Here is a 144179-nt window from a genome sequence, read left to right as displayed (position 1 = left end):
ATTAAGTCAGAGTATAATAGCTGTAGAAAATAATACATCCCAGGTTGGAGGGGACTCGCATATTTTAGCTTCGCTTGGCTGTGGTCATCTACATGGCAGCACCACTCAGGAAATACTAGTCTATCAACATGACCAGGCAAATCAAAGTTACTATGTACTGCTCTAATTTGATCATGGTTCTATAGGCCCAGATAAATCTCAAATATAACATCAAGTAACTGAAATAGAATTGTAAATCTTCCTCCTCTGCATTGAGGAAATGGAGAAGTGGCAGGAATGGGCAGATGAGGACGCTATGCTTTCCTTAGACAATTACTGGGGACAGAGCGCTAGGTTTAAGGTGAATGAAACAAAATGAATAAATTAAATAATTAACCATGCATGAGGGAGCAACCTAAAAATTAAAAAGTACTTTAAAAATGCACTTTTGGCATAACAATGCTTTCTTCCAGATATCTCTTGAACTTAGTAAGTTGGTACAATATACAATTCAAATAATATAAATGGTAACTACAAACATACATATAATAAGGTAACAAAAGAAAAGCAACTGACTGTCAGACTGTTGGTATTAAAATACCATTGAAGGTCAGTGTCATAACTTTGAGGTCTGTTAATTGGAACAGCTATTGTCCAAATTTGATCATAGCTTCCAGTTATTGCATTTTATCTATAGTTTAAATAATATGAACCCATTAATAATAGAAATGTAATTCTGGAAGAAAGATGCCCTTAGATATGAACATAATTCCAGAGTTGTGGCACTATAACAAACAGCTGATATTTAAGAGAAGATAGATAACATTCTAGTGCTCCGATATAGAGAAGCCATGAAAGAAATCCATAAATCCATACTACATCAATGACACTTGAGATCAAAATGCTGTAGGTAGTTGCCAAATCCTTTTGTAAAGCTTTTTTTTTTTTTTAGCTTTATTCAATTTTCCAGAGTCGATCCAAGAGAGCATCTCCAGAATATGGTGAACTCTCAATCCCTAAACTTCTTGTTCTCTAAAATCAAAGAAATAGTCAAAGCCTCCAGTGGGCAGCTCAGCAACATCTCCCTGGCCCCCCAACACACACACCCCTCTTCTTTCCATTCAATTACAGCCAAAAGGATTTTGTCCTAGCTTGAATTGGGGAATCCACCACAGATGGCATAAACCTTCAGTCAACAACACATGAGCAGGGAGGCTGTCCTCCAAAGTTACAGTACCACATTTTTAAAATCCAAAATTAGGAAACAGGGATAAATAGTCATGCATTACAAAATATTGTAAATTGGGGGACCTGAGAAAATCCGGAGCCATGGCTACGATAAGTCAGGAGCTGAAATCAAGCTACATTCAGCTACACACTGCTCATGAGTCAGCATTATTTCTTCCTGTGGCCAGTATTTGCTGTCATTCCATCGTTGAGAATGCAGAGAACTTAGAAACCTAGGGTCATGATGAGGAATGTGGCACCAGAGGGACCACGAGAAGAGCAGTTGTGTTTTCCAGCCTCTCCTGCCCCAGCCCTGCTCAGAAGACGTGGAATCTTCTCTACCTCTTACCAACCTCATCCCTCTAGGGACTGGACCCCATTTCCTGTCCTCCTACCAGGTGATCCTGCTTTAAACCACATGGACTGACCATCTGAAATGGCAAGGTTGCTGCTACCCGTTTGGCCCCTAGTCACGTCCACCTGGAGACTCTTGTGCTTGGTCCAGAAGATCACAGCTGCTGTCAGCTTGACACCAGCCCTTACCATGAGGTCTTCAGGCTCTTGTAGAATCCATGGCAAGGGGTGCTGGCAACCATCCAAAGGCATTGCCTCCAGTGAGTTGGCTGACCTCACCTAACCCTTTCCCAGTCGTGGCTGCTACTTCTTTCTGATGTCCAGGCATTCAAGTCCCAGCAAGATTCTTGGTAAGCCAGTGCTAAATATGTGTCCCCATATTTTACAAATGAGCAAACGCAAACGGAGAGTAGTTAAGAAGATTGCCCATATCGGTAGCTGAAGACTAGTGAAACTTAGGTAAACTAGGACACAGGGACATTCATCACAGTTACTGCAAAACTCAGACTTAATGAAAAGCACAATACTATAATGGAACAAAGATTTGGAACCAAATGGACATATAGTAGAATCCTGGCTCAGGTATTATCTGCATAATTGTGCATGATTAACCTGTTTGATACCCAGATTTCTTATCTCTAAAGTAGAGATAATGACTGTATACGTTATCTTTTGTTGTATAACGAATACCTCCAAACCCTAAGACGACAAACATGTATTATCTCAGATTTTGTGGGTCAGGAATGCAGGCGTGGTTCACCTGGGGGCCTCTGATTGAAGGTCTCTCATGAGGTTGCAGTGAAGATGGTTGCCAGGCCTGGCGTCTCATCTTGGGGAGAATTGGTCCCAATCTCACTCGTGTGGTTGGCAGGACTCAGTTCCTCTTGAGCTGTTGGACTGAAGGTCACTCACTGGAGTTGCCCGGAAGGCCTTCCTCAGTGTCTTGCCACACAGCAGCTCCCATCATGTCCGTTGACTTCTGTCAGAGCTAGCAAGCTAGAAAGCAAGAAGGAGCCCGCAAGACAGAAAACCAAACTTTTAATAGCCTAATCTCAAGGTTTCAGCCCCTCTCTTCGCCATATTCTTTAGGAAAGAATCCCTAAATCCAGACCACGCTCAAAGGGAGAAAGTTACACAATGGCATGGATACCAGGGGGCAGAGACCAATGGTAATCATCTTAGAAACTGCCTACCACAATGCCTTTAATGTAAAGGGGGAAAAAAAAAAAATATATATATATATATATTTCCATATATATATATACATGGAAAGCACCCTGTATTTAGGAGCCTATAAATATTAGTGAACTTCTGGCAAACAATTCTGGTTTAAACGCCACAAATTTGTGCCTCCCGAAGAAGGAGTCTTGACTCGTTTTTATCTAAAGACTTGATCACTAAGATAATTGTACTTAATTGCATCTCAGAGTAAGTTTCAGATAGTGGAACAGAGATTTCTAAAAGTTCTGAATTTGGGGGCACCTGGGTGGCTCAGTCAGTTAAGCGTCCGACTTCAGCTTAGGTCATGATCTCGAGGTTTGGGAGTTCGAGCCCCACATCGGGCTCTGTGCTATCAGTGCTGAGCCTGCTTCCAATACTCTGTCTCCCTCTCTCTCTGCCCCTCCCCTGCTTATGCTGTTTCTCAAAAATAAACATTTTTTTAAAAAAGAAATGTTCGTTAATTGTTGTTGAATAGTCCATTTCTCCCCCCTCTTAAAATAATTCAGATTAAAAATTTTAACACTCATGATCTAACAGGGCAATGTTTTTTAGTATATTTAGATAAAATTCAGTAATTAAAAAATTAAAAAAAATTTTTTTTAACGTTTATTTATTTTTGAGAGACAGAGAGCACGAGCAGGGAGGGGGCAGAGAGAGACACACAGAATCCGAAGCAGGCTACAGGCTCTGAGCTGTCAGCAGAGCCCGATGCGGGGCTCAAACCCACACACTGTGAGATCACAACCTGAGCCGAAGTTGGATGCTCAACTGACTGAGCCACCCAGGTGCCCCCTTTTTCATTTTTTAACGTTTATTTATTTTTGAGAGAGAAAGCATGAGTGGGGAAGGGACAGAGAGAGACACACACAGAAAAAAATTTTTAATGTTTATTTATCTTTGAGGGAGAGATTGGGGGCTGGGGGAAGGACAGAGAGAAAGCGAGACAGAAAATCCCAAGCAGGCTCCTCGCTGTCTGTGCAGGGCTCAAACCCATGAACTGAACTGTGAGATCATGATCTGAGCTGAAGTTAGACACTCAACCGACCGAGCCATCCAGGTATCCCAAAATTCAGTAATTTTTGAAAACGTGAATTTGAAGATCTCCAAAATCCAATCCTTCACAACTTAAATAGTTTTATATTTAAAACTATTCTGTATGAAACTAGTAAGTCTATCAAATGTATTAAGTCTTTTATTTTCCTCTGACTCTTCTTCAAAGGAGTCTATTGGTTATTGTGGCTCCATAAAAAAAAATAATAAATTTCTCTAAAAGTCGATGCTGAGTACAGTTGAAGTACGCCAACTGGGAATTAAGAAAACAAAAAAACAAACAAACAAAAAAAACAGCAATGACTAAGTTCTCCAAGATAAAAAAGAAGCATTCATAAGAGTTCAAGAATCTCTTGTCATCAGGGGACAGTTTTATAGATCTGCTGAAATGTTAGTTTATTCCTTGTTAAGGTCCTGACTTTCCCTGTCCGTGAGTTCAGACTTCTTGATTTCACTTCCCATCAGCGCCAACAGATGCTGCATTTCAAGTTGGAACAAAGGTTCCTTTTCAGAACAGTCCACAAAATGGCAGGTTCTTCACTACTCCCTCATTCTCTGTGCACATGCTCCTCCCTGATCCTGACTCTTTCCAGGTCATTTAACCCTGATCTTCCCTCTCCTTCCTATCTGCTCTTCTCACTTTCTCTTCAAACACGTCCTACCTGTTTACCCCAACGTCTTTGCTTCTCTGTTTCCTCTTCCCTCCCCACACATATTCACCAGCTGTCCTATAGTGCACGCCTTTCACTCATTCACGATTCGTGATGGAGTACTCACTATGGAATCTTCTTTTCTCGTCCCGTCTGCTTCTACCCTCAGCTGGCCATCATCGGTTTCAACAATCTGTACTGAAATGAGCATGTCAGTGTGTGTGTATGTGTGTGTGCTGGGGAAAGGGAAGGAGAGAAAATACTCACTGTTTTTCCCCTTTTCAATAATTTGAATGTTAGTTGAAGAAGGATGCGTCTGCCCACCATCATGTTCCCAGTCTTTGTTCTGCCTCTTTTAAAATGGCATTATTGGGGCGCCTGGGTGGCTCAGTCGGTTGAGCGTCCAACTTCGGCTCAGGTCACGATCTCGCAGTCCGTGAGTTCGAGCCCCGCGTCGGGCTCTGGGCTGATGGCTCAGAGCCTGGAGCCTGTTTCCGATTCTGTGTCTCCCTCTCTCTCTGCCCCTCCCCCGTTCATGCTCTGTCTCTGTCCCAAAAGTAAATAAACGTTGAAAAAAAAATTAAAAAAAATAAAAATAAATAAAAAATAAAATAAAATGGCATTATTTGGTCTACTGGACAGGAAGTAAAGACGGTACAGAGAGTGTGTTGGAGCAGTTAATAAAATAAATTGGAAGGAGAGCAAGGAATACACTACTTCTGCCCTTGGAGACAAGTCACCGGGTTAAAGTAAAGAAGCCAGGCAAGAAAGGTAAGAGGATGAGCTGGAATCAGACCTCGCGCCACTCGGAAGAGACAAACGCATCACATTTTAGTTACCAATCTAGGACTGACGAACTTAACAGGAACCCCTCAACCAAGAAACACTCCCACGTGTCATGGTGGGACACATTAGTGCCTGGAGGAGACACATCATAAACAAGGAGTCATTTTCCATGGTAACACTTTAATCACTTTGTCAAAACAATCTGAACACGCGTACATAAATACTTGATTTGCTTCAAGAAAGGGTAGCATAAAAGTCCCTGAGATACATCCAAAAAGGACTTGAAACGTAATGCGATTATTCACCATACTAATTACCAAGAACTTGGCTCCCTTCCCTCCTATCTAAGGCATGTGACACTTTAAAACACACACACACATACACACACACACACATATATATAATGCTAAATCAGAGTCTCCCTCTCTGGTGCCTGGCTTTCTTCCAGTTTATTGCTGCTGGGTAGGAAGTCATTTCCAGACTACAAGTAAGGCACCTGGGGAGGTGAATTAGTTCTTTAAACTGTGGGGTGCCAGTTGGTAGAACGATGGCAAGTGAAACTAGAAGGTCCCAAGAGAAGATGTCCAACCCCCCCCTCCCCCATTCTGCAGTTCAAGTGACAGAGGCTCCAAGGGGTTGTGACTTGCTCAAGCACGGCTGGTCCTGCCTCTACTACCGTAACCTCAAGCAGGTCCTTCAGAGGTCTGGACCTCGACTTCCTCTATAAAATGGAATGGTGATAATCATAGCTAACATCTTCCAGGTGCTTCCTATGTGCCAGACACCGTACTGAGTACTTTGTGTCTCATCTAATTCCCCCAACACCTCTGTCAACCATAGATGATTACCTTTCATTAGAGATGCCAAAGCACAGAAAGTTTAAATAACGTACCCAAGGTGAGACAATTAGCGAAAGTTGCCAAGCTGATCTAGGAACCGAGGAGGGTCTATCTCCAAAATTCTTAAATTCCAATTCTCAAATCCCTTTTAAGAAACACCCATCAGGTAGGTTCTCAAATTCCCCAGATGTCTAAATGTCTAGCACAGAGTTGACTGACTACGGCCAAATCCAGGTACCCCATCTGTTTACATATTGCCAAAGGCTGTTTTTGTGCTGCATCGGCAGAGTTTAGCGGCAGCAGAAACTGTATGGCCTGCAAAGCCTGAAATATTTACCCCGGCCCTTTACAGAGAGAAGTGTTTTCATCCTGCTCTAGAACTTTGAAAACTTAGAGCACACTGTAACCGTACAGCACTTCACAATGTACAAAGCACTGTGGGACACGTCGTCCCACGTAACCCTCATTCTCTAGGGGCATTTGTGCATTATAAAGGAGGAAGCTAAAACCCAGAGAGTTTAAGTAACTCACCTAATCAGGACGGCAGGGGCAGAAAGTGGCAGAAACACACCCAGGTTCTGACTCCCAGTTGCAAACTCTTTCCATGAAGCCACCCTGTCTCTTCTAACTTACCGCCAGGGAAGGGCTTGGACACCGGAAACGAGTGTGGACGCTGAAAGCCAGTCACACTGTCTTCCCGATCCCAGTATCATTCCAGGCACAATCATATCATTAGAGTCATCAAGTGCTAAAAATATTCAATTTGTAATAACCTTGAAAGTACAGTTTATGCCTTCAAGGGGGGGTGGGGCATGATGATGATAGAAAAGACATTTTTAAATATATATGATGCATTTTTATATTATCAGATATGAAATTTTAACCTACTCAGTTTAGAATGATGTGAAAAATAACATAAAATGAGCAATGGACATATTTCTCTTACTCTTTGATGAAATCAGCCTCAAAAACTATTCTGGCTGTTCTAGACCCAAAATTTGCACACAAATAAAAATGCAATTATACCTTCCTTACGCTAAAAATTCAATAAATATGTGGTTAGTTTTAACAAGATTTACTGTAACTAAGAACATCAGCAAAATAATACTCATGTAACAATATAACTTAACAATTTGTCTTTCAAAGAAAGAATAGGTGTTTCCTCCTAGCCTGCAAATTCAAGCTCAATCTGAATAGCAATGATGATTCTTGAAATAATAGGGTTTAGCTTTAGGAATACACTTGAAATATACAATATGAGGCCCCTTCCTTTTTATTTGAGATATATCCTGAAACACATGTTGAGATTTAAATTTAGACATACAAATCGATATGGAGGCACCTTGAAGTCACTACAACAAAAAAGGAAAAAAAAATCTCTCTCTCACCAATTGAGTGATTGCTATGTGTTAGGCCCCTTTACTTATTTTAGTTTCCACAAAGCTCACAGTGAGCTATGAAGTATTTTCCCTCCCCATCTTACAGATAAGGAATCTGAGGCTCGAGGTTGTTGTTGTTATTATTATTTTAGAGAGAGAAAGCAAGTGCAAGCAGCGGAGGGTCAGAGAGACAGGGAGAGAGAATCTTAAGCCGGTTCCATGCCCAGTAAGGGCCAGACACAGGGCTTGATCTCACTACCAAGAGATCATGACCTGAGCTGAAATCAAGAGTCAGAGGCTTAACTGACTGAGCCACCCAGGTGCCCTTCAAGGTGATTACTAACTTGCAGAGGTCACACAGCTGGAATTCAAGCCAGAGTACCTTCAAAATCCACTCTCCCACTGCCCATCTAGATTCCCAGGAACCCCAAGATCACTTGCCAATCTTTCATAAATACTCATTATAAGAAGAGAATTTTTCTTTTTCTTTATTGGTTGACTGATACTTTGTAATTCCGCCCACACTATAATATTTTAATAAGGAAATGTTATCTATGGGCTTTAATTTCTCCTTTTAAGGAAAAAAAATTGAAGCGCCTGCATTTCAGTGAACTTTTTAAGTGAGTCTGCAATGAATACTTGTAGAGATAAAACTTAATGATTCAGCTAACTGCCCTAATCAAAAGCAAAATTACAGTTTACAGCACAACTTTATATAAACCTAGTTAATCTTAGACCATACTCACAATAATCAGTCACTGAAGGTCCTTATTGTAATAAGTCAAAGAGAAAAATAAACCATTATTTGAGGCTATAAATCAACTGGTTTTCTAATAACTGACCTATGGCCTGTATTAAAGAATGTCACTTTAAACAAGTAGGTTCTGCCGATTGACTGATCAAAGTTCTATTTTACCTGTTGGCAAGGGCAGATTCTAATAGCCTTCAAGAAAAGGACCTCGCCTTACACATTTGTGTGTCTCTCCTGGCACCCCAAGCCCAGCGTTTGGCACAGAGGAGGCACGCGGTCACTCCTAGTAAATATGCTGCTCGTTCACCTTTTCAAGTCAATGCATACCATTTTCAAAGTCGGTCCACGGCACAGGCTTCAGGGCACTAGAAATGGGAGGCCATACCGTAAGTACTACTATGAAGACTAGGAGGGGAACCAGCCGGCCCCGGGGAGAATGGCAGATTTATATTTTAACAAAAAACCACGGCTCATTGCAGGCACTAATTTAGTTCTATTCCCTAGCAATTAAACATTTAACTGAAAACTGACGGAAACAAAAACTGCCATTAACAGACACCATGAAACTTTTTTCCTTTTGCCATGATTCCATACTGAGGTACGATCTCTTTCTCTGTCCTGCAGACAGGTATGTCGGGCAGTACGTTCCTGCTTAATTCTCCTGTCCAGTAAAACGATACAAACAAATAACTTTGTGGAAAGTGGCACTGCGGCTTCCTTCTCTTCTGTTGGTAAACACGGGCTGGTTTTCTGGACAGAGGGGAGAAGAAGGTCGCTTCTGCTTTTTTCACATCTCTAATTTTAATACACTTTTTAAAAATTTTGGTTATAGAAAAACAGACACAGAGGAAATAAGTTAGGAGATGCTTATTCACATTGTAAAGGGATTCTCCAGAGGATTGCATTAAACACTGACCTCTCCTAAAGCAGTGAATTGGGGATTTGATTTAAAAGCAGTGTTTCAAAAATACGTGTGTGTAAAGTGAGGTACACCTGTGTATTCATCCTAACTCTTCCCCAAGGGCAATCTAGCATCGTCTTTGTACTCATACGGCAGGGGAACAAACAGTACTTGTTAAGGAACAGTCCTTGGATCATTGGACCACCCTCCTCACCGTTTTTTAGGAGATGAGACTTTGAGGAAGTCATGAGACCCACTTGCGGCCACAGTCCTTTCACTATTCTGCAACAAGGCTCCTTCTGGAACGGGGGGCTTGCTACACATTCGCCCAGTGCAATGTGAGTCAAGGAGCAGTGTGTATGGATTTGGATTCAGCACAGGCCACCTATATAGCCCGTGACAGATGAGGAAAAAAAGAGCAACTGACTCAAAGGCTTCTGGTAGTTAAGCTACTGTTTCACCTCGTCCTGGTTACAAGGTGAGGGAGGGCTCCCTTCTTCACCGGTGAACACTGATGCCCACCTACAGCAGACAGAGCCCAACTGCTAGCTGTGCAAAAAAAAAAAAAACCAAAAACCAAACAAACAAAAAAAACAAAACCATGAGAACCAGGGATCCTTCCTACCCAGTCTTTATGCTGAATCATATTAATTGGTAAATCACCTTTCCCCCGTAGAGTAAAAATGGGTGTTTGGAAAACTCGACCAGCCAAGGAGATGCGCAGCTGAGGGTCAAAAGTTGACGATCTGACCTCCCTGGGTCACACCAGGGTTTCACCGCTCAAACCAGCGAGCCAAATTGCGTATGCTCTTGGGCCGGTCCCCAGCGCTCTGCACAGCCTGGCAGGCCCGGCACCAAGGCTCGTCCCAGAAGGAGGTGATGTGCACGGCGTAGCTCCTGCGCCAGCTGAAGTAGCGACGGTAGACTGCTGGGTTTCGGTCGAGGAAGAGCAGGTAGGCAGCCAGGGAGGAGGCACTAGGGAAGTCGTCTACGTGGATGAAGGCACCGCGGGGCATGAAGCGTTCATAATTGGCACGGTCGGGGCCCAGCACCACGGGCACGGCCCCGGCCAGCAACGCGTTGCGCCAGAGCTTCTCGGTGATGTAATCCAGGTGCTGCGAGTTCTCAAAGGCCAGGTAGAACTTGTAGCGGGCCACTGTGTGCAGAAGGCCAATGCTGGGCACCGGCCGGCCAGGCCCGCTCCTGCCGAACACGTCCACCGACACATGCTGGCTCAGCTGGTGGTAGTACCGGACCCGGGCCTGGCGCTCATCCCAGTTGCTCACCACCCAGGCCACCAGCCCCCGTTTCCGGGCCAGCGGCGGGGCCAGGCCTAGCGGCTGGTCGCTGGGATGGGTCCTGGGGTAGAGGTACCCGTAAGGCACGAAGACGTCCGAGTCGGCCCTGTAGGAGAGGGTCCAGTTGAAGAGGTTCCCCGCCAGGTTCCGCAAGCCCGGGGAGTGGGAGGGCGACTCGAAGTTCATCCACACCCAGCGCTGGCCCGGGGGCCTGAGGCCCGAGGTGGCCAGGGCTTCGGCGGCCACCGCCTCCTCGTCGTCCAACACCCGCAACTCCAGCTCATCTGCCCCGCGCACCGGGGCGCCCCAGGGCGGGGGCCAGTCACGGGGTTCCTTCACGAGGTCACGGTGGTGGAAAAGCACCGCCTGGGCCTCCCCATAGGCCGCACGGTCGGTGAGCAGGCGGCAGCCGCTGATGTTGAAGCGCAGCCAGCAGTCCGGGGGCGGCCTCGCGCCGCTGTCGCGCCCCGCGAAGGGTTCCCACCACAGCAGCACGGCCACCGGACGCGGCGGGGCGGAGGATGCCCAGGGCAGCGGCGGCAGCTGCCTCCAGCAGCAGAAGGCGGCCAGGGCGGTGCACAGCAGGCCGGCCGCCGCCAGCGCGGAGGCGCTCGGCAGAAACCCCCGGCCCCGGCGCCCCCCGAAGCGCCGGCCGGCCTCCCGGCCGCACGGCGCCCCCATGGCGCGCGCAGGCACGGCCGCCGCCGCTCGCCGCGCGTCCGCAGGCGTGGGGCCGCGGCGCCCGCTCTCATGCTGCCGCTGCGGCTCTGGCCGTCGTTGCCGCTCGCCGCCGGCCCTGGAGCGGGAGAGGGCGGTCCCGGAATCCCAAGGCTCGCGGGCCTGGCACTCCTCCCGAAGAGTCCCCGCGGGGCGCGCCGCCAGGGCCGAGTGCGCGGCCCGGGCAGCCCCGCCGGGCGCCGCCCCGTCCCTCCCCTCCACCGCGCCCCCGGCCCGACCGGCACTGCCGGCCCCGGGCGTTTCCTGCCGCGCCTCCGCCCGTCCCCGCCCCGTCCAGGACTCCCGGACCTTCGGCCGCGCCGCCCGGGCCCCTCACCCGCTCTCCGGACCCCACCTCGGGGGGTCCCTGGCCTTTCCGCGCGCCCAGCTCCCTGGCCTTGAGCCCGGGCCTGCCCGCGGCTCCCTCCCAGCGGCGCCCCGGTGTTCAGTCGCGGTGGCCTGCACCTTCGCCTTCCAGAGGGAGGACCCGGTTCGTCGCTGGGCGCGTGCAGAGGGCGCTAGAGCGGACTCGTGGAGAAGGCGGGCCGGGGGTGCCGAGTCCCCGGGCGTCGGGACGGAAGATCGAGTCCGCTTCCTTCCTCGCCGCCCTGCGGTGGCCAGCGACGCCTGCCGGAGGGAGGGAGCGCGAGAGGCCGCGGAAACGTGCGGGCTGCGGCGCGGCCACGGCGGCGGTGACCGTGACCTCGTGACCCTCCGAGACAGGCCAGTGGCGCGACCCACAGGGGTTGTGCGTTTGTGAAAGCAAGTTTTCAGGGTGGATGGTTTAATCCCACTGCCATAAGAACGTTCCCTCCCCTCCGCCTTCCTCCCCAGCAGAGGATCAGAAGAATAAACGTTTTCTGAGCAATCTGAAACATTCTTTTCCCTCACTCCACCTCTAAATACTCCTCACTGCCGGCCCAGAACGTTCTTGGTACAAGGGCGAGGAGGACTCTGAAACCAAAGATAAACATATGGCCCTTTGGGCCTTTGTCCTCCAGGAAATTACTGCTTGGTCCGGGAGTTGAATGAATGAACGGCACTATTAAGTTTTATTAAGCACTGAAGAAACAATGTACTCGTGAAGATTACGCACTCTGGACTATAATAAAATGATGGCTAAGATAAATATTAGAGCACCCAAGTTTAGGCTATAAAAGGTGAGTAGCTCACAGCTGCTTCCACTGTTATCAGTGAGTCAACAATCCAGGCATCCATTTCTACAGCCAGTTGAGCAAATTTTTTTTTCCTACAAGTTGTATTTGAATTTCTAGGTTTAAGCCTTCATTTATGCCATTTAACTGTTTTTCAGCAAAATTCCAAATAGGCCATAGGTGGGCTGCTGACCTAAGGAGATGAGCAGTTTGGGGAGAATTTTTAGTATTCGAAAGCTGTGCATTGCCAGCACCCCAGCCCAGTGCCATATTGAGTTACAGGATGTTAGAGGAGAAATGGATTTGCTGGGAATGGGGCCAACCTGTCGGGTGTGTTTGATATTATGCATACAGAAAAAACAAACAAACAAACAAACTTGGATTTGCCATTAGGATTTACCAGGAAGAACTTTTTCATTAAAAATCAAGTACACGGGGTACCACGGTGGCTCAGTCAGTTGAGCATCACACTCTTGATTTCTGCTCAGGTGATGATCTCACAGTTCATGGGATTGAGCCCCCCACCCTCTTGGGCTCTGTGCTGACAGGGTGGAGCCTGCTTGGGATTCTGCCTCTTCCTGTCTCTCTCTCTCTCTGGCCGTTTGTGTACACATGCTCTCTCTCAAAATAAATATTTAAAAAAATCAAGTATAGATTTCGAAAGCTTCTGTAAAGATGGTTTCATGTGGCACTGCCTTCTGGCCCACAGGGACAATTTGGGAGCCGGATAGCATTAGATGTTCTGGCTATACCTACTTTCTCCTACACACTAAAACTTGTTATAATGTTGTGGAGTTGGTTTTTTTTTTTTTTTAATTTTTTATTTTTTAATTTCATGGTATAATTTTTAAGCTACTTAACCAAATTGTCATTGGAGTTATGAATTTCAGTTCCACTCTGTTATTTTTTTTAATGTTTATTTATTTTTGAGACAATGCGAGAGACAGAGTGCAAGCAGCAGGGGGGTAGAGAGAGGGAGACACAGAATCTGAAGCCGGCTCCAGGCTCTGAGCTGTCAGCCCAAAGCCTGATGTGGGGCTCGAACCCAAGAACCGTGAGATCATGACCTGAGCCGACGCTCATGACCAGACGCTTAACGGACTGAACCACTCAGGTGCCCCACTCTGTTATTTTTAATTCTAAAAAAGAGCTATAAATGCCCAAGTGTTTCCTTCTTCAACCAAAAGAAGGGAAGGATATATTCGCTTTTCTTGTTATGCAATTCAAAAACCTGTATATTTATGCACATTCCTCCCCCACTTGAAGTAAATAAGACATCACAGATAGAGGCTAACGTTGTATCCAGCACATGGTAGGTAAGCATTTGGTAAATGTTAACCTGCTTCCTTGCTTCCTTCCCCCACTCCCAATTTTCCTTAAGTCCTTCAGATATTCCAATTAAACCAACTTTTTATGGGCAGAATGGCTCCTATCTCATGAATATCAATTTCCATAGTATCTTCTTACCTTGGTAGAGTGAGGGATCACCAACTCCTACTTTAGTCTTATCTTGATGTTGGGGAAAGGGATACCTGGCAGGAGGGTGTAGTTGGATCAACGGAAACCAATCATGACTCCTCTACAAACAACTGATTGAAGATCATACTCATTGATTTATTCCCTGAGCAACGGTTTGTTCTTATTTTAGAGGGATGGAAAGGAAGAAAGGTGTTAAGGGAAAGTAACAAAGCCAGGTGTTCTCATTTATTTATTTAACCAGTTAGGAACCTGGACTGAAAAATACCATTTCTACCTTCAAGAATCTGAAACAGTGCAGAGAGAAAGAATTATAGAAGGCTTTGAGAAGGTGGTTCCTGGAGTAATTAGGAACGATTCAAATTGGGAACAGGGCTGAGATGTTCGTCTAAACAGAAGGAGCAGCATAGCAACAGCCAAACGGGGTGAAGATGGTAGGTTAGAAATCACTAGGGTTTGGGGTGCCTGGGTGGCGCAGTCGGTTAAGCGTCCGACTGCAGCTCAGGTCAGGATCTCGCGGTCCGTGAGTTCGAGCCCCGCGTCGGGCTCTGGGCTGATGGCTCAGAGCCTGGAGCCTGCTTCCGATTTTGTGTCTCCCTCTCTCTCTGCCCCTCCCCTGTTCATGCTCTGTCTCTCTCTGTCTCGAAAATAAATAAAAAAACGTTATAAAATTAAGAAATCACTAGGGTTTTAGTTTGACTAAGGAGATGGGGTTTTTTTATCCTGAGGGCTGTTGAGAGTCCTCGAAAGGTTTTAGAAAGCAAAGGATCAATATAATGAGTATTTTTAAAAGATTTTTTCCAGGTATCTGGGTGGCTCAGTTGGTTAAGCATTCAACCCTTGATCTCAGGTCTTGATCTCAAGGTTGTGAGTTCAAGCCCCACATTGGGCTAGAAGCTACTTAAAAAACAAAACAAAAAAAAAACTCATTTGCGAGGGGAGGTGAGTATATGGAAGTTGACATGAGATAGACTCCTGGTGTGCTGGCCATGTTCATTGATATAGGCACTGGTTAATTGGGTATGTTTTGTTGAGTAAATTCATTAAGCTTCAGACTTATATATGTGCTTTTATGTGTGTATATTATACTTCAGTAAAATGTTTCTAAGAAAAAAAAAAATCATTCTTTCATTAGTAAAAGATGAATTGGGAGTAAGGACCAGGATAAGAACACAAGTATCGAATCCAGTTGGAAAACCGTTGGTATAATTCAGATATGAAACAAAATGCCTGAACTGAGATAGATGTGAGAATGAGATTAAATTAAAATTAAAGGAGAATCAATTCAGAGATAGTTAGGAGGCCCTTCCTCCAGGAAGCCTTCCTGGACCCCCATGTGCACGAATGTAGGGTAGGTTACATGACTCTCCTGTGTGCTCCCATATAGGCATCGTTCAGAATATCATGGGGCCGGGATCATATTTCATTCACAACTCCATCCCTAGCACTGAACCAGGCAGCTAGTAGTTTTCATCATTTCACTTAACACTTGTTGAATGAATGAAGGCTGTTAATGTATTGCTGAAATAGCCTGTTGGTAAATGTGTTCCCCACTATACAGTGTGTAAGTATCAGGAAAAATTGGCTATGTGAATGATTGGCTGTGACGTGAAGAAGCCCCTGAAGCTTTCAAGTGTAAATGCTACCCATGAATTAGAGCCGTGATGACCAGCATCAGAAGCTCCATCAAATAAGGCTGACTCTCATTGGCCCAACCTGCACCAAGTGTCATTCTTGAAACAATCACTGTGATCAGGAGATGTGGACTCTCTTTAGATACTCTTGTGGAGCTACAGGGTAGGTTTACCTAAACTTCGTGGACCAACAGCAGAGGGAGTTCCCCAAAGGGAAATGCTGTTATCTGAAGAGGACGGGGTAGTGGGCAGGCCAAAACAACCCTGGCTACCAGCCGTCAGTAAGCAATTGTTATTCTAAATGCTAAAATTGTTATTCTAAGATTCTTAGAATTTTAAGATTTCTATGATTCTCTTTAATTTGGTAACGATAAACCAAAGTATTTCTTGTGTAGTTAAAGGCCTCTCAGTTTCCAAGGAATATTACACAGGAAGAACTGGCTTTCCGTTGCAAGTATGAAGACAACAAGGTCAGGTATAAAGAAGGACTTCTGGACTCTGAGGATTGCTAACGTGGTGTAGAAGAGAAGTCCATAAATTAAGGCCTATTTTATCAAGCCAAGTGAGTAATCAGCACACAAGCGTGTCCGAGGATGATCTATTCAGTTCCAAAATTTGATATAGGACAGAATTCTTTGAGACCAAGGGCAAGGACAACTCTGGTTGCTACAAGTCTAACTCACTCTTGGCTCTTCCTCCGGGAAATGGTACATTTGCAGCCCGTCCTGGGACTCCTCACCAAAGACATTTGATATTTCCTAGGAATCCCCAGAACACATTCTGACTGCCTCAGGCCTTTCCACGGGCACCAAGCTGTCAGCTGGGCTCCACGAGGCCACCCTCAGATGGGTTCTTCTCTCTGGATGGATTTGAGATTCCTGTGACTCAACATTGACCTGCTCAGTATACTTTCCAGTTTTTTCCTTGAAAAGAGAAAAGGGCAATCCAGAGCTCCTCCCCATATTCTGTACTTACAAGGAAGTGGGGAGCAGTCTGTGAGAAGGTGTGCCTGGAAAGGCTAACCCGGATGCAAGTAGGTGGAGATTGTTTCCTTTGTCAGGCATAATTCTTTAACTGTGCGTTATTGGGCAGTTGAGTGTGGAGATGATTGTTAGTTAAAGATTGTTAAGAATTGTGTAAATTCAACGACAGTCCCCAATTTATTATTCATTGCCCTGTGAAATCACTGGTAGAAAAACAAGCCTAATACCAATTTATAAGGTCTCTTTTTACCCAAGTGCAAAACGTTACTGCCCCTGAAAGGCGTTGTCGCGAAGAGACAATATGATAACGTACTGTATTTACTTTAGGGTGTTACTCTTTATGTACTCGAGTTCCTCTTGCACACTTCCTTGACTGAAGAGTGATACAAGAATGTTGGGTGTTCCGAAAAATGTACATAGTGAAATTTCAATTACTGTTAGAAATATTTACATAATTGTTTAAATATTGGCAGGATTTACCTTTGCATTTTTCTTGTTAAACTACTTCCTCCTAGAATAGACATTATTTGTAGTCACATGTGAAAGTTATGGAATACAAGACTTACGCAAAAGAAAGTAAGGGGCGCAAGGGTGGCTCAGTGGGTTAAGCATCCGACTCTTGATTTCAGCTCAGGTCATGCTCTCACCTTCGTGAGATCAAGCCCTGCATCAGGCTCTGCACTGACAGGAAGGAGCCTGCTTGGGATTCTCTCTGTCCCTCTCTCTGCCCCTACACCACCCTCAAAAAATAAATTAATGGAATAAAAAAAAAGAAAGTTATTTTGACATCGAAATATGTTAACATCACACAGTGCAATGCCTGGCAACATGAGGTGTTTCATAAATATTTATTAAATACATGAATAGATGAATGAATGAACACCACTCTTAATTCTACATTTTAGGAGACACTTACAAAACAATTTCATTTCTGCATTCATAAAGGTTATGCAAAAGACTTTGGACTCTAAGGGTGCCTGGCTGGTTCAGTTGGTGGAGCAAGTGACTCTTGATCTCATGGTTGTGAGTTTGAGCCCCACATTAGGTATAGAGATTACTTAAGAATAAAAATCTTAAAAAAAAAAAAAGATTGAACTCTAAAATAATTACTAAGAAAATAATACAACAGAAGTGTAGGGTACATCTTGTTAAGTATCACACTAGCCTCCCCAAATCCCCTCCAGGTTCACCAGCACTGTGCTTCTACCCCAATCCCAAGTCTCACTTGACTAAAGCAAGTTAGGACAAATCCTACACAATCACAGAAATTCAAACATATCAACACTAGGCTTTTCTATGGTACCTGCCCCACATTAGTACTTATGTGTGTGGCTACACTCAAGGCAACCAGATCCTAACTCAGGACCAGACCTTAACTCTGGGAGGCACCCCCCACCCTCTGCAGATGGAGGAAAGGATCTTGACTACCTGTCCCCCACGCCTTGTCCTGACCCCACTTCTCACACAGTCCCAGGGCACACTTCATGAAAGAAAATGGAGAAAAGATACATTTTTTTTTCCCCCTGGAAGTCAGGTAATTCTGCCTTGACCAGTAAATTTCCCTCAAGTAGCCAATCAGAATAGAACGGTGCTCAGACCAGGCTCCATCACTCTCGTTCCTGTGACTCTACTTCTAAAAAGGGGTTGAGGCACTTGCAATATTAAGAAATACTTGTTGGGTGACAATGAACAAATTAGTGGCACACAAATGATTTTGGAAAGGCATGGAAAATGAAAGGGTAAGTCTAGATTGCTCATATGGCAAGGGAAGAAACATTCCTGAAGAAGTAAGACAGCCACGTATTTATGATTCCAGGCCAAGCTTACTGTGGCCAAAGAAACCACAGCCCAGAAACCTTACAATGCTGCATAAAGTTGAAATCACATTAATAAGGCTGGTTATAATAGGATTATTTTCAACAGCTCTGAAAGGAACATTCGGTCTGTACTCACCCTCAGAAACATTTAGTGCAATTCAATGAACATTTGGTCTTGGGGAAAGAGGACAGGTTAATAAACACTGCCCTAACTATCTAACTGCATGGCAAGAGCTTCTTCTGTGCTGGCAGCACCACGGGGCTCTGCATAAAAAGCAACTTCTTTCTCGAGTGAGCTCACTGTGCAAAGACTTCATTTCCTGGATCATCCAAGGCAGCAGGGAAACCGCGGCAACTGTTAAAGTCAGAGAAGAGAAATCAGATGTGAACGAAAGTGGTAGATGCTGTCTGATCGCCCGTTCACGGAGCCCACCGCTCCTCACTCCCACCACTGACCAGCTGTTTTGCCTCCCAGCGCCCTTGAAGCTCTCCTGGCCCCTTTCCCAGTCCACAGTTTGAGCAAGATTGATGGGGATTGTTGATAGACGATTTTGATGTGACAGGATTTGCTGTGTGCCTTTGAAAGGTGAAATACTTCAGTTTTTCTTTGGTACATTTTGGCATGGCACCTTTGTCATGATCAGCTTGCAGAGCTATTGTTTTGTTTGTTTGTTTTCTAAAGGGTTTTCCAAACAACACAGTACTGAGAATTGTCCGACATTGACACCTGCCGGGCTACCTTAGGGGCAGACCTCGTTTGGGCTTAGAACACTGCAAAAGCTGTAACTTCATGCGATAACATTTACGGAAGGCCAATTATGTGAAAGTCCTTGAGGTATATCTGAACAAACATTTCTTCCCTGGCAGGAGATGCTAGCTATTTATTACACTCAATCCACCCTGTTGAACTATAGTTTTAGAGCAATTCCAGACCTAAAGAGTCCGAAGGCTGACATCAGAACCTGGGATGTGTAAGATCTTCAGTAACTGCTGAACGTACCTCTAGAAGCAAGACTTCCTCGATTGCCTTATCACTTTGTCCCTTGTCACCTCTGCATTGATCAAGTGTCACTCTCAGAGTAGAAGGTTGTTTTAGGCCACCTATCTTTGCACCTTTCTCATCTCCACTTACAACTAGTTAGGCAAGATTCGTCAGTTTGCCAAGGAAGTTTTTCTTTTTTTTTTAATTTTTTTTTTAACGTTTATTTATTTTTGAGACAGAGAGAGACAGAGCATGAACAGGGGAGGGTCAGAGAGAGGGAGACACAGAATCTGAAACAGGCTCCAGGCTCTGAGCTGTCAGCACAGAGCCCGACGCGGGGCTCGAACTCACGGACCGTGAGATCATGACCTGAGCCGAAGTCGGCCGCTTAACCAACTGAGCCACCCAGGCGCCCCAACCAAGGAAGTTTTTCATGTGAAAGGGAAGCAAGTTTCTGCCGGGGAAAGAGGGTAGACCTGAGTCTCTCCACCCAGTAGATTCTACTCTCTCTCTCTTAGTGACAGAGATGTGGAATTATAAACCAGAGTCAAGCGGTTTAGCCCACATACATGTGCTTCAAGCAAGCGCTATAATTAAGCCAGACAAAACTAAAGCCAGTTTTATTAGTAAGGATTCTTTTAGTTGCAGTTATAGTGACTTACTGGAGGCAGCTCTGGATCGGGGGGAAAAAAAAGGCAGGATGGGGGGCAAAACGTATTAACAGGTGAGAAGTGAGTCTCACAGAAACCCACTTCTAAAAATTTTTATTAACACTATTTTTAAAGTGTTTATTTATTTTTGAGAGAGAGAGCAGGTGAGGGTCAAAGAGAGAGAAAGGCAGAGAATCCCAAGCAGGCTTGTGCTGTCAATGCAGAGCCTGACTCGGGGCTCAAGCCCAAGAACCCTGAGATCATGACCTGAGCCAAAATCTAGAGTCGGACATTTAACCAACTGAGCCACCCCAGTGCCCTAACTCTCAATTTTCAGTCTTTGGCAGCAAGAATCCAACTGGGCCACCCTGGGCTTTGTCTACCTGGTGAACTTAGCCATGGCCGAGAACAGAGTCCAGGGCAGTGTGGTCAGTGGATTAGTGGGGGCAGGGAGTCAGGGATACGGTGGTGGTGAGCTATTCTCAGAGGAAGGAACACCTTTGTGAGCTGAACCGTTCTGGAGAGGTGACTAACTCCTGTGTTTGTTTTGTTTTTTAATAAATAAAGATGACCAAGGGAGGTCTTCCTCAGCCTTTCAATTATTTCCATGAATAAATGCTTCCATATATCTAAAGTAAATCCTTGAAAACAACATGTTATGAAATACTTTACACGTAGAAAAAATAGGGTGATGAGTCCCAAATTCCCCTTAAGACTCAACAATTGCTAAGATTACTCACATAGGGGCACCTGGGTGGCTCGGTCGATTGAGCGTCTGGCTTTGGCTCAGGTCACGATCTCACAGTTTGTGGGTTCGAGCCCCCCATCGGGCTCTGTGCTGACAGCTCAGAGCCTGGACTGCTTTGGATTCTGTCTCCCTTTCTCTCTGCCCCTCCCCTGCTTGTGCTCTGTCTCTGTCTCTGTCTCTCTCAAAAATAAACATTAAAAAAAAAAGACTACCCACATATGCTTCTTTTAACGCCCTTTTTTTTTTTTATTTCTGATGTATTTTTAAAGTTTATTTATTTATTTTGAGAGAGAGTGCACGCACATGTGTGCAAGCAGAGGAGGGACACAGAGAGAGCATCCCAAGCAGACTCCACACTGTCAGCACAGAGCCAGACATGGGGCTGGATCTCACCAACTGTGTGATCATGACCTGAGCCAAAATCAAGAGTGGGGTGCTCAATCAACTGAGCCACCCAGGTGCCCCTTATTTTCTACTTCTAATTTTTTTTCTTTCTTTCTTTTTTCTTTCTTTATTTCTTTTTTTTTTTTAGTTAACATACAATGAAATATTGGTTTCAGGAGTAGAATTCAGTGATTCATCGCTTGCCTACAACACCAGGTGCTCATTGTAACAAGGGCCCTCCTTAGTACCCATCACCCATCTAGCTCATTTCCCACCCATCTCCCTCCACCAACCCATAGTTTATTCTCTACCATTAAGAGTCTCTTGTGGCTTGTTTCCCTGTCTTCTCCCCTCTCCCTGTATGTTCATCTGTTTTGTTAAATTCCACATGAATGAAATCATATGGTATCTGTCTTTTTCTGATTGACTTATTTCACTTAGCATAATACATTCTAGCTCCCTCCACATAATTGCAAATGGCAAGATTTCATCCTTTTTTTTTTAATTTTTTTTTCAACGTTTATTTATTTTTGGGACAGAGAGAGACAGAGCATGAACGGGGGGGGGGGGGGCAGAGAGAGAGGGAGACACAGAATCGGAAACAGGCTCCAGGCTCTGAGCCATCAGCCCAGAGCCTGACGCAGGGCTCGAACTCCCGGACCGCGAGATCGTGACCTGGCTGAAGTCGGACGCTTAACCGACTGCACCACCCAGGCGCCCCAAGATTTCATCCTTTTTGATGACTGAGTGATACACACATACATACACACACACACACACACACACACACACACACACACACCACATGTTCTTTATCCATTCTTCAGTCAATGGACACTTGCACTGTCTCCATAGTTTGGTTATTTTTGATAATGCTGCTGTAAACATTGGGGTGCACGTACCCCTTCAAATTTGTACTTTTGTATCCTTTGGGCAAATACCTTATAGTGTCCTTGCTGGATAGTTCTATTTTTAGTTTCTTGAGGAACCTCCATAGTGTTCTCCAGAGTGTCTGGACGAGTTTGCATTCCCACCAACAGTGCAAGAGGGTTCCACTTTCTCTGCATTCTTGTCAACACCTGCTGGTTTTTGTGTTGTTAATTTTAGCCATTCTGACAGGTGTGGGGTGGTATCTCATCATGGTTTTGATTTGTATTTCTCTCATGATGAGGGATGTTGAGCATCTTTTCATGTGTCTGTAGCCAACTGGATGTCTTCTTTGGAAAAGTCTTCTGCCCATTTCTTAACTGGGCTGTTTGTTTTTTGGGTGTTGAATTTGAGAAGTTCTTTATAGATTTTGGATACTAACTCTTTATCAGAAATGTCATTTGCAAATATTTCTCCCATTCCATAGGCCGTGTTTAACTTTGTTGATTGTTTCCTTCCCTGTGCAGAAGTTTTTTTATCTTGGTGAGATCCCGATAGTTCATTTTTGCTTTTGTTTCCCTTGCCTGAGTCATGTCTCGTAAGAAGTTGCTGCAGCCAAGGTCAGAGAAGTTGCTGCCTATGTTCTCCTTTAGGAGAACCATTTTGAATTTATTTTTGCGTTTGGTGTAAGAAAATGTCCAGTTTCATTCTTCTGCACGTCGCTGTCCAGTTTTCCCCACACCATTTGTTGAAGAGACCATCTTTTTTTTCCATTGGATATTCTTTTCTCCTTCATCAAAGGCTAGTTGCCCATATTGTTGTACTTCCATTTCTGGGCTTTCTATTCTGTTCCATTGACCTATGTGTCTGTTTTTGTGCCAGTACCATACTATCTTGATGACTATAGCTTTGTAATACAGCTTGAAGTCCGGAATTGTGATGCCTCCAGTTTTTTCGTTTTCAGAATTGCTTTGGCTATTCCGGGTCTTTTGTGGTTCCATAGAAGTTTGAGGACTCTTTGGTCTAGCTCTGTGAATCCACTTCTAATCTTATCATCTGCGTGGCTCACAGATACTCTTGCCACGACTATTTAGCCAAATTAGGAAGTGTGGTGCAAGCCCTATGACACCAAGTTACCCCAGAGCAACTTCAGCCCGAACTGTAAAAATTCAAGGACTCTTGGGCTGGGAGCATATAAAATGAAAACTAAAAGTGAGCAAGCTTCAAACAGCTCTAGGAAAAAAATTTTTTTTGTTTCATTTCTGACCTTAGAAGGAATGCTTCCTGCGTATTTCATCGAGTATTAAAATGGCTATTGATTTAAGATGGCTATAGATTTCTATCACTTTAAAGGAGTATCCTTGTAATTCTGGTTTTCAAAAAGTTTTTATTGAAAATGCTTATTGAATTAAAAACCGGATGTATCATATTGTAATTGTTAAAACCATCCCCTATCTTTGGCATTTCGATGGTTTCAGTTATTCACTATTATACATAATGCTTGCATGAACAATCCTGTCCAGGAATCCAGTTAGGAAGGTGTACTATGGGGCAATGAAGAACAGAATTTAGCCACAAAAGGAGCCAGGACCTCAAACTAGAATAAGGACAGAAACCTTAGCTGGGAAACAGAGCCTTGAGACCAGTCCTTGGTGCTGGTAGCTAGCGGCTGATCAGGAAGTGGGAGACTGATGCCAAGGACCCAGCCTAGGCAGTGAGGTTGAGAATGAACAAAGGGGGGCTTGTTTTTTGGGCAGGAATAGAGTGGAAGTGAGGAAGGATATCCCTGAGAGTGAGTTTGTAAAGCCACACCTGGAGTTCAAGTGCAAACAGGACATCATTTCTAATGGATGAATAAGTCAGCACTCCCCCACTCACTGCACTTTTTGTGGGGCATCCTAACATAGGTGCAAAAAGGTGATGGGAAGAATTTTTAGAAGGTTAAGATTTTGGATTGGTAAGAATAATGAACGCTTTACCCAACTCCTGGTAGTTTGGGGGCTATATTTCTTGACTGATTTAAAATGTAATCTCTCCAATTGTAGCCACTGGCCCACAGCACCATTTTTGAAGCACCCAGCGATGGAGAATTCCATAAACATGGTGGTGGCTGGAATTGGCTTACATGTAGGATCTCTTCTGGTGTGCGTTTACTAAATGGAATTTTTTATATTAAATCTGGAAAAGTTTGGATCTTAAGAGACTATTGACTGTTTCACTGTGTAAATATTTTTAAATAGGGAAGGGACACACCCAGTCAACACATCTTTGTTGACTTGACTTATTACATTAAAACTGAGAAATGAACTGGAGAACTGGAAGAAGTTTTAAGACGAGCTTAGCCTAGAAAGGAAAGAGAACGAGAGATATGTAACCAGAATACTATGAAAAAGAATTAAAAAAAATTTTTTTTAATGTTTATTTATTTTTGGGAGACAGAAAGACAGAGCACCAACAGGGGAGGGGCAGACAGAGAGGAAGACACAGAATCTGAAGCAGGTCCCAGGCTACGAGCTGTCAGCACAGAGCCCGACACGGGGCTCGAACCCATGAAGCCCAGGATCATGACCTGAGCCAAAGTCGGACGCTTACCTGACTGAGCCACCTAGGTGCCCCTATGAAAAAGAATTTTTTAAGGGGACAGGAATGAGTATTATGACAGTTATGTATAAAATGAAAGACTGAAAAACCCAAATGTCCAAAAAATAGTGATAAATGCAAATTTTTACTACATATAATTTTTAAATATAATTATCATTTAAAGTTATATGATGGATAGGAACACCTCAGGGGCTCAGTTGGTTGAGCATCTGACTCTCGATTTCAGCTTGGGTTGTGGTTCCAGGCTCACAGAATCAACTCTGAGCATAGAGTCTGCTTGGGATTCTCTCTTTCCCTCTGTCCCTCTCCCCCACTAGTGTTTGCTGTCTCTGTAAAATAAAAATAAAATAGGGGTGCCTGGGTGGCTTAGTCTGTTAAGTATCCAACTCTTGGTTTCGGCTCAGGTCATGAAATGGAGCCACACTTCAGGCTCCCTGTTGAATGGGAAGCCTGCTTGGGATTTTCTCTTTTTTTCTCTCTCCGTCTCTGCCCCTCCCCGCCTCTCAAAATAAATAAATAAACTTTAAAAAGTAGATGAATGGTGGGGTGCCTGGGTCGCTCTGTCAGTTAAGTGTCTGACTTCGATTCAGGTCATGATCTTATAGTTTGTGAGTTCGAGCCCCACATTGGTCTTCTCTGCTGTCAGTGTGGAGCCAGCTTCAGATCCTCTGTCCCCCTTTCTCTCCCTCTCTCTCTCCCTCAAAAATAATAAGTAAAAATAATTTAAAAAAAGCAGACGAATGGATAAAGAAGTTGTGGTACACATACACAGTGAAATATGATTCAGCCATAAAAAAGAATGAGATCTTGTCATTGCGACAACATGAATGAACCTAGAGGGTATTATGCTCAGTAAAATAAGTCAAAGAAAGACAGATACAGTACGATTTTACCTGTATGTGGAATCTAAAAAACAAAGCAAAAACAAACCCGTAAATACAGAGAACAAACTGGTGGTTGCCAGAGGGGAGGAGAGTGCGGGGATGGACAAAACAGGAAGGGGAGTGGGAGACCCAGGCTTCCAATTTTGGATTGAATAAGATCGGAGACGAAAGCAACAGCATAGAAAATACAGCCGATGGTACTGTTAGGCTAATGTGATAATCACTACACTAGGGAAACACACAAGTCAATGATATTGTAACACTGTTGCCCGGTGACATATGGTAGGTACACTTGTGGAAAGTGTAGCGTAATGTATGGAACTGTTGAATCACTATGTTATACACCTGAAACTCATGCGACATTGTGTGGCTACTTAACTAAAAAAAAAAAAGTTATATTTTAATGAATGGGAAATTGTATGACGTTATGTTAAAAGGGATAATGAATGTATGTAGTATACAGAGTGATTTCAAACATGTAAAAGGAACATACGCGTAGGAAAAAAGAATAAAATTATATCAACATTTTATCGGTGGTTGTTTCTAGGAATTGAATTCTAGATGATATGTTTCCCATTACATTCCTTTATTTTCCCATTTTTCTATACAGCACATGTATTACGTTTGACAAGGGGAAGGGGGAGAATAGTTTTTCCTCCTTCTTTTTAATCTGTTTTTAACCCAATAGCATTAGTAAAATCCATACTGTTTAGTAGACAAATTCTAGAGAAATGATGAGCTTACCAAACTAGCATTGAAATTGTTGTCTCTGAGACTTTCGTCTACATGGTTCATTTACTAACCTTTACCTATACCTGGATTTATTTTTGTGTTTTTTGTTTTGTTTTGTTTATTAAGTAGCCTCCATGTCAACATGGGACTCGAACTCACAACTCCCAAATCAAGAGCTGCATGCTCTACTAACTGAGCCAGCCAGGCACCCCTATTTGTTTCTTTTTAATTTTTTTTAATGTTTATTTTTGAGAGAGAAGCAGAGTGTGAGTGGGGGAGGGGCAGAGGGAGACAGAGACACAGAATCTGAAGCAGGCTCCAGGCTCTGAGCTGTCAGCACAGAGCTTGAGGTGGGGATCGAGCCCACGAACTGCAACACCATGACCTGAGCCAAAGTTGGCCACTTAACCCACTGAGCCACCTGGGGGGCCCCATTTGTTTGTTTGCTTTAATGGATGAACATACTTATACTAAGGGAAGGGTTAAGGTTTATAATATTTACCTCGAAGTAAAGACTCAGTAAACATGCCTTTGTTTTATCATGTTTCACACATTTAATAAAATAAGTTAAATCAGCAACTCAATGTATTCCAAATGTGCCAACTAAAAGTAAATATAATATTCTTCCTTGTTTCCAGGTGCTTAGCAAACTTTGCCAATAGTCTTCCATTGCCTCGGATTAATTTATAGAGGGGAATTAATACCAATAATTAGAATTACAGACTAATATACATTTTTTTTTTACACATCTTAAACTGTGAAACAAGCTTGGGCTCTTGTTTTTTCAGGCATCAGGAGAAGGAAGTTTCTTCTCACTGGAAAAATGTATTCATCTTATCCTAGAGCAAAGAAAATAGTGAACAAATAAAGCAAGTTTTTACTCTGGGGAAATGCTCTCAATCCCAACCCCCTTATAATCTAAATTTGATTTCATGTTCCCAACAGCACTTCATTTGGTAGAGCAGAGTGTAAAGGCCACACCCGTGTGATCCAGGTAATTAAAGGACCTGCCGCTCAGTCTTCCGGACCCTCAATTCTCAGAGTACAGTGTCGCGACCAGCATCGTTGGTATCACCTGGGAGCTGGTTAGAAAGGCAGAATCCCAGAGCCCACCCCAGACCTACTGTATCGGAGTCTGAGTTTTAATAAGACACCCATGTCATCTGTAGGCACATTAAAGCTTCAGAAGTGCTGGGCTGGACAACTTTAGCTGCTGTTGTTATATGCCACACGACAAGAAAGAAACGATACAAAGAAATGAATAAAACTTGTCGGTCTGAGGAAGGTAGCGGATGCTTCACAGTATCAAACAGAAACGTGTTTTAGAAGTACAATTAGACGATCGTGATTCTAAATTTAAATTTTAAGGCGCGTGTATTAAATGTTGGAAGAGTCACAACTACAATGACCATGTTGTGCATGAGGAAGAGAAAAAGAAGCACAAGTGAATAGGAAAAAGGTGGTGGTGAGGACCCGTTGAGTTATCTAACTGAAGTATACTCTATGGGAGAAGTCCCTGGAAATATTGTAATCTGTGGAAAACCTGTCACTGAAAGCATCAGTTCGAAGCTGTTACACAATACATGCAACTTTGCATGATGAACACCCTAAAATCAATAGGTCCCCTCGCTTTTCCCTCTATCTTGCATTCTATTTAATTTAGCAGTCTCAAGTAGGGAAAACCATATACTTTTGTGGAGGGAGAGACACATGTGAGTTAGCAGCAAGATGATTCTGAACATAGAGTAGGCATCCAACATGTACTTCCTGGTTTGTCATTCACTGGTCATTCTCATGACAAAAGGTGACTGAGGACCTACTTTGCCAGGCACCCTGCTAAGCATGTGGTCGTTAGTGGAAGAGACGTGGTTTGTGCTTTCATGGAGTTTCTGATACGTATGCCTTACTGCTGATCAGTTTTTAAAAACTATCTGTGGATTTTGTTCATCTATGATATTTCTGTGCCTCACGTCTACCTTTTTCATTGATGATGAGAAGAGTCTAATTCCTTGTTACCAATCTGGTTCGCATAGAATGATCAGCTGTGATCTGTATAGCAGATAGTAGGATTTCATATGGCAAAACGCAGCTGATAACTTACAGAGATGAACCTAAGATAAATAATCTAAGATATATAGATTATAATAATTATAATCTGAGATTATATAGATATAATAACCTAAGATATTATGATCACTGTTAGTGCTTGACCTGGGCTGTCGATAGAGGCCTAGAGGCTGCTAGGAAGGAAGTGTGGATGAGTAAAAATGAGGGGGAGCAATAAACAAGTCTCTCCTAACTTATATAGATGAAAATAATGTAATCATGGTCAAAATGAAACACATGTGTTTTTAATCTTATGTCCCCAACTGATGAATTGGGTCATCTATTGGACTTTTATGTCTTCAAGTGAAGGTAATTTGTTCTTCAAACCAGTCTTATAATATGGCATTTAGCAAATCATTCACTTTTTAAAATAAATTGCTTTGTGAGTTTTCTTGGAATGATGAATTTACCCACTATACTTAGAACCTGACAAATTGGGTGGAAAGTTGAAATAAACAGCCCCCGATGGGCAAGAGGCCCAGACGTGAGCTGAATCAACATTACTTCAGGACACTGCTATCTTTGTGGATTTTGAGTGGAGCCGTCTCCCAGGATCCTAACCCCACATCCCCTCAGCCTGTTGAACCCCACCCACACTGGTTCCACCCTCGGGGTCAGTGACTAGATTCTCTGCCATGATGGCCCAGAGGTTAAGAGCATCATCCCAGAAATCAGACGGACACAGGTTGGTAGTGCTGGCCTCACCACCGCCTAGACACAGGATCTTGAGTAATGTAATGTCGCTGTGCCTCAGTTTTCTTACCTGGAAAATGGAAATTAAAGCTCACATCTTATGTGAACATGTGGATTACATAGCTATATAAAACACTTAACTGTTGTGCCTGGCACATGGCAAATGGTGGCCACTAGTCCTTTATTATTGAACCCATGTCTCCATACTGGTCCTTTTTTGCTACAATGAGTCCCCTTTAGTAACCAGGGTTCTTTCTTTCTTTAGCCTTGTGTCTCTGTCTCTTAGTGACTGCATTTTTCTCCCTACTGAATCAGATCCTAGAGACTGCCTCCCAGGAGACCCTCCTCCTTTGTGCCACTTTTTCTGAGCTCTCACCCCACTCTTAGGTTCTACAGACTCCCCAGCTCTTGGGCACAGTTTGACTCAGAGAGGCTCTAATATCTAGTGCTTAAAGGCCCCTGGAGACTGGCTGTCTGGATTCTGATCTCGGAACCTCTACTCACTAGCTGAGTGGCTCTGGGTAAATTATTCACCCTTTCTGTGCCTCAGTTTCCTAACCTATCAAGTGAATCGTACCTGTTTCCTGTGGTGGTTGTAAAAATTCAGGAGATTATTATACATAAGGAGTCTGGAATTATAAGTACAACACAGCACTACCGAAGCTTGGCATTTACCCACTTATCTCTTTTCATCCTAGGGTAACCTCCCATTTGTAGAGCTACTTTTAGGATTTGTAAACCGAATCTCAGGTCCCTAGACTATCTGGACACTACTTACGCTGCTTCCATGCCAAGACCCCTGCTTTCTCCACATCCTGCCACCAATTTCCTGGCAGACACGGACTATGACAGTGAGGAATGAATAATATTTTGTTTCAACCTTTATGTGTGTCTGTGAGGAACAGTGCGCTGGGCCCAGCTTGGTGGCCTTTTACCTCAAATGGGGTGACACCAAGGGAGCCAAGCAAAGTAGTAGTCTGATTCTTCCTTAATTCCCTCCTCTTCCCTCTCCCCATTTCCACTGGTAAGCAAAGATCATCCGTCTGGAAAAAGGGACAGCCCAAGATGCCTCCCCAGCGAGGCTGGCCGTGTGCCACAAAGGCCTCCTTAGATAAAAAGGAAAGGGTCAGGAGTACAACTCAGAGGATGACCTTCTCTTGTAGCGGTGGGATAATTTGCTTAGCTGAATTGTTACTGTTTGAGTTCCACGCTGTTACATGGCTAAGCTAAAGGCAACCGGAGAGAAGCAAACCAAAAGAAGATTGAATTCTGATTGAGAACTTGAAATAAAGCATGCGCCGCTGGTCTGTGAACTAATCGGCGCCCTCAGGGGCTTCAGCAGAAGTCAGGAGTGTCCGGATCTTACTTCCCAGCCCTCCGTGCCTCGAATAGTACTTGGCTTGTGGCAGCATACTGTTTCTGCTCCGCAGTCCTGGCTTCAAGACTCCCACAGGGAGATTCCTTCTAATGCTCCAAATCCCTTCCAGGGCCACTGTCAATATTTTCAAAAGCAAGATGACAATTATTAGCTTCTTTTTAGCGCAAAATGTTTTACAAGTGTTTATGTGGTCATTATTTTTCCAGTCATTTGGGTGGAGCATTATTTTGTGTGATTAATCAAACCACCCAAGGTCTTTAGTATTTGATCTTTTATTCCAGTTTGTTCATTCAGTTATCCCCCAGGCAATTAAACCTCTATAGTGCTATTAATTAGATAATTTAACTGGCCCTAAAGAAATAGATGAAAAGTCAATATAGAAACATACATAACAAAACACAAAGGATCAGTAATAAATTAGTTAATACATAGACTTCATGCAGCCAACCCTATCTGATTCGGATTTATTTCCTAGAAGTGCAAAATATTTCCAAAGATAATATAATTAAAAGCTACCGTATCGTCAACTACATTCAACAATCTTCTAATACATTGCACTCGATGCTATTTAATCTCCCCTTGAAGGAAACAACCAGCTCACAGCAAAAACACCGTAGCAAAATATTCAGGACGTGACGACTACACATTGATACAAAGCAGACGGCAGTTTTAAGTCCTGACATCCTTCGGTAAGTATTGTTTTAGTTCATTGATTTGCACTGGATCGTCCTCCATATCCTAAAAGCATTTGTTTGGCTCTCGAGAGTCAATCAACAAGCTTTTGGTAAAAATCTACCATGCAGAAAACTGTGACCCAAGTCATGTAAGGTTATTCAGGTTAGTGCCATGTGTTGTTTTTACCATCTCTGAAGCTGCAAATCTTAGTGCCAAGTATTCTCCACAGGTCCACGGCGGCCCACTGGTCTCCACGCTAACATTTGATTCCTCCCTAAAGGATTCGGTGCCATGTGGTGATCAGGGGCACGGTGTTTGGGTTCAGGGGTGGATCTGGGTTTCAGCCTTTGCTTCACCACCTAGCAGTTGTATGACTTTGGGCAAGTCATTTAACCCACGATGTCTCAGTTTCCCCAGCTTTGAAATAGGGATGACACTTAGCTTGAAGAATTATTATAGGATTTGGATGAAATAAAGTGCTTTGTATTCAATAAATGGTAGCTATTAGTTTTACAGGGACAATAATCTTCCTATCCAAGCAGGGACTCAGATTCTATTTCCACAGGCACAATCCATGAGCTGACTCACCAAGCGGGTTGTCAGCGTTTGCCTCCCCCTCCCCACTCCTGAATGGAGTCGCTGAAGCCGGCAAGGTTAGATTTCCCCCCTCCCTCAAAGACCTTCGGTGAAGATTCCACAGTCTCCTTCTGTTAAGACCTTACAAAGTTTGAGCTGTTCCTTATACCTAACCTAAATCTTTCCGCACTGTTCCACCCAGTTTCCTCCTCTTCTATCCTGTCTAGAGACAGAAAAGAGCTGCTCTCTAGCCTCTGGGTAATATGCTCTCAGATTTAGGAGTTCACAGATATTTATTAGATACCCCCTGTGTACAACAACTGGTAAGACACCAAGGAAATAAGGGTGCCCTGGTGGCTCAGTCTGTTAGGCATGTGACTTTGGCTCAAGTCATGATCTCACAGTTCGTGGATTCGAGCCCTGTGTTGGGCTCTGTGCTGACAGCTCGGAGCCTGGAGCCTGCTTCGGATTCTGTGTCTCCCTCTCTCTCTGCCCCTCCCCCACTCACCCTCTGTCTGTCTCTCTTTCAAAAATAAACAAACATCAAAAAAAAAATTTTTTTTTTAAAGAAACCAAGGGAATAGGTTTAGTTTTGTTCCACATTGTGGGAAGTTCTGGCCAATGAAAAACCATTTGAAATCAGGAGGCAGATGTAGAAAAACCACATTAAATTTGATAGAAAAATCATACTAATCTAATACTAAGCTTTCAAATGCAATCACAGGAATATCTGGAGGTTTACAACTTACTGGGGAATACACCTCAAATGTAAATGCAGATGTTCAGTAATGTGTGACAAAAAAATCAAAGCAAAATATAGTTATGTGTAAGTATTTATTGTACTCAGGGAAAGAGGCTGCTGGGAAAAAAAAAAAAACAGCACTGCTTTGATTTGACTTGATGTTTGGATGAAGAAGTTACAGATGGTGATATGTTCAACTGGAGAAAAGGAAGCCAAGAGGGGCACCTGGGTGGCTCAGTCAGTTAAGCTTCCGACTTTGGCTCAGGTCATGATCTCAGTTTGTGGGTTCGAGCCCCACGTCAGGCTCTGTGCTGACAGCTTGGAACCTGGAGCCTGGAGCCTGCTTCAGATTCTGGGTCTCCCTCTCTCTCTGCCCCTCCCCGGCTTGTGCTCTGTCTCTTTCTCTCTTTCTCTCAAAAATGAATAAGCATTTTTAATTTTTTTTTTTTTTTTTTTTTTTTAGCCTAGAAAGAAGCACAAGTGCCTTTTGAAGCAGCTTCTTGAAAGAGAAATCCAACTCCCTCAGTTCTGGGCATGTGCATTCCAAGAGCACGAAGAAAAGACAAAGAGGGGAGGAGGGCCAGGGAGACCACAGGGCTGGCACGCAACCTGGAAAGGAAAGGGCAGCTGAGAGGAAGCAATTCAATCCCTTCTGGAAGCTCAGAATCTTCAGGAGCGTCTTCTTCCCTCCTCCCTTCTCTGCCCCCAACCCCTTCTACTCAGAGACCTTTCTAGGTGTGTGTTTGTCCTGAATGTTAAGGTTACTAAACCATGACTTTATGCTAGAAATTTTAGCCAGGAGGACCTGGCCTGGTCTTTCAGGGAAGATAAGTTTGCCCTTCAAGAATATTTTCGTTCCCTTCAGCTGTCTCTGCTTATGAGTAATGAACATTGGAGCTTGAAAAGCCAGTTTAGAGCCATATCATATGGGCTTCCTTTGTGTAAATATCGTCAAGAGATTTGACAGCAGGAAGAAAAATTTAAGCAATTTAAATTCATCTTTGGTGACTCCTAGGCTCTGTAATTACCTTAACGTGCCTTTAGTGTCTAGTAAATTCCTTTACATTGTAGGCACACAAAATATTTTTGTTGAATGAATTAATGAATAACAAACATATCCACACTTGCTGAGCGATGTTTTACATTTTCTAAATTGGTACTAACTGTAATAAATAAACAAAGCTGAAAATTAAGTTTTTATGCATTCTGGGACATATAGACACAAGTTAATGGATTTGGCAGGACACTTCAGAAAGTCATTGCAAAAGGTAATGTTGTGTAACAGAAAACTAGTAAGTGTTATTAATCGGATTTTTCATGATTACTATAACCTCTGCAGGTTGTAGCCAGGAAAATATAAAAGCGCTTGCAACTTGAAAACATTAAATTAAAACATTAATGTATTTCCACAAAGTCCTCTGTAGAAGTTCTTAGAAATGTAGAAATAGTTTTAAGATAAATGGTAAAATGATAAATGATAATACCTGTTTCACAAGCTTACCTCTTCATTTTAAAAAGTTGTAAGGAGGGGGGAAATCTTCAGGGAGTCACTAAGAATATGTGAATGATGATATAGGCTAATTCCTACCTATCCAGAACGTTCCATAAGTTGGAACTTTCCCATGAGTTCCATTCTCTTTTTTTTAATTTTTTTTTTTTTACAGTTTATTTGTTTTGAGAAAAAGAGAGAGAGAGAGAGAGAGAGAAGGATGGGCAGAGAAAGACGGAGAGAGAGAATCCCAAGCAGGCTCCCCGCTGTCAGTGCAGAGCCCAATGTGGGTCTCGATCCCACAAACCATGGGATCGTGACCTGAGCCGATAATCAAGAGTTGGACACTTCACTGGCTGAGCCACCCAGGTGCCCTCCCCCAGCCCCCGAACTCCATTCTCATCTGACAGAAGATTTGAGCAGAAAATGGCATTTGTTTGTCAGGATGATGAGACTGTTTTTGAGTAGAGGCCAGACCCTGTCCTTATCTGGCAGGAATGTGTAAATCCTCTGACAACTGTTCTACCTCCAGTTTGAACTTAACTTGAGGCAGAACTTGGAAAAGATTGTGACAGCTTTTCTTTTACTGAAGAGAATACTATCTGCTACCAATACAATTTCAATAATAATAACCTCAGAAAACATAATCTTATATTTAATATTTTTTAAATTTTTTTAAACATTTATTCATTTTTTTTGAGAGACAGAGAAAGACAGTGCGAGCAAGGGAGGGGCAGAAAGAGAGGGAGACACAGAATCTGAAGCAGGCTCAGCAGGCTCTGGGCGTTAGCACAGAGCCTAATGCGGGGCTTGAACTCGCAAACTGTGAGATCATGACCTGAGCCGAAGTCAGACGCTTAACTGACTGAGCCACCCAGGAGCCCCAATAATCTTATGTTTTAAAAGAGACATTATAAGCCAATGGCTGAGAGCAAGGACATCAGCTTCTGAAAAGCCTTTCGCACTGTGTGACAAAGGGTAAGTCACTGTACCTCCCTGAGCCTCAGCTTCCAGATCTGCAAAATGGGAATAATAAGAGTGCAGGGTCATTGCAAGGGTTGAAAGATATAATTTATAAAAACCGCAAAAATATAATAGTAATACTATTAGTTACTAATAATACTTATTATGATTACCGCCACCATCATATATATGTAGACGCCCTGGACCCACACCTACCCCTTACCCCAGCCTCCAATGCTTCTCACTGAGCCCACCTATCTCTGTACAAGGAGCCAGGAAAGAATCAAAATCCCCGAGAAGAGAGGGCTAAGCAGCCTGGAAGCCCATGTTTCCTGTGGTCACTGATGTCCTTCCCCAGATCCAAGTAAGGGGTAACAACCACCTGGGATATCTCGCCCATGTCAACGTCATCACAACGCTTTTTGTTGCTTGTTTTATTTTTGAGAGAGAGACAGAGTATGAGACGGGGAGGGGCAGAGAGAGAGGGAGACACAGAATCCGAAGCAGGCTCCAGGCTTTGAGCTGTCAGCACAGAGCCGGACGCAGGGTTCCAACCTCTGAACTTCGAGTTCCTGACCTGAGCAGAAGTCGGGCTCTTAAACGACTGCACCACCCAGGCTCCCCACCCCCCCCCCCCCCATCGTCACAACTCTTAGTAACCGCTGCCACAACACGACCACATGAACAACTAGGTAGCTCATTTCGCTGAAGGCCCCAGAAGACAAACCTGAATCTCCTACTGCCACCCAAACAAAAGTATTCCAAAATAAGGGCAATGTTTACTCCGTTACATGTCCATAAAACCTATGGGGCGCCTGGGTGGCTCAGTCAGTTCAGCGGCTGACTTCGGCTCAGGTCATGCAAGTTCGAGCCCCGCGTCGGGCTCTGTGCTGACAGCTCAGAGCCTGGAGCCTGTTTCAGATTCTGTGTCTCCCTCTTTCTGACCCTCCTTCGTTCATGCTGTATCTCTCTGTCTCAAAAATAAATAAATGTTAAAAATTTTTTTAAAAAAACCTAATTAATGCATCTTAGACTTCTTATTTACTTCCTTCAACCCAAGAAAAAGAAAATTTTGATCTTACACCGATTTCATTCAACCAGAGGAAAAGAGAAAAAGCACAGAAATAACTAAGTCCAGTGCTTCTGGGCACTTCCATAATTGTCATCATTAGTTCGGTCACAAACAAAACATGCTATGATTTAAGTTGTCTGACGTCAGGCCAACCCCCCTCTTAATAAATGGCCTAAGCTCTTTGGTAAGTTCACCCTTTGCTATGTGACCTGGCGTTTTGGTGCTTTATCGACAGTTGAGGGAAACTCCAGCCTGGATGCTTACTGAAATCTCACTTCCCTCAATCCGATTGTGGTGAGAGGATGTGGAATTCAAACAAACCCAATTAATGCATCCCTTGCTACACAAATATGCTTGCATGCATGCATATATACCTTGGGGTCCCTAGAATTTAGATTTAGATATTTAGAATTCAGATATTTTTAGATTTTCTTTAATGTCTATTTTTTTTTTTTTTGAGAGAGAGAGAGATAGAGAGACAAAGTGAGAGCAGGGGAGGGGCAGATAGAGGGAGACACAGAATCCAAACCAGGCTCCAGGCTCCAAGCTGTCAGCACAGAGCCCAAAGGGGGGCTCAAACTCACGAACCGCGAGATCATGACCTGAGCCGAAGTTGGAGGCTTAACCGACTGAGACACCCAGGCGCCTCCTAGACTTGGGTATGTCTAAGAAATAGTATAGATTGTTTATCTATAGTCATAAATTCAAATATATATAATACATGTATATATTATATATATATCTGTATATATGTAGATGCATGTATACATATATGTAGAGATATATATATCTGTATATATATGTATATATATAGTGTATCTACTAGTTAGATGTTTTATTTAAAGCAGGCCAGAGGTAGAAATAATTGGCTCTCCTACTCTTATTTTGTTCTACTTTTGTTGGAGGCATGGATACCAGAGAAACACATTTTTTCCCATTTCCACCATGAAAGGAGAAAGTCTGCAGTGGACGTGTGAACATAGCTTGTGAAATGCCCCACTTGACTGGGGAACTTCACACGCAAGGGGGAACAGAGTGGGCAGGCCAGCTAGGGTGGCATAACCCAACTCCAGTCACTGCTGCCAGCTGTGAACATCAACTTGGTCGTCACATCTCTCTTTCTCCTCCCTTGTCCCTCTTCACCCAACATAATCTAAACATCTAGATTTGTATGTAAAAAGTCCTGGTTTTTAAAATGTTGACAGCTGGTTCATATATTCAAAAATTACAACGCAGAACAAATAAATATGTCTATCTGCTTGCAAGATGAACCTGCCAGGGAAGTCAACAGTTAGGGATCCTGACCCAAACTAAGATACCCCCGACAGCCTCACTAGATGTGGGACGTGGTGATGTGGAGTGGGTATGGAGGGTGGCTCTCTGGTTTTGGACTTGGACATGAGGCCACGTCATGCATTGGGATAGGAAGGAATAAACCAAGGAGAAGCATGAGTTTTGTTTGGGACGTGCTGATGTTGCACATGGGACATCCACTAAGAGAAACTTAGCCTGGAGACACAGATTTCAGACACAGGCACATCATAATGAGGTAGTGGTAGAAAGAGTGGGAATAGTGGTGATGATCCAGGGAAAGCCAATGGAACAATCAGAAAACCGTGGGTAACACCCTGATAAACACTAATATTCGATGATGAGGATGTGTGGGAGAAAGTTCTTAAAGGAGGATGAAAAGAAACATGCAGAGAAGTGAGAGAAGAATAAGGACGTTTTAGTACCAAGGAGTGTGAGGAAGAAACAAGGTTTAAGGAGAGAACTCATCTATGAGTTGACGTATCAACTATGCCTCGTTGCAGAAATCTCAAGCCAGTCAAGGGCAGAACCGTACCCATGGGACTTAGTCATAACATGTCACTGGAAACACTATAGTGCATAAAACCCAATGGGATTTGGGGGTCAGACCTGAGTTTGGAATCTGGTTTTGCCACTTAAAGCATCACCTTGGACAGCAAAAACCTCTCAAAATCTCAGTTTTCTCATCCATAAAATGGGGATCATAATACCTACATCACGTGGCTTTTATGAGGATTTGTAGTAAGCAAAATAAAGCCCCCATCCTCAGGTAGCTTATGTGGGAGAGGTCGTCAATAAAGAAGTATACAAATAAATACTTAATTACAGGTAGCAATTTTTTAAAGAGTGGAAAGAAGAAAGTGGTATAGAACGTTAGAGAGTAATTGGAGGAGTGGGTAGTCTCTATTTTAACCTGGTAGAGACGTTACCTCCAAGAAGGTGACATTTGAGCTGAAACTTGAAGGAAAAGGGAGAAAGACATTTGATGGTCTGGGCGAAGTGTAAAGGTTCTGAGGTGGGAAGGGGTTTGGCATGTTCCAGAACATCAGGAAAATCTGTGTGGCTACGGTGGGGTGGGGAAGCATAAGGGTTGACTTCAGAAGTTGAGCAGACCACACAAGGGGACTGGGATTTCGACTAAGAATAATAAGGAGCCATCGGAGAGTTCTGAGTATGGAGGCGATGTGCAACGAGTTATGTTGTGAGAGCTCCCTCTGGGTTCTGTGTAGAGAACAGAATGGGGGGGACAGCAGTAGAAGCTGTAATAGGATGCTACTACTGGGCTTGGAAGACATGAAAGGGGCTTGGACGAGGCTGCAGTTGGGGAGATTTAGGATGTATTTCCAATGTAGACTTAACAGGATTAGCTAAGGGACTGGATAGGAAGTTTGAAGATTTGACTTTTAGATATTGGGCCTAAGCAATGGAGTGGATGGTGATGTCATGTCCTGAGATGGGGAAGAGCTGTTGAAGGGTGGTGTAGAATAAGAGTCCTGTTCTGGACACGTTAAGTTTGAGAGGCCTAATGGACACCCAGGCGGGAAGTTAAGTTATGCTTTGGGGATCTGAGGGGAAAAGAGGCCAGAGATACAAATCTTGGAATCATGAGCGCAGCGGGGCTGGATGTGATCGCTCAAGGAATGAATGTAGGGCCTGTGACTGAGCTCTCCAAAGTTTAGAGGTGAGGAGGAGGGACAGCCAGCAAAGGTGACAAAGAGTAGCACCAGCAAAACCAGGAGACTGGAGCATGGTGACCCGGAGGCTAAGTGGACAAAGTCTTTTCAAAGGGAAGGAGTCAACAATTCTGTCAGGTGCTACAGAGAAGTTGAGTGTGATGAGTTTGGGGGCTGTATTTGACTTTCAAGATCATCGGATTTGACCTTCAAGAGGAAGGTCACTCACCATCTGGAAACGAACAGTTTCCTTGGATTCACGGAAACAGAAGCCTATTTGCAATGGGTGAAGGAGTAAACAGTAAGGGCAGCAGTGGAAGCAACGGGTCTAGTGTGCTTACCGTTAACACGTAGGAATAGCTGCTATGGGCGCCGTACTAGCCCCTAAAAATTTTATGCAGAGGTCTGCGTGTATGGGACAAGCTGTGCTCTCCAGAAAGAGAAGTGATCGCTTTCATCGTGTATTCAAAGGAGTCTGTCACTGTCACTGGAAACCCTGCAGTAGGAGGCTCAGTGGCTGGCCCAGAGCGACAACACTCAGACTAAGCACCCTCCCTGTGCCAGTTCCCTGTTGTGGCCAAGGACACAGGGCTGCCAGCCTTATTCATTTTTTTTTTTTTTTTAAGAACAGAAAAAGAAAAAAAAAATCAGTAGTTCCTGTTTTCCATAAGCAAAGCCCCTTTAAAACTTAACATTCCATCGCTTCTCGGGCTTTTGGCTCAGATCAAATGCAGTGTGTGTTCTGGTCAGTTAAAATACCTGGTAAGTCCTCTACCTGAGGACAATACGTTAAGTGGATTCGGGGAGCAGGGAGATGGAATAGGAGCTCTCTCCGTCCACACATCGAGCTGGTATTGCAGTATCTCCAGGGATGGTGAACCCAAAATAAATAAATAAATGAACATAAAAATAAAAATATATAAAACTTTAATCTTCCAGAGACTGTTCTCAGTCTGGACTAAAAGACCCCCCCCCCCCCCACTGTGCGACCTCTGGTGGCTGTTTCAAAAAATGCAGCCCAAGCATTTCTATTTTATAGGAAGGATATTTGCAAAGATTGCTTAGAAAAATGAATTTTTTATAAATCATATCATATTTCCTAATCGCTTATATTGTCAAAAATCAATTGTAACCAATAACAATAATACAATATCTAGCTAGTATATACATTATAGAGTTATAAGCGCGTATATGAAATAACCCCAAAATAAAACAGTGTAAGACTTAAAAATTTTGTTAACCACTAGGGAAATTGTACATATAGGCAGAGTTCCAGAGAAGCAGTTTAGTAGAAGCATTCTACATTCAGACTTTATATTTTCCTTCCAGACACAGTATCAGTAAAACTGGCCATTTTTTGCTGGTCTCTTCTTTCGTAAGAATGGGCAATAGAGGAGGCCTAAAATCTGTTTGTATGGCTGGTTCTGTGAAGGAAAGTGGGAAAAAAAAATTGGAGAGTCTGAAAAAATGCACTTATGGGCCTGCAGCATCAGCTCTTGGGAATCCTTAGAGAATTTGGGCCCTGCTGCGGATTCAACAATCCTCCTCAGAAAATGTCAAGTTCTCTGAGTATAGGAGTCACATCTTACAGTTCTTTTCTTTCCTCTAGGAATGCTGGCACCCAAGAGATTTGCAATAAAAACCTGATTGTTTGAAAAGCATGAAATGTGCACCCAGTAGTCACTGAGAAGGAATCACGAAAACAAGGGGCTCCAGTGGTTCCGAAATAACATCTGTGAGGGATTCTGGGCTTCTAGAGCTTATCTTTTCCCAAACCATCAATGAGAACTATCAATACCCAGACCATATAACCCATAAACTATGTGTATATACAATAAAATTCTTGGATGGTTTTTTGACCTGTTTATTTAAAAAAAATTTTTTAATGTTTATTTATCCTTGAGAGAGAGAGAGCATGTGCATGAGTAGGGGAGGGGCAGGGGGAGGGAGACACAGAATCTGAAGCAGGCTCCAGGCTCCCAGCTGTCAGCACAGAGCCCTACACGGGGCTTGAACTCATGAACCGCAGGATCATGACCCTAGCCAAAGTCAGACACTCAACCAACTGAGTCACCAGGCACCCCGATTTTTTGACCTGTTTAAACGACTTTGATTCTTCTGGGTCAGCGATTTTTCAAATTGGTCCCTGCGCCATCAGCCTCAACATCAACCGTGAACTCGGTAGAAATGCAAATTGTGCCCATTCCCCACCCACCCCCCAACTACTGAGCCAGTTACTGTAGGAATGAGTCCCAGCGTTCTGCTTTTAACATGCTCTCCCCGGTAATTCTGATGAAATCGAAACTCTGGGAACCACTGTTATTGGTCATACCTATATTGATAAAGATTGAAGATGTTATTGTGCTTTTCCTGGCAAAAATTCTACTTCTCATTAAATTAAATAACTCCACCAAAAATGTGGGGCAGCAATGTAGATGCTGACGCCCAGCTCATTTTTTTCCTAAATATAAGCTTATTTGCACAGAGGTGAACTAATTATACAATTAGCTCAAGAATTTCCCAAGGATCCATTTTTCTTCTGATAGTCATGGTTTTGTAATCAATAAAATAATCACTCTCCCATCAAATAGGTAATTTCTGTTGCATTTCAAAACTACACTTCGTTTGTCACTGAGATTACCTGCAGGTGGGTTTTTAATGTGGCATTCATCTCTTTTAATATAAAGTTCTTCTTCCAGTACTTCCTTAATTCGCTTATGTGGTTCTGAATACAAGAATTTCTTCCCTGTAAAGACATTAATCAAATTAGTTACTTATCATCAATTACGCCCAACTTGCTGGCCATTATGCCCACTGAATAACTATTTTCTAAAAGGACACATCCTTCCATACAGAGAGCAGATGATTTCCCCTTGAGACTCTATTTTGGAAAAATCCCTTTCATTGTAATTTTTGGTTCTTTTGGGACTTTTGGCCGTCACATAATTTCTGAACTTTTGTGGTGAGTTTCAGATACCTCTTTTCAGGTATTATGAAGAAATAGATGGAGTTTCCTTTGTTAGCTTCAAGGTAACTCATTTATTCAATAAATCCCCTTTTTTTTTTAGTTTATTTATTTTTTGAGAGAGAGAGAGCGGGGGAGAGGCAGAGAGAGAGGAAAGGAGAGAGAGCATCCTAAGCAGACTCCACACTGTCAGCACTGAGCCGGAAGCAAGACTCAGGCTCATGAACCGTGAGATCATGATCCGAGCCGAAATCAGGAGTCAGACACTTAACCAACTGAGCCACCGAGAAGCCCCTATTCAATAAACCCTTAGTACAGACCTACTCTGTGCCAGGCATTTGGCTAGGGGCAGAGGACCTAGCAATGAATAAGACACATGTGTGCATGAAGTTTATAATCCAGATACATGACACAGAACAGCCCCAGCATTATTTAATCATTACTTTTAGAGATCAACCTGAGTTGTAGTAATGAACCACACATGGACATATGACTTTTTCCTGGCCTCTAAGCCTGGCCCTGTAGGATATCACTGCTATTGTGGAGGACTGCATTATTTGTTCTAAGCACTTTAGCAATATTTCTTCTGCTCACCCCCCGCCCCGAGCTCTGTGCTGACACTGTCTGCCCCAGTCTCTCCTGTCAGCCGCACTCTCTTGGTCTCTGAGCTTCATCATGGCCCTTCTGCCCATTCCCACCTCAAAGCCTTTGTACATTCTATTTTCGGCCTGAGCTGCCTTTCTCCTAATATTTTTGCCTGGGTAACTTCGACTCAAATTTCAAGTGCAGGCTAAAACGTCAGTTCTTTGGGGAAACTTTCCCTGACTCTACAATCTTGAAATGTCCCAGGTTACTTTTTCTCATAATACTCTCTTTTCTTTTATTTCATTTATTACAATTTGTATATGGCTTCATTTGCTTTATTTGCCATTATTTATGTAACTACTAGTTGAATATATGCCTTCCTTACCAGACCATACATACTGTAGGGCAGGAATGTTGTCTGTTCAGTCCATCCGAGTCCTAGAACACAATCTGGCACAATAATAGACCAAATATGTGTTCAAGCAGAACTCAGCATGGTTAAATTAGATAGAGTTCAAAGACTATTCTTGTGCATGAATTCCAATGCAGCCTTGTCAATGTAAGGGAACAAGTAGTTCTAATCTTAATACTCAAAAGCTCAATCCAAGGAACCATGGAAAACCTAAACAACCAAATACTTTAGCTATTTTAAGATGTGACTTTAACTCACAATAGTATGTGCCTCATCTTTTCCAGACTAACCGATACACTGGTGAATAGATTTGACTTGTGTACAGACTGGTCCAAATGAGGTAATAGACCAGTTGCCTCTGGCTGTGTGGGTCATTCCTGGTCATGGAAACTCAAACATGCCCTCAAACATGAACAAGGTAAAATTAGACACTTTCTGGGTCTCAGGTTTGTTTCCCAAAAGTTAGGAGTCCTATGAATGGGAGGTGGCAGTTAGCATTACTCAATCTTAACTTTGGTTTAAATGTTTTTGGCTAAATTAGGAGCTGAAGGAAGGAAAGGGTGTAGGAACCATGGCTAAGAAGGAAGAAAATCCTGTAACCGGTCAGTAGTACAGAAGAGATCACCTGCTCTAAGTTCAAGTCTCTTGACGAATTTCAGCTGTGCTCCTACAAGAGTTTCTGGAGGAAATCATTAAAGGTTTTGAGGAACTGTTAAAAATTATAGTGGGAAAGAGCTTAGTCTAGGCAAATATTCCCTGCTCCAAGAAGGAAGGAGGAAAGGAAGAAAGGAAGGAGGGAAGGAAGGAAAAGAAAGAAGGAAGGAAAAAGGAAAAAATTCTACAAACTCTGACATAGCAACTGGATGTTGATCTTCATCATTTTGAGTCACAGACAATGCGGAACAGTGATCACCAAGTTTTAAGGACCTACTTAAAACAATGTTATCCCAGACTAAATGGCTTTCTTTTGTTAAGAGCTAATTAACAATTGCTATAATTTATTGAATGCTACCATACATATATTGTTAGCATCTTACATATATTATTTCTCTTTCTCAAAATCACTCTATGGGCAGGGATAATTATTCCTAATTTGATAGTTGAGAAAGCAACTCTCAGAAATCACAAACCTAGTCATAAAAATTAAAAGCCAAGCCTACCTGATTCCCAAACCCCAGTTACTACACTAGCTAGATTAGGGGGATGTTGTAGCCATAATGTATCTGCATTTCAACAAAGGCATTTGATAAAGTGTATTTGTAGGAGGCAGAGCACTCATGGCAAAGATCAGGGTCTTCTAGAGGCTCCACTCGGAACTCTTGGAACCACCTCCTAATTTGGATATAGGAATTGCCAATAAATTCACCAAATGTGAGAATGGCACAGACTTGCTGAATGGCAAACTCAGGACTCAAAGGGCTGCTTGCATACCAGGAATGAAATGCTAAATTTCATAAAATGGTATTGATGGCGATAAATACACTAACTTGTTTTTAGGACGAGACAATTAACTGCATAAATATAAGGTAGGAAAAGTTTCCAAATGTTTTCAATTGGACGAAAGAGGAAAGAGAAACTAAGGATGTCATAGACTGCATTTGTTATGTATATTAATAATACAATGTACCTGCCAAAACAGCTAATGTGATCCTGGATCCGTTTAATAGAAGCATAAGGTTCAGCTCAAGGGAGGTTATCGTCCACCACGCTAGCCTAATCTGATCACATCTGGAATACTGGATTCAGTGATTTAATAAACTGGAGAATGTTGGAAGAGGTTAGCCAGCACGGTGAGAGAGCTCCAAAGAGTTTTAAAGATGACACTGAAGTCTATGAAAGATTTGGTGGCTGCTCAAATATCCACCTTCATACAATTTAAGGGTGTTTCATTGGAAAAGGACCTCATTTCACCTCTGTCTATTTCAGATCAGATCGGTGATGAGGGAGTAGAAACTACAGAGAGATTGAAGACCTTTCCAAAAAAACATTTGAAAATTGAATGGGTACTTCATGTGGGTGTGAATAGCCTGGCTCTACTTAGGCTGAGGCCCTCAGAGAAGATTCTCCGGAAGGCTGAAGCAAGAACTCCACATGCCCCACCCCCGACTTTGTGACTTCCTGAAAGTTTGGACACATGCCTTAATTCGTTACTCACTTCTCTGCAGCTTGCCCAATGCCTGGCATGCAGTAAGGAAAATTCCCAGATGGAATTTTAGTCAGAATAAGGATGTATTTAAATATACTGTACACTTAAACATACTAGATTTCATTGCTCTAAGTAAGACCCCTGCATGCTGTTGATAATAATCCAAGGAATGTGGGGCTGATGCTGAGGGAAGAGGCCCTTTCATTAGGAGACACAGGTTCTGCGGGTCCTTAATGAGGTGTCCTGGGAGCAGAGTGTGTGGCCCCCTGAGACAGGGGAGCTGAGCCCACCCCTCCCTCCTGGGGTCTGCCTGGGCACCTAAGGAACTGCTAGAGCCTGAGGCCGGTCCCTAGAGAGGCAATCAAGGAGGCAATGCAGAAGGGCTAGAAACTGCTGGTGTTCCTCTTTTGGCCTATGATATTCACCATCATCATTCCTCAGCACTCACTGAAAACCTGTAGAGCACAAGTGGGCTGTGAAACATCTGTAAATTCGCGGAACAACATGGATGAGTGCTGAGGTCTGGAGCAGACTCAGGTTTCAGCCAGGTTGGTTGTGACTGGACCAGAGCTGCCTTTACTCACTTGAATATTGTTTGTGTGTTCGGCAGGGCAAAGGAGGAAACCGTGTGTTGAAATGTGGCCCATAATTGTGAGATTCTAAAAGCCTCAGGTAGTAACAATTGATGAACTGAGAGTCCAACAGATGTGAGTTTAAGTGTTTTAAGTATTTCTCCAGCACTGACTGAACGACTGTAGGAAAGTCACTTCATTTCCTCTAATCTAGACCTCAGTTTCCTGGTCTGTAAAATGAAGGAATTGGCAAAAATGATCTACGTATTTCTGTGTGTGTGTGTGTGTGTGTGTGTATAATTTATATATACAGATTATAAATGTCTATACATTTTATTATATAGAAATTAATATATATTATTTAGATATAAATAATAATTCATATACAATATATAGTACATAATTGTACATAACATATGGAATTATATAGCAATATATTAATATATAATACGTATTTTATATATAAATATATTTATATTATTTACATATACTTCGTATATAAAATAATTTGCATTATTTATATATATTTATTATATATAAATATATTCTTATATATTTATTATATACAATTTTAAATTTATATTATATATTACAGATTTTTATAATTATAGTTTTATAATATTTTCTATGCAGATTTTATATTTACAATTTTATAATTTATACACACGTATACACACACACACACACACACACACACACACTTTTTTTTTCAATACCTTCCAGGCCAATGCCACTACCTATAGGTTGGAGGCTACTTGGGCTCAGGGAGACTTTTGTGAAGCAGGCTTTGGGGAAAGGGACCTGATCCTCTCGACCACAGTGCCATCAGCTCCCCTGCCTTTGCCGAAACGGCAGCTCTGCCCCCTCCCTCCAAAACCCTCCTGGCCCCAGCCAGTCTCACTGCGGTTTCCCCCCAGTCCCCATTTCACGCGTTCTGCACGCCACACGTCCCTCCGCGCCGGGTGCGCGACTGGAGGGGAACTCACGCTGTTTGCAAGACTCCTGGGGTCCGCCGCCGCCGGGATCCCCTCGCGCCCCGCACCCCAGTCCTGCCGGCGGCCGAGGCTGCTCCCCGTCGCGGACCGGCTCCGGCGCCGCCACCGAGGTCACCGCCACCGCTTCCTCCCGCCTCATGCCGCGGGGATCTTCGCCGGCTGCCCCCGGCCTTCTCCGCTCCTCCGCGCGCTACCTAGGGAACGCCGGGCATCTCCGGTTGCCATAGTGACTGCGGATCCTCGCGGCTGCAGAAGTTCTCAGCGTGCTTCTCCAAGGCCCTAGGTGTCCCGCGCGCCCGGGGCGGCCCTGAAGTTAGGGAGCATTGATTACCTACCCACCAAAACAAAGGACTTTCCATTAGGCTTTCGTTTGTTTCTCACTCCCACTTCGCAGGAGTAGCTTTACTATTCCCAGGTAGGGAAACTGAGATTCAGGAAAGCTAAGGAAATTGTCCGAGGTCACAGGCCCAAAGAAAAGATCACCCCCTGGAGCAGGTAGGGGTAGGAGCAGTTACTAGACAGGTGAGTTCAGGGTAAGGTCGCTAGTTTCACGTGCGTTGAGGTCATCCTGTCTCGCTCCCTGCTACACACGTGATCAAATAAATGCATGTGGAGGATCCCAAACTTTTGGATTCTAAGTTGTTTTTATTTATTTATTTTTTATTTTTTTTAACGTTTATTTATTTTTGAGACAGAGAGAGAGCATGAACAGGGGAGGGTCAGAGAGAGAGGGAGACACAGAATAGGAAGCAGACTCCAGGCTCTGAGCCATCAGCCCAGAGCCCGACGCGGGGCTCATACTCACGGACGGCGAGATCGTGACCTGAGCTGAAGTCAGCCGTTTAACCGACTGAGCCACCCAGGCGCCCCTCTAAGTTGTTTTTAAACAACTCTTGTAGTTTTCAAGCACTTTTGTATTCACAGTCTATTTCAATCTATACATAGTAACTATTTTTACAGATGAGAATATCAAATTCAGAGACATTTGATTTGAGTAGCAAACGGGAAAACCTAGAGCTTTATTTGGAGCATGAGGTTGCTTTTGTTTTGCTTTTGCAGTCATTGAAAAATAAAATTACGATGTGGTGTTAATTTTATGAGGAGTAAATGTGCATTATTTTACAGAGTCGAATAGTTCTACAAACATAACCAAATGCAGGGGACTCCACTTGCCTCCATTTCATCCCCAAAGCAACCACTTTCACGTCTCTTGGCTGACACTTTAGTATTTACAACCATGTAACCAAGTGTTTATTTTGATGCTTTTAGGTTTTTCAGTTTTAGGTATCATATGCTGATCTCCTACTTTGAAAGAATAAGGCTTTATCTTTCTTTCCTTTTCCTCACCTCCCATATATTCACTGCCCCCTCAAACCCCTAGTAAAGATAAATCAAAATTTTGGCCAGAGCATTTGTATTACTATGACTATGTTAACTCTAGTCACAGCTGAGCTATATAATAATACTATGGTGACTTTTCCCTTCTGAATAGCGTTTTAACTTCCTGGAGTTGATAACTGCCCTTGTTTTTAATTTTCTTGCTTTTTAATGTCCTTATCATTGATGGATTCCTAAACTCTCTCTCTTAATATGTTCCAATTCATGAGCAATTTTGTCAATTTTATCTTTTTTAAAAAGGGTTGGACTGGTTGCTTTCTAGACCTCTAGTTGCACAGCTGCCGCCTAAGGATTTCCCTTTGGCGGTCTCTTGCATTCGATTCCTTGTTTTGTGTATCCCATCTTTTCTCATTCTTGGTTTACTCACTTATTTGGCGAAGTCTGGCCCCAGTAGCATTTTGAGAAATCGTATATGGAAGATAAAATGTCCAAGTCCTATCAGTTTGAAAGTGTCTTTATTTTACTCTCTACTAACGTGGAAGTTTGGCTGGGTAAAGAACTTTAGATTGGAAATCATTTTTCCTCAGAATTTTAAAGTCATTGTCTTCCGGTATCTAATGTTGCCATAGAGAATTCTGCTGCCATTCTATTCCTTACCGCTGGTACAGGCCCAATTTTTTTTTTGTTTGTTTGTTTGTTTTGTGTTTTCCTTCTGGAAACTTGGAGTATCTTCTCTTTGTTCTCATTATTCTCAAATTTCATGACGATACATCTTGATATGGATAAATTTTCCATCCATTTTGCTGGGCACTCAACAGATCAATCTAGAAATTCATATCCTTCATTTTAGGGAATTTTTGTTGAATTATTTTTTGCAATTTCTTTGTTTTCTCTGTTCTTCTGGAAGTCCTGTCATTTGTATGTTAGAGCTCCTGATTTGTCATCTACTATTCTGACCTATTTTTTCCTGTCTATATGTCTATTTTTACACTATTTTCTAGGACAGTTCCTCAATATTATTTTCTAAATTCTATTTTTCACTTCTGCTGTCATGTTTTTAATTTCTCGGAGCCCTCTGAATGTTTGTTTTTACAAAACATCTTGGCCTTGTATCATGGTACAATATCTTATGTCTCTGAGGATATTAACAATATACTTCAGTTCCCATGTTAGTTTCTTCTTGTATAATTGCTGCTTCCTCCAAGATACCTATTCCTGTTTATTTTGGTTTCTGTCTTAGTAGGTGATCATCCTCAATATTCAAGTGGTATTTGACTGTCTTGCCTTATCTAGCAGTGGAAAATATGAATCTGTGCATATAGTGGGACTTATTAACTAGGGGCTTTAGTGATAGGTGACTGCCTGGGATGTTGAGTTATGGAACAGTATGATGTCAGTATTTTAAGTTCTTATCTCTTGAACTGCTCTGACTCTCCATGGAGTGATTCCTCCAATCTCCCTGCTGGAGGGTGTCTGTCTGGTGTCGGTGCCCCGGAAAGTGAGTGGGAAAAGACAACCGAGGGCTCAACATGAAGTATGAAAATGTTCACAAAATTTCCCTGTTTGGTATGGTGGTCCTGCCCCCAGTTGTGTTTTGTACCTTCCAGTCCAGAAGGCTTCTCTTTAGCTTCCTCCACAGATTTACCTCCAGTCTTCTGCTCGCGTGGGAAGTCATTCATTTAGCTTCTCAGAATTGGGAAATCGGGGGTCTAACTGCTTTATTTTTATTGTGAAATACACATAAAATTTAACCAATTTTAAGCATATAATTCAATGGAATTAAGTATATTCACAATGTTGTACAGCCGATACCACTCTCAAACAGAAACCGTGTCCCAAACAGAAACTCTGTACCCATTAAATGATAATTCCCAATTTCCCCCTCTCCTAGCCCCTGGGAACCTCTATTCTAGTTTCTGTCTCTATGAATTTGTCTTTAGGTACCTCATATAAGTGGAATCATACAATATTTTTCCTTTTGTTTCTGGCTGATTTCATACAATATTTTTCCTTTTGTTTCTGGCTGATTTCACTTAGCATAATGTTTTCAAAGTTCATGTATGTCATAGCATGTATAAGAACTGCATTCTTTTTTAAAGTTGAATAGTATTCCAATGTATGGATATACTACATTTTCTTATTCATCTGTTGATGGACGTTTGGGTTGTTTCCACCTTTGCTGGTTTCCAATAATGTTGCAATGAACACTGATACACAAGTTAGCTATTTGAGTTCTTGCTTTCAATTCTTTTGAGTACATACCTAACAATGGAATTGCTGGATCATATGGTAATTCCAAGTTTAACTTTTTAAGGAACCATCAAACTTTTTCAAGTGGCTGTACTATTTTACATTCCCAGCCGCAACGTACAAGGGTTCCAGTTTCTCTACATCCTGACCGACACTTGTTACTTTCCTTTTCAAAAGAAATAATAATAGTCTACTGTCCTAATGAGTGCGAAGTGATTATCTCTTTGTGGTTTTGATTTGCATTTCTCCAATGATTAGTGATGTTGAGCATCTTTTCATGTGCTAATCTGTATATCTTCTTTCTATTTATTTATTTTTTTTTGAAAGAGAGAGAGCGTGCAAGGAGGGGAGAGGGGAGTGGGAGAGAGAAAGAGAGAGAGAGAATCTTAAGCAGGCTCCACACTCAGCCTGGAACCCGGCGCAGGACTCAAACCCACGAGCCTGAGATCATGACCTGAGCTGAAATGAAGGTTTGGACACTCAACCGACTGAGCCACCCAGGCGCCCCTCTATATATCTTCCTTGAAGAGATAGCTATTCAAGTATTTTGCTTGTGGGATTCTTTGTTGTTGTTGAGTTGTAGGAGTTCTTTATATATTTTGAATATTAATATCTTATAGGATATATGATTTGTAAATATTTCCTCCTATTTCATGGGCTGCCTTCTCATTTTGTTGATAGTGTCCTTTGATTTTAAAAAGTTTTAATTCGGGGGCACCTGGGTGGCTCAGTCAGCTAAGCATTAGACTTCAGCTCAGGTCATGATCTCACGGTTCACGGGTTAGAGCCCCATGTTGGGCTCTGTGCTGATAGCTCAGAGCCTGGAGCCTGCTTCGGATTCTGGGTCTCCCTCTCTCTCTGCCCCTTCCTCCCTCCCTCTCTGCCCCTCCCCCGATCGCACTCTGTCTTTCTCTCTCTCTTTGTATCTTAAAAATAAATAAGTATTTTAAAAAGTTTTAGGGGCACCTGGGTGGCTCAGTCAGTTAGGCATCCGACGTCAGCTCAGGTCATGATCTCACAGTTTGTGGGTTCGAGGCCCGCATGGGCCTCTGTGCCGACAGCTCAGAGGCTGGAGCCCACTTCACATTCTGTGTCTCCCTCTCTCTCTGCACCTCCCCTGCTTGTGCTATGCCTCTCTCTGTCTCTCAAAAATGAATAAGTATTTTTTTAAGTTTTAATTTTGATGTACTCACATTTATCTGTTTTTCCATTTGATGCCTTTGCTTTTGATGTCACATCCAAGAAACCACTGCCAAATTCAATATCGTGAAGACTTTTTCCCCTACATGCTTTCTCCTAAGAGTTTTATAGTTTTAGCTCTTACATTTAAGTCTTTGACCATTTTGAATTAATTTTTTTATTAACATTACAGTGTGATGTAGGAGTCTAACTTTTTTTTTTTTTACATTTATTTATTTTTGAGAAACAGAGTGAGACAAAGCATGAGCGGGGGAGGGGCAGAGAGAGAAGGAGACACAGAATCCGAAGCAGGCTCCAGGCTCTGAGCTGTCAGCACAGAGCCTCATGTGGGGCTTGAACTCACGAACTGTGAGATAATGACCTGAGCCGAAGTTGGACGCTCAACAGACTGAGCCACCCAGGTGCCCCAAGAGTCTAACTTTATTCTTTTGCATGTGGATATCCAGTTTTCCCAGCACCATTTGCTGAAAAGACTGCTTCTTCCACTACTGAATTGTCTTGACACCCTCTCAAAAGTCCACAAATGTGAGGGTTTATTTTTGGATTCTCAATTCTATTCCATTGATCTATATATCTATCCTTATGCCAGTACCACATGTGTTGATGAAGATAATTTTCTAGTAAGTTTTGAAATCGAAAGCGTGCGGCCTCCCACTTTGTTCTTTTTCAAGATTGCTTCAGCTCATCTGGGTTCCTTGCATTTCTATATGAATTTTAGGTTCAGCATGTCATTTTTGATAAAGGAGTTACCCAAAATTTTGAAAGAGATTGCACTGAATCCATAGATCAATGTGGAGAGTGTTGCCATCTCAACAATAAGTGTTTTGATTCATGAACACACGATGTCTGTCCATTTATTTAGTGCTTCTTTAATTTCTTTCAATAATTTTTGTAGTCACAGAGCAAAAGTTTTGAATTTTTGTTTATTCCAAAGTATTTTATTGTTTTTGATGGTTTTGTACATCAAATTCAGTATTTTTTTAAATTTTAAAAAATTTTTAAATTTATTTTTGAGAGAGAGAGAGAGAGAGCATGAGTGGGGTAGGGGCAGAGAGAGAGAGGGAGACACAGAATCTGAAGCAGTCTCCAGAGTCTGAGCTGTCAGCACAGAGTCCAATGTGGGGCTTGAACTCGTGAACCGCGAGATCATGACCTGAGCTGAAGTCAGATGCTTAACCAACTGAGCCATCCAGGAGTCCCTAAAATTCAGTATTTTAACTGAATTTTCAGTTTGCTCACTGATACCTTTTAGAAATACAGTCGATTTTTGTATTTTGATCTTGTATCCTGGATTGTTGCTGAACTCAATGAGTATAATAGTTTTTTCAGTGGATTCCTTATGATTTTCTATATATAAGATCATATCGGAAAATATAGATAGATACTTTTACTTATTTTCCAATATGGATGCCCTTTATTTTATTTTCTTGCCTAACTACCCTGGCTAGAACCACTGGTATAATGTTTAATAGAATTGGTGAGAGCAGACATCCTTGTCTTGTTGTTGATCTTACATGGAAAGTATTCAGTCTTTCACCACTATGTTAGTTTGGGGTTTTTATAGATGTCATTTTTATAGATGTCATTCATTCTTTATCCTGACTCCAATCTGACATCCCTAACTGCTCATTGAACATCACAATCATAAAACTTTGGAGCAGGGAGAAGCTTATTGATAATCTAGTTCAATAGACTGCACACTGGAGGTGCCTGGGTGGCTCAGTCGGTTAAGCGTCCGACTTCGGCTCAGGTCATGATCTCGGGGTCTGTGAGTTTGAGCCCCGCATTGGGCTCTGCGCTGACAGCTCAGAGCCTGGAGCCTGCTTCAGATTCTGTGTGTGTGTGTGTGTGTGTGTGTGTGCGTGTCTGCCCTTCCCTTGCTCACTATCTGTCTCTCTCTCAAAAATAAATAAGCGTTAAAAGTTAAAAAAAAAAAAGGGTTTCAGACTGTTTCACAGTACCCAAGGGGTTTCCTGGAGACAGAGGAGGCCCTCCTTCACCTCAGGCAACTCCACTTTCTGCACTGTTTGCTCATTTCATACATTTATTGAATGATTCCCTAATGTCTTCCCAAAAGATAATATTATGAATAATTTCACGTTAGTAAATTTGACAACTTAGATGAAGCAGGCAAGTTACTTAAAATACACAACTTTCCAAAATGGACACAAGAAGAAATATGGCAGTTATAGAAGCAGAATTATGACAGATATTGAGTTCCAATTAAAACCTGTGCCACAAAGACAACCTAAAGTCTCACTACTGAATTCTTCCAACCATTTAAGAATGATATAATGCCAATTCTATCCAACTCTTCCAGGAACTAGAAAAAAATCTTTGCCTTTATCAACTCACCTTAATACCAAAATCTGGAAAAAAAAAACACAAAGAAGTAAAAGTATAGGTCAATTTCCCTCATGAAGATTGATTAAAATATAAAAATATTAAATAAAGTAGTAGGGGGCATTTGGGTGGCTCAGTTGGGTAAGCAGCCGACTGTTGATTTTGGCTCAGGTCATGATCTCACAGTTGGTGAGTTCAAGCCCCATGTCAGACTCTGTGCTGACAGTGCAGAGCCTGCTTGGGATTCTCTCTTTCTCCCTCTCTCTCTGTGCTGACAGTGCAGAGCCTGCTTGGGATTCTCTCTTTCTCCCTCTCTCTCTGCCCTTCTCCCCATCTCAATATATATATATATATGTATATATATATGTATATATATATATATATGTATATGTATATATGTGTATATATACATATACATATATATATGTGTATATATATATATATATATATATTAGCAAATAACACTCAGCATGTTAACAAAAAAACAACAACAAAAAAGTTTAGCACATCATAATAAAGTTGTGATTGTTCCAGAAATGCAAGGTTGGGTTCACATTTGAAAATTAAGCAACATAATTTACTGCATTAAGAGAATAAAAGAAAAAGGAAGAAATTAAACTGCCATTATCTGTCAACATGGTTTACATACAGACAATTCAAATGAATGTACAGATAAACTGTTAGAATTAATAATTCTATTAAGGTCACTGGACACACAGTCAATAAAGAAAAATAAATTTACAAACGATATTTATATACAGCAACAAATAAATAAAAGGGATGTAAAAAACAATGCCACTTACAAGACCATCAAAAGCTACCAAATACCTAAGAATAAATCTAAGACAAAAACAAAAGAACTCTACCAGAATACTCTAAAACGTTTTCGAGAAAATCTAATGAATGCCTACATAAACGAAGGAAAACATTACATCGTTATATTCAAAAATCATATGGGGGGAATGGATGAAATAGGTGATGCGGATTAAAGAGTACATTTACTATGATAAGCACTGAGTAATGTATAGAATTGTTGACTCACTATATTGTACACTTGAAATGAATAGAACACTACATGTTAACCATACCAGAATTAAAATAAAAAACTTGACAAAAAATAAATTTAAAAAAAAGAATTGTAATACCACATTATAATCACATTAATTCTCCTCAAACTGATGTACAATGTAACTCCAATGTAAATCTCAATTGTTTTAAAGATAGAAATCCACAAAGAGATTCTAAAATTGAAAAGTAGGTGCAAAGGGCCGAGAATGGCAAAACAACTGTGAAGAATAAAAACAAAGCTGGAACATTTACACTATCAGACAGCAAGACTCACTATCAAGCTACTGTATTAAAACTGTGGTGCTGAAGGAAAATTAGATCAATAGAACAAAATAGAGTCTAGAAATGGACCCAGTCATATATGGTCATCAGATATATGACAGGTGTGTGTGTGTGTGTGTGTGTGTGCGTGCGTGTGTTTGGGTGTGTGTTGAGGGAGGTGGGATCTTAAGTGGTATTGGATAAATTGGATATTCCTATGGGAAAAAATGAACCTTGACTCGTACCACACATCAAACACAAGTATCAACTCAAAATGGATTATAGCACGACAAGTAAAATATTAAATCATCTAGAGGATAACAAGGAAAAATTGGTTCATTATTTTGGGGTAGACACATATTTCTTAAACAGGAAACAAAACAGAAGTAACCTAAAGAAAAACAATTGACAAATTAGAAGTTGTTAAAATGAAATGATCCTCTTCACTTAAAATCACCATTAAGAGAGTGAAAAGTCAAGCCACAAACTGAGAGAACATTTTTGCAATCTATATATACAAAAAAATGACTAGTATCCAGCATATATAAAGAACTCCTACATATCAATAAGAAAAGGACACACAACCCAGTAAGAAAAGGGAGAAATATAAACAAGCACTTCACAAAAGGAGATGCAAATGGCCAATCAGCATATAAAACATTGCCCCAAATCAATAGTCATCAGGGTAATGCAAAGTAAAAGTACAATGAGGTATTACATTGACTATAATGTAATACACATTGACTATAATGTCAATGTAATACACATTGACTAGAATGGCTATTTAAACAACAACAAGAAACAAGGTGACAATAACAAGGGTTGGGAGGATACAGAGCAACTGGGACTCTAATTCCTTGTTGCTAAGAGTGTAAATTGGTGCGACCACTTTGGAAAGCCGTTTAGGCAATTTCTACGAAAGCTGAATATCAGTATACCCTAATGTCCAGCAGACCTAACACTAGTACACAAGTATACAAAAGTGTGTAATGTGTACACCCAAACCATGTACTAGAATGTTTATGCCAGCACCATTCATAAAATCTCCAAACTGGAAACAATTCAAAGGCTCTTCAAAAGTCAACAATAAAATGTATATATACATTATATGTGTGTGCATATAAAGAACACTCTACGGCAGTGAAAAGAGACAAACCCCTGCTACATGCAAAAATATGAACGAATCTCACAGATGTTAAGGTTGGGTCCATGAAGCAAACACAAAGATATGCACAATAAATTATTCCATTTATGCAGGCAAAATGAAATGATGGTGATGGAGTGGCGGCTGCCTTTGAGGGAGCACTGACAGGGAGCACAAAGTAGGCTTTTGGGTGCTGGTTATGTTCCATATCTTGATATGGGTTGTGCTTACATGGGTATGTTCACTTTGTAGAATTCACCAAGATTTCTGGACCTTATTCTGTTTTCTATACCTCTACAAGATTGTACAAATATTAAGCTTATTTTAGTTAGAAAAAATCAGGCTGGAAATATTTTTACTCTAAAAAAAGCAATGTTGATCACTTTGATCAAATAATAAAGATATGCGCAATTATTTTTTTTTCTTTTTTCTTTTCAATATCAAAAATCTTGGGGGATAATTGTCAATTGCAGTAGCCATATTAATTAGTTTATCTCCTTCCTTCAAAAAGGCTTTTGATTTTCTATTTCTGATTATTATTTGTGTGTTTTCAATTACATACCACCTCAAATCTTCTTGGGAATAAATTATTGATGAAAATAAGTATAATTCATACCATTTTATCTGTGAATTGTGGTTACCATTTTTCTTTACTTTTTTTTATTCCAAAAAACTAAAAATGAACAATACCAGGGCGGCTTATGCTTAATGCAATTAAATGTAAAAGACAAGTATGTCCACTAGATGGAGGCAAAACCCAAGACTAAACTTTTCTTGTAAAAAAATTAGAAACTATATTTAATGTAAAAACATAAAATCTTCAGCAAGGAAATAAAAATATATTACCAGAGTTAATATATTGCTTTGATTACTTGACGGTATTTTAGTAAAAACTAGATGGATTAAGTTCCACATTCTGTGTTTCATTTTACAGATTAAACATGTCCAGAAGTCACCACAGTCTTCTCCCTGGTAAACAGGGCAATTGAATAAAGCAATGGAGTTTAATACTATTGCTTTTTCTTTAGACAAGTAGATGCTAAAACCATTTTGGTTTCCTATTCTAGATTCTAACAGTCCTGATCTAAATTATTTAAAAAGCCAACAAAGTCCTTCTTTGGTACTAAGACATTTTTTTTTCAAATTTGTTGAATGCTATCAAATGGACTAATAATTTAAGGGAATTATTTTGTTTCCTACTCTAACATTTAATGGAGGAAACTTTCCTTCCTGTTATAAAGGGCTTTTTGCTCGGGATTTTAAAATTCCAGTGAATTGGTGAAATCTTTTTTTTTTTAATAAGTCACAGACTCTGCAGCCCCCAGAAAGATGTACCCCTAGAATTCAGTGAAGAGGTCCTAATAGGTCCCTGCTTGCTATGGAAAATAATGAAGGGATGAAACTAGTCATCTCCAGATACCTACTTTTAAAAATCAACATTATTGAAGTATAACTCCTACCTATGAAAACCTACACTCCATTTAAAGAATACGACTTAATACAACGTGGGCAGTTGTATACATCTGCAAGACTACCACACAGCTAAGACATAGAATATTTCTATCTCCTGCAAAAGATTCTTCCTCCCCTTTTGCAGTCCAACTTCTGTCTCTGTTGCCAGGCAACCACTGTTCTGCTGTCCCTAAATGTGTTAATTTTTTCCCCAAATGGATATTCAATTGGAACACAGCACTATTTCATTTCCTTTTTCTCTTTTTTAAAAAGAAAAAAAAAACTTTAAATAATCTCTGCACACAACATGGGGCTCGAACTCACAACCTGGAGATCAAGAGTCTCGTGCTTTTCCAACTGAGCTACCAGGTGCTCCACAAAGCACTTTCTTTCTTTCTTTCTTTCTTTCTTTCTTTCTTTCTTTCTTTCTTTCTTTCTTTCTTTCTTTTTTCTAATGTTTATTTTTGAGAGAGAGAAACGGAGACAGAGACAGAGACAGAGCGTGAGCAGGGGAGGGGCAGAGAGAGAGGGAGACACAGAATTTGAAGCAGGCTCCAGGCTCTGAGCTGTCTGCACAGAGCCCAATGCAGGGCTCGAGCCCACGAACCGTGAGATCATGACCTGAACCAAAGTTGGATGCTTAACCAACTGAGCCACCTAGGCACTCCAGCACTATTTCTTTAAGAGAATTTTCCACTGGAATCCTTGACACCTTTGTAAAAAATCAATTGACCATTTATATCTGGATCTGTTTCTAGATTCTCTTTTGTTCTATTGATTTACATGTCTATTCAATATCACAGTCTTGATGTTGCCATTTCATAGATTGTATTAATCTGTTGTTCTTTTAAAAAATTGCTTTGGGGGCGCCTGGGTGGCTCGATCGGTTAAGCGTCCGACTTCGGCTCAGGTCATGATCTCACGGTCCGTGAGTTCGAGCCCCGCGTCGGGCTCTGTGCTGACCGCTCAGAGCCTGGAGCCTGTTTCAGATTCTGTGTCTCCCTCTCTCTCTGCCCCTCCCCTGTTCATGCTCTGTCTCTCTCTGTCTCAAAAATAAATAAACGTTAAAAAAAAATTTTTTTAAAATTGCTTTGGCTCTTATGATTTAGGAACATTTATTTATTTTCTATGACATAAAATGCCATTTGCTCCTAATAAGGGTAATTTTTGTGTCCCCAAACGCTACCATAAATAAGCTCGTAAAATAATTTTAAATAAAATGGAATTTTTGTTATGATTATTTGATAGACAAATTGGTGGTACATAGATATTAACGTTCAAGGACCACATTAAAACTGTATTTGAATGTGAGCTTTGTGAAAATGTAGTTCATGACAATGGATGATTTACTTAACCTCCATAAGCCCAATTTCTTCTCTTGTACAATGGCATCTATCTCAAAGGTTATCATGGAACTTATGACATAAAGTTAATGAGCATCTACATACAGCATATTAGCTATTAATATTATCACAATGGTCTAGTGTATCACATCTTGGACATGTAAGAACTTTTATAAACAAGACCAGATGAGACCATTTCACTTGTGCATTACATAAAAGATGATTGGGGAAGGGTGATGGTCAGATGTGGGGTTTCTTTTACATTGATTTTGATATATTTCATCTTGGAATTAATTTTTAAGATGACAGGAATTGCCAAAAACTATACCATATTATTTTGAAATTTAAGTAACAAACACAATTTTTATTTTATTTAAAAAATTTTTTTTCAATGTTTATTTTTGAGAGAGAGAGAGAGAGAGACAGAGCATGAGCAGATGAGGGGCAGAGAGAGAGGGAGACACAGAATCCAAAACAGGCTGTAGGCTATGAGCTGTCAGCCCAGAGTCTGATGTGAGACTCAAACCCATGAACACTGAGATCATGACCCGATCTGAAGTCGGACGTTGAACTGACTGAGCCACGCAGGTGCCCTAAACAAAAATTTTAGATCTGTAATGACATTAAGAGATTATCTGCTATTTCTCCAGGTGTTTACACTTGGAAGCTGGTAGCTCCCTCCTCATATTCTGACAGAACGTGTTGACTTCTCTTATCCCTTCTAGAAGTGAAAAGCCTGTGTATCAACCAATAGCATTTTGTTTGGCAATGCAATAAAAAATTTACAGTTGTAATGGTGCAACCTATCAAAAATCAGGATTTGATTATTATATTCATTAATACCCAGAAGTTAGAATTTCCTTAAAATAGACTCATCTGAACTATGGAGTGTTTCTTAGAAGCCAAAGCTGGGAGTTGGATGTGGGCCGTTCTTACAAATGATACTCAGTACCGAAGAGTGTGTTCTGTATCTTACTGTACGTTTTATCCCAATATTTGAATGTGTTCAAATAATCTCATTGATAAAATACTAAAAATTTAAAATGAAATCAATGAGTATCTAATTTCTGAATGTATACTGATGAATGTTTACAGTATAAAGAAAACATGTACACCAAAGTAAAATTCAATTGTGTGCTAATAAAACAATTTTGAGGTGAGCCAAATTATGAAATCTGCCTTAGAGATTTTTGATGACATACAGCAAGGAACATTTGGCAATGTCTGGACACGTTTCCAGTGGTCACAACTGGGAGGAGGGAGAGGGAGGTACCACTGAAATCTGCTAAGTCAAGGCCAAGAATACTGCCTGACATCCTACAATTCACAGGATGCCCTCCCCCCAACAAAGAATTATTTGGGCCCAATGTCAATAGTGTGAGGAACACTGACATATAGTTACCTTTCTAGATGGACCCCCAAGCCCCCTCATTGTCCAAGGGTGCAGAATAAAATCAAAAGAATGGATGAAGACCCTAATACCTTTTCTCCCTTTTGATTTGTTTGATAAGCTTTGCCTATTTTCAAATTAAAAATATGCCAAAGCACATAAAAGCAAATCTGAACCCTAGTGCTTTTATTTGTGTATGTGCTCTGAAGGATCTGATTTTTGTATCGGGTCTCAATACAGTATCTTGGTCTTAGAGTTGGTCCCTTCAATCAGGATACGTTTATCTTCATGAGTGACTAAATTGAGATTTGAGAAAACCTTATAGGCACCTGCTTTTTTAAAGGAGGACAGGTTCATTTTCTTGGTTTCTTTATGTTTTGTTGATTCCTAAGAACTGCCGCCGTTTAAGGCAGCTGTGTCTAAAAACAGAACTCCAGTGACTGCTCAGGAGACAGTGCTCCTTATCAACTCACATTAACTCTCCAATGATGTCTTCCTCATTTTTAAACACTGTACGTCTAGTAGAAATGAGAGGCTGAACATACGGTAGAAAAAGAAGGGGGAAAAAAGCAAATTAGGTAGTCGTTTGCATGTAGATTTTCTATTTATTTAATTAAGCAGATTTTCTATCCTACAAATCCTGCTACTCTGAGACCCACTGGCAGACGGCACCATGTCATTAAATTAATAATGGCGAGTATTAGATGTACCCGAGTGCTGATTGGATAATTGATTATGAACCAAATATGGGTGCTTTTGTGTTTTTATTCCATTTGCTCAACATGAACAAGACCCATCCTGAAACGGGGGAAAACTAGGTTTGAATTTAAAGATTGACTCATTTGACAGGCATCAAGAAGCTGTACACAGAATGAAAAAAAGTCACTCTAAACTTCTTAGCCCTTGGATACACTCTGGTAACACATTTTCTCTCAGAATCTCATTTCCTTTCAGTCTTTGCTCAAATCTGTTTTTTCTTGTCTTTTCTTATTCCTTGTGTTTTTTTCTTTTGTTGGAGACCTCTCATGTCTGAAAGGAACCTTTGAAAACGGGGGTTTTTCAAGAAATGGAGGTGTTTTGATTTTTGTTATAATAGATGCTAACGAATAGAAATAACTGAATGCTTTTACATCCATAGTGTAAAGACTCTAAATCCCCTCACTGTGGCAGGTTGTGGGTTTAGAAAGCTCCCTGGAGGAGCGTATTTAAGATTTATAAAAGCAAAGCCAACAAATTTCACTGTGAGCACTGTGAAACCTCAGTGAATATATAACTGTGGCCCCATTGGTTTAGTTTCCTTCCCATAGCGTGCCAGTTCTGGTGTTAAGTGAAGAGAAAACCCTTTGGGAACAGTCACAGAGGGGCTAGGTAGCCAACGAGAAGCTCCAGCTGGAAAGACTGAGAGAATAGTTATTAAATAAATGTATGCTGGGTGAATAAATATTTTATGGATCCAAGCCAAGAGATACACTGGCTAAAAAAAACGAAAAAGAAATGGTGCCATTTTTGTTGCTCAAAATTTTTATTTTTTTTCTGAGTATTTATATTTATCTTTTGTCGCTATCCATGCTGTGGCTTTTTAAACCCTTAGCCACTTTGTGGTTCTAGCCCCAATATAATCATCATCCCTTTACTCTTAGAATTCTTCGTCCCTTGTCTCTTTGCCTTTGTAGGGCTTGTATAAAAGGAGGGCCTTGGAAAATCAGTACTTCCTGTGAACTGGAGAGACCATCTGAGCAGTGCCCCAAACAGCAGGATTAGGCAGGTAAAACCAGTTGGAGAGCAGATATATTATGATCTCTTGGACCAAGGTAGAGTTGTGTGCATGTCTGAAAGGTCATGCTGACTCACCAATGGAATAAGGATCGTGTAGGCTGACCAGGGTGAGGTAGGACTGTCCACAGGATTGTGTGAGCTGTGGTAGCGGAGGCAGTGTATATAACATTCATGGACTAAACACTTGGCTAACTATTTTCCTGAAAATGGTCTATGCTCTAAAAGACGAAGGTCTAAGCTTTTCTCCTGCTTTGTTTGTTTTTTTTTTTTAAACTTCTGACGATTCAAGTCACTGCTAAGTCAGTTCTTATGATTTAAAATGAAAGCAAATGGCTATGGTGATGTCGAGAAGACAGCTGACCTGCACCAGTATATTTAAGATTTTTAAATTCCGAGTTAGCTCACCTTATAAAAATACATGTCAATATACTAAATACTCAACAAAGATCCGGGGGGGGGGAGTATTTAAAAATACACTTCTCTTGGATCAGCACCAAAAATATCATTAGTTTTCTGTACAACCCGTTACAAGTTTTTAAGTAGAAGTTAAAATTATTTCTGATAAAAATTACAAACTCCACATAAATCAGTAAAGATACATCCAAACAACTTTCAAACACATTTTGACATCAACGGTAGGCATTTTCACTCGGAAGGGTGTTCGAATGTGTACCACTGAATGTCTGCAGTGAAACTTTTTGATGTCAATTCTGTATCATGGGGATATTTCATATCTCACACAAAGGAGGCACTGGTACTTGGAAAATTATTAGAACCGTTATGATTGAGGTGAAGAATTTGTGCAGCCTTCCACAATTTCAAAGAGGTAGTGATAGACGCTTGTCCTCCGGGCGATATCAAATGCGGTCTCTTCCAAGTTGTTTTTCAGGCCTGGTTTGATGTAGCGGTTCATCAGGAGGAGTTCTAGGGTATCTTTGCTGTCTCTGTTCCCGGCAGCAAGATGTAAGGGGGTCAAGAGGCCTTTTGTTTGGGCGTTAATATCTGCGTCATGCTGGAGTAAGAAAGAAGCTACTCTGGTATTATTCCACTTACAAGCACTGTGCAGGGGTGTCCAGCCATCCACAGTCACCGCGTGGACATCTGCCCCTTGTGCGATCAGCTCACGCACAACATCTAAGTGTCCACTGTAGGCTGCTCGATGAAGAGGGGTATACTCATCTTCATCTCTAGTGTTCACGTGAGTGGACTTTTCAGAAAGTAGTCTCCGCACCGTAGTAAGCTGAGGAGGAAAAGACATCTTAAAAAACCCAGAACAGTCAATGGAGAAAATTAAGCTATCTCGTGGTGTCAGGTTTGATGAAGTTCAACATAAACTTCCTTGTCAGCAGATGACTTTAAAATAAAAATGATTTAACATTTCTTTTGGGGACAACAGATTTTTAAGACTGAACAGTTAGTGTTAGCCAGGCTCTTGCGTCTAAGAATGTGATTCTCTGAATATCAAAACATACATTTACTCCTGGTCCAATTAAGGCTCATTGTGTAAAAGCTTTAGTCCTAGATGAATAATACAGGCTATTGGGTTTAATCCTTTATATTTCATTAGTTAAGAAAACATAATGATTGATTCTTCGACAGGATTACCACACCAATATACACAGTGCGTAAACTTTAAAAACTAAACTTCTTTATCAGAAGACAATGCTACAAGAAATCTAGAGATTAAAGAGCTCAAACTAAAACAACCTTAGAAATGTATTTTCAGGAAGCGATTTTCAGCTTGGTCTTTGGATCTCTGGTGGGATGCAGTGTGCTCTTGGGTTAAAAAGTTATCCAAAAATACAAGACCTTTTTGGTTAGTTTACTAACAGACATGGAGGAACTTAGTGAAATGTGGTAGAAGTGGATGAGTGGGAAGAATAGATTGGATAATACTGGGCAAATGAGTATTCCTGAAACTCATTTCTTAAACTGTAAAAGGGAATATTATTATCTTGCAGGGATATAGGAGGATTAAATAAAATAATGTAGTAAAAGCACATGGTATATTTAGTATTCAAAACATGTTAATTCCCATCCTCCCTTTTCTAAACCATAGTTGTCTCTAGGATGATCTTAATGACTTAATAGAAATGATTTAAAAATATAGGTGACTTCTTGCCATCTTTATAATTACCCCTTAAACTTCCAAATAATACTGAATAGGATGCTTTCTGGCTTACTGTGTACTTTCATGTACATTTCCTCATATGCTCCTCAAAATCCTATATAAAAGATACAGGTATTATGATGGCCACTTTTACAGGTAAGAAAATAGAGGTTCAGAAATGGTGGGATTTGCCAAAGTTACAAACCAAATAGAGGTTCAGGGATAGGTCTTCTGGCTCCAAATCCAATACTTTTCCTACTATATTATGATTTCCTCTTTAACTGTTTTTTGTTTTGGTTTTTTGGTTTTTTTACCCGATTTCTTTCAGCAGCCCAAAGAAGCAATTTGCTTGGATCTTTTTCCATTTTTTTTTCTTGCAATTGATACCACTCTTCAGTTTTTTCATCTTGCTCCTCATCTTCGTCAGAATTCCCTACCCAGAGACTTTGGGTACCAGTGGGAATAAGGTGTCCATGCGTTTCCAACAATTCAAGTTGGTTAAAGTGTTCAGAAAAGTCCAAGGAATTTTCTGTATCTGGTTTTCCATCATCATTTACTTTCCCTTTTTCCATTTTTACTGTTATTCTAAATACAAAGCATTTCAAATGCCAGCGTATAATTAATCTTTCTAGTGATGAATTATGTCTGCTTTATTTTATCCATCAAGATCTGGAAACACAAACATAAAAATTATTAGAAAAACAGTAACTGAGTGTTTATCAATAGCATAGATAAGTTTTGCAAACACATACAATAAACCCTGTCTGAACTTTTTGGATTTACTGGTACTTTACATTCTCTAAATGCTGGAAATGAGATTTCAGTTATCTGTATCTTCAATGGTCTAAAACTTCTTATTTTTTAAGTCCATGGTTATATTTTTCTGAATCTATTGGTTTAGATACTATTGTACTATACTGAGTGATAAATGCTTCAAGCTTCTAAATTATAATTTAAAAGAAAGGCATGTTCATGATTTTTATAGACTAGACAAATGATGCAAAGCAGAAACAAAAACTTTTAATTTCTAATAAACTACTTCAAAGACTTAGGCATTCTTAAAGATGGAATAGCCTCAAGGGCATCTGTTCAAATCTCTCGTCAATGCAGGTATCTTTATTGTAACGTCTATAATAATTATCCTGTTTCTACTTTGGTAATTTCAGGCTTGGGAAAATTCACTGCTTTAAAAAGGAGTCCCATTCATTGATAGACAACTATAGTTCTCAGTTGGCTTCTTGTTTTGAACTGAATTTTGGCTGTCACTCACTCCATTCAACAAATATGAATAGAATGCCTGGTATGTGCCAGTCTCTGGATATTGGGATTCAACAATGAACAAGACCCATGTCTTAACCTCATGAAGCTTATTGTCTAGTGGGGATGATCAGTAAGAACAGCACGATCTGTGCTATAACAGGACCTTGTCCAAATACAATGAGTATACAAGAGGGTTATAATTAACCCAGTCCTACAGGATTAGAGAAGGCTTCTTGAAGGAAGTAACATTTATTCAGCTAGCCTGCCATATTAACTTATAAACCAGTATCAGCTTAAAGAGTTACACAGCTTATTAAATCTTAGCCAATTTTTAAAAATGTGACTAACTAATAAATATCTTAAAAATACCATGTCTCTGCCTCCCAATTATATTTGCTGAAATCAGCCTATCAAGGCTCTTCTCAGATGTTATCTCTTTCATTAAGTCTTTCCTGAACCTCGAAATGAGATCTCTCTCTGGTAGCTTTTTCTGTGCTACATATTGCCTTGTTTCAGCACTAATCTGTTCTTGTTTTAGTCCCTCAGAAGTTAATAAGCTTAAGGATAGGGTCTGTATTTAACTTATCTCTATGCCCTACTTATACAGAGGGCATTAAGAAATATTTGTAGAATTAAATTTAATTAAAGCCCTATCACTTGATTTTGTGTGGAATGCAGAAGGGATTGAGAGAAGTTCCTGAGTTAGTCATACCCTTAAGATACTAATTTCTTTCTAATTTCACCAGTTAAATAGTATTCAATCCTTATGTGGCATTAGATTTTATTACTAGAGCCAAGAGTACTAAATTCAAGTTTCAATCTATTACTCATAACTAATAACTTCTCTTGTCCTGTTACTTCATTGTAAAATGTAATGACTGTACTAAAGGATTTCCAAGTCCTGCCCAGCTTTTCAGTCTATTGGGAGGCCCCATCAGAACTGCTTTGTGTTTTGCAAGTTCTCTTGGAATTTTCACTTTTTATTATTGACCTATTGTTGATACACAATGCTATATTAGCTTCAGGTGTACGACACAGTGATTCGACAACTCTATACATTATTCAATGCTCACCACAGTATCCTTTATTACTGACTATATTCACTTATTGATTATACTCCTCACTATATTCCTTGACTATATTCTCTATGCTGTACTTTTCATTTCTGACTTATTTTTTCTATAACTGGTAGTTTGTACCTCCCAAACCTTTCACCTATTTTGTCTATCTCCCTTCCCCTCTCCCCTCTGGTAACCACCAGTTTGTTCTGTATTTATGAACTTTGTATTTAGGAACTCCCATCGGAGTCCTCATCTTTTTCTTTCCTCTCAAACTATTCTTTGAACCTTGCAACACAAAAATGACCATACATCAATTCATTAAACACTTAATAGATACCGAGAAATAATATAAAGTTCATTTAATTGTAGCAAATATAGAAACAATAAAGTACATATTTTATCCTCCCCTTTCCTTTCTATAAAAACTCCCTCTCCCCTTTTTAAAGTAAATTCTGAATTTACTGCTTCAGACAGAATAAGTTGCGTGTAAAATGTATTTTTAAATTTTAGGTAGATTAAGAGTCAAACCTAGAGTCAAAAAATCGATTAAGATTCTTACTTGACGACATTCCACCAGGAAGAAACATACCCCATGTTTCTTAAAAGAACACATTTCGACAGAGATCTAAACCATGTCAACTCCTTACAAAAAACTCAGTGACAGATGGTATCATAAACCCCATTTTACAGGTGAAGGCGCTGAGTTTCGGGTAGATTAAAACAACCTGCCCTAGACTAAGGACCCTTTAATGGCACTGAAAGGTCAGATTTTCTAATTCAAAAGTTTCACTTTATATATATATATATATATATATATATATATATATGTATCTATATATATATATATGTATATATATATATATATATACGTATATATATATATATATACACACACACACACACACACACACACTATATTTTACTGCTACGAGCACAAAGTAGTACAGATGTGAACCCAGGGTCCAGAGGCGAAAATAAAGGATGCGGGGAATAAATACAAGGGCCAGAATGCTCTAACTCTGGGGAGTGGGAGTGAGGGAGAAGCCCTCTGGCACCGATTGGTCATTTCACAGGCCCGGAGTCGCGCCTGCGGCCTTCCAAACAGCCAAGAGTGGAGAAGCCGCTCCAGCCCTATCCGGGACCCACGACGCAGCCCGCTCAGCAGGGCTCAGCAGGGGTCGACAGGTGACCCGCCCCTAAGGGCCCACTAGTTTTTAGGTGGCGCGAGGGGACCAAGGAGCGCGGGCCGGGACAAGCAAGAGCTACCCACCTTAAAGAAGGGAAAATCGCCGCCGCGAACCTCGCTTCCGGGGTCGTCCCTCAGCTTCTCCGGATTGGCTCTCGCATGAGGGCGGGGCCTCGCCGCTACTTTCCCGGCTCCTCACGGCATTTGGTAGCCAATGAGAGCCGGAGAAGACCTGAGTGCTACGTCATCAGTGAGGTATCGCGAGAGAAAGAGCTGCTTTTTCTCTCCCGCCTAATTCAGGTACGTGGCCCCGCGGGTTCTGAGACCGACGCTCGTGGGTTGCTGTTGCCTTTCTCTTCGGGAAGCTCGCTCCTTCTTCCCGGGTAAAAGACACCCTGGGGGCCCGTTGAGGCTTTGGGAGAGGGAGGGTGTGGGATAATTTGGGAAACGTACTGCCTATTTTTGTGGGATCCGGGGAGGAAGCCCTGAGTGGATTGACTCTGGAAAAGAATGGGACGGGTCGGCTAAGTCCTGGAAGGTTCTGGTTCTGGTTTCAGAGTCCGGTGGTGTGTGTGTGTTGAGGCTTGGGATCTCGACCGAACCAGGAGGCCGGACGTGGGAGGGGTGGTTTCACGGTGGCATACACTCTTGCCCGAATATTTTGGCCATTTCACTTGCTTTGCAGGCGCCGGGCGTTTTTCTGCGGAGCACGTGTTTCTTTTTATTTACAGTCGTTTTAAAGGTGGGCCCTTCTCTTTTCATAAATTAGACCTTTTCTTTAAACAGCCTTGTGTTTCAGCAGAAAGTATGGGGTCACCTCCATGCTCCAGGGTAGGCTGCACATGTAGTTTAAACATTTCTGCACACCCAGAATTGTTTGTGTGCTAAAAACCAAAACTGCTGTATGTGACCCTTTTTGCCCATTCATTTGATGGACATTAGTTTCCCATAATCATAATGGTGCAATTAGAATGGCACTGGGGATGTGCCATTTTCTATTGTTCTTAAGTAAAAATGTAGTAGGTCCTTAGATGAAAATGAGATTCCAAAAATTGGTAGTCTGTTTTTAAAAGAATGTGCGTTTTATAATAATGTAATTTTGCTTTTAGTATTGGGATTTGAAATCGAGTGAGTTCTCTGACTTATTTGAGCACACGACCCAGGAGTACTTGGAGAAAAAACTGGTTCCAGAGGACCTAGACTGACGGTAGATATGAGTCCTGCAGATGCCCTGTAAGCACTTGTCTTCTGGAATCTTTTTTGTTGCTTTGGATTTCTAAAGCCCATCAACTATGATCGCCGTAAAAGAAAACTTATTTAATAAATTGGCAGTAAATAAAGAGCTTGCCTATGAACAGAAATGTTAGCGATCAAAAAACATTTAGAATGTTAAAAAAAAATTACTATTGTATGTTTACTAACTTAAAGATAATATTCACCTATAGGTTGAAGCCTTGCAGTAATTTGGTGTATTACTTTAGTATATAAGTTTATATCCTTAGGTTTTGTCTTAAAATAGTGAAGCTATAAATATGTTTGAGCTTTTGTGAGGAAGTCTTAACTAGTCAGTGCAAGCCTATTTAAACAGTAAATTGCTCTAGCATTGAATCAATTGGAAATGAATCTGAGTAAAATGAAAATCAATAAAAGAATCAGAAGTTACGTGGGAAAACCATTAGATTTGGTGTCTAACTTCAGTTCCTTGGTTAATGCTGTGTGACCTTGGGCAAATTAGCAGTTCTCTGAACCTTGCCTCAATTTCCTTATCTTATATATATAATTGGAACAAAATTGCCTTTCTCAGATTAATTTAAATGTTTAAATGAGAGAATTCATTTGAAAATACTTCATAAAACGCTATGTATTTTGTAACATAAATTGCTAGGGTAATGTGATCTTGAAAATATTCTGATCAGCCTGTGTGTGTGGCAATTAAAACTGTGTGCGTATATATCATCTTTGAAGTTTCTGAAGAGAAACCTTTTTCTGGAAAAATCTCATATATAAAGATTTCAATTTTGGAGATATACGTGAAAGTTTTTTTAAGTTCCTTGTGGTTTAATGAAAATAGCCTGAGTGGTTAAATCCTGTTTCTTCCACTTAGTTGTGCAATAAATCACTTAATTTCTCTGTTTTGTGTTCTCATTTTTCAGAGACAGTAAATACCTACCTCTTTACCTGTGGAAGTTGAGATGAGACCATAAATCCCTAAGTACTTTTTTAAAAAGAGTTAAAAGTTACATTAAATTTAGGAAAGCCGTAATAACTACTACGTTGCTGCTTCACATGAAAGTACCTTTGAATACCACCAAATTCAAATGGACTTGTAAATAATTCTGTTTTGTTACTTGGCCAAACTTGTTAATGCAACACTAACTTTGTATAGAGAGTAGAATCAAGCAAGTGTCTTCTGGGACTGCAATGTAAGCTTATTAGTTGATGAGGATAAAAGAAGGGCTTTTTAAATGAACCAGTCAAGTATGATTTTCCTGGATGAGTACAAAATAGATAAACAGCGGGTTTAGATATGGGGTCAAATCCTCTTGGTTTTTTTTTGCTCTGGAATAGAATTCAAAAACAACCAGGCTCCCAGGTCCAAGGTAAAAAGGAGTATATAAAACTGGTTGTAACAAGGTTATACTGTTTTGAAGGAGTCACAGAACCTTTTTAAAATTCATATGTTCTGTTTTGAATTAGTGGTAGGCAAGCTATGTAATGTTAAAGATCTATTGGATGCTTTACATTTTCAGACCTATTTTGAGGCTAGAAAAGCGATTTTACTACATAACTGTTCTTATTTCACAAATTTAGGTTTTAATTGGTTTGAGCATACTCTTATTGTATTGAAATGTTTCTTTTTTAATACAGTGACGATGAAAATACATTTAAAATCTTAGTTGCAACAGATATTCATCTGGGATTTATGGAGAAAGATGCAGTCAGAGGAAATGACACATTTGTAACATTTGATGAGATTTTAAGACTTGCCCAGGAAAATGAAGTGAGTTGGGTTTACATTTCTCAGTTTCTGCTATGTTCTTTTAGTCAATAGGCTCATTGCTTTCTTAAAGTTGGAGGTTGGTTTTACAGGCTCATGTGCCTACGTTGCCTGCTTAAATGTCAATATACGAAAAGCCTAAAGCAGATTTTGAGTGCCTTGTCACCTTAATTCAGGTAGGAGCTACTTTTGTCAGAGGTTTGTAAAAGTTTACAAATATTTATGGGGTGTTTACAGAGTGCTGGATCCTGTGGCAGTTTCTATTTGAAATGGAAAGATGACATAGTTTCTGCTTTCTAAGAACATAAAGCATAACAGGATGTAAGATTTAGACAAATGTCCATAATGCTCAGATGCAAGGTCTTAATGTGGTAAGAACCGTAAGAAAATTATCAGCAGCCTTTCCTGGGAGTTTAGACATAGAAAAGATCACATAGAGGATAGCAAGATCAGTTTAATGAACGAGATGGCATTTAACTTGGGCTTTGAAGGGTGGGTAGGTTTTTGATGGGTGAAGAGCATAGAGAATGTACATTTCACAGGAAGCAGGAAGAAGGGCACAGAGGTGAGACAATATGAGAGGTACGTTAAGGGTACAGCAAGTCAGTTTGGCTCATTTGTAGGCCATTAGAAAATATGCTCAAAGACTAAGACATGATTTGAGCTGCATCAAAAGAGGGCTTCAAATGCCAGATTGAGGAGTTTGTGCCCAATTCATCGGAAAATCTTTGGGCAACGGTATAGCATGAATTGAAGACCGGTTTGAGGCTTTTTTAAAGTAGTGGCATGGGATGGAAAAAAGGAAGTGAATGCCAGAGGTATTTCAAAGATTGGATTTGAATACTTCGGGGGTGGGGTTGTGGGAAAGGGAAGGGACAGTGACTGGAGCATGTTAAGTTTGCGCAAATGGTGGTACCAGTAATAGAAATAGGCTCTAAATAAGGATGAGGTACTTCTTTATGTGGGAAGATAATGAATTCTGATTTAGATCATTTGAGTTGGGAGATTCCAATAAGACATTCAGGTCAGTATTCCAGTAGACAGTTGAGATGTCCTGCTGGACATTTCGGAAGAGAGCTGGGGAGTAAACATAAATGCTTATGATTTACAAATTAGTATCTCTAACCTTGACTTTTCCTCAGTGTTCAGTTTATCTGCAAGTCTTTTGGTTCTTCCTCCTGAATGTATATGGAAACTGTTGTTTTGTGCCTATATATTTAGCCCCAAACTTGTATCATATTTTGCTGCAGTAGCTCCCCATGGGTCTTTCTGTTTGCATTCTTTTTCCCTACATCTGTTCAGCATAGCAGCCAAAATGAACTTCCTGGATATCTCCAAACACTCTTATCAATTATTCTGTTTATTTTTTTCATCACACCATCTGAAATAATATATTGAATTGTTTACTTGTTGACTATTGACCTTCCTCCACTAGAAGGTAAACTCCATGAGAGGGGAAAATCTTTTCTGCTTATTCATGCTGTATCTTAATATCTAGAAAGGATCCAGCAAGCAGTAGGTAGCTTTTAATAAATTTGTTAACGAGGGGCAGCTCAGTTGGTTAAGCATCCGACTTCGGCTCAGGTCATGATCTCACGGTTTGTGAGTTCAAGCCCCACGTCAGGCTCTGCTGACAGCTCAGACCCCGGAGCCTGCTTCGGATTCTGTGTCTCCCTCTGTCTCTTTCCCTCCCCCACTCATGCTCTCCCCGTCTCTCTCTCAAAAATAAACATAAAATTAAAAAAATAATAATAAATTTGTTAATGAATGAAAGAATGTCTAGTAATAGCTCCTTTTTTTTTTTTTTTTTTTTTACTTTTTTTAACGTTTATTTATTTCTAAGACAGAGAGAGAGAGATCATGAGCAGGGGAGGGTCAGAGAGAGAGGGAGACACAGAACCTGAAACAGGCTCCGGGCTCTGAGCTGTCAGCACAGAGCCTGATGCGGGGCTCGAACTCACGGACCGCAAGATCATGACCTGAGCCGAAGTCTGATGCTTAACTGACTGAGCCACCCAGGTGCCCCAGTAATATCTCCTTTTAAGATGACTTCCTCTTTCCCTGAGGTCAGGGAAACTTATAGCCAAAGAATGTCTGTTTCCTGCCAGAAAAGCTTGTGTTTTTTCTTTTAGTACTAAAATACTTCTTTTCCTGGGCGTAAGCTTCTTTCTTCTACTTTGTCTTTTGCTTCCCTTCTATTTTCTCAGTTCCCTTCCTGCATCCCTTAAGTTTAACACTCCCCTCCTGCAGCCCCATGCTAGTATTTTATTTACTTTTTCCCTTAGTTTGTATTTAACAAAATATTTATTATTGAAATCTAAATTTTCCTAACTTTAAGTGCCCTACTTTGTGTGTCTGTGCCATCAAATTTGCCTTATTTCTACTCCTTAATTCCTTGGAGCCTTTTTTTTTTTTTTTTAAACTTCTAATAGTATCAGTCTCAGAAATATTGCAAGCATAATACAAAGAATTGCTTAACCTTTCACCCAGATTTTCCTACATCTTACCCCATTTGCTTTATTCTGTCTCTTTACACACACACACACACGCACACGCTTTTTTTCTGAACCATTTGAGAGTCCTTGCATATGTAACCACAGTGCCCTTATCAAAACCAGGAAATTAATACCGATTCGATACTGTTAGATAACTTTAAGTTGTTGCTGATTGTCTCAGTAATGTCTGTTACAGCAATCTGGGGGCAGGGTGGCAGAGTCCAGGTCCTACCCAGGGTTACATTTTGCATTTAGTTGTCATGTCTCCTTAGTTTCTTGTAATCTGGTACATTTCGTCAGTCAGCCTTTGTCTTTCATGACCCAGACATTTTTGAAAAGTATAGGCTGTTTACTTTGTAGAATATTCCTCAGTTGGATTCGTCTGATATTGCCTCATGACTGGATTCACTTTGTGGCAGGAAGACCGTAGAAGCAAGGTGTGTCCTTTTTCAGTGTTGCCTGGAGTCACCAACTTTTAAAAATATTAAAAAAATTTTTTTTTATTTGTGGTAAAATACACCTAACAAAATTTACCATCTTCAGTGTCTTTAAGTGTAGACTTTAACAGCATTAGGCACATTGACATTGTTGTGTAACCAATCTCCAGAACTCTTCCTCTTGGAAAGGTGAAACTGTACCATTTAAACAACCACTCCACCTCCTGCCTGAAAGGTTTTCTGTGTTCCTTTTGTTTTTCTCTATGCTGTTGATTGTGATGATTTTCTTCCTTTATTCAACTCGTGTTCATTTTTGAAGACCTAGCTTAAGTCCCACATTTTTATTGAAGCTCCTCTGACTACTCTAAGATGGAAAACTTTTTCCTTCTTTCCTTTTAGATTCTTTGGCCGGGCTAATAATTAAATTGACCTAAGACACATTAACAGGAGAAAACCAAGTTTTGTATGTATAGGAGTCTCATAAAAATACAAGACTCCCCAGCAGTCAGGTAATCGAGCCTTATATACCATCCTGAGCTAAAGAGAAAGGAGGTAGAGGTCTGGGGTTTCAAGGGAGGGAGATGATTCATGGGAAGATGGGAAGAGCAAATGTTGGTCATGCCACGTAGAGAAGTCTTGTGTGTGGGTGCCTGGGTGGCCCAGTCCGTTGAGCATCTGGCTCTGGATTTTGGCCCAGGTCATGATCTCACAGTGACGTCCAGCCCCACGCGTCAGGCTCTGCACTGAGCATGGAGCCTGCTTAAGATTCTCTCTCTGTCCCTCGGCCCCTCCCCACCTCTCAGGCTCTCTCTCTCTAAAATTAAAAAAAAGAGAGAGAGAGAAGTCTTTCTGATATAAAAAGTTCTCTGTGATAATAGCTCTCTTCCTGGTATAGGCCCTCAGTCAGTTCTTTGAGGTAGTTAGGGGAAGTTTAAAAAAAGCTATTCCTGAGTCTACTAAGTCTTAATTGCCTTTAGCTCCAGTCCATGTGCCAAAGCGACACTTTAGGGAGTGGTGTATTCTCCCCGTCACTACTGTAGCCTAAGTGATCTGGGTTCTTTTGTATAATTAAGAACTTAATCAAGTTTCTTTAGGTAGATTATATACTTCTTGAAAGCATGCGTGTTGGGCTTTTTTCTGTATAATTTCTTTATTCTCTTGTTTCTAGAATGCTCTTCCTTAAAGTCTCATTTATTCTTAATAGGGTAACCTAAATGTTACCATGTTGGCACTTTTTAAAAAATTTTTTTTAATGTTTTTTTACTTTTGAGAGAGAGAGAGAGACAGAAGCATGAGCAGGGGAAGGGCAGAGAGACACAGAATCTGAAGTGGGCTCCAGGCTCTGAGCTGTCAGCACAGAGCCCGATGTGGGGCTCGAACTCACAGACCATGAGATCGTGACCTGAGCTGAAGTCGGACACTTAACTGACTGAACCACCTAGGGACCCCTTGGCACATTTCCTTCTGCACGCATTGTCCTCAGATGACTTCTTCCCTTCAGTTAGAATTAACTGTAGTGTCATTTGCTGCTCTTGGTTTGTTTACATACTCCTTCTAGTGCATGTCTGAGTCTGACTTACGTTCAGATGCGTAGCCGTTTGTCTCTTCCACTAGATTCTGAACATACTTAGGAAAGGAATTGTATTTTATTCGTCATTGTATCCTCAGGGCCCAGTACAGGGAATTGTACATTGTCAGTCCTGGACATCATCTGTTCTGTAGATTGCAGTTTCCTTAGGTGGCAGTGCCTGTGTGAGCCCTAAATAATTGTTGAATGAATTGAATGAGTAATCTAAATTGAATTGGCTATCTTGTCCGTAGGTTCCATTAAAGTTCTAAATTTATGTTTAATTTGAATAACAAAAGATAGTGATTACTCTGGGTAGCATGAGTTAGAGGTTTGGTGTAATAATTTGAAGATGGCTTTTTTTTTTTTTAATGTTTATTTACTTTGATAGAGCCCATGTGCTGTGGGGGGGTGGGGGGTGGGGAGGGGCAGAGAGGGAGAGTAAGAATCCCAAGCAGGTTCCATGCTGTCAGTGCAGAGCTCCACGTGGAGTTCAGTCTCAGAAAACTGTGAGATCATGACCTGAGCCAAGATCAAGAGTTGGATGACCAACTGAGCTACCCAGGCACCCCAAAGATGGTTTTTTTGAAGGTGGCCTAGGAACCTAAGTTGGAGTCAAAGTAATGAACAGACTGCAAGCTCTTTAAATAAATAAAATATAAAATTTTGAATCTCCATACACATCAGTATCTTTTATGAGATTTTTTTGTACTTCTTTAATCTATAGTTTTAACATTTTCTCCTATAAAACATACTAATTTTCACACTGTTTTCTGTTGATTAGGTGGATTTTATTTTGTTAGGTGGTGATCTTTTTCATGAAAATAAGCCCTCAAGAAAAACATTACATACCTGCCTCGAGTTATTGAGAAAATATTGCATGGGTGATCGTCCTGTACAGTTTGAAATTCTCAGTGATCAGTCAGTCAACTTTGGTTTTAGTAAGTAAGTATATTTAAATGCTTAAGTGAATGTTTTCTTCTGTGTAATATTTTCTGTGAAAGACAAACACATTAACAATTAGCTATTTGACCTTCACTATGAGCTATTTTCATGGTATGTGTAATTCTTTGAATTTCTTTATGTCATTGTGTTAATTTGTATTTCCCTAATTAATAGTGGGACTGAGAATTTTCTTAAATTTCTGTTGTACATTTTGGTATCCTGCTCTGTGCATACCCTTTGCCCATTTTAAAAATAGGGATTTTTGTCTTTTCCATTGAATTTGCAGCAGTTATTCATATATTCTAGAGGCTAAGCCTTTGTTAAGCATGAATTTTTTTCTATCCAATCCGTGGATTGTCGTTTGACTTTTTTTATGGAGACTTTTGTTGACAAATACAGTACTTAATTTTGATGTAGTATCATTCTTTTTCCTTAATATTCATACTTTGGGGACTGACTGATGATAGTCACCTAGAACCCCGTGTTGTAAAGATAGTCTCGTGGTTTTTCTTAAGCATTGCACAGGATACCGTACTACATGTGGTTGAAATGTTCTCTCAGTTTCCTCACACTGTGCCACCTTTTCCGTCTTTTCTTACCTTTCATTTCCATAGTACTTCTGAAGTATACTGGTCAGTCATTTTGTAGATTGTCCTTCAATTTGGGTTTTTCTTGTGATTAGACCAGGATTAAGGGTTTTCAGGAAAGTATTCCACAGAGGTGAAGTGCTCTCTCATAGCATATCTGGAGTACATGCTATCAAGTTGGCTAATTACTGATGAGGATAACCTTAATCTCTTGCCTGCCAGGTTTCTCTGCTGTCAAGTTAGGATTTTTCCCTTTTCATCCACTCTTCATTAGAAGTGAGTTGCTAAGTCTAGCCCGCACTCAGAGGGATTTAAGTGTCATTTCCGGTAGAGAGGAAAGAGTATCAAAGGAGATGGGCATATTAAAACTACTGTAGTCATTAGTAAGTATTTTGGGGGAGATATTTGAGGCTGTGTACCTATTTATTCTGTGTTGCCTTAAAGTTTGTCCACTAATTTTAACATTCGTCAGTGGCTCTTGCCTATAGCAATTTTAACCGTGGTGTTCTAATGCTGATTTTCCATTTCCCACATTTTTCTGCATTTATTAATTAAAATTCTTCTGTAAGGAAGATTTGTCCCTTGTCCCCCACTTGTTAATTTATTGACTCAGCTATCAGAAGGAACTTCTTCAATTGTCTATATCAATATGAACTCATTTTTTCCCTTTGTGTTGTAATTTAATGCAATTGTAATCTGTTTTGTTGCTCAGATGATTTGTACGAAGGTTAGCCATTGGGTACTTTTTCAGATTGGCTCCTCTCTCCTTTTGACTTACCCTCATTTTCCCCTCCATTTCCTATTTTTTGGCATTAGAAGATGCTCCAGATGAATTATTTTCCCTTCCCTAGCTTTAGACTCATCCATTTCTTCAAGGAGTCCTGGTTCCTTTGGAAAAGGTATTTGAAAGCCCAAACCTAGATGCTAGGCTTGCACATTGCTGTCACCTTGTCACTGCTTCTAGGGTCTCTCAGTGCCCAGAGCTAAGAAACAGATGCATGTATACTAATCTATTAAAATGGACCTATCTGGGTTTGTTTTTTATCTATTTGTATTTTTTCTATTTTATCTATCTGTATTTTTTCTTTCTCTTTTTATCATGTTTGTTTATTTTGAGAGAGTGTGTGTGTGCAAGCAAGTGGGGGAGGGGCAGAGAGAGAGGGAAACAGAATCTGAAGAAGGCTCCAGGCTCTGAGTTATCAGCACGGAACCCGACAGGGGGCTTGAACTTATGAGTCTGAAATCATGACCTGAGCCGAAGTTGGACGCTCAACCGACTGAGCCACCTGGGCACCCCTAACTATCTATAATTTTTTCAAATGAGTTCATGTTGGGAGGTAAATTTTTAGAGATTTTTGTATGTGAGAAAATGGCTGTATTTAACTTTGCTCTGGGTTGATAGTTTGGCAGAGTGTAGAATTGGATTTTAAAAGTACCTATGGTTTTTAACAACATATGTCGTTGTTTTTAAGAAATCTGTTCAGTATCTTTACCTGTCTCCTATTCAGATCCAGAACGTTAGCGTTTTCTTCTTTCTCTCATCTTATTTTTAAACTGCTCCCCTCACCTTTGCAGACCTGTTTACCTGTTTCTTTGCTCACTGTTGTTGCTTCTTGCATTTCATTTTTTCCCTATGGATTCCATTTTCTTCTTTCTAAAGTACTGTTTTCAGTAGTTTTTTCATTGAGTGTCAGTGAGTAGTAAACTCTTATTTTTTGGTTGCTGTTGAGAAGTCTTCTATCACTGTAGTTGCTGGAAAAACAGTGTAATATAGTGATTAAAAGCATGGATTCTGGTACCAGACCATGTGAATTCATGTCTTGGCTCTACTTTACCTTACTTTTATATAGTGATGATCTTACAGAGTTGTTGTGAGGAGTAGTGGAGTTAATAAGAAAATTGCTTAGAATAGCAACTGGCAGAAAGAAAATTCTCAGGTAACTATTAAATTTTCTCATTGTCCTTAGCATTTCACAGTCTTACTAGGACATATTTAGTTGTGGATTTAGTTCTAATTGTTCTGCTTGGGTATCCTCATGCATTTCAATCTAAGAATTATTTTTTTCAGTAATTTTAGGAAGTTCTTAACCATTACGTTTTCAAACATTGTTGCCTATTCTTTCTGAATATTATTTATATCTCTTACTGTTTTTGTTATATTGCCCATTACTTTATCTCTTTGTGCTGCATTCTGAATAATTTCCCCTTCTAGTTTACTAGTTCACATAGAAAAATAGACAAAAGAAAAGGTAGGAAAAGTCTGAAGGCAAAAACCGCTAAATAATGACTAGCCCTATTACATGTTAAAGTATATTAAGCCACATTAACAAAATGAGGGATGAAAATTATATGATCATCTGAATAGATGCAGAAAAAGCATTTGACAAAATTTAGCATCCTTTCATGATTAAAAACTCCCCCAACAAAGTGGGCATAGAGGGAACATACCTCAATGTAATAAAAGCCGTGTATGACCCAACCCACAGCTAACATCATACCCAGTGGTAAAAAGCTGAAAACTTTTCTTGTAAGATTCGGAATAAGGCAAAGATTCCCACTCTCACCATTCCTATTCAACATCATATTAGAAGTCTTAGCTTGAGCAGCTGGGCAAGAAAAAAGAAATAAAAGATATCCAAATCAGAAAGAAGGAAGTGAAGTTGTCTCTAATTGCAGATGATAATGTTATATGTAGAAAATGTGAAAGACTCCCCCAAAAAACTATTAGAACTAATAAATGAATTCAATAAAGGCCCAGGATACAAAATCGGTAGACAGAAATCAATTGCATTTCTATATACTAACAATAAGCTATCAGAAAGAGAAACTAAGAAAAGAAGAATAGGAAAAGAAAAAGAGTAAAATACTTGGGAATAAATTTAATTAAGGAGGCAGAAGAGCTATACACTGAACTATAAGACATTGGTGAAGGAAACTGAAGACACAAAAAATGGAGAGATATTCTGTGCTGGTGGATAAGAAGAATGAACATTGTTAAGCTGTCCCTATTACCCAAAGTGATCTATAGATTCAGTGTAACCCCTATCAAAATTCTAATGGTTTTTTCCATAGAAATAGAAAAAACAATCCTAAAATTTGTATGGAACCACAAAAGACCTAAAATATCCAAAGCAGTCTTAAGAAAGAAAGACAAAGGTGGAGGCATCACCCTTGCTGATTTCAAACTATATTACAAAACTATAGTAATCAAAACAGTGTGGTTTGGGCATAAAAATAAGACATCTAGGTTAGTAGAACAGAATAGAGAGTACAGAAATAAACCCATGCATGTTTGGTCAATTAATTTATGACAAAGGAGCCAAGAATATACAATGGGGGAAAGAAGAGTCTCTTCAATAAATGGTATTGGGAAAACTGGACAGCCACATACAAAAGAATGAAGCTGTCCCCTTTATACCATACACAAAAATCAACTCAAAATGGATTAAAGACTTGAATGTGAGACCTGAAATTGTCTAACTCCTAGAAGAAAGCATGGGGAGTAAGCTCCTTGACATCATTCTTGGCGGTGATTTTTTTTTTTTTTTTTGGATTTGAAAACAAAAGGAAAAATAAACAAGTGAAACTATGTCAAATTAAAAAGCTTCTGCATAGTGAAGGCAACCATCAACAGAATGAAAAGGGAACCTGCGGGATGGGAGAAAATATTTCTAAGTCATACATCTGATGAGATGTTAACATCTAAAATATGTAAAGAACTTCTATAACTCAATAGCAAAAACAAAAACAAAAGAAGACCAAAAATCCAATCCAACTAAAAATAAGCAAAGAAACCAAAGACATTTTTCTGAAGACATACAAATGACCCAACAGGTATATGAAAAGGTGCTCGAAGTCAGTAGTCATCAGGGAAATGCAAATTAAAACCACAATGAGATATCACCTCACACATGGCTATCATCAAAAAATAAGAACAAAAAAATAAGAACAAATGTGGAGGAGGATGTGGAGAAAAGGGAACCCTTGTATACACTGCTGGTGGGAATATAAACTGACTTAGCCACTATAGAAAGCAGTATAGAGGAGCCTCAAAAAGTTAAAAAAAAATAGAACTACCATACGATTAAGCAATCCTTCTGGATATGCATCGAAACGAAATGAAGAACAGGCTCTCAAAGAGGTAATCTGCATTCCCGAGTTCGTTGTAGCGTTATTCACAACAGCCAAGATACAGAAACAACCTAAGTGCCTCTCCGTGGATGAATGGGTAAAGATGGATTAAGATGATGTGGCGTGTAATATGAATATGAAATACTATTCAACCATGAAAAAGAACATCTTGCCATTTGCAGCATGGATGGAGCTTGAAGGCATTACGCTGTTAAATAAGTCAGACAAAGAAAAATACTGTGTAACATCACTTAGCATGTAGAATCTAACAAAACTGAACTTGGGAACAGTGTAAAATGGTAGTTATCCAGGGCCAGGACTTGAGGGAAGGGTAGATGTTGATCAGAGTATTAAGTTGTAGTTACAAGATGAGTAAGTTCTAAGGATCTGATATACAGCATAGTGCTTATAGTTGGTAATATTTTATTTTATACTTGAAAGTTTCTGTGAGTACATTTCAAATAATCTTGTCACACACACAAAAAAATGGGTGTGATGCAAGTGTTAGCCAAGCTGTAGCAGTTATTTTGCAATATATGTGTTCAAGTAATACATTGTATAGCTTAAAGTTCTACAATGCTCTATGTCAATTATTTCATAATAAAGTTAGAAAAAACATAATGCCTCAATAACTAAAAATGTAATATGACTTATGAATTGGTAAGCAGGTAAGTGAAAGAGTAAAGAGATCCAGAAATAGACTCCGTACATGTAGGAATTTAATATTTGGAGAAGGTGGTGTCATATCTCTAGGGAAAGTATGGATTATTCAATAAGTGTACTAGAAGAAACTATTAGACATTTTTTAAAAATGTAGATATGGGAAAGGCTTTTCTGTGTATGATACAAGCTGAGAAGCCATAAAAGTAAAATTGATGTTAGTCTTTGTAAAAGTAAATTTCTGCAGGGCAAATACCGCCTAGAACAGAGTCAAAAGTCAGTGAGAGTTAAGGTAGGGAGAATATTTGCAATGGATTGCAAATTAAGGTCTAATTTCCCCAATAGATAAATAGTTCTTTTGAGCCCATTAAAAAATCCAAGAGTTAATAAAAACATAATGTGAAAAATACATAGTTCACAGAAAAAGTGACACTTGGACATATTAAAAGAATATGAAAAATACAAAATGGAGTCCATAAGAAAGATACTAAGTTAAGCACTACTGAGATATTTTTCTCTTGTCAGATTGGCATAGATAAGTGATTCTCAATTCCAGGGGCACATTGTAGTTACCTAGAAATCTTTCAAAAAAAAAAAAAAAAAATGATGACAATCTGTAGGCCAGTTACTCTCTGTGTCATGGGCATTGATAGATCTTAAAAGATTCCTAGATAATTCTAACATACCGCTAGGGTTTAGAACCCTTGGCATAGGTTTATTTTCTTTTTAAGTTTATTTTAATTTTTGAGAGAGAGAGAGTGAGCAGCACGAGAAGGGGGGCGGGGGCAGAGAGAGAGGGAGACAAAATCCGAAGCCAGGCTCCAGGCTCTCAGTCTCCTCACAGAGCCCCATGCGGGCTCATACCCATGAGCCACAAGATCATGACCTGAGCCAAAGTCGGACACAACCGACTGAGCCACCCAGGCACCCCAACTGCTGGCATAGATTTAAAAGCTTGATAGCTTATGTTGATGGAATAAAGGGAAAAGTTGTCTCTCATGCATTGCTGTTGTATTGTGTGTAAATTTGTCCAACTTCTATAGACAGAAATTGGAAGTATTTCCAAATTTACAAATTCATTCTTGTCCTTTTTTTTTAAAACTTTTTAATGTTTGTTTATTTTTGAGACAGAGAGAGACAGAGCATGAATGGGGGAGGGGCAGAGAGAGAGGGAGACACAGAATCGGAAGCAGGCTCCAGGCTCTGAGCCATCAGCCCAGAGCCTGACGCGGGGCTCAAACTCATGAACCGTGAGATCGTGACCTGAGCTGAAGTCGGACGCTCAATCGACTGAGCCACCCAGGCGCCCCATATATATTCTTGTCCTTTAACTAAATACCCTTCTGGATATTTTCTTATATTTGCACAAGGGCAACTTGGTACAAGAGTACTCACTGTAGCATTATTTGTAAAGCAAAAACACTGGAAATGGTCTAAATGTCCATTGGTAGGTAACTACTTAAACACATTCTGATAGCCCATTCGATGGTGTACTGTCCCACCAGAGAATGCACAAGGAAGCTCTTTATGTACTGATGTAGAATGATTTCTAAAACATTAAATGAAAAAGCAGGGTGCAGAAATCTGTATTACACTACTATTTGTATAAGAAGGGAGAAGATGCCATTTATTTGCTATGAAGGTATAAGATATTTTTGCAGAGATACACTATGAAGTTTCTAATGGCATCTGCCTCTGAGAGGAGGAGCTGGCTGACTCCAGGGGCAGGAGTGGGTGGGAGACTTTTTGTTTTTTGGTTTTTGTTTTTTGAGAGCAGGGGAGGGGCAGAGAGAGAGAGAATCACAAATGGGCTCCACACTGTCAGAGCAGAGCCTGATGCGGGCTCAAAATCACAAACAGAGAGATCATGACCTGAGCCAAAACCAAGAGTCAGACACTCAACCAGCCGAGCCATCCAGGAGCCCTGTGGGTGGGAGACTTAAATTGCACAAGTAGTAAGTGATAGAGCTGGAATTTTGAATCTTGGATTCCAAAATGGATGTGTTTCCTCCCCTCTCTCTTCTTATACAAAGGCCTTTAAAAATTTGAAAGCCTCTTTACTTGCCATTAGTCAGATATCCTTCTCTTTCGTACAATTCACAAGCACCATATACTACAGTGTTTTCTTTAAAGTGTAGTACTTTGAAGCACTTCAAACTTGGAATGAATTGTTGCCTGTCATTGTATTTCTTTAAAGCTCCAAACTAGTGGTCTTCTGCCAACTTATCCAGTTTGCCCATAAATTGTATTAATTTTTTAAAGGAGGGTATTGTGGAAAATAGCTTTTGTCTTTTATGGAAACATTAACTTTGTGTTTTTGTTGTTGTTTTTTTAAGGTTTCCGTGGGTGAACTACCAAGATGACAATCTCAACATTTCGATTCCAGTGTTCAGTATTCATGGCAATCATGATGATCCCACAGGGGTACTTACTGGGTTCTTACAGTTTGTTGTCACTTTAGTTTGTGGAAGGCATTCTTGTCCTTTCCAGAAATTTTTCATCAGTTGGCTCAGACAGTCAAGTTGACTTTGTATCATTCACATAGTCTTTTATATTGCTTTTTAGATAATTTTTAAAAATCTGTAATAATAGTTGGTGTGTGAGGTGTGCTTTTATTTCATTAGTGCTGAGGTTGACAATAAGTAACTCGAAGTAAGGATAAATACCTAACATTTGTATGAAGCTTTACAGTTTACCTGGTGCTTTTGTGTCTCTCATTTCAAAATTTCACCTGTAGAAAACTATTTTTCGTGGACAGTTCTAAATCTAAATTAGATCGTCTTATTACCTGTTTGATATGGAAGGACCTTATAAAGGTCCTACACTTGAAATATCTTTTTGTTTTATCTGATCATGAACACCATAAATCACTACTTACCTAGTTTTCTTCCCCCCATGGCTTAAGAGGTCAGCTTAATATTACAAAGCACTCATTTCATGGCTGGTTTTTATTTTTTGGTGGCCGGGACATCCTAAGTTTTGATGAAATGTTAACGTGGCATTTAGCATGTGGTTCCAGGTGCAGTAGGTCATTTGTAATTGAAGAAACATAGCAAATACTTCCACTATTGTAATTTTATTTTGAGAAGACACTGTCCTGATCTATGTTTTAGTAAGCGGTATATGGAATATACTTTTAATAGGTAATATGATGGAGATTACTTATTTTTAGATATATACATTAATATTCTTTGAAAACATTCTACGTAGGCAGATGCCCTGTGTGCCCTGGACATACTAAGCTGTGCTGGATTTGTAAATCACTTTGGACGTTCAGTGTCTGTGGAGAAGATAGACATTAGTCCAGTTTTGCTCCAAAAAGGAAGTTCCAAAATTGCTTTATATGGCTTAGGTAAGATGGTTTTATTTTACTGTCTATGACAATACATAATTGTTTAAGCAACTGGGAAATCACATTCTGGAATGAACTTTCTTGCTGTTTGGGAAAGAGTGAGGCAAATCTAATTATTCCTTATGTGTGACCATAAAAAATGATAGAAGGTTTTAGAATTTTTTAGTGTTTAGTAAGACCATTAGCCCTTGATACTTCTTTCATTGGAGGTTTTGATTTAAAAAAATGTTTTCTTTTACTATCTATTGTTTATTTTTTCTTTCTTTTAGACTCAGATATAGAATCCTGAATGTTAGAATTGTAGAGTGATTAGAAAAACTGCATTTTAGGGGTGCCTGGGTAGCTCATTTGTTTAAGTGGCCGACTCTTGATTTTGGCTCAGGTCATGATCTCACAGTTCATGAATTCGAGCCCCACCAAAGCTGTGAGTGCAGAGCCTGCTTTGATCCTCGGTCTCCTTCTCTCTGCCTCTCTCCCCTCATGCTCATTCTCTGTCTCTCAAAAATAAATAAACATTAAGAAAAAGAAAAACTGCATTTTGGTATCTTGGAAGTCTTTGAAATGTCTGAAGCTTTGCTGTCTAGCACAGTAAGTACCAGCCTCAGGTAGATATGGAGCACTTGAAATGGGGCTGGTCTGTGTTGAGGTATACTATAAATACAAAAATCACATCAGATTTCAAAGACTTAGAAAAAAAAGTAAAGTACCTTATTAATATACTAGGTTAAATAAAATACATTAAAATTAATTTTACCTGTCTGTTTTTACTTGTTTTAATGTGGTTACTAGAAAATTTTAAATTCTGTATTTGGCCTGCTTTAGTGGCTCACATTATGTTTTTGTTAGACAGTGCTAGTTCAGATCTGTCATCTATAATGCTCAGAAAATTTGCTTTATCAACTTGACTGTCCTCAATTTATTTAGTGTCCAGTAGGTAAAAAAAAAAAAAAAGCCTTTTTGCTAGGCTTGTAGCCATATGAACAAAAGATCAAAGAATATTTTTAGACTGCATTCAAAGTCTATTTGTTGAGTCTTCCTTGGATTAAGTTCAGGTTGATATTTTGTTTTATGAATGCAATAGCTTTAGTAGTTTTATTATGTATAGAGTTACAAAAATTATATTCTATGTTAAATCAACCTTAAAGTAGTACCCTGAGAGAAATGAGAAATTTCACACTGTAACCTTTGCATAGTTTTTATTATTTTTTGAGTGATTTTAGTATAATAGAAGCCTTAGAAGACCTTATTTACTTAATTCTCTTCAAATATGTTTTTAAAAGTATAATTATGATGGATGGTTTATTTAAATACTTTCTCTAGGGCGCTTACAGTCTTTGTCCAGTTTTCATAATTTCTAAAAAGTAGAAAAGCATCATGGTTATCTGTAGAGAGATGGAAAATGAGATCAAAGTGTTATGTCTGATTTCCCAGGTGATAGAGCAGGAAGTGAAATACACTTTTTAAAAAGCTACTAACAGGTATTTTAATCACTGCAGTGTTAGGGGTCATATCTGCAGAAAATCATTGATCCTCCTACTTTCAGACTAAGATCCTGTTATGCCTCAGGCACCCCCTGGAATATCCCTCAGTCTCCATTTTCTCCCAGAGTCTCATTCCATCCTGTTCTCTTCTTAACTGGACTACACACACACACACACACACACACACACCCCAATTCTTCTCTCTACACACTAGAACTCTATAGTTAGCAAATTCCCTCCTATCATCAGTTTCTTCTCTGCATGTTACCTCCACTCCGACTTACAGGAAACTAGTCCCTAAGGCTCTGCTTCCCACTCACTTCTCACAGGCTTCTTACAGGTCTTAGGATGGAGTGTGAGGGATCACTGTTCTCCCTTCTCCCTGCTTGCCATTTCTTTCCTATCTGCAGACACCCTGCCCCCGTGAAGCTAATTGCCAGCTGGCTAGACTGCCCTGTCCTTTCCCTCAAATTTTTCACCTACTTACCTTCAAATTGTGTCTGTGTTCTCAGAGCTTCAACACCTAAGTAGATCAGTCAACCTTCTGATGCCTTGGGCTTTGTATGCCTTGACTTTTTTGTTTCCAGTTTATATGTTCTACATTGCACCATCTGTTCCATTGGTCACACTCTAGAAATTCTCTTTAAGAAGCTACACTTCTAGTTCTTATATTTCTGCATTGTTGGATTTTCTTCCAAGGCCTTCCCTAATGACTGCATAAAGCAGCAACTTGTCCCCTTACTGATACTCGCCACTTAGCATCTTCTGTCCCTTTTACAGTATTTAAAAGTGTAATTTGTGTGTTTACTTGGTTTTATTTGGCTGCTTCCATTAGACTAAGGTGATCCTTTAGGGTACAAGAAGAATTGTTTAAAAGTCATTATATTATTAAAAAGCATAATATCTTTATTTAAAAACCATTTATAAGGGGGCTGGGTAAGGACTAGGCATCGGTGGCTCAGTCTGTTAAACGTCTAATTCTTGATTTTGGTTCAGGTCATGATCTCACAGTTCATGAGTTTGAGCCCCACATCAGGCTCTGCACTGACAGTGTGGACTCTGTTCCTGTTTTTCTCTGCCCCTCCCCTGCTCACTCTCTATCTCTGTGTCTCAAAACTAAACATTTTTTTTTTAAGGTTTAAAAAAAACCCAATATATAAGATTATTTTTAAATGCATTTATTTTTTTATTTCATCCTTTTTAATGTCTGTATTTTATAATGTGTATGTTAGGTCAAAAGTATGTATAATAAAGGGATAGTGGAAAACAATATTATTAGAAATTTTAATAAGAATTTAAGCATAGAAAACTCAAATTTTTATTCTGTATTTTCCAGATTTTGAAGGTATGTATGCCTGACATGGAAAAAAAAATTTTTTTTTTTCTCCAAAATGTTTGTTTATTTTTGAGAGAGAGAGAGAGAGAGCATGGGAGAAAGCGGGCTCTGTGCTGACAGCAGAGAGCCCAATGCGGGGCTCGAACTCATGAACCATGACCTGAGCCGAAACCAAGAGTCAGATGCCCCACTGACTGAGCCACCCAAGCGCCCTGGGAAACATGTTTTTAATACATGTATCTTCTTAGCAGCTGTCATGTGAGAACCTGGAACATACTCATTTGTAAATAATGATACATTTCAAATGTATCTCTAATAAGAACATGAAATACTTAGAGAAGCACAAAATTTAGAAGTGAAACATTCTTTTTTGAAAACTAAGTAAGAAACCAGTTATTAAAATAACGTCTATTTCAGGGTCCATTCCAGATGAAAGGCTCTATCGAATGTTTGTCAATAAAAAGGTAACAATGTTGAGACCAAAAGAAGATGAGAACTCTTGGTTTAACTTATTTGTGATTCATCAGAACAGGTAAACGAATTTTTTGAAAAAAACTTCTTTTTAAAATTTTGAGTCAAGTATGGAGGTTCCTTAAATCTCTGTTTCCAAGCTTCCCAGTTTCCATAAAATGTTCCTTATTCTTTGAAAGTTGTCATTAAAGGATCATGCAGAACTTAACTGTGCTTCGTATGACTGCATTGTGAAATCGGTTCCAATATATATTATCTGTAAAGAATAGGACATGTGCAAGAATAACCATAAAATCAAATAATCTTAAATTCAAGTAGAACACTACCAGTGCATTATCCCATGCCCTTCTCTGACCCCGTATCTTTCCACATACTCCAAAAGGAAGCACTATTTTTAATTTGTATTTAATCAAATCCATTGCTTTTCCTTATTGTTTAATTGTGTATATCTGTCCACAATGAGTATTTTATTTGGTTTGGTGTAACTGGAGCCCTGCTGTATATTTTGCAGCTGGCTTAGTGTGTTACACATTACATTACTAAGATTCATCCATTTTGATGCTTAAAAGTGTAATTAATTTTCACTGGTATGTACAGTTCTACTTTTTCACATGTTAGTGAATATTCTGTGTTACTTCCAGAGTCTTGCTTTCTTAAACCTTTTTGTTATGACTACTCTTACATGCATCTCCTGGTGCATGTATGCAAGTGTTTTCTGGAATATATTAAATATAGCTAGATCAGTTTTCTTTTGCTAGTATTTTGAAGAAGTTTAATCTGTTGGTAGGGTGCAGGATTGATGGAAAGGAAGGAAGACTTGATGCAAGGCTTATTATGTGACCACAGATAAAATAGTGTGAAATGATGGTAGTGATGGGCGTGAAGATGATGTGGAAGGGACAGACCTGAGAAGTTATCAAGGAAGAATCCAAAGGGATTTGGGCCTGATTGTGTAATTTATTACTTACTGAACAGGTATTTATTGAGTGCAGGATCCCTGGCACTTGAACCAACTAAGTTCTCAGTGAAAGGAGGGCTTTAGGAGGCAGCCTTGCGTTGCCTTATGTACATTCTGAAAGAAACAGCTTTGAAGGAGGAGCAGGCCAGAGCTGTAGTAAGTGTGGTCTCCGTAGAACTTTGCACCACTTGGGAGTGTGCTCCTTCTCTTGCTTAGGGTTTCCCAGTTCTGCTACACTTTCTGCTTTCCCAAAGTAGGGAAAAATCAGAAGGAGAAATCATAAGTGATTGATTCCAAGAGCTGCAATCAGAATGTGAGATGGAATGGCAGCGTTGGGGTTGGTAATGGCCAGTTGCTGGTGATGTTCACAGTGATCATTTGATGAAGGTGGTCTGCTCCAGGTTTCACCATTGTCAAGGTCCCATTTTCCATTCTGTAATTAATAGTTTGGTAAAAATACTTTGAGGCTGTGTGAATATCCTGTTTTGCCTTAAAATTTTGCCCGCTAATTCTAGCATCCATTGGTGAATCTTGTTTCTAGCAATGCATACTATGATGTTGTGTTATTTTTTAATTCCCCTCATTCTGTCTGCATTTATTCATTGAAAGTCTTCTGTAAGGAAAATTTGTTGCTTCTCTCTCGTTTATTCATTTTTTTATTTATGTTGTTATGGACTCAAGGGTATTTATTTTATCCTTTGAGTTATAATCCAGTACTATCCAGTTTTTTTGTTGTTGCTCAAATTCTTCCAGCTTTGACCATTGGGAGTTTTTTTATATTAGATTCTGTGTCCTTTCAGCATGCCTTCGTCTTTCTTTATGCATTTATGTATTTATTTAATCTTCCTTAACTTCCTTAACTTTAAACTTCCTTAATAAGTACATTTACTTATTTTTTACTACCACAAGATGCTTCTGCCTCATCTTGTGTTTTTCTGCCCTAGCCCTGGAATCAACCACTTCTCCAAGGAGCACTGATTGCTTTTATTGGAGAAGAGTATTTAGAAACCCAGATATGGCCACTAGGTGTGCTTACTGCTACTGGGGCTGTCTTAGCCCTCAGTAATCAGAGTTAAGGAAATATGTGCATATGGCCTAACCCATGCATACACATCTATATTTGTGTATTGACATATGTGTTACACACACACACACACAAACACAAGCACAAGCATGAATTCATACTTACTCTAATCCAGCCCTATAGGGTTCATTTTTGTCTTCTCCCTTTTCTTTTTTTTTTTTTCTTTTTCTTTTAGAGAGAGAGAGAGTTTGAACAGGGGAGAGGGGTAGAGGGAGAGAGAGAATCTTAAGCAGACTCCATGCCCCAGCACAGACACCGAAATGGGGCTCAGTTCCACAACCCTGGGATCAAGACCTGAGCTGAAATCAAGAGTCAGATGATCAACTGACTGAGCCACCCAGGTGCCCCATTTTTTTAATTTTTCTTTTCTTTTCTTTTTTATTTTAGAGAGAGAGTGGGAGCAGGGCAGAGGGGCAGAGGGAGTGTCTTCTCCCTTTTCTGATTTGGGAGTTCTTTCTCTAACAGAAACCTGGATCATTTTATCTATAGTATATTTACTTATTTTTTCAATCTTGGTTGACATATAAGGTAATTTTTTAAAATTGCTGACCTGTACCCCTGTGAGAAACAAATTTACCAACTAGTATACAGTGTTTATGTAAGTGATTTTTGTTTTTAGCCCCACTATATCTAGTCAAAACACCACCTCTAGGGGCAACTAGGAGGCTCAGTCAGTTAAGTGTCTGACTTTGGCTCAGGTCACGATCTCCTGGGTTTGTAAGTTTAAGCTCCACATCAGGCCCTCTTCGGATCCTCTGTCCCTCCCTTGCTAGTGTTCTTTCTCTCTGTCTCTCAAAATAAACTTTAGGGACACAAAGAAAACACCACCTCCAAGGTTACTTAGGCCAGCTCCTTTTTCTCCCTCCCACTTTAACATAACTGTGCAATTCTTTTGTAGTACTGTTAGATGCATTTGTCACCCTCTGCATTCTTAAGTACTTCATTGTTTTCTAGAGAGCACTAGTCCACGTGCAAGCCAGGGAGGAATTGAGAGAGTATTTTAAGCAGGCTCCAAGCCCAGCATGAGGCCAGACGCAGGGCTTAATCTCACAACTGTGAGATCATGACTTTATTTCCCATTTGTTTCTATACTTGGGCCTGTTTGTTTTTCTGGCTGCGAAAGAAGGAAAGCAGAAGAGCACTTTGTCATGTAATATATTTCCACAAGGCTGTTTTGATCGACTTCTAAGTCAAAAGTCAGATGGAAGTCACAGAGTCAGCCCACAGGCATAATCTTCCCTCTGCATGCAAGAGTTGGTGCTCTGTGAAGGCACAATTGTATCATACAATATTTGAGTTATGCTTTGTTTCTTCAGTAACTGTGATAATGTTCCCTAGATGTGTGTTTTTTACACAAAAACATTCTTAGATATACAAGCCTGCTGCTGCTCTGATTTCCCTTCCTGCTTTTCCCTTCCTTCCTGATTTCCCTCAGTAACTGTGATAATATTCCCTAGATATGTGTTTTTTACACAAAAACATTCTTAGATATACAAGCCTGCTGCTGCTCTGATTTCCCTTCCTGCTTTTCATTTTGCTCAGCCACTCCCCCCTCCCTGCCGTCCTTAAACTCACTGAACACATTCCCACCTCGATACCTCTGTCATGTGCTCTGTGACTCTCTGCCCAGGACTCAGCCCTCTCCCGAGGGCTTTCTTCCCTCGCTTACAGTTTTGTTTTGTTTTTTTTCGTTCCTCTTACACTTGATCCCTCATCACAGTTCTCTGCCCTTGCGTCACCTGGCTAAGTGGCCTGTCCTGACCACCTTGCACATAGTAGCATTCCCGTTGTGTGTCACTTTTCCCTTTTTCTTTACAGCACTTAGCACTACCTGACAAATTATATGTGCGTACGTAAGCACATACACATACATACTATGTTATTGCTTGTTTCACTAGCGCAAGGACTTTGTTCACTGCTGTTGTCTTCGGTATCTAGAAGAGGTCTGGAACACTAGGCACGTAGTAGGCACACAGTAAATACTTGTTGAATGAGTAAGTTTTCGATTTGCCTTAAGCGAATGCTGGGTTGAAGTATTTGAACACTTTTACTTAAATTCCCAATGATGAAGTCAGTATTTGGGAAAACTTTCTTCTGGTCTTTCTTCTCTTTGGGTGTTTACATATCTCTTAATAAAGGCAACTAATCTAGGTATAAAACCAGAGTCTGCAAAAATCTTCATACAATATCATTTAATAATATTTATTATGAAATTTATTTATAAATTCATCTCTTAAGTAAGACAAACTTTCTTACACCCATTATTATGAGTGAACAAAATATGCTAAAAAATGACTGGACATTTTTAGAGATTTGTTTTTTATTTTACAAAGTTTAGATTTAATTCACTTTATTTTCTGATTACATATGTACATAATCAAACCAACTTACCATTTTCATTACTGAGAGAGCTCATGCTTTTCTGACTTTCCCTCTGTAAAGCCTTTCGTGATCTGCCTCTCAGTGTGGAACTGACCCTTTCTCTTTTGTGGCGCCTACTTGTCTGTGCCCTGCAAGTTTGTAAACCTTTTGAGGGCAGGAATTAGGTATTATGTTTGCATCCCTAATCTCTTGAATAGTTTTTGGCACATAGAAGAGACATAACAAGGCTTTGATGAATGGAGAAAGAAAGATCTGTGTAGATTTACTTAATGTGAAGTGTCTCTGTATCTCTGGACATTTATTTATTTTTAAAAATCTTGGTATAGGAGTAAACACGGAAATACTAACTTCATTCCAGAACAATTTTTGGATGACTTCATTGATCTTGTTATCTGGGGCCATGAACATGAGTGTAAAATAGCTCCAACCAAAAATGAACAACAGCTCTTTTATGTATCACAACCTGGAAGTTCAGTGGTTACTTCTCTTTCCCCAGGAGAGGCTGTAAAGAAGTAAGTAATGGTTAGATTTTCCAAATCAATTCAAATAAAAAAAATACCTGCTGTAATACTATCATCATTTAATAGGTTCAAGATAGTGATGGTTCTCTATATGATAGATTTCTTCACAAAGATTCACCATTCAGTGTAGTCTTACTGTTTTCCCAGCTCTTAAGCTGTGTTCAACAGGAGAGCCTCCCAATGGTGTTAATGATTTTGCAGCTTATTAGGCATATTCAGGGCTAATAGTTTTACTAATTAAATTTCAAGTTAAAGTGCTATGACGATGCTTACTAATTTCCCAAAGTCCATTTATAAACAAATTTACCTAACACCATTTAATTAAGATTTTTTTGGTTATAAGTGGAATATTATAGCACATCTCATTTCTTTTAGTTCTTTAGTTATATGCTAAAGTAGTTAACACTGATTAAGCCCAATTTTTATGATGGATTTCACCACTTGAATCCACTCAGATTTTGATTGTTAAGATGGTAATAGTAGGTTTAAAGAATATGGTAGTAGGATATATGGGTTTTTTTCTTCATACTTCTGCTAGTTCATTTTATGTATGTATGTGTACTTATATACACAGATGTAATACATATATATACCACTATCATAGTCCTGGTAACATTTTGTTTGATCTACTGTCTGTCTGTCTTCCCTCACCAAACTATATTTGTTCAGACAGGAGGGATGACTGGATTTTATTCTGGGGAAGAGGGATGTTTAGCATTTGTCCTGTGATAACAGCATTAAGATTAAGTTGCTAAAAAAATTTTTTTTAAGAGTATGATTTTATAAAGAAATATTTTGTAGAAACTTAGAAATATGATAGTTTTAATGTGCACATTTTCCTGAGAAAATTTACAGCGTGACAAGGCTTTCGATTCCCTCCTCACTTCAGGCATGTTGGTTTGCTGCGCGTTAAGGGAAGGAAGATGAATATGCAGAAAATTCCTCTCCACACAGTGCGGCAGTTTTTTATGGAGGATATTGTTCTGGCCGATCATCCAGACATTTTTAACCCAGATAATCCTAAAGTAACCCAGGCCATACAAAGCTTCTGTTTGGAGAAGGTAATTTCTCTGGATAAAGGTCAATGAGATGTGCTTTGGTTGAAGGTTATTGACAATTAATTAAATGCTTCAGTGGAGATGGGGAAGTCGCCATATTTGTAACATTCTCAGGAAGCCTGCAAGGGACGACTGTTGTTCCATGAATGGGTTTAGTTGTATCAAGGACTTTTTTTTTCTAGTCTCTGAGATGGAAGACTGTAGGACAAACTCTGTTTAATTAAACCCCCTCCCAGTTCCATCCCTCCTCCTCAAAACAAACACTTAATTTTTTCTTTTAATTCTGACTGGATAACTTGTGCATTTCATTTATGACAGGAGGCAGTGGCTTTGATTGGGGAATTGTGGGGGGGGGCGGGGACCATGGAGGATGAAGAGAGCCTTAGCATCTCATCTCATCTCATTCTACCCTGAAAGCTACCCCAAATGAAATCTTGAAGTGTGTTTGCTCTGTGCTTGTAGCTTCAGCAGAAGTACCATACCTCACCTACCAAGCAGATTGCCACCCCTGGACCTCTGAGACATTCTAGAGCCACTGCAGAAGTGGTGTGAATGCATTTAATAATCTGTAAATTGACAGCTTAATGACATTAATTGTGGGTACTGAGTTCTTACAATTATCACTGGTATTCATTGGCTGCTTATATATTCTGGGCACTGGTGACAGCATTTTCTGTTTAATCCACTCAACAATGCTGTAGGTGGGTAGATTGTGCCATCCGCATTTTATAGAAAGAGGAACCGAACTTTAGGTGGAATAACTCGCCCAGTGGCACAGCATTCCTGGCAGCATGTAACTGCCATAGCTGAAAAACTGCAGAGTATGCTGGATTCGGGAGGATTCAGTCTAAAAACTCCCGTCAGGACTGCAGTTTCTGTCTGCTTCCGTGTTTGGTCCCATGACACCCCCTCTGTAGGTAGCTGTCTTACGCTTCACTCTGAAGAGGTGGGCGTGTCCATGCGGTGGCCCGCAGACTCACAATGTGCCTACAGCCGAAAGAGCCTGGTTTTCCCAGTGGTTCCGTTGGACTCGGGTCGTGGAATGTGTCCCTGGGAGGTGGAAGACAGATTGATTGGTCAGGCCCACGTCAGGTCTGTCAGCCGAGACATCTTAGACTGAGTAATTCTCTGTTGTGGGAGGTTGCACTGTAGGGATTTCAGCAATATCTCTGACCTCCACCTGCTAGATGCCAGTAGTCCCTTTGCCCCAAGTCATGACAGTATTTTTATTTTGAGATTAAAGAAATGCTTGAAAATGCTGAGCGAGAACGTCTGGGAAACTCTCGACAGCCAGAGAAGCCTCTCATACGACTTCGAGTAAGTCCTACTTAGATAAATTAAACTTTATTATTTTAATTAGTAAGAAGGATATGTATAATAATAGCAATCACCAGCTTGCACCAGAAATAATAAAGGTACCAGGATTTGATTTAATCATAGTTTGATTCTGATAGGTTTGATACTTGTTTCCTTTTCTAAATAATCTGTTCTATCTAATAGGTTGGCTGAGATCTCTGCCTTTATCTTCTACTATCTCCCTCTTTATCCTCCATCCCAGACACCGTGGCCTCCCTGCTGTCCCCTACTCTAACATACTACCCTTCTCTACGTCTGCTCAGTGAGGCCCCCCCAAATGAGATGGCACCCCCATACCTTCTCACCAGCACTCCTGATTTCCCTTACTCTGGTCTCCTTGTCCTTTGTTTACCACAATACATCCTCCTAACCTACTGTATACAATGTAATTATTTTGATTATTAACGTGTCCTCAGCCCTCAGCTACAAAGCTGTAAGCTCCATGAAAGCGTGCAACTTTGTGGATTTTGTTACCTCATGTGTCCAAAGATCTCCAAACAGTTCTGGCATACAGCAAGTGCTTGATAAATACGATGAAAGAATAAGTATTTGAGAGGATTAAACAATTCTAAGAAATTGAAATGCTTCCTATGCCTGTAAAGCTACTGCCGTTTTCTATCATCATATAAACAAAGTAACAACTCTTTTTTTTTTTTTTTTGTCCCTGTGCCTTTCCCTTCAGCTAGCTCTGCCTGTCTTTATTTTCTTCCAAACCCCTCCAAATACATAGCTCTTACTGTGCATCTAACATTCTGTTCCCCAGTCCACTATAAGCAAGGCTCTCACCCCACCATCTCAGGTGGGAAAGATGACCTTCAGTTGTCAAAGCCAGTAGATTGTTTTCATCTGACTGAATCACTGTGGCATTCTCTCCGAGTTATGTTTGACCCATCTTCTCTCTGAGCTTCCATTTCAGCCTAGGCATGTGGCTTTAATGACCACCTATGGAGTGATGATTCCCAAATCTTTACCTCTAGCTTAAACCTCCTTGTTGAGGTCCGTGAGCCCCCCTAAACCCAGGTACTCAAGGAATAATCACAACAGCAGCACTACATCACCTGGGAAATTCTTAAAAATGCAGAATCTCAAGCCCTACATCAGACCCACTGAATTGCATTTTTTAAAGATTTTATTTTTTTATGTGAATCTCTACCCCCAGTGTGGAGCTCGAACTCATGACCCCAAGATCAAGGGTCGCATGTTTTGCCAACTGATCCAGCCAGGTGCCGCTGAATTGCGTTTTAATAAGATCACCAAGAGATTTGTATGCATGTTAAAATTTGAGAAACTCTGGGATGTAGAGTGTGAAGGTAAAGAGAGAACAGTCGAAGCCAGAATGCCTGGGTTCAGGCATGTATGGGTTCAAAGCAGTGTATGACCTAGGTTTGTACCTCATAGATTCGCAAAATTTAAATGAATTACATATTGACCTTTGCACAGGAAGTAATCTGGTGCCTTCTATTCCATTGTCATTGCTGAGATCGAGCCTTCATTCTCTCTTATCTGGCCTGTAACTGCAGCCTCCTACCTGACTCTGCCATTAGTTTCCCCCTCTCTCCACCTCTAGTCTATTCACACTAATGCCAAAATCATCCTTGTAAAACACAGTCTTGCATGTCTTTCCTGCTGAAAGGGACTTAATGGTCCCCTAGTGCTAACAGGAGGAAGTCTACACTCTTGCATGGCATTGAAGGGTTTATATGACCTGGTCAAAACCAAACTCTGGCTTCTTCCTTCCTTTTCTGCCAGAACCTTCTAAGCTCCAGCCATATTAGGTTAAAAGTTGCCGTTCCCTGGGTCCAGTAGAGTTTATTTTCCTCTTTCATACGTTTGTCCCTGCTGATCCTGCTGTGTGGAGTGTGCTACTCTCCTTCCATAGCATTTCTTTCAACATCCACTTAAAGTTTCCCCTCTTCTAGGAGCCTTTCTTGACCTCCCTTCAGAAGCAATGCTTCTTCCTTTGTGTCTTCGGTCTGCTTTGTACGTACTTGTTCTAGTACCATTCACATTCTGCTGGCAGTTATCTACATGTTTGTCTTGCCAGTCAGCTTGTGAATTTCTTGACAACCAAGATTATGCTTTTTTATGGTGATATAAAAATAGGCCCTTAGCAGAGTACCTAGCACACTGTGGACCCCTCAATAAAGTTTGCTTAGTGAACAAGTTTTGTGGCTCTTCAGAGCAGAAGATTACAAATCAGGTTAAGCTGGAGTATAATTGAGAAAGTGTGTGAAGAATTTTGGGGCGACCCTGTAGCATGAGCATTTAGCATTTTCTGCTTTATAACATGGACGTGGTAGTGATATAATACATAGTTGCTTTGGGAGAACCACATCGTTCTCTTCGTCAGGTTAGAAGATCTCATGTTTCTCATCTATGTTTGCTGATACCATTAGAACTAACCAAACTTAAACAGAAAGTTGGCATTCCTTTTCCTAAACACAGTAAATTCATGAAACAAAATAACAAATATTTTTATGTATGTAATATTCCAAAGTATGTTATATCAACTAGGGGACCCATGTTAATTTTATGACTAAGTGAACAAACACTGGAAGTACATTCTGTTCTGCATGCTGAGGGACACAGTGATGGTAAAATAGAAGAGCTTTTTAATTTATGGGGCTTATAGGAGATGGAGGTGTGAGGAGAGACATAAAAAACAGGTAGCAAATAAATGAACAGAATGCCAGCTAGTGCTAAGAGTGATGAAGAGTATAAATTGGGTGGAGGTTAGGGAATAGTTTGGATAGGCCAGCCTTGCAGCACAATGTTGGTTCCCAGAGCCTGTTTTTAGAACAGCTAGTTTAGGGAAATGATTATTTCTCTTGGAAAAAGATGTATGTATTTCTCTTTGTGAAAGTTTGACCATAAACTTGTTAACTTAGAGCCTGCCTGGAGAGTGACTGTTGTAAACAGATACTGTGTTTTAAAGGTAATTGTTTCTCAAAGCTAACACATTTGATTCTGTTTCTGCATGGATCTTCCCAGCATTTATTCCTCAGTGTGAGAGTATATCCCTGAGATGATAGCAATTCACTAATGCATCTAGGGCCAGCCTTTTATTTCAGTAGAGAATTTTCTTTCTGTTTTGAAAGTTTAAATACCCTGTTTAGGGGCGCCTGGGTGGCTCAGTGGGTTAAGCAGCCGACTTCGGCTCAGTTCATGATCTCGCAGTCCGTGAGTTCGAGCTCTGCGTCAGGCTCTGTGCTGACAGCTCAAAGCCTGGAGCCTGTCTCAGATTCTGTGTCTCCGTCTCTCTGACCCTCCCCCGTCCATGCTCTGTCTCTCTCTGTGTCAAAAATAAATAAACGTTAAAAAAAAATTTTTTTTTAATATTCCTGTTTAGAAACTTCCCCTCCTTTCCAGATGGTACTCCTGGTGCCCAGGCTCTCAGTGTTATCCTGGGGAGAGTAACTCCTTCAGATCTTGTGGGAATTCTTGCTGTATCTTGATTCTGTCAAGCAAAGTGTCTTGTGTAAGCTTAGAAACCTTTGAAGCTTTATTTCCTCAGTAGAATGAAAGGTGTAACACCATCATGATCTTTTAATATGAATTATAGAACATTAACTTACTACCTTAAAAGCAGCAACATAAATAATGGAATTGGTAAACTGTTTCCAGGCCTTCATAGCTTGCTTTGTATTTCCAGGTGGACTATAGTGGAGGTTTTGAACCTTTCAGTGTTCTTCGCTTTAGCCAGAAATTTGTGGATCGGGTAGCTAACCCAAAAGATGTTATCCATTTTTTCAGGCACAGAGAACAAAAGGAAAACACAGGTAAGCCAGTTACCTTTACAGATTAAAAAAATGCTTTTTATAGGATGTATAAAAATCAAGTTTTAGTAAAAGAAATATAAACTAATGGAAATGTTTTTGTGATTATTTCTCATATATTGGGCAAGCTGACACTGGAATAATTAAATCTCTTGTCTTCTAAACATTAGATAGCCATCATTTTTAAACCTGTGGATATTAATAAAGAAAGGGACATTTTCTCTGCAGACATAGTTTGTGATAATAGTGCTGCTAACAGTACACACAGACTTTAGAGATTTATTGCTCAAAGTATACATTATTGACTATACATTGTTAATGTTCAGAGAATATAACGCAAGTATTTCAACTTTTGAGTATACAGGATTTAGGACAACTCGAGTCTTGGAATAAGAGGTGTTTGATGTTTCTGATGACCACATAATTAAGTTCCAATTAAATTTCATAATAACTAATTGCATTTTTTTTAAATGTTTTATTTATTTTGAGAGAGAGCGAGCACATGTGCGAACATGGGAGGGGCGGGGGGGGGGGTTGGGGAGAGAATCCCAAGCAGGCTCCATGCTGCCTGTCTTGAGGCTTGATCTCACGAACCCTGTGAGATCGTGACCTGAGCCAAAACCAAGAGTTGGATGCTTAACTAACAAAGCTACCCAGATGCCCCTAATTGTTCTTATTTTAAATGTATTTATAAAAAAGGCCATCCAACTGAAATAGTGCTTCTTCATTAGAAATACTGATCATGTTAAATATAGAGGTTCTTCTTAAAGCTATTGAGTCAGAGAATTTTTATAGAAAAATATGATCTTTTTTTTTATAGGTAAACTGTTTATGTTTTTATTAACCGAGCTTTAATGGAGCTTCTGTTTTCAATGTCACATTGTGATCGAATTTTCCATGCTATTAATTCAACCTGAAACATTGGTTCAGATATTTATTTATTTTGAGAGAGAGGAGGAGAGAGAGAGTCCACACACACGAGTGGAGGAAGGGGCAGAGAGAGAGAATCCCAAGCAGGCTCTGTGCTGTTAGCACGTAGCCCCACAATGTAGCCAGACTTTGGGCTCAAACTCATGAACCATGAGATCATGACCTGAGCCGAAATCGAGAGAGTTAGATGTTTAACCGAATAAGCCAACCAGGTACCCCTCGTTCAGGTATTTAAGTGGAACTCATAAAACACTGTTTTAGGAAAAAATCTGTGTCAGATAATTACTTTCTTATGCTATGAATTTTAACTAGTTGCTTATTGATCATGGTTTTCTTTAATTGTCCATCCTTATCAGTCCCTTGAGATCATAGTAATACAGAATATAGAAATAGTATGTTGTTACTTGAGTTTCATCCATAGTCAGTTTTATTCTAATGATTCCTTTTTGGTTTAAACATGAATTGCAAAACAGAAGGGGCACTTTGGTGCCTCAGTCAGTTAAGCATCCAGCTCTCGATTTCGGCTCAGGTCATGTTCTGTCGATTCGTGAGTTCGAGCCCTGCATGGTGGTCTATGCCGACAGTGTAGAGCCTGCTTGGCCTTCTCTCTCTCTCTCTCTCTCTCTCTCTCTCTCTCTCTCACTCTCTCAAAATAAATCATAAACTTGAAAAAAACAACATTTTTGTGTGTTTTATTGAAAGCATTTCTTGTTATTTTGGTCAGCTCTGCTTCTTAACTACGTGTGTGACATTGTACAAAAGTACATAACCTATCTGATGGTTGATTTTCTTGTTTGTGAAATCAGGATAGTACGTGAGCCTGCCTCACAGAACTGTGGTTAAGGATTAGAAGACACACTGCGTGTAAACGGTCTTAACACAGTGTCTGGCATGACTTCATACTTAGGAAGTCATGATGTTAATTCTGTCTTGAAATTTAGAAACGATTTCTGTTTACTTGTCTCTAGTACTTTGCAAGAGGCACACTGAACTTTGTGCGTCTTTACCCTCTGGGCCATTGCACGTATTTTTCCCTCTGCATCAAATTTTTTTCTTTTTCCTGTTTTGCCTTGTGAATCTTACTCATTCTGGAGGTCTTGATTCAAATGATATAGCTGCATTTGATATTTGCACGTTATTTTCAACCTTCTCTGAGAAGATTGATTCGTTTCTTTCCTGTGTATCATATTCTCTGTTCTTCCCTCAGGTGGCACTTCCCACCTTAATTTTAATCATTTGTTCTCACAGGCAGGGATCCTGTCTTATCATTGGGTTTTCATGGCCAGGTCCAGTATGTCAGACAGCTAATATTTGTTTCCCTGACAAGAGTTACCAGCAGAGTAGATACTGGACCCTGTGCTTCTTGGCTTTGCGACAACTATCCTGCTTCAGAAAGCAGCAAAAGTGCTGTAAGCATACATCCCATTTGTCTCACAGACTATTAAAAAGGCATATACCTCAGGGCTGAGATTTAATTAAATCAATAATTTTTATAGTTTCATCTAAGACATCCATGAGTGAAACTGGCTGTCTTTTTGTTTTGTTTTGAGCTGTGTGTATGTGGTGGTGACTGTTGCAGAGTTCCAAGCCGCTGCCTTGGTTTGTAATGAGGAACTGGCGATGTTACCCAAAATTGCTTTTGTAATTGTCAATATAGTGGGAAAGGTAAATAACATCTCGGTGTTATGAAAGTAGTTTTGTCCCTGAACATCCCTTGAAGTCGTTTTGGAGATCCCCAGAGGTCTGAAGACCACCCTGTGCTGTAGGAGACGTGAGACCACCCTGTGCTGTAGGAGACGTAGTACTTGGAGATGTGGAAAAATACAAGCTTTGAGGAGGAGACTGCAGCTGTCAGTAGAAATGCCATGTGTTTGCCTCAGAATGCCCGAGCTGATTGTTGATACGGTTTGGCCATTCCGCCTCCACTGAGCCAGACTTGCCATAAGTTTGGGTACTTTAACACTGTAATGGAAGCTACTGTTTTTCCACGGACTTCTTTTTTCTAGGAGAAGAAATCAACTTTGGGAAGTTAATCACAAAACCTTCAGAAGGCACAACTCTAAGAGTAGAAGACCTTGTAAAACAGTATTTTCAAACTGCGGAAAAGGTAATTTCTTAATTACAGTCTACATTTTGAATAATGGTTGTCTTATGATAGCAGACTTGAATTTGGGTCATGTATAGTTGATACTTGAAACGAGGGGCGCCTGGTTGGCTCATTCGGTTAAGCACCCAACTACTGATTTCAGCTCAGGTCATGATCTCACGGTGGTTTGTGAGTTCGAGCCCTGCATTGGGCTCTGTGCTGCCAGCAGAGCCTGCTTGATACTCTGTCTCCCTCTCTGTCTGCCCCTCCCTTGCACACGCTCTCTCTCACTCTCCCTAAACAATAAACACTCAAAAATAAATAAATAAGTAAACGTAGAGGATCCTCACAAGGTCTCTATGAAGTAAGTAGGGTAAGAGTGAATTATACTCATTTATAGTTACTCTACATCAGTGCTTGATGGTATTATTATTGTGGCTATTGTTGTTGATGTTGTTCTGTTCTTCCTTCTTTTCTCTACCGAATGTTTCTGAATCCAGGATTTACTTTTCTTGCATCTGGATGTAGTTTCAGAACTCGAGGAATATAGCCACGGGACGGTGCAGCTACTTTTTTTGGCATGAGTATATGTCACTTTAAGATCTGGCTGTATTCGTTTCCTATTGCTGTTGAAACAAGTCTCCACAAACTTAATAATTTAAATTAACACAGATTTATTGTCTTAGAGTTCTGTAGGTCAGAAATCTGACACCAGTCTCACTGGCCTAAAACCGAGGTATTAGCGGCGTTGTGTGTTCCTTTTTGGAGACTCTAGGGGAGACTCCATTTCCTTATCTTCTCCAGCTTCTAAAGGTGTCCACATTTGTTGGTTCACAGCCTGCTTCTTCCACCTCCAAAGCCAGCAATGTTCTATTTCTCTGGCCGTTTCCTGCCAGTTCGATCTCCCTCTCACCCCCTGTTGTGATTACACTGGGCCCACTTGCATAGTCCCTGTAACCTCCCAATTGTACGGCCAGCTGATTAGTAATCTGTAAGCTCAATTATCCTTTGCCTTATAATGTACTCACAGGTCCCAGAGATTAGGATGTGGACATGTGTAGGGGCCATCATTCTGCCTGCTGCACTGGTTAACCTAGTCTCTTAGTCATTGGCTACCATTTCAGGACCATTTATCCCAACCACTAGGGCCTCTGCATTTCTTCCTGTCTTTTACACTACTCCTGTATCTGGTTTTTACTTGGCTTTTTCTAGCCCTGAATATTTGTTAGTAGGCTTAATTACTGCCCATTGTTTTGTTTTCCCTTCAATAACTAGATAACTTTTTTGTCTTTTTCCCCTGGTAACATTAGACTATAATTTTTCTTGCTCGTATAGAATTATTTGGTAAGGAATAGATCCTGATTTCTGCATCCAGTGGCAGTGGTTTGTACCTCTTTTATAGAATGTGCAGCTCTCACTTCTAACCGAAAGGGGAATGGGCGAAGCAGTACAAGAATTTGTGGACAAGGAAGAAAAAGATGCCATAGAGGAATTAGTGAAATACCAATTGGAAAAAACACAGCGATTTCTTAAAGAACGTCATATTGATGCCTTAGAAGATAAAATCGACGAAGAGGTAACTCATTTGGGGTGGATAAGTCTAATTGGATACTCTCTCCTTAAAAGTACCTCTGACTTCCTTTCTGATAGACCAGTGTTTAACCTCTCTGATGTGTTTAGTTTCCTCATCTGTAAAATTGAGATCGCAAAATGAGAATTAAAAGTAGAGAAGGCCTGGAACAGAATCTGAAACACGATTGCTACCCATTAAATGTTAGCTTTGTTCCCCATGGATGGCATCTTCTCTCAAAGATCATGAAAATGCTTTAAGACAAACTGTATAGGGTGAAAATTTCTGTTCTGATTTTCAGTTTTTTAGTAACCTTTGAGATTTTGAATTTCATCTAGAAAATGCTTTCTCTGTAAGCAGAAAAACAGTGGAAGAATCAAAGGAAAAGCTCTAAGTTTGCATAGAAATTGTTAATTTTTGCATGTCTCAAAGTATCAAAAAATCAAAATGTACTGACGTGGAGAAAATATTTGTACGTGGGCAGAAAAAAGGTTGATACTCAATGTTATTGTAGTACCTTTATAATAGTCTTAAGAAAAGTAGTAAACATTTCATAGAATAATGAACAAAGACATGAATAAGTGGTTCACAAAAGAAATACAAACAGGTAATAAGCGTATGAAAGTGGTGTTTAGCCGAGGATAATCAAAGAAACTCATGTATTTTGGGGGCGCCTGGGTGGTTCAGTTAAGTGTCCATCCAACTCTTGATCTCACCTTGGGTTTTGATCTCAGGGTCATGAGTTCAGGCTCCACGTTGGGCTCTGCACCAGGTGTGAAGCCTACTTAAAAAAAAAAAAGAAAGGAAAGAAAAATGAAACTCAAATGTAGTTTTTATTTGTCCAAGTGACAGCAGTTTGAGGAAAGTGTTTCCTATGCTGCTGGTAGGGGTATCAAGATTGAGCTACTGCACCGAAAGGCATTTTGTCAGCGTGCATCAAGAGGCTTAAGATTTGACCTTTAACTCAGCCCTGGGAAATTTTCCCAAGACGACAGTGAGATAGAGATTTGCATATGGAGTAATTTAAGTGTTGTCTGCAGTGGGAAAATTTGGAAAATGTTTTGAAGTAAATGTTGGCACATACATACTAGATACTATGCAGGCATTAAAAATTACACTTTTGAATTCAAGAGGATGGAAAAATATTTTCAGTGTTATGTGGGGAAAGAATTCCGAAGATTTAAAACTACATACAGAATGGTGCCAGTGAGTTTTTATTTTATATATGAGTGTGTGTGTGCATGGAAAGAATGAAAGAAAATATTGCAAACGTTATCGGTTGTTATATTCAGGTAATGGGACTATAGGGGATCATTTTCTGTATCTTCCAGATTCCCTCTAAGCAGAAGAACAAAACATTATTTTAAAAACTCATTCCCTTTCACTTTGATTTTGGTGCTTTTAGTCAGTCAGCATGGTTCTTATGATGTCAGTATGCAACTTGTAATGTTCCATGCCAAGCACTTCAACAGTCAGCATAAGTATTCCACATTCTAAAATCACTCACACTGTGACACTGGGTGTATGGGGTTCATAAAATTTTGTCAGGAATGCATTTCTCAATTAATTGCCAAAAATTAAACATGACATCCAGCCCAAATGTAATTGTAAAACTGTGAAACTCCTAGGAGATAATGTATGAGAAAACCCAGATGATCTTGGGTGTGGCAATGACTTTTTAAATACAACACCAAAGGTGTGATCCATGAAAGAAAAGATTAATAAGCTGGACTTTATAAAAATGAGAACCTGCTCAGTGAAAGACAGTGTCAAAGGAATGAGAAGACAAGCAACAGATTTGAGGAGAAAATATTTATAAAAGATAACATCTGGTAAAGGACTATTATTCAAAAAATATAAATAACTGTTACAAGTCAACAGTAAGAAAATAGGTAACCTGATATAAAGATGGACCAAAGACCTAACAGACATCTCACCAAATATGTACAAACGTCAAGTAAGTTTATGATGAAAACATGTTCTAGGGGCGCCTGGGTGGCTCAGTCGGTTAAGTCTCCGACTCTTGATAGGCTCAGGTCATGGTGTCACAATTCTCACGATCTCACGGTTCTGACCACGTAGAGCCTGCTTAGGATTCTCTCTGCCTCTCCCCCGGTCACGGGCACATGTACTCTCTCTCTCCCAAGAATAAATAAGTAAATTAAAGAAAAAAAATAGGGACTCCTGGGTGGCTCAGTCGTTTGAGCGTCCAACTTCGTCTCAGGTCATGATCTCACGGTTCATGAGTTTGATCCCCGTGTCGGGCTCTGTGCTGACAGCTCAGAGCCTGGAGCCTGCTTCAGATTCTGTGTCTCCCTCTTTCTCTACTCTCCCCCACTCGCACTCTGTCTCTCAAAAATGAATAAACATTAGAAAAGTTTTTTTTAAAGAAAACATGTTATATATCCTATGTCATCAGGGAAATGCAAATTAACAGTGAAGTAAACCACTGTGCACCTATTAAAATGGCCAAAATCCAGAACCCTGACAACACCAAATGCTGGTGAGGATGTGGACAAAAGGAATGCTCACTCGTTGCCGGTGGAAATACAAAGTGGTACAGTCACTTTGGAAGACAGTTCGGCAGTTTCTTAAACAACTTAATATTCTCTTACCATATGATCCAGCGGTCATGCTCCTTGCTATCTACCCAGAGATGTTGAAAGTGGTACGTTCACATAAAAAGCTGCCCAGAGATGTAGATAGCAGCTTTATTCATAATTGCTGCAACTTGAGAGCAACCAAGATGTTCCTCAGTAGGTGAATGGGTGAGTAAATTGTGAAACATTCAGACAAGGGACTGTTGTTTAGGACTAGGAAGAAACGAGCTGTCAATCTGTGAAAGGACATGGAGGAAATTTAAATGCGTATTACTAAATGAAAAAAACCAGTCTGAAAAGGCTATAAGCTGTACGATTTCAACCATACAACATTCTGAAGAAGGTAAAACCATAGAGACGGCAAGAAGATCAGAGGTTGCAGGGACTGAGTGAGGGGCAAGAAGAGGGATGAATAAATGCACAGAGGATTTTTAGGGCAATGAAACTGTTCTATATGATACTAGTAGATACATGTCATTACACACTTTTCCAGACTCATAGAATATATGTCACCAAGAGTGAACTGTAAACTATGGATTTCGGGGGCCACCTGACTGAGCCTGCCAGGCTCTTGATCTCTCTGGGGTTGTAAGTTCAAGCCCCACGTTGGATGTAGAGGTTACTTAAAAAGAAAATCTTGAAAAAAAACAAAAAACTACCGATGGACTTGGGTGATTATGATGTGTCAGTGTAGGCTCATCTGTTAGAACAAATGTCCCAATTCCTGGTAGGGGGAACATTGATAATAGGGGAGTCTGTATGTGTGAGTCAGGAGGGTATGTGGGAAATCTCTGTACCTTCCTCTCAATGTTTCTGTGAACCTAAAACTACTCTTAAAACAAAACAAAAACAGAAAAGCAAAAAACCATCCCCAACCTGGAGAGATGTCATGACTCCTGAGAGGGTGCATGAGGGATGGGCTATGTATTAGCTAAGAGTGTGGACTCTGGACCAAGTGACCTGTGTTCAAAATCAAAACCCTTAGTACCTGTGTAACCATCAGTAAGTTTTTTAACCACTCTCCACCTCAGTTTTCTCATACGTAAAATGAGGATAATGACAGAACCTCCGTCAAGGTTGTTGTGAGGATGAAAACAATATGTGTCAAGTCCTGGAGCACTGCGGGCACACAGTGCCTACGCAGTATTTTTACTGACTCATTTCTCTTGCATGAGTGACTTAGCACTTTTGGTAAGGCACATGCCACCTAGAGCACTGTTACATACTGTGCCATTTTCAAAAACAATTTTATCCCCTCTCCTGAATCATGACAGACACTGTCATTTCTTTCAGCTTAAACAGCAAATAAACCTCTTCAGTCCCATTTCCGTTTAGCAACTACTCTACTTCATTGGTTCCCTCTTACAGCAGAATTGCTTCAGGGTTTTCTGTATTTGCTGCCCCGATTTTTCTCCCTCCCTTTTCCCTTACGCCCATCGTCCAGGTGGGTTGACCCCATCATTCCAGTGAAGCTGCTCATTGAGAGTCACCAGTGACTTCTCTTGCTAAATCCACTTGTCAGTTCATCTTAAATCTCAGTTGAACTCTTCTTGAAGCCATTTTTTTCTTTGGCTTTGGACCCCACAGTCTTCTGGTCTTCTTTGCTTCCGTTGTTTTTGTCATCTCTCCACCTCTTTTGTTGGAGTCCCTAGAACTCAGTCCTTGGAGCTCTCCTTCATCTGCATACTCCCTTTATAATCTCATCTAGCTGCCTGGATTTAAATTCCATCCGTTTGGTGGTGACTTTCAAAAGTCTAGCCCAGACCTCTCCTCTCAGCTTAAGATTTCTGTGGCCGGCAGCCTGCTAGACATTTCTACTTGGATGCTTAGTAGACCTCTCCAACCGCTAACACTCCCCAGTCTGAATTGCTCTGTTCTCAGCCTTTACTCTGTGTCGTGTCCCAGTAGAAACACCATTCTTTCCGTTGCTCAGGCCAAAAACCTTGAAGTGATCCTTGACTCTTCCCGTTATGTCCCTTGTGTCCTGACTCTGTAAATGTCCTGTGGCATTACTGCAGAATACATAAAGAATCTGCTTCTCACGCCTTCGTCACTACCGGTGGTCCAATCTGCATTGCCGTTTCTTGATTAGATTCTTCCAGTACCCTCCAAACGCCTCTCTTTTTCTACCTGTGCTCTTCCTCCACCCCCCATTCTCAATTCACCTGTCAGTGATCCTAACATATTTCAGATCCAGTCACTCCCGCCTGAAGAAAAAGCCCCTGTAGTTTTTCACGAGGCCCTGTTCAGTCTGGCTTTCCCTTATGTTTTTCCCATCCAGTCTGCTTGAGCCACAGCAACCTCCTTGCTATTTGTTACACACACCATGCGTACTTCTGCCCCAGTGCTTTTACAAAACACATTGTTTGCTTTGATTAGAGTGTTCTTCCCTAATCATTTGCAAGATTCATTTCCTTCTACAATCTTTGTTCATAAATTACCTTCTCAGGCCTTCCATGGTCATCCTATTCAGATGTGACCTCTCAGCATTGCTCATCCTCTTCCTGCTTTATTTTTCTCTGCATACTTACTGTCTTTTGCCAGGATTTCACAGATTCAGATATTTGAAGAACTCCAGACTTCACTGAGCATTCTTCATCTAAGGTTTGGTTTGTTTTTTTTTTTGTTTTTTTGTTTTAAGTTTATTTTGAGAGGGAGAGAGTGGGGGAAGGGCAGAGAGAGAGGGACAGAATCCCAAGCAGGGTCAGTGCTGTCAGCGCAGAGCCCCACAAGGGGCTCAAACCCACAAACTGTGAGATCATGACCTGAGCTGAGATCAAGAGTCAAACGCTTACCCCACTGAGCCACCCAGGCACCCCTAAGGTTTTTCTTTAAAGGCAAAGGATCTAGTGCATCAAGAAAAAGTATGGGCAGACATTAGGGACCTGGGAGACCCCAAGCATATATAAGCTCCCCATGTCCTCAAATCCACACAGTGATCCCTGGATTGAACACCAACATCTGTGCAAAAGGTCCCAGGAGATCTTTTATATACCCCTCTGGTCACATAGTCAAGCCACGCTTCAAACCTGGTTGTGCAGGTTGAAAACCATCAGTAAATAAACGGCCCCAGCTAAAGGCTCCCCAGAGAAGAGCCTAGAGTTTTCTGTCTAGTTGTAAATTAACTCAATCCAGTCCACCTTCTAAAATGCAATAGAACTTCTTATTTTGTTTTCATTTATTGGCTACACACACATGCGCACACACACTTGCACACACACACAATTGTACTCCTGGGGGACAGAGTTTGTAGCTATTTTGTTCACTGGTGTATTCTCAGTTCCTATAGTGCTGGACACATAATGGGTGCTCAGTAACTAGATGCCAAATAAATTATTAAACAAATAGAGCTTTTCTCTAATTATGTAACTGTACTATAAGAGCCTTGTTGAGCAACAATTAAAAAAAAATCTCTAGTATCCCTCTTGGTTCCAGGACCATTATCAGCCAGTGGTAAACATTCAGTAGTAAAGTGATCTTTAGAGGCCCACCCACTTCGCATTACCATTTCAGAGAGCCTCCTGAATCTCTTACACCCAAGTGCCTAAGAATGATTTGAGCCATATAATAAATATTTCAAGTCTCTGAAAGAAGAGATTTTTGTTTTTAACTATTTTACTGAAGTATAGCACCCATAGGTGTTAAAGGACTTTTTCTTCTGCAGTTTGATAGACTTTTTCAGTGATCTGGAACATTTCAGCAGGAGGTAATACAGTTTTGCTTAGGGCCTATATAGTACAATTCTGAAATTTTAATGTAAATCACTAGAAAAATATGATTTTTTAGTCAGTGTTTTGTGAGACAAAACTGTACTTATATTTCCAAGTTTTTTGTTGTAATAGAAAGCATTTCTTTTTTTTTTTTTAACGTTTATTATTTTTGACAGAGAGAGAACAAGCAGGGGAGGGGCAGAGAGAGGGAGACAAAGAATCTGAAGCAGGCTCCAGACTCTGAGCTGTCAGCACAGAGCCCGATATGGGGCTCGAACTCACAGACTGCAAGATCATGACTTTCAGCTGAAGTCAGCCACTTAACTGAGCCACCCAGGCACCCCTAGAAAGCATTTCTTAATTGTAGCACATTTATATTTACATGATAGGAATAAGCAACATGTTTGTGATTTACTCTGTTTTAATACAGGTACGCCGTTTCAGAGAAAGCAGGCAAAAAAACACTAATGAAGAAGATGATGAAGTTCGAGAGGTAATTTCTGCTGTAAATTCTTGTGCTTATATGTCAATTTAAGTTAGAATGACTAGTAGGTTTGTTTATAGAGGAGTCAGTCCACAGGACCGAGGTTTGATTGATAGGACTGAGCAGGGATTGGCCGAGAATAGCTGCCTTTGATTTACACCAGCTCACCCTACCAGTATTCTGCTTGCTGCCATTCCCTTTTTTCCCTTTTGCTCTCCTCTAAAACTGATTTAATTGTGTGGGAGCAGGGGACATATGCAACAAGAGCCCTTATTAATCAAAATAATACATAATTGTAATCAGAACATCTTAACCAGTGTAAGATGAAATCTAACCCTACCGAGCTGGTATTATTTTGGGTAAAAAGGAAGAAACATAGGGTCTTGCTAGCAGTATTACCATAGGTAAATACACGGTGTCCTCTGGGCTTTCTAAAATGTTGAAATGGGCTTGATCACCATCAATGCTGTCTTTCTCAATCTGCAGTTTAGAACTTCTGGTTAACGACCATTTACTTAAACTTTGGGCCTCTATGTGGTACTTGGTGAATTCACTATTGAAACATGTTTTTCTATTTTCCCATTTGTCCCTCGTGTTTTATGGTTGCTATGTAGTATTTAAAGGTTATCTTATAACTGATTTACTATTGGGACTTTGTCTTGATTGCTTTCATCCGTATCTGTTACAACCTCGCCGTCCTACTGGCATTAGCAATACAGATGTGGAAAGCATGTGGTTCGTGTCCACCAGAGACTCACTTTAGTAGGTGAAGCAGATGTATATAGAAAGAAAATTGTTAAACATTATCATGACCGGAAGTGTCATCCTCACTGAATTAATACAACTATCCTGCTAGTCCATTGTCATTTTCCTAATCAGAACTGCCCCTGACAGGTGGTGAGTTGGAAGGTGCGGAAGCACTTGACACATCCCTCATATTAACTTTTACAAACTCCACTGTTTTCTCAGGTACAAGCAAAAAGGAATTAATGGAAACCCCACCCCCCCCGCCCCCATCACCACCACCCTTTAAATATTTTTTGCCTTGTTTTAAGCACACTCCTTAGGTAAAAGTCAATACCTGGGATACTAAAAAGGAAAAGAACCCTGCCTAAGGAGATGGGGACTCTGAATTTCCTTTTTTTTGTCCTCTGAAAAGGAGTCCATTTAGTGGTTGATCTAGTGATGACTACTGGGTAATACGACACAGCCTTTAATGTGAAGCAATTTTAGATCCTGACATAGGAAAGATTAGTTATCAGATAATTCTTCAGTACCATCTCTAAAGGCCGTTAGATAGAATTTTTTCTTTTTTAAATACAGTTTCTAAGTCTACATCTGATTTACTTCAATATCTGTCATACCATACTGGCTACTTTACATTTTAAGCTGATCCAGTAATGCATCTTACGTGGAATATTAAGGAGTAGGAAAGTAACATTTTTGGTGTTATTGTGGTTTTTTTTCTTTCTGTCTTCCTATAAAAGTTTGATGACCTGAACTTATGGTGGGTGGAGTTGCCCCCCCCAAATTATATCCCAGTTCATTAGAATATGTAGTAATGTGAAGTGTAATAACTCACTTAGTAAACTTTCTTTAGATATGCAAAGATAATCTTCTAAATGCCTAGTTTTCTGAGTTTCACTGGCTTCTTCGCGTTGTAAAAGTTAGCACTATCTCCATCGTGTAATACAGGAGATTTTACAACGTAAACTAACGTTACTAGCAGTAGGGCCAATACTGACTACAGGTTTTTCCTACCTCTTGCCTTTCATTAATAGCCTACAGTAATTGATCAGAGAACTAAAAACTACCACCATCCACTAAATTTCACATTCAACACTCCCGATGTCAGAGTCACTTCTACATGAATGTAGGAAAAAACAGAACACATGGCCTACTTTGTTTTATTCATTGCTGCTTTCAAGGAGAAAGGGCAAATGGTATTTGTGAAATTTTTATTTATTGAGTTTTCTCTAGGTGTATCACACTATTTCAGTTTCCATTTCACAAATGAGACTGAGACCACAGTACAGGTTACCTGGTGGGGTGAAATTTTACCTTCAAGTCTAGACTTTTCCACCATACCACGTCCTATCACAACTCTGTATCATCATGACATTAATACAACTCATGGCAAGTGAATGGCTAAAAATATAAAATTTCTGAAAGTTTTTGATGTGCAGCACATGAAAATCACTGTTCCTAAAAAGCACAGGTATAACTGCTTTACCGTTTACAAGATGGTTTTGGGGAGCTAAGAAGAGGAAGCTATAGATTAGGGATCCCTTACCACATTTATGCTTGTATTCATCTACAGAGTTCCGTTCAAGTAGAAAAGAGTTTGCTAAGTAGCAAGAGTGAATGCTACAGGAAAGAAATGACTCCTGATTCTTGGATCGTGTAAACTTAACTAACCGTTTCAATTTAACAGATTACGGAAGTATTTCTGGGCACGTCCTTTGTGTTTGGAGCCACTAAATTCAGTTTTTCATTAACCTTTTAAAGAATAAGAGTGAATATTTTATACAAGGAAGGTAATAGTGGACATGACAGATGGCATTTAGGAATTTTTCAGAAGAAAGCGCTTTTAAGTTTTGATTTTTCGGCTATATTTTAAGATATAGCAGGTAATCGGGGTTTCCTAAGTAATTTGTTAGCATTGCCATAGGATGTTATAAATGGTCTTCATTCAGGATACTGCTTAGATTTTGTAATGGAGTTTGAGACTTTCCCAAGCTATAACCTCCAGCCATGGGGGTTAGCTTAAATTATTTAAACAAACAGACAAAAGCATTAGTCCTTCCAAGAGGCTTTAAAGGCTCTTGTGCACATTGGAAAGCTCTCAAGTATTTTCTTTAAATATAAGTTCACAGTTAAATAAAAGGCCAAACAGTGGATAATTGAGGCTTTGCAGGCCATCTATGCTCTTTGCCACATATTCTTCTCTGTGTAGGTGGTGGCTGTTTTTTTTTTTTAACAATCCTTTAAAAATGTAAAATCTATTCTTAGTCTAACATGTAGTCCATAGTTTTCCCAGCCTCTAGTTTCCTGTGCTTTACCTGAATCGGAGGCAGAGATGATCCCCTTCTAAACTATAGTGCCAAGCACTGTCAACAAAGTGAAGAGGCGCCCCATACGAGGAGAGAAGTTATCTGCACATAATGTGTTTGGTAAATGATTAATATCCATAACATGTAAAGAACTCCTAAAACTTGATCACAACAAAACGCAACTTAAAAAGTGGATGAAGGACTTAGACATTTCTCCAAAGAAGATAAACGGGTGACCAATAAGCACAAGAAACGTTGCTCAACATCACTAATCATTAGGGAAATGTAAGTCAAAACCACAAAGAGATCTCACTTCACATCTATTAAGATGACCGTTAAAAAAAAGAACTAGAAAATAGTGTTGCAAAGAATATGGAAAAATTGCAACCCTGTGCATTGCTGGTGGGAATATAAAATCTTCTGTGGAGAATAGTATGATAATTCCTCAAAAAATTTAAAATAGAATAACGTGATCTAGCAGTTGCATTTCTAGGTATTTACTCCCAAGAACTGAAAGCAAGGACTCAGGTATTTGTACACCCATGCTCATAGCATTATTCACAATAATCAAAAGGTAGTAACAGTTGATGGACAGATGAAATGTGGTATGTATGTACAGCAGACTATTCATTTAACCTTAAAAGGAGTGAAATTGTGGGGCACCTGGATGGGTCAGTTGGTTAAGCGTCCAACTCTTAATTTCAGCTCAGGTCATGGTCTCATTGTTCATGAGTTCAAGTCCCGTGTCTCTGCACAGACAGTGCAGGGCCTACTTGGAATTCTCTCTGTCTCTCTGTCTCTCTCTCAGAGTAAATAAAAATAAAATTTTTTAAAAAAGGAGTGAAGTTCTGATACTACAACATGGACAAAACTCAAAAATATCTTGAGTGAAGTAAGACGTAAAAGGATGATTGCTTGTATAATTCCACTTACGTGAGATACCTAGAGTAGTCAAATTCATACAGACAAAAAGTAGAATAGTGATAACTAGGGGATGGGGTAGGGAATGGGGAGTTACTTTTGTATATTTTGCCACAATTTTTTTTTTAAAAGGTGTAATACCAGGATAGGATGTTTTCGAATCTCATCAAAAAAGCACCTGAAAACATTGTCCTACCAGTGGATCTGCACTTAACAATGGTTCTGGGCCTACACTCATGAGGTAAATTAGAATTCCCCAACTAATTCTTAGAAGTAATGTACTTCAAATATATTTGTAAATTCCAAAGTCTGTTGCACAGAAAAGTAGAGTTAAACTATTTTAATGTAATGTTTGAGATGATAAAATGAAGGTCTAGTATTTAGACAAAGGCAAAGTACAAAATTTGGAAATGGATGGTGGGTAATTTGTTCCAAGGAATAATCATAAAAGAGCATATGCATTTTAGATTTTTGCTGGATACCTCTCCATCACTTCAGAGATGTCACCCCAGTTTACATTCTGACCAGTATTTGGGAGTGTTTATTTCCCCACATCTTTGTCATCATGATGTATTACTACATCTTTTGGGTTTTTTTTTTTTTTTCAATTTTTTAAAAATATTTTTGAGAGAGAGAGAGTGTGTGAGCAGGGGAGGGGCAGAGAGAGAGGGAGACACAGAATCTGAAGCAGGTTCCAGACTCTGAGCTGTCAGCACAGGGCCCCACACGGGGCTCGAACTCATGAACCGTGAGATCATGACCTGAGCCGAAGTCCGTCATTTAACCTACTGAGCACCCAGGTGCCCCACTACACCTTTTGATCTTTACAAATCTGAAGGGTGAGAAATTGTCTCTTGCTGTTGTTTTTAATCCGTACTGCCTTTGTTACCAGTGACTTTGAGTGGTTTTGTGTTTATAAATTATTTATATGAGACACCTGGTCATGTTCTTGGCCCCAAAATTTTTGTTTTGTTTTTGTGCCAAGGGCGTTGGTCTCTCTCACATGAAAGTGCACACACTCTTTGTGTGGTGAGGGGATAGCATATTTAGGGTATTTGTCATGCAAAAGAAGGGTTTTGGGGTTTGTTCAAATCCAGAATGGGTGATGAATTAAGTGCCTTTTTGATCCATGTATAGATAAACATGTGGGACTTTTCCTCCTTTGTTCTATTTATTGATTTGATAAATTATATTAAAACATATCCTATTATTGCCCCATCCTTGTTACCACTTTATGAGCCCCCTGATAATGGGTATACCTGATACGGTTTTTCCATATGTTCCTGGATTCTCTTTGTTCACTTTAATATTCATAAGTCAGATCCTTTAATTTTCTTTTGTGCATGCAGTCCTTTGTCACTTCTTCAGTACCAATGTTATGCTGCTTTACAAAAATAAATTGGAAGCTTTCTTTATGCTCTGGTACTATGGGAATAGCAGTGGAACGGTCTGTTCTTTGAAGATTTGATAGACTTTACCTGTGAAACTTTCTGGCTGTGGTCCTTTTCAGAGGTGTTCCTTTAATAGTTTTCTCAGATTTTTCTTTGATGTTAGTCTGTTGAGACTGTGTACCTGTTCTTGGATCCATTTAGGTCATTTATTTTTCCAATTACTTAGGATTGAAGAGTATTTGTCAGGATTCTTGAATTTTCTGTCGATCTTTTTTCCCTCCACTTTCATTTCTAATGGTGTATATTTGGCTTTTCTTCCTTTTTGTTAAATTAGTGATTTTTATCAATATGGTTTTGCCCCAGAGGACCAGTTTTTAAATTTGCTAATTTGAATGATTTTTGCTTAAAATGTGTTTATGATTGTACCATCGATTTTTTTATACAAACAAATTAAAATATTTTTTTTAAATTTTTTAATATTTATTTATTTTTGAGAGAGTGAGACAGAGCGTGAGCAGGGGAGGGCTAGAGAGAGGGAGACACAGAATAAGAAGCAAGCTCCAGGCTCTGAGCTGTCAGCACAGACAGCTCAAACCACAAACCACAAACTTAGGGCTCAAACCAAAAACTGTGAGAACCTGACCTGAGCCGAAGTCAGACAGACAGCCAACTGGCTGAGCCACGCAGGCGCCTTCCCCCTGCAAATTTTTTTAATGATCATTTATTTTGAGAGAGAGGGACAGAAAGAGACAGAGCACAAGTGGAGGGGTAGGGGAGAGAGAGAGGGAGACACAGAATCCAAAGCAGGCTCTGAGCTGTCAGGACAGAGCCTGTCATGGGGCTTGAAGTCACTAGCCCTGAGATCATGACCTGAGCTGAAATGGGGCACTCAACCAACTGAGCCATCCAGGCCGCCCCTCATTATTGATTTCTAATAGTTTCCTGTGGATGGGTTTTATTTGTCTAAACTTTTTGAATGCCAGATCTCCTTATTTGCATTTATTCTTTTTTAATAGGTTGTAGGCTTTCTTTGCAAACACAGCTTTATTTGTTTCATATGTTTTGTATGTAGTATTTTTATTATTTTCTAGATTTCTACAATTTTAGTTTTGAGGTTTTGAGGCAAGTGTTTTTGTTTTTTTGTAAGTAATTCCTAATTGTATTCATGGTGATTAGGCAATATAATAATACTGTTAATTATTTAGAACTTACTGATATTTTTCTTAACACCCTATGATATATTAGCTAAACATTTCAGGAGGTCTTGCAAAGAAGTATATTACTTATTTTCAGAGTATAGAGTTCAACATGTATCAATTAGATCTGTCTTATTAATTATTTAATTTAGATCTCCTTTTTCCTTTAAAAAAAAGTACAAGTTCTATGTTCTATGTCACCACAAATACTAAATTAGCAAATACTGAACCATATTGCTGCTAGGAGAAAATACAGGATTAGGTTCCTGCCAACTACCGGTTCCACTTTTGTCAGCTGATCAGTACATAACCTTTTTACGTGTGTTTCTGTTTAAAGACATCTTAATTAATGTATATATTGTAATTCACTAACATTGAACTTAGAACCAGCGGCCCCGTAACTCATACCTGAATGCAGCTTATCTAACGACATGTATGTCATCTGTAAGGCACGCCGCAGCCTGCTTGCACTTGGGAGCACTAGACAGCACTTGAGCAGTACACCGAATCACCAACCAAAAGCACAAAAGTGTGGGAAAACATGGCACTAAATATGCCGCCAAAAGGACACCCGTTTAAAGTGTGAGAGCAGAAACAAGCAGGCAGGGTGTCCCGTTGTTCATCTTCATTGGGGAACGTGTGCGTCAGGAGACTCAGCATTTTTGCCACTCTGCGCAGGTCCACAGATGACTGCAGAAGTGTCAGGAGGATCGTTCTGGGGGTTGCAAATACAGAATCCAGGAATAAGGAGGATTCGCCATACTTCATCTATGACAAGAAAAATGATTTGGAATCTTTTTCTATTATTTTTTCTTTATATTTTTTGTTGTGTTCCCTGAAGGTTTTTTTTGTTTTATTTTGTTTTTTACATAGTATTCAGTGTCGAGTCCTTCGTGTAGTGAATTAGCTGTTATCTCCCTTAAGCTAAGATCATCCACCATCATCCTGAAGGTGGATGATCTCCCACAGCCCACTTTACTCCTGCTTCTGCCCTACCTGCTTTGTTCTCATCTCCTCATGTAGCCCCCTCTCCGCTTACTTTATGGTATCATAGAGCACTTAGAAATGTTCTAGCCACCTGTTCTTAGACTGAGAATTTTCTATTCCAAGCAAGAGAGACTACAGTCATGGTCCCTTGAGACGTATAGATCCATTTTAGAGAGCTCTGTGTTCCCTGACACTCTTCTCAGCCTTGTTCCTCAAACAGGTCAGATCTTTGTTATATCTGTTAACTCTTCTTCAGAGAGTTTGTGTTTTGAAGTTGGAGCTATTTCTTATTTCATTGAAAGTGTATTGTGTCTTGTTTCTGTTCTCCTTGTTACCTTTCGATTGGGTTAAGGGAAGAGCTCAGGACAGCATTGCTTTTATTTTACCCTATTTTTAATCAGAAAATCTGTTCATTTCAGAGTTAAAATATTTCACTAAACCTCACACCTGTCTTTTTAGACAGTTTCTTCCCAAGTTAAAATTTGCATCTTCTTGGTCTTAAGCTTTTTATTCTTCTCCTGCTTGACATTTTTATAGCATGATTAGTGAAACAGAATGGTATAGGCAGTTTGACAATATTAAATGTTATCTCAATGACCAAACTCATGACTTAGGATGCTGCATTGTCTGTTAATGTGTACTTTCCCTTCTCTCCCTCTCAGGCTATGACTAGGGCCAGAGCCCTCAGATCTCAGTCCGAGGACTCTGCTTCCGCCTTTAGTGCTGAGGACCTTATGAGTATAGATCTGGCAGAACAGATGGCTGATGACTCTGATGATGACATCACAGCAGCAGCCAACAGAGGAAGAGGCCGAGGAAGAGGCCGACGGGGAAGAGGGCAGAGTTCAGCCTCGAGAGGAGGGTCTCAGAGAGGAAGAGGTTAGCCCCGAGTACTGTCTTTCACACACGTTCAGACTTGGCAGTTAGATGGGAAACACAAGATTGTATTCCTATCATCAGAATTTAAGTGATGCAGTCCTTTAAAACTTTGCTTTTGTAATGCATAAAGTCCATCTTTTATGTAGTTCTGATATGTGTGTTTTACATAAATAAATATTAATGGCCATGTGCACATAAGGTTTTAATTTCTCTTCACTTTTTTTTTTTTTAAGAACTTCACTATGTTTCTCACACAGTACCTTTTGGATACATTTAATGTCCTATTTACTCTCGCATGTATCAGGTAATGGGCAAATACGAGCTGCTAAGGAAAATGGCTACCTAATGACCATTGGCAGCAGAAACAAACTCCAGGTCATAAAAATTATTATTTCTGTTACTATCGTAAGATACAAATGCCCGCATTTTTATAAAGTAGCTTCTTTTATAAAGTACACACACAAAATGTGTGCAGAAAGAAAACTACCCTAAAACAATTTGAGGTATTTTTTTTAATGTTTATTTTTGAGAGAGAGAGACAGAGCGTGAACCGGGGACGGGAAGAGAGAGAAGGAGACACAGAATCTGGAGCAGGTTCCAGGCTGTCAGCACAGAGCCCAACGTGGCACTTGAACTCACAAACTGTGAGATCATGACCTGAGCCAAAGTCAGACGCTTAAACAACTGAGCCACCCAGGCGCCCAAAACAACTTGATCTCTTAAAGCAGTCATTGACATTAATTGCCATCAGTGTAGTAATGTGTCACTGTTTCCCTTAAATAATCCAAATAATGGAAAATTGGCCATCCAGTGGCTTCCTGGTGCATTATATAAATCATTTCTAGGAATATTGTTGAATTGTTTCTATTAAATATTTATCTGGTAAAATAGTATTTTAGTTAAAAATTTCCAGGGAGAGAAATCCTCATCCTCTAATGATAATTTATTTTCATTATCCTTAAATTTACAAAGTATTTCCTTAAATTTTGATTGGAACAGTATAAACCAAATGTGATAGAAGTATATAGTCTTTGAAAATTGATTAGCCTAGGTGTTTCTTGCTATATATGTCTTTGACTTTTTATACATAAACTATGTTTTGACATAACTATTTACATTTCATTTTGGCATTGTTTTAAAAAAACCTTGGCTATTGACGGTATTATATACTGACTGCTCACTATTCTAACAGGAAGCAGTAGTCTGGATACTTCTACTCGAAGCAGAAGTTCAAAGGCTGCTGTGTCAACATCTAGAAATATGTCTATTATAGATGGTGAGTATGGACTTGAAATGATCAGCTAGCAGTTATTTATCAATGTCAACATAGGAAGACCTAGGAATTCACCATTAGTAAACCTCATCGGTCTGTGTTGCCATCACTGGGGGGAGTCAAAAGGATTATTAGGATTACAGGATAAATTATTTTTTTTAAAGGTCTTTGCCATTCATCAGAGCTCTTGAAAAGGGTGAGCCTTAAAAATTATTTTTTATAATCCCTTATTTTTGACAAATTTATTTCCTGTTTATAGAGGGATCATGAAGACCTAGAAAAGTGAGTCAGTTGGTCAGTGTATCAGCAATGATCAAAAGAGAAAGAGCTGCTGCTTAATATGTTGTTTACTTTCTTATGCTGCTTTGGTCTGACTCTACTGTTAGCACAGGGAAGTCATGTAATCTGTATTTAAGAGAAATTATGGTTAGGATTCTTTAAACTAATTTTGTGTGTGTGTTATGGTCTAAAATTTGACCTCAACCTAAGGGGACCTATTTTTAATAATAGCATAAAAATATAATAAGCTGTATTTAAATTTTGAGATCACTCTAAGTTGTTGGTTTTATAAAAGTAACATTGGGTTTTTTTTCTTAATGTTTGTTTGTTTGTTTGTTTGTTTGTTTATTTGGAGAGAGAGAGAGAACCAGCAAGTAGGAGAGGGGCAGAGAGAAGGAGAGAGAGAGAATCCCTAGCAGACCGCATGCTCGCAGTTCAGAGCCTGACATGGGGCTCAAACCCATGAACCGTGAGATCATGACCTGAGCCAAAATTAACAGACTGAGTCACCCAGGGGCTCCTAAAAGTAACATTGTTAAAACATGTGGTTATATGTTTTTGTTTACCTAGCATTCATAAAATACATACATAGCCATATGCGTTTTATTTATGTTATCTATTATTGAGGTTAATTATTGTCTCATTCATAGCTAGGATTAATTTTAGACAGATTGGAGAGTTGGACTAAATCTTACACAATGAAATTTTATCAAGTGTAAATGTAAACTGCATATATGTTCAAAAGGACGGCTGTATAAAGAGTTGTGAGAGGTATGTGAGTTTAATCACATACTTAAATAAAAAAGACTAAGGTCAGTAAGAATGTGCAGGTCCTCCTAACTGTCCATGTTTACCGGTATTTTAACAATATTAATAGAAGTAGTGCCTCTTTGTAGCAAGGATGTTTTCCCTCTGTACTTACTTTTGGAACTGTTTCAAGAAGGATATCAACTACATATGATCATTCAGAAGAAAAACCATATAATAGGAAAAATGGTAGAAGGAACTTGAGATATCTAACCTGGGAAGAATTTAGGTCTTTATATAAATTCAACTCTGTCCTGTGAAAGATAGAATGCGTTTGATTTGTATAGTCCCAAAGGCAGTGGTGTTAAATATTTTTGAGTTCTGGATTCTTAAGAAGCTGATGAGAGCTGTGTCTCTTCTCCTTAAGTAGGTGCTCAAGTGCAGGTGCACTCATTTCCAAAGGATTCTGGGACTTCCATGAAGTTCATCCATGAGCTCCAATAAGGATAGATTGGAAAGACTAGAAGCTTACAGATTTAAGTTTATTAACTGATAAAATGGATCCAGAAGACTTAAGAATATACTTCACTTACTCCCACATCTTATAGGTGGGGGAGCTCAGCTAAGCAATTTGTACTAGGTTGATAAAGCCACTAACAATAGTCCTCATAATAGCTGATATTTATGAGAGAGTTACTGCATGCTTCTCAACAGCTCTCTGGTTAGATACTTACATTATCTCTCTTTTAGAGAAAAGGGAACTGAGGCTTTGAAAAGATAGGCAACTTACCCACAGTCTCACAACTGGGAAATTTTAAAACTTGGATTAATCCCACATTCCCTAGACTCTAGACTCCAGAACCAGGAGTTAGTCACTACTTGACCTTTGAACCACACTAGTTTAAGCTGTGTAGGTCCACTTATATGTGTGTGTGTGTGTGTGTGCGTGTGTGGTTTTTTTTTTTCTTTGATAAACACAGTACTATAAATGTATTTTCCCTTCCACGTGATATTCTTAATAACATTACCTTTTCTCTAGTTTACTTTGTTGTAAGAATACAGTATATAATACAATGTGAAAAATAAGTGTTAAATCAACTGTTTATGTTGTCAGTAAGGCTTCCAATAAATAGTAGGCCATTAGTAGTTAAGTGTTGGGGGAGTCAGAAGTTACATGGGGATTTTGGATTGTTCAGGAGTCAGTGCCCCTAACCCCTGAGTTGTTGAAAAGTCAGTTGTACTACTGGTTTCCAGAACAAGGTAAGATTAGATACCTACCTACTAGTTCTCAATAGAACAGTCTTTGCATTATACAGAGTAACCTGTCTAATTAATGTGAAGATAGCGTCAACTGCCCCAGAAGGAAGTGAATTATGACGCTATCAGAGGAAGTTTTCCACATTATTGGATGGCAACTGACATTGGAGGAAGGATAGAAACATTAGATCAAGTAAATGACTCTTAACCTTCTTATCGAAAGTTCTTTTGCTATGTTTTTCCTTGGTGATTATTCAGTACTTGAGGAGAGCCAGCTGAGATCCTTGTCTTTACTCCAAAAGCATGCTGTCTTTGTTGCCATTTAGGAAATGGCATCCAAAAAGGTGCTCTTGCATTCTTGGCAGGACTGAGATAAAGCCGAGAAGGAGAAAAATCAAAATGAGCAGCAGAGAAAGGATGTAGGCTGAGTTCAACAAGTCAGTCACACTTCTATGTTTGTTTATGTAGTAGTCTCTACATAGTGGGGTTATTTTACAAAATGTTCGTTATAAAAACAAAAGCAGAGAGAGATAGGAAAACAAAGTGAATAAAATCTGTACATTTTCATGTTAAGCCACCACAAATTGGTTAGCATGTGACACAGAGGCATAGATGTTATAAATTACCCACCTGTCCCTCAGCCCAGACTGCCTTTTTTTTTTTTGTCCTGGCTTAATTGTTTATGCGAAGCTTTCCTTGGCACCAATGGGCAGAATTTAATCACTTAAAAATGAGTCTTTTGTTGTTAGGAAATGAGCTATATCAGTTAAGCTTGTTGCTTGCTTCCCCCCCGCCCCAAGTAGTCTGTTTTTCCTCCAGCCAGCTGCATTTGGTGTTCTGCAGTTTCTCTACATTGAATCTAGATAGGGGATTCTCTTTTATCCTGCTTAGCATTTATTGGGCTCTAGGAAACTGAATTGGTGTCTTTCATCACTCCTACGAGTTCTCTCCCTTCAGATACTACCCCTGTGCTCTTCTTTTTCTCCTCCCTTCTGGGTCTTCACTTACATCAATACAAGAAGCACTCTGTCCCCAAGTGACTATTAATCTCTCTTGTATCTTCCATTGTTTTATCTTCCTGTGCTGTGTGATCTTCCGATTGACCCATCTTTTTTTTTTTTTTTTTTTAAGTAAACTCTAACCCCACTGTGGGGTTCGAACTTACAGCCCCAAGGTAAGAGACACATGTTCTGCCCACAGAGTCAGGCAGCCTCCCCACACCCACCTATTCTTAAAAGTGTCCTTTAAATGTTTAATTTTCATTGTTTGTTGTTTTTTTTTTTGTGGAGGTAGAAATTCACATAGTTCTTTTGAAATATGCTGTGTGATTTTAAAAATTCCTTGCAGGTATTTTTAAGCCTGTCTGTAATTTTGTGTGTGTGCATAGTAAGGATACTTGTTTTGTATTCTGTGTCTAAGAACCTAGTGTCTGAATGTCTTTGGCCTCTTTTTATTGTCTATTTCTGATTTCTGTGTCTGTTGTTTCTCATGTATGGTGACATGTTTCTTTGCATGTTTTGTTATCTGTTGTCCCTAAAAAAATCTCAGCAGGAATAATTTGAGGTCAAGGATGAAGGTAAGGTCCTCCAGACATGATTCCTATTTGTTTCTCCAGGCCTCTGGGGGCACCACAAGTCTTAGACCACATTAAACTATGTTTAAATTTATGACTTGAGGTTCAGCCAGCTGATATGTACTTGCAAAATCCTATTTACATCTGCTTCCCTCTTAACTGTTGGGGTCCCAGCTTAAGGTAGGGAGGAAATGCATTAGCCACCCCCACCTTGTCTTGAGCAGGCCTTGACCTATTGTAGATAGCTCTTCCTTTCTCTATACAGAGCTGTCAAGACCAGTGTGAACATTTGTCCGGATCAACAGGTCCCCAGGAAAAAGGATTCTGCTTGATTCTCTGAGTTCGAGCTTTTTTTCCATTTTTGCCTGTTGCTTCTTTATGTGATCAGCAATTAAATACCATTCAGAATTTTTTTTTTTTAATGTTTGATGGAGCATTTTGGGTTGCTTTGAGCAGCAGTGTTTGTCTCAACAACCTAGCCCCCAGTAAACAAGTAGCAGAGGTTTTATCCGTGTTTTCTTTCTTTAAAACTTACATGTGACTGCCTCCTTTGCATCTAAAACTTTCTATCTCATACGGTTTTTTGTGAGCATTTTTTCACATTCTGCCATCAGCTCCTTTCAGAACTACTGCGCTTGTGAGGCTTTCCAAAGACCTTCTTTCCTGAGTCCTGCTGTTACCCATTGATAATGTGGAGTAAAGCTTCTGTTTGCATAGAGAAGACAAGAGACCAGTTATAGTGCCTTAAAATGTTCACCGATGTTCGTTTTTTTAAAAGTAATAATAGTCATTTGTAAAAAGCAGCTGTAGATAAAAGACAAATTAATGTGAAACTTAAGATTTCCTGAATTATGTTTAGGAGAAAATCTAAATGTGGTGTCTTTTGCAGCAGATGGTGAGGTTAAGAACCTGGGGTTTGGAGTCTGACATGGAATGGTCGGCCAGCTCTTCACTGGCTGCCTCCATGCCCTTGCCCCGGCAAGCACCGGCAGAACAGGGACTGAGTCATTTCTTTTTCATCACCGTATCCATAGTGCCTGGCATAGAGCAGATGCCCATTAAATACTGGAGAACGACTGAATAAAAACCCCTTAGAGATTGTATAGCATAAAGGTTAAAAGCATGGTTCTAAAGTCAGAGCTATCGGTTTGAATTCTGACTCCTTGATTTACTAGCTATGTGTCTTTCAGCACATTAATTAGGCTTTCCATCTTCAGTGTCCTCATCTGTAAGATGGGGTGATGATTGCATTGATCTCATTGGGTTATTATGCAGATTAATGAGAAAATACATGTGGAATATTTGGTGTAGTATATATACATATTAAGCCCCCAGTAAGAGTAGACTGTTTCTATTCTATAAGCTTCGGATCCCTTAGCTATAAAATTGACAGTATAAAATTGACTCCACAGAGAAGTTCGAAGTATCAAAAAAACTTACACATGTACATTACTTCGCACAGGATTTAGTAAGAATCCAAGGGAATGATTGCTGCTATTAGTATTAGTGGCAATGTTTACAATAAACTTAAGAAAATGGATGTTTTGTAAATGTTAGTCTAAATTTGTCTTTTATGTAAATTCATTTGGTCTAATGGATTTACAATTGAACTGTCTCCAACATTGAGACTTTTTTTGAAAAGTGAAATAGACTTTTTAACACACATGTGTAAAACATTTTCATTAGGTTAGATTTGGTGGTAAGTCTCTGACAAAATAACCATGGGGTACTAACTGTATCTACTATAACTTCAGGACAAAAGCATCTTTAAAACTATAGCTTCCAGTTCCCTACTGTAAATGGAGGTATGAAGAGATACATAAAGGTAAAATTCTATTATAACAAGCCCCATGGAGTGTAGAGATTTATTATTGTACCGGAATTGTATTGGGAAAGGTAGATATTACACTTACAGCCAGCAACAGTTATAAGTAAGAGTTGACAGCCCAGAGTTTTCCATTGAAGGTTTTCTGTAGAGGACGGTGACTGAGTGAGTGGTACCTCTAAAGACTCTGTGTTCGGATTTAATTTACCATCCTGGCTACCACTACTCCACCTACTACCACTGCTGCTAGCCACATTATTTGAATGCCTGCTACATCCAGGCGCTTGCCCAAACGATTTACATGAACTGCCTCTCTTTATCTTCTCAACCGTTTTCTGCACGAATTATTAACACTGTTGTATAGGTGGGGAAACTGAGACTTAAGGAAGCCAGGGGGCCTTGGCTGTAGTTACCCAGCTAGTAAGTCAAATGAGTTTAACTCTACAACCACCATACTGTATTGCTTCCTAACAGAACTCAGTGCACATTTTTCTGATGATTTAATTTACCTCACTGATACTTGTTGGGGATAAAAAGATAAGGCTCCTGTTTTCAAGGATCTGAGAGTTTGAGGAGTCAATTAGTGAATAATTATTGAGCAGAAATATGCTTTAAGAGTCATGATGGCTGGCTTTTTTTATTCAGTTGCCCTTATTTAAAGGTCTTTTGAATAGAATTAGAATGTGAGGCTCCAGTAATTGAGAGTAGAGTAGATAAGAGCTTTGCTTCTGCTCTTGATCTCTGTTCTCAAATAGACATCACAAGACTGGGAATAGAGCTTGGAATAGGAAAAATGAGCAGGTCATAAATTTAGGCTAGGTAGAAAGATTCCTGAGTTTTCAGACGGTAATTTTTAGCTTTGTGGGATTCTTTGAGTGTTTGACTTTTTCAAAGCCTCGTATATTTTTTTTCCTCCTCTTCCCTTGTTGTTTAGTTTGGGGGTTGTTTTGGGGGGCAACATTATTTTGTATTAGGAAACTGGTAAAGCTTGGGAGAAAATAAACCTCTAATTGGCATTTTGCAGTTTCTTCTGGGTTTTAAATATTATGCACCCAATTCTGGGCTTTTTGGAGGAGAGGGGTTAGTTCCCCACACCACCAAGCAATTCTTGGACATCAGCTGGGTTTCCTACAATTCAATTCCATTCTGACACTGCCTACCCAGAGGTAGCATCGCATTCCATGGGTTAAGGGCTGCTTCCATTTCACATGCTAATCATAGGTCTGCGTGGTTAAACTTGTGCTTCTGACTGGCTCTCAATCAGCTTTTCCCATAATTCCCTCTTTGGGTTTAGTTAATTTGCCAGGGTGGTTCACAGAACTCAGGAAACTAATTTATTCACTAAATTACTGGTTTAGTACAAAGGATATTAAAGGATACAGATCAGCAGCCAGATAAAGAGATATGAAAGGGAAAGTCCTTGTATCCTCAGGGAGTTCAGGGGCTGGCACCCTGGCATGTGGAAGCTTTCTGATTCACTACCTTTAAGCTTGCCAGATCCCTCCTTTGGGTTTTTAAAGCAGCCTCCTTACCACTGATTGATTAAATCATGGACCATTGGTAATTGCACCTCTGGCTCCAGGCTCCTTTCTTGGAAATCATGGGGTGGGATTGAGTTCCAACCTTTGATTTCCAGTTGGTTCCCTAGGTAAGCAGCCCTCAGCTGTAGGTGTAGTCCTAAAGTCACTTCATTAACATAGCAAAAGACAACTTTACAGCGCTCATTACTTAGGAAATTCCTAGGGTTTTAGGAGCTCTGCCACAAATGGGGACAAAGACCAAATATGTATTTCTTGGACACAGAATCCTAAGCAGGCTCCAGGCTCTGAGCTGTCAGCACAGAGCCCGACGCGGGGCTCGAACTCACAAACCGTGAGATCATGACCTGAGCCGAAGTCAGATGCTTAACCGACTGAGCCACCCAGGTGCCCCTGTATTTCTTATTATAAAATCTGAAAATCATGGTTTTGGTCTTTGGAAAAATGAAGGGTTAGCTAAACTTCATGATTCTAACTAATTTTATAAAGCTAAAATGTAAAGATTTAAAGGGAAGTTTTATAATAGCATAGAAGATACACTGTTTTCTAGAATTTTCCTCTGGACTGTTCCTTAGGTACAGAATATGGCTAACAAAGTAGAGGAGAATAAGAAAGCTCTTACTGGAACCACATGGCTCCTAATATAGCCCCAGGGAAAGGTATTGCCAATTATAAGAGAAAGAAGGCACCTTCTGCCTTTTATAAGAGAAGGAAGGGTCACCTTCAATGTACGTGGAGTTAAATCCGTTAGGTGATCAGATTTTAGCTTTCATGTATTTTTCTATAAAATGTTTTTAGTGTAGGTATGTTTATGAACACTGCTTGTTACTATATTTGAATTAAGACAGGAAATCGTGATACTGGCAGCTAGGCATTGATTTATTTGAACATATAATTTGATGTCCCTTTAGATTTTACACAATAGGAAATGGTTTTATAATTGGTCATCATGGATATTTGTAGATAGAGCTTACAAAATCTCCAGCTCAAGATGTGACAGATTTTCCTAAGTTATTTCAAGAGCAACATAATGAATGTTTCTTCTTTTGTATCATAGCCTTTAAATCTACAAGACAGCAGCCTTCCCGAAATGTTGCTACTAAGAATTATACAGAGGTAAGAAAAAAGTTTTTATAATTGGTTTTTAACAATTTATGCTCCTGCATTCTGAATTGTCAATTCTTTGATCAACAAAGTAAACAAGAGAAGGATAAGTGTAGAGTGTTAAAGCTAGGGAGAACTTTATGAATTATCAAGACAGGGCTTCTGGGATTTTTTTTTTTTTATTTAATCATGGATCTCATGATTAGAAAGCCATAAATGTATGTATCCAGTAATATTTTTAAGGATAACAGTGTTGAGCCAGAAAGGTCCGTGTGTGGAATATTAATATCGCACATAGGAGTTCAGTGCATATAGAGGTCTTAGTAAATCTGGCTATCTTTTGTTAATTTATACTCTCGTAATACTATGGCTTGTGTCTTGATGGCTTGGAGCTAGACTCAAGACAAACCAAGCGGTCAGAATCTGAGGACCTCTGTGTTCAGATTTAAACATAGGCCCTCTGCACCTCCTTTGGATTCCAAGAATTTGTATGGGCTTGACTCCCCTATTTCCTTACTTTCAAAACCCACTCACTCCTAAGCCAGTGTTCTTCCTTCTGTGTCAGGGTTTCTCAGTAGCAGCACTACTGACCAGATAAGTTTTGGACCAGGTGAGTTTTACTGTGAGGGACTGTTCTGTGCATTGTAGGGTTTTTAGCAACATCTTGGCCTATACCCTCTAGATGCCAGTAGCAAGCCCCCCTAATTGTGTCAATCAAAAATGTCTCCAGACGTAAGTTTCCAGAATAGGAGTGGGGGTTAAAAATCCCCTCCAGTTGAGAATCTGTGGTCTGTATAATACCTGCCCCAGCAGCATTTTCTCAAATTTCTTTTAATCTTTTGAGTATGTGACACAATTGATCACCCCACTTCTCCAGGAAACTTCTGTCCTGATTTTCATTTTGTTCTTTTGTCTCTCTTCATCTTCCCCCTCCTTCTTCCTGTTGTCACTGATACGTGAGTGTACCAGTGCTAGCTTTTGTCCTGAGCTCCATTTTATTATTTACATTCAACTGTTGTCTGCTGTCACTTCAAGATCATCATATCTAAAGAAATTATCATCACATCCACACAGTAGCTTCTTTCCTAGAGTTTTCTAATATAAGGCAGGAACATGAGTTCAAAAGGAACAGGTGGTGCTAAACTAACTTTTTTTTCACTTTTTAACTGTGGTTACACATTGGTAGATTAGAGGAGTATTGAATACATTTGATTCCTTCAAGGCATGGAAGACAATCTTCTGATAGTTTTATGACAATGCAGAAATATTGGCTGGATTCATAGCTTCTTAGACAACTGCATTTAATGATTTTTTATTAATAGTTCAGTGTCAGCCTGGAGGGGGAGATCTCAGGTGCTGTCTTTTCACTGTTTTGTCTTCTGCTTCATTAGTTAGTTGACGACATAGCAACTAAGTGTATTAAATGTCAAGATAACACTAAATGTAGAGGAAGAAGTAGTATTTTGGATGTTAGTATCAAGAATCACAAATGTCTTTACTGGGGCCTAAAACTACCAAATGGTGTTTAACAGGGATGAATGTCATAGAAAGCTAGATATACAGTACTTTCCACATGGTCTTATACCAAATTTTAAACTGGAAATGGTCTCCTCACTAGAACCCAAGAAAATCACAGGCACTGTCTGCACGTGACCCTATGTGAGTCATTCACCTTAGGTGCCATGGCTGCTGTGGTGTCCAGGAGGAAGGTGAGCTCAAACACGTTGTATAGAAAGAATACCATTTATGATTGAAGACATTGGAGGGAGGTCAGGCTAAGCTTCAGTTTTAACAATTGCTCTTCATGGGGTTTCCGCCCCCTTTTTTTTGTGACTTTTTTGGTATATTTAAAAAAGATTTTTCTTGTGATTCAATTATTCTTTTTTTTTTTTTAATTTTTTTTTAAACATTTATTTTTGACCACCTTACACCTGTCAGAATGGCTAACATTAACAACTCAGGCAACAACAGATGTTGGCGAGGATGCAGAAAAAGAGGATCCCTTTTGCATTGTTGGTGGGAATGCAAGCTGGTGCACCCACTCTGGAAAACAGTATGGAAGTTCCTCAAAAAACTAAAAATAGAACTACCCTATGACCCAGCAATTGTACTACTAGGCATTTATCCAAGGGATACAGGTGTGCTGTTTGGAAGGGACACATGCACCCCCACGTTTATAGCAGCACTATCAACAATAGCCAAATTATGGAAAGAGCCCAAATGTCCATCAATGGATAAAGAATATATATATACGTACGTGTATATACATACACGTACGTATATATATATAAAAGAATATATATATACGTACATATATATGTGTATATATATATATACACACACATATATATATGTACGTATATATATAAAAGAATATGTATATACGTACATATATATGTATATGTATATACACACATACATACATACATATAATGGAGTATTATTTGGCAATCAAAAAGAATGAAATCTTGCCACTTGCAACTACGTGGATGGAACTGGAGGGTATTATGCTAAGTGAAATTAGTCAGAGAAAGATAAAAATCATATGACTTCATTCATATGAGGACTTTAAGAGACAAAACAGATGAACATAAGAGAAGGGAAACAAAAATAGTATAAAAACAGGGAGGGGGACAAAACAGAAGAGACTCATAAATATGGAGAACAAACTGAGGGTTGCTGGAGGGGTTGTGGGAGGGGGGATGGCCTAAATGGGTAAGGGGCATTAAGGAATCTACTCCTGAAATCATTGTTGCACTGTATACTAACTAATTTGGATGTAAATTTAGAAAAATAAAAAATGAAATTTAAAAAAAAAGATTTTTCTTGAGATTCAATTATTCTTTTTTTTTTTTTTAATTTTTTTTTTAAACATGTATTTTTTTAAAGAGAGAGAGAGAGACAAAGCCCAAGCCAGGGAGGGGCAGAGAGAGAGGAAGACATAGAATCCGAAGCAGGTTCCAGGCTCTGAGCTGTCAGCACAGAGCCTGATGCAGAGCTCGAACCCACAAACTGTGAGATCATGACCTGAGCCAAAGTCAGACGCTCATCTGACTGAGCCACCCAGGCGTCCCTCAGTGATTTATTCTTATTCAGGTGTTCCATTCCCATAAAAACTACTCCCTGTTTTGTTTTTCCCTTAGATGATTGAGGTGGATGAGACGGATGAAGAAGAAGACATGTTTCCTACCACTTCAAAAACAGAGCAGAGGTAGGTACGGTGACTTTGTGCAGAAAGAAACATCTGAAGAAATTTAAAATTATTCAGAGCTCTACTTACACATTTTTCTGTGCCATAGAAGTTTTAACAGATTTATTTTCCAACTGGTCAAGTAAATAGAGAAGTGAAAAATAGATGGTGGGCTGGTTCACAGAGTTGGTGCAGCATCATTACAAGTGATTTTCAACGGAACTTACCCTGTAATCTGTTTCCTTTTGTCTGTATTACCCAAAGATTTTCCCGATGGAGTTCTGTATTCTCTCTAATTAACAGAAAATAATTTTTTATATTTCTTTATAGTTGATTTCAGCTTCTCTTCTTTGTTATCACATTTTTATATACTGAGTTACACAGGGTGCTGTGCTAAATAAACACTGAAAAGAGGATCATGTTGGCTTTTTCTGCCCTTGAAGCACTTGTGTGCTTTTCCCTGTCCTTTTGGTTTTTGCCATTTTTGCTGTTACTGTAAGGGTTGACTTAATTCACTATTGCCATGTTCTCTGTGTTCATGTTTCAGGTGAACACTGCTTAACTTAAGCTCAGTTAATGAAAATTTCTACTTAAGAAAATAATCAAGAGCTTCTCTTAACACAAATTTTCTGTGTGAACATTAAATTAGGTCTGATGGGGGACATAATAAATGTTTTAGCATGGTTATTGCCTTTAGGCAGCATAAATTATAGTGGAAAAGAGAGATGAACACATTTCAGTCCATTAAAGGATGATGAGTCAGTACATAATCGTGTGCGAAATTTTATGATACAGACTAGGTGTGAGTGCTTATAGGCCCTTAGAAAACGGAGCAAGAATTGTGGGCTATGAAAAAAGAAAAGGCTTTATAGAATGAGTAAAATCTACCTGAGATTTTGAAGATAGGAATCATCTGGAGCAAAGAGGTGGAAAAGGACAGCTGAGAGTGATGGCCTGAGCAGGAGCTGTGGCACTAAGGGGGAGAATGAGAAAAAAACCCTGCCTCCGTGTTTCTCACACTGTTTTTCATGATCTCAGCCTTTTTTCGTTACCTAAGGATAAAAATTAAATTCGACTTAAATTAATTAAAATAGCCTAAATTTAATTTCTCCCTAACAAGAGAAGTTAAATACTAAAGAATGAAATTTTGCTGGGTAGGATTGAGTTTGGGAAGGGTCAAAACCATTGTAGTATCTCAGTATTTTTCACCCACCCCATCTCCCGGGACCAGTTTTCATTCCTTGGGTGTGATGTTGACCCCACCAAGAATATATGCTTTATGTGAATTACAGGTCTGTGTTGGAAAAATTGGTAGGTATAGTTCCCTATCCACCTATTTCTAGGGTTAAACAGTATGCTAGGAGCTGGGGCTAGAAATACAAAAGAAATGTTTCCTTCCTTCAAGGAATTTCCACGTTAGCAGTACACTAATTATAAGGCACTAATAATCCAACAAGATGAATGTTTTATTCCAGTGCATTGAAATCTGAGGGAAGTGACAGTGTCTTCCTAGAATAGGTCATTGAAGGCTTCACAAAGAAGGTAGGTCACAACTGGGCCAATGATCAACAGATGTGTAGAAATGCTTAAAGGAAATTGTAAAGAATTTCTTCTGCCGTTGAAGGTCTTTCTAGCTGGGCTGAGAACCAAATTGACGTGAGACAGATTAACAGGAGAAAATCAAATTTAATTTTGTACATAGGGGGTAATCCACACAAACATGGCAATTCCAAATATATATGTCATTCTGAACTAAGGAGAAGGGGATGGGGGTCTGGGATGGCAAAGGGAAGGAAAGCAGTTCACAAGAAGATTATAAAAGTGTAAATACTTAGTAAATAAATGTTTGCCGGGACATTCAGAATCAGTAGGACAAAGAGGACTTTGATCAAACAGGCCTTGCTAGGTTTCTCCTGTCATACCTTAATATATGTCATAATGTAATTATCTATGGTGATAGCTTTCTTTCTGGAACAGGTCCTCTACTAAACTCTTTGTAAGCATTTGAGGGAGAGGTAAAGAGCTTTTCCTGAATCTGCTGGGGTTTGATTGCTTCTTAACTCAAAATAATCTTCATGCCAGAGTGGCCCATCTTGGTGTGGCCTGCTCTTGGCCCCTACAAAGTTAACAGGATGCAGCAGTAAACAGTAATGTCATAGGCCACAGACATCTGCTCTGAAAGGGTGATCCGGAAAGGCCTCTGAGGAGGATACGTTTAGGCTGAAATCTTACTGAAAGAGACGTGGCCTTGCCTAAAGCACAGGGAAAGGCACATGTAGAAGTCTCTTGAAGAAGAAACAAGCTTACTGTAGACTAAAACATGGGAAAGAAGGGAGTTGGTATAAGAATAGGAGAGGCAGGAGTATATCATGAAGCAGGAACAGTTGAGCAAGGTAAGGAATTCGGACTTTATTATAAATGCAGGGGGAACACGGAAGGATTTGGGGAGAGTAGTGGCTCCGTGGGATTTACATTTCTGAAGGCTCCCTGTGGTGCAGGAGGCAGGGCACCAGCTGGCTGACCTGAAAGGCCGGTGCTGCTGTGGGGAGTCCCTGGACTCCCTCGAAGAGAGATGATGGAGACTTGCGCCAGAGTGGTAGCAGGGGAAAGGGAGAGAATAGATGGTTTCAGGTTATGTTGTGAGGTAGACATGACAGCAGTTGGGGATGGATTGAACATTTGGAGTGAGAAAGAATGGCGTACCAGGGTTGATTTCCAGGTTTCCTATTTGAACACTTACTGCCATACACTGAGAAAGGCATAAAAGAAGAGAAACGGATTCTCGTAAAGGATGATTGGCAGATAATCAAAAATTCAGCTTGAGACATGGAAAGTTTGAGTTGCCTGCGAAATTGACTTTGAAGGGGGTTGGTTATAGGCAATTGCAGATCTGAGTCCAGAGCTGAGATCAGAGGTTAGGATGATCACAAAATTTACTTCTAAGCAGCATATAACTGATACACTGATACTTAATGAAGCCATTGGAATGGATTGATCACCTCGAAAGAGAAGGTAGAGACAAAAGATGGCTTGTGTTCCAGTACCTGGGTTTCAACCTTTCAAATTTAGGAAAAGTAGAAAAGGCAACAAGAAGGACCTGAGAAAGACCCAGGAGAGTATAGAGTTGCCAAGGCCAATGCCAGCCTTTGTAGAGGAGTACACAATACTGTGATGGGCTCAGACGCAGGTTAGATTGTATATTTGCAGTCCGTAGTTGAGGGTCATTGAGGTAGTTAGCTCATAGAAAGATTTACTTGAATTTCTCAGTCTTGAGTTACTGTCTTCAACTTGAGTCCAGTATCAATCAGGACTCCTTTGGTTCCAGTCGATAGAAACGTAACTCAAATTTGCTTAAGGAGAAGGAGATTTATTGAAAGAATATCCATACTTGTTCGGTCATTCTTGTCTTTAATTAAAGACAAAATCTGTGAATTAAAACACACAAAAACAGGTGTAGCCTTTGCAGGTTTTTTCAGTGGCGCCTCAGTAGTTGAGAGGAAAAAGAAGTTTAGCTTGCATGAAGTCTTTATTTTTCATTATTGGATGGTGAAAATGCAACTTCAGTATGTTTGACATATATTTTCAGCGTATTAAAACTCATGATGTGGTTGCCATTTTGGGTGGTCTACTTTTCAGAAGAATAAATGTCGACTTCTTATTTATCTATGAGGTAATAATAGTAACTGAATTGCTCAGTCAGGCACTCTTCCAAGTCTTTACATGTGAATTAGCCTGTTTGGTGCTCACAGCCATGCCAGGTATTCATGGTTAGAGCTACATTATCCTGGGGTGCCTGGGTGGCCCAGTCGGTTAAGCACCCATCTCTTGATTTTGGCCCAGTTCATGATCTCAAGGCTCATGAGTTCTATCCCCACATCGGGCTCTGTGCTGACAGCACAGAACCTACTTGGGATTCTGTCTCTCCCTCTCTCTGCCCCTCACCCTGCACATGGGCTCGCTCTTACTCAAAAAATAAGTAAATATTAAAACAAAAAACTCTGTTATCTCCATTGTACCTTTGAAGAAGGCGAGGCACAATAGGTTAAGTGGCTTACCTAAGATGACCCAGCTAGTCACACAGCCAAGACATTCTGCTCCAGAACTGTCTCTGTTGTCACTTCTGAACTTAATAGATTAACCTCTCAAACCATTGTGCAGGCAGCAAGGATCATTTAAATGATGAGAGGCAATTTAGAAATTAACATTTTGGCAGCAGATCTGAAATCAGCCATGGCAGATTGGTATTTCTGATGACAGCAACTGAATGACATGATTTAGGCTGGTTTTGAAGAATTATATTACTAATGGCAGGGTTTGTATGGTTACCCTGATTATAATTTACAGCAGTTAAGCTCTGCTGCTTCCTAGGTATGGACCTTGTGCAAGTTTTTTTGTTTTGTTTTGTTTTGTTTTTACTTTTCTGTGCCTGAGTGTCTTCATTTATAAAATGAATATACTAATATTTACTTCATAGGGTTATGAAGCTTAAGTGAGTTCACGTTTATCAAGGACTAAGTACAGTGCCTGGCACACAATAACAGCCCTGTAAGTGCTTATTAAATAAATTAAGTAACATGCTAGGGAAAACAAGCATAACAGGAGGAAGGGTAAGCAGTGAAAGCACTAATATGCTTGCAGTTAACTTGAAAACAGAAATAGCTTCCAGTTGTAAGATTCCTTTCTGCCAAATAGGCAATGGAAAGCCTGCTTTTCCCTAGAAAAAGTCGTTCCAAACTCTATCCTTATACTGAGAATAAGAGGGCCCTTCAGGTTTGATAGAGCTGGTGGATAATAACGACCCTCCCTTTAAAAGCAGCAAGTACAAGAAGACCCAGCCCCACTGGGCCAGGGGGAGGAGCAGAGGTTGAGAGGATTCTATTGAACGTTGCAGTGGCAGGGAACTAAGGTTTTTGTGGCACCTTTTATGTACCAGGCACAATATAAGGCCAGTTTAACATGTTGCCCTGTGTTTATAACACTGCTACAACTGACTTACTGGCTGAACATCTCTAGACGAGGAACTCTAATTTATGGCCCCAAATGCTAGCTGAACAAAAATGGAGAAAACTTATACAACTCCTGGCACTCGATTTGATACACCCTTCTCCCTTTATTTCTTTCCCTCCCCTCTGCTGATTTCTAAGGATAGGGGATCCTTCACAGATGAGATCTGTAGGTCTGTGGGATCTCTGAACTAGGATTCTTGTTATGATAAGATGAGCCACCATCTGTCATAGATGACTGGCTTGTCTCTGGGTTCCATTGGTTATTGGGGAGACATCAGAGGCAGAGTCACATCTCAGTGGGTGTTTCCATAAACCCCACCCCTTTCTCCAGGCCCCCAACAAGAACTTTCTAACCTAACTTTGCCACCTGGGCACTATGACTTTATGCTCTTGATCTGCTTCCTGTCACAGATAGAAGCAAGTCAGCAACTGATCAGGTAGTTCCTGCTTGGGTCAAGTATAGATAGAGATGGGCACTCCCCAAATGGATCATTTGATAAATGTCCTCGATCTGTACTTCTAAAACCATGTTGTTCTTCAAGTTTGCTTGACAAATCCTCGTGTCCTTTACTTTTATGCATAACAGCCTGTGGATTTTTCGCTTTCCTTCTGACACAAGACCGCTTGATTCTCAACCTGTTTTCCAGACAAGACCTTCAGACATACTTCCTTTGCTGTAATATCCCAAAGCATAATAATAAATTATTAACTAAGAATTGACAAATGCTGCTTTCATTTAAGAGAGAAGTCAGCAAACTTTCTTAAAGAGCCCGATAATAAATATTTTAGGCTTTTCAGACCAAGAGGCAAAACTGAGGATATTCTGTAGGTATTTATATAACCATCTAAATGTACCCCATTTCAAAATGTGAAACCATTCTTAGCTCACAGGCAGTAGAAAACCAGGCAGGCTGGATAGGCTGCATGTGCTAGTGATCTAAGAAGACAGAATTCTTATGGATAAAAAGACATACGAATATAAATTTCATTAATTAGCACAAGTTAAGCTTCATAAGGATGGGAATCTTGATCTTCTTGTACGCTGATATTTCCCAAGACCTATCAGAGTACCTGGAAAAGAACAAACACTCAGTTTATATTTGCTATTTGCTTTGGATTGAACACAAATCATATAATGACGCAACCCTAGAAAGCAGTGAGCCTTTCCTAAAATCGTTTTAGCCTGTTGAAGAGACATAACTGATATTTGAATAAAAAGTATTTCAGTGTTGCCACAATTTTTAGGAGTGGGGGTTGGTAGTAGACGCATGTTAGTAACATGCTGAGCCCTATACTAACAAGCAAGTATCAGTGTAGTGTTTAATGTATGTCAGGCACTGATCTGAGTAAGTATAGTAACACAATTAATCTCTAAAAATTATTATCCTCATTTTATGGATGAGGAAATTGAGGCAGAGAGGCTAAGTAACTTGCCTAAAGCCACATAGCTAGTAAACAACAAAACTGGAATTCAGACCCTGGCCCCAGAGTCCTTTTTCTCACCATTAAGTTTTTATGCTGCTAATGTACATTAAAGGGAAGGTATTACCTAATTTTATTCGTGGCTGCTACTAGAATGAAACATTTAGCTAAAAAGGCACTTCTGATGAATTCTGATTCATTTTCCTTTTTTCCATGTTTCTTCCTCAGGTGTCCGAGCACATCATCATCATCAAGCAAGCGCATGTCCCAAAGCCAAATAGCTAAAGGGGTCGATTTTGAATCAGATGAGGTAATCAAGTAATATTATTCAATCTTCATTAATTTTTAGCAATTCATAAAATTTAAATAAGGACTGGGGCACCTGGGTGGCAGTTGATTGAGTGTCTGACTGTGGCTCAAGTCGTGATCTCACAGTTTGTGAGTTTGAGCCCCGCTTCAGGCTCTGTGCTTTCAACACAGAGCCCGCTTCAGATCCTCTGCGCCACCCCCCCCCCCCGCCCCTCCCTGCTCACGCTTGCTCTGACACTCTCTTCTCTCTCTCTCTCTCTCTGTCTCTCAAAAATAAATAAACATTTTTTAAAAATGTAAATAGGGACTGCTAAGCTAGTTGCTGGAAATTATTTTTTCAAATAGTTTCATTGATAACCTTCCTTTGAACTGCACTTAAGATGTTAAGAGTCCATAAGTAGCATCTGTTGAGTACCTGTAAGTGTAAATACTCGGACGTAAAAGGCCTGCCAATTTTTGAAATAAGATAATTTGCCCTGTTAATGGATCAGAATAGTTGTTTTCAGCATTTGTCATTTATATTTGGAGAAGTGATGATAATATTCTTGAAGTTTTTAATGTTACTTTAATAAAATATTTGTTAAGTACCCACTGTATGCTTTACACATTTCCTATATAAAATGGTATGTGGTGGTGATTTTCATTCACAAAGGTGTTCAGATATGCACTGAAATATTAAATGGCAGGATATGTGAAAGAAACCAAGTCAAGACAAGTCGAGTCTGGGCCAGAAAAGGAGCAAAGAAGGAATAGGACAAGGCAGACTCAGGACTTGCCTCTTGGCTTTATTCGTTTGTTGGTTCAGCTACCTTGAATTAAATAAAGTCTGGCCTTTCCCGTTCCTCCGTGGAGGCCATTTGAAAGGACTTTGCTAGTTTTCGTTGAATTGTTTTAAGGCATTTTTCTTAAGTCTATAACCTCTTTTGTTTATTTTTACTTAAAAAGTTTCTCAATTGTGACAAAAACACGTGGCGTAAAACTTGCCATCTTAACCATTGTTCGGTGTGCAGTGCCCTCGTGTTCAGTATGTTCACTTGTTACGCAGTGGATCTCCAGAGTCTTTTCCTCTTTCGGAGTTAAAAATCTTCACCCGTGGAACAACTCTTCATTTCCCCTTCCTCCCGGCCCCTGGTAACCACTACTCTTTTCGTTTCTGTGAATTGGACTGATTTAGATACCTGCTCTGAATGGAGTCATAAGTCTTTGTCTTTTTCAGACTGGCTTATTTTACTTAGCACAGTGTCTTCCAGGTCCACCCCTGCTGTGGCGTGTGACTCAAACCTTTCATTTTGAGCTTCACCTGTTGCTATCATGTCCCTGTATCGCAGCTGAGGTTTTGAACCAGCTTGAGGAGAAGACTCACCAGCAGTTCAGGCTGCAGAGAAAAATGGCACCGTGAGCTCAATCTACCTATGGAAAAAACTAATATGTTTTTTCCAGGAGGGGGGTGAGCAGTTAACGTTAATTTGTTAATTCCCAAGCATCTAGATAGACATGTGGTTATATGTTACAGTTGAAGATTTGTATATAGTTCATGTTAACTGCAAAGAAAAACTGTTGACTAATTATTATGCTCCAATTTGGATTTACCTCTGGTTTATTAATAACTTCTGCCTTTGATAATAGCAGAAAATAAATCAAAGAATGTGAATGAGTTTGTATTTTTCAAGGCATCCATTTCTTACCAGATAGCCAACTTAGCTAACATTTGAATGTGTTAATACCACCAACAAAGCCTAACACCAAATAATTACCCCTTTTTATCAGTGTCTTAAAAGAAACATAAATTAAAATTTTACATGCAATTTTGCTTTCTCTTCTGAATATTTAAAAGTTTTTAAATAACTTTTTAAATAAAAATAAATAAAAGTTATTGCCTTAAAGCAATTCAACAAATTATCCTCATCAAATTTTATATTTTGGGCTTCTCAAAGGTTTTAGTTTTCCTACTCTTTAACTAAATTCTTCTGATATTCCTGTCAGCTCTTAGTATGCCTATAATCTGCAGCTTAGTTCCAGCAAGGGACCTCTTTCATACTGCTTCTTTTCCCAAAAAGACATTTAAAAGATTGATTTGCTAGATGTTTTTTTACAGCAGTCTGAGAATAGCTAGCTATCTCTAGCATAAAATAGGTAATGGGAGATAAGAATTACAGCTATTTCTCAGTTAGGCCATGTAGCTTCATTATTTGGGGGTGGGGGGTGAGTTTCCAGAACATTAGGTAACACCAGTAATAATATGTAATTGGAAAAAAACCTATTCAAAAACCAAATAGAAATAATTTGAAGAGTATTAATTTTCTTGGCTTCCCCACATCTTTTTTGCCTTTTCGGTTAATAGAAATGTGTATGGTATGTATTATAGGTGTGTATACACACACACACACACACACACACACACACACACACATCAGGATCAATTATTTTGAGTGCTTCTTAGCAAGCTACTAGGGAAGGGAAAAGTTCATATTTATAAGGGAAATACAAAACTGAGTGCCTTCCTCATGTGAAAGGAAATGGCCCTTACTGGTGGTGGTGTTTACCCAGAAGCACTTCTGTCTTGCCTCAGTGAAGCATGGAACAACCACTCATGTAACATTTGTGTCATTGCAGGATGACGACGATGATCCTTTTATGAACACTAGCTCTTTAAGAGGAAACAGAAGATAATAATGGCAGTTTGAAGCATTCAAGGTTCAGGAAAAATCAAAACACTGCAAGCAAACAGTTTACAGTTGAAGATTTTTTTTAAGTATTGCTGTTAATTAAAGAATTTGAAAGAGACTTACTTAACAGAGAAACTTAACGTATAAGAATTTGTGTTTTGACGTATCATTTCATGAACATGACTCCTTTAATTGAGAAACATCCCAATTTGAGGACATCCAGAATGGCACTGGTTCTCCATACTTTTTAATCTAGTTCTTAACATTACCTGGGGATGCTCTACAAGATCAGAATGTTTTCTTTACATATATTAGCGTACATCTAACTGAATGAGGGCTTTGCTTAAATACCATTCTTGAGTGAGGATTAACAAATCTGTCACTCTGTGTTTCTGCTTCATTATCAAAGACTGTCAGTATTTTAATGTAGTTACATGTAACCAAAGTTGCGGAAAAGAGCTTATAAAACTTAACCTCCTTGTAATTTTAATAATTTCTAAAGATTCTGGATTTCCTGAAGGTAAAACAATCTGTAAAACCATGCCTAAGCTCATTGTTTGTTACTAAGTGTTGTTCTTTTTCTATTGTTTGTGATCGTGTCAGCCACTGAGACTTTGAATGTTAGATGTATCTTATACTTTGAATAATTAGATATATTTGTATTAAAAAATAGAGCAGTCTCTGAATTACTAAGTTTTTGATTTCAGTTGTAGCAAAGATTTTAAAAAATTGTGTTCCCATTCAGCAATAGTCATTTTCTCTGTTCTCCATTATTCGTGGTTCTCTCTTTCTCCTGTGCTATATCTGTCTCCTCTATTTCTAGGAGGAAAAGCGTTAAGAAAGATTTATACTTAACTGTATCTTTCTTAGAAGATAATTGAGGAACGTTTTTTAGATAGAGTGGTCAGTTGGTCATTACGATTATATTAGATTAAAATATTAAAATACAACCTCTGTGGAATATCAGTGCCAAAATTTCATATTAGTAATATTTTATCTTAACATCAGACATAGTTCCAGAAATCTTAGTGAAGCAGCCTGTGTTAAGTTCATATTTTCTCCCATCCAAGTACTAACCAGGCCCGACGCTGCTTAGCTTCCAGGATCAGGCACATTCAGGGTGGTATGGCCGTGGACAAGTTTGTATTTCCTTACTGTGTTCAGTGGGGGTATAAGAATTGGACCTCTTCAGATTTAAGTTCAGTAATTCCGTTCCTCTGTCTTAAGACTGTTAAAACACCCTTAGAGTATTCCTTCCTATCGTCTATGAGGTACCTATATTTAAAGACTCCTTAGGGAATTTGTAGACCTGGGCAGTACAACAAGCACACATTTCTTCATTTGTAGAGTTATACACTTGACTGAGCAGTAGTCATGATTATTGGCACGGTCACACCTGGACTGTGTCAAATTATAAAAGAACATTTGCCTGGTGGCTGTCTCCATATTATAGCCCTTTGAAATGGCCTAGGCCTGGGATATAACTTTCTATTGGGATAAAGTGTGAATCCGTTTTAAATATTAAAAAATATATATTTTCTGTACCTAGCTTGAGCGTAAGGATTAGTTTAGCAGGTAGTATTAATCAGTGAAGGCGTTGTCCTGCGAAATATTCTCAGGTCCATGGGCCCACATCTCTAATATTCCCAGCAGAAATGAAACCAGGAGTGAGAGTTGCTTTCCCTGCAGAATGGAAGCTGGTTTGGCGGTGGTGTGTGGACAGCGTAGTGCCGCCCCTGCACAGCGGGCGTCTGCTAATGGCCCTTCTCACCTGCCGCCAAGATGTGCTCGGGCGAGGGGCATAGTGAAGGAGACAGTCACAAAAGCATCCTGACCAAGTCCTACGAAAAAAGAATAAGACTTTCTCTTTTTCTGAAAATTGCTCCATGGTATAAAAAAAAAAAAAAGGTACTAAGTGTAACGCAGTTAGCTCCTAGGAAAAGGGATCCCAGGGCAGTGAGAGGTGAAACCCTGTTCACTTAATCCGAATCATTTTGTTAACGGTGCGTGTCACGTCCTGGAAACAGGAAAGAAAATCCTTTCTGATTGGATATTGTCGCATAGTTTAAGTATGCCCTTGATACTTACTGTTGATGCAGTAAAATCTAGGGGTTTGGTGGGAAGTTTCCAGACATGTCAGTGTAGGTGTATAGAGGTGATTCCAGATGATTGCAGAGTACCTCCACTTCCTCTTGGAGGCCAAGAAAGCAGCGATGAAAACATTCTGAGGAAAAGAGCCTTCCATCATTTACCATCCTTCCATCATTTACCAAAGAATATACCTCTTTTCGGTGTTTTGTTCCTATCATAAAAATACAGCAGTGCATTTATAAGGCTAAGAATGTATTGTAATTCCAGGAAATTCTATAAATATATGACTGGCCAGGTGCTTAGGAATTTTAAGCATTTAGGCATAAGACTTAATTCAGGTACATAGAAACCTTTCTTTTCCCCAAAATAAACCTTTAAAATTACAAGGTACAAGAACAGGAAAGTCATGTGTTTTAATAATTGTAAAGTCAGCACTCATGACATCTCTATGCAGGTCAAGAAATAGAATACCACTCGTGCCCTGGAAGCCCCACCCAGTGGCTAACCAGTCTTGACTTGTGTCATTGAGAAGCTTTTTTATTATTATGATATTTATGGTCAAATTGGTTTCCATAAAACACCCAGTGCTCTTCCCAACAGGTGCCCTCCTCAATGTCCATCACCCACTTTCCCCTCCCTCCCACCCCCATCAACCCTCAGTTTATTCTCAGTTTTTAAGAGTCTCTTATGGTTTTGCCTCCCTCCCTCTTTTTTTTCCCTTCCCCTCCCCCATGGTCTTCTGTTAAGTTTCTCAGGATCCACATAAGAGTGAAAACATGGTGTCTGTCTTTCTTCGTATGACTTATTTCACTTAACGCTGCTCTCCAGTTCCATCCACGTTGTTACAAAAGGCCATATTTCATTCTTTCTCATTGCCACATAGTATTCCATTGTGTAT

At 39.9% G+C, this 144179-nt stretch overlaps 4 protein-coding genes and 1 non-coding gene across 12 annotated transcripts; 2 read left to right on the top strand and 3 right to left on the bottom strand.

Moving 5' to 3' along the window:
- Positions 1–5427: 5427 nt before the first annotated feature.
- Positions 5428–12370, bottom strand: FUT4 (fucosyltransferase 4). The gene is made up of 3 exons (XM_027039663.2): positions 12326–12370; positions 11618–11864; positions 5428–11484 (listed from the first exon to the last, which is right to left on the bottom strand). Exons 1-3 carry the CDS (start codon positions 12368–12370, stop codon positions 9911–9913), a joined length of 1866 nt encoding a protein of 621 aa, XP_026895464.1. The 3' UTR covers positions 5428–9910.
- Positions 12371–26602: 14232 nt separating this feature from the next.
- On the bottom strand, positions 26603–46601 carry CD1H11orf97 (chromosome D1 C11orf97 homolog). Of its 2 annotated transcripts, none has more exons than XM_027040039.2 (4): positions 46409–46601; positions 41384–41488; positions 30230–30355; positions 26603–26903 (listed from the first exon to the last, which is right to left on the bottom strand). In XM_027040039.2, the coding sequence occupies exons 1-4, from the start codon at positions 46554–46556 to the stop codon at positions 26899–26901; spliced, it is 384 nt and encodes a 127-aa protein (XP_026895840.1). In that variant the 5' UTR covers positions 46557–46601; the 3' UTR covers positions 26603–26898. The 2 variants fall into 2 exon arrangements, with proteins under 2 accessions (XP_026895840.1, XP_026895839.1); XM_027040038.2 differs by having other exon boundaries at positions 30163–30355; positions 46409–46600.
- LOC113593842 (U2 spliceosomal RNA) lies at positions 39441–39627 on the top strand. Its single transcript, XR_003414202.1, has one exon. It is a non-coding gene; the product is annotated as a U2 spliceosomal RNA (small nuclear RNA).
- Positions 46602–62469: 15868 nt separating the features above from the next.
- On the bottom strand, positions 62470–67801 carry ANKRD49 (ankyrin repeat domain 49). 2 transcript variants are annotated; one of them, XM_015085236.3, is made up of 3 exons: positions 67684–67801; positions 64407–64761; positions 62470–63222 (listed from the first exon to the last, which is right to left on the bottom strand). In XM_015085236.3, the coding sequence occupies exons 2-3, from the start codon at positions 64662–64664 to the stop codon at positions 62761–62763; spliced, it is 720 nt and encodes a 239-aa protein (XP_014940722.1). In that variant the 5' UTR covers positions 64665–64761; positions 67684–67801; the 3' UTR covers positions 62470–62760. The 2 variants fall into 2 exon arrangements, with proteins under 2 accessions (XP_014940722.1, XP_014940731.1); XM_015085245.3 differs by lacking the exon at positions 67684–67801 and adding an exon at positions 66973–67200.
- A 16-nt stretch (positions 67802–67817) lies between these two features.
- On the top strand, positions 67818–141876 carry MRE11 (MRE11 homolog, double strand break repair nuclease). Of its 6 annotated transcripts, XM_027040035.2 has the most exons (22): positions 67889–67982; positions 68285–68341; positions 68709–68832; positions 69753–69925; positions 70468–70600; positions 75881–76041; positions 83756–83843; positions 84630–84771; positions 88006–88120; positions 92810–92995; positions 93894–94065; positions 95299–95379; positions 99071–99197; positions 102131–102231; positions 103613–103786; positions 110521–110583; positions 118785–119001; positions 120194–120277; positions 128551–128609; positions 131741–131808; positions 138444–138525; positions 141138–141876. In XM_027040035.2, exons 4-22 carry the CDS (start codon positions 69918–69920, stop codon positions 141192–141194), a joined length of 2118 nt encoding a protein of 705 aa, XP_026895836.2. In that variant the 5' UTR covers positions 67889–67982; positions 68285–68341; positions 68709–68832; positions 69753–69917; the 3' UTR covers positions 141195–141876. The 6 variants fall into 6 exon arrangements, with proteins under 6 accessions (XP_014940777.3, XP_014940751.3, XP_026895836.2 ...); XM_015085265.3 differs by lacking the exon at positions 69753–69925 and having other exon boundaries at positions 67826–67899; XM_015085258.3 differs by lacking the exon at positions 69753–69925.
- The last annotated feature ends 2303 nt before the right edge of the window (positions 141877–144179 follow it).

This window comes from Acinonyx jubatus, chromosome D1, assembly GCF_027475565.1.
Source record: "Acinonyx jubatus isolate Ajub_Pintada_27869175 chromosome D1, VMU_Ajub_asm_v1.0, whole genome shotgun sequence".
NCBI classification, from domain to species: domain Eukaryota; kingdom Metazoa; phylum Chordata; class Mammalia; order Carnivora; family Felidae; genus Acinonyx; species Acinonyx jubatus.
The sequence above is the reverse complement of the archived record's forward strand: the minus strand, read 5'-3'. Positions and strand labels throughout refer to the sequence as shown.

Bases quoted from the DNA above. Each gene is read 5' to 3' on its own strand.
- FUT4 (XM_027039663.2), bottom strand. From the start codon at position 12,370: ATGGATGCCTGGATTGTTGACTCACTGATAACAGTGGAAGCAGCT. The intron at 11,865-12,325 runs GTGAGCTACTCA...CCTGTCTCGGAG, and splicing joins TGATAACAGTGGAAGCAGCT to GGTCACGAGGTCACGGTCAC. The intron at 11,485-11,617 runs GTGCAGGCCACC...AGAGCGGGTGAG, and splicing joins CCTCCCTCTGGAAGGCGAAG to GGGCCCGGGCGGCGCGGCCG.
- CD1H11orf97 (XM_027040038.2), bottom strand. From the start codon at position 46,556: ATGAGGCGGGAGGAAGCGGTGGCGGTGACCTCGGTGGCGGCGCCGGAG. The intron at 41,489-46,408 runs GTGAGTTCCCCT...ATGTCTTTACAG, and splicing joins CCAGGAGTCTTGCAAACAGC to GGAAGAAATTCTTGTATTCA. The intron at 30,356-41,383 runs GTAATCTCAGTG...AAATATTGACAG, and splicing joins CATTAAAAACCCACCTGCAG to TGGCCCTGGAAGGGATTTGG.
- MRE11 (XM_015085291.3), top strand. From the start codon at position 68,813: ATGAGTCCTGCAGATGCCCT. The intron at 84,772-88,005 runs GTAAGATGGTTT...CGTCTATTTCAG, and splicing joins AATTGCTTTATATGGCTTAG to GGTCCATTCCAGATGAAAGG. The intron at 110,584-118,784 runs GTAATTTCTGCT...TCTCCCTCTCAG, and splicing joins AAGATGATGAAGTTCGAGAG to GCTATGACTAGGGCCAGAGC.
- ANKRD49 (XM_015085236.3), bottom strand. From the start codon at position 64,664: ATGGAAAAAGGGAAAGTAAATGATGATGGAAAACCAGATACAGAAAAT. The intron at 63,223-64,406 runs GTAAAAAAACCA...TTTCCTCCTCAG, and splicing joins GGGCTGCTGAAAGAAATCGG to CTTACTACGGTGCGGAGACT.